The sequence below is a fragment of the Eschrichtius robustus genome, chromosome 3 (genome assembly GCF_028021215.1).
Source record: "Eschrichtius robustus isolate mEscRob2 chromosome 3, mEscRob2.pri, whole genome shotgun sequence".
Classification (NCBI taxonomy): domain Eukaryota; kingdom Metazoa; phylum Chordata; class Mammalia; order Artiodactyla; family Eschrichtiidae; genus Eschrichtius; species Eschrichtius robustus.
The window spans coordinates 48,282,978-48,421,417 of NC_090826.1; the positions used below are offsets into that span (position 1 = coordinate 48,282,978).

The 138,440-nt window shown below is 43.4% G+C and overlaps 2 protein-coding genes across 2 annotated transcripts; one reads left to right on the forward strand and one right to left on the reverse strand.

Annotated features, from left to right (window-relative positions):
- Positions 1–7,419: 7,419 nt before the first annotated feature.
- On the forward strand, positions 7,420–72,623 carry C8A (complement C8 alpha chain). Its single transcript, XM_068539974.1, has 11 exons — positions 7,420–7,590; positions 25,776–25,878; positions 30,879–31,023; positions 32,008–32,155; positions 37,439–37,628; positions 40,347–40,547; positions 42,599–42,839; positions 62,512–62,643; positions 63,783–63,940; positions 68,074–68,296; positions 71,996–72,623. Exons 1-11 carry the CDS (start codon positions 7,514–7,516, stop codon positions 72,145–72,147), a joined length of 1,770 nt encoding a protein of 589 aa, XP_068396075.1. The 5' UTR covers positions 7,420–7,513; the 3' UTR covers positions 72,148–72,623.
- Positions 72,624–81,187: 8,564 nt separating this feature from the next.
- C8B (complement C8 beta chain) lies at positions 81,188–121,610 on the reverse strand. The gene is made up of 12 exons (XM_068539976.1): positions 121,383–121,610; positions 114,733–114,889; positions 111,627–111,768; positions 109,497–109,638; positions 107,007–107,139; positions 104,266–104,463; positions 99,881–100,121; positions 97,728–97,856; positions 95,262–95,425; positions 86,526–86,679; positions 84,260–84,328; positions 81,188–82,094 (listed from the first exon to the last, which is right to left on the reverse strand). Exons 1-12 carry the CDS (start codon positions 121,472–121,474, stop codon positions 81,943–81,945), a joined length of 1,773 nt encoding a protein of 590 aa, XP_068396077.1. The 5' UTR covers positions 121,475–121,610; the 3' UTR covers positions 81,188–81,942.
- Between the last annotated feature and the right edge of the window lie 16,830 nt (positions 121,611–138,440).

The window sequence follows — 138,440 nt, forward strand, 5'->3', positions numbered from 1 at the left end:
ACTGTGATGGCAGGGGCTGTGTTCTCTCCACCCACCCCTAAGTACTCAGTGCCCCCCACAGTACCGAGCCCTTGATAGAATGAAGGTAATAAATTGACTGGTTACAACACGCAGCTACTTTGTGGTACAATGCGGAACAAAACACGCTTGGGTAGCCCTCCCAGAGCTTATGGTCTGACTGATCAGTCCACTGGGTCACTGTTGGTTTGAGGCTTAAAGGCGCCGCTATCCTTAAGAAGCCTCACTTAAGCAGTATATACGTATGGCCTGATAACATAGGGATGCCTAACGTACAGAAAAATGACACATGCATAGGTTCTCAGTGACCCTCACGGCATCACTGACTCCTCAGATGTCATGTGGACTGAGAGCAAGCCCCCACCTGAGTGTCACAGGAGCGTGTTTCTGGAGCAGAGGGTCAGGACAGAGAGGGCAAGAAGTGAGAGGATTACAAAGAAAAACAGGATCCATCCTGATTTTGCCTGGAAGTGCCTGTTAATTTAGGTCAATTCAACAAATATTTATGAGGTACTATGTGTGTATATGTGTGCCATATATATATATATATATATATATATATATATATATATATATATATATATATCATCAAACCCATTATACAGGAGGGGAAGTTAAGGCATAGTGGTGAAATAGCTTGTCCAAAGTTGCAACCGTTGGTTCATGATAGTGCTGGGATTTCAATCCAGGTATGTTGGACTTGAAAACTGTACTCTTCCTACTGTGCTGCATAAAACACAGTATAGAGCACCTACTATGTGGCAGCACTGGGGATACAAAGGTGACTGAAACATGGCCCCTGCCCTCAAGAAGCTCCCAGTGTCCTGGGGGATAGAAAGGAACCAGCTCTCTCAGTGTGATGCTGGCTGGGAAACGGAGCACGGAAGGCTGCGGGGAAGGAGATTTCACCACGGACATGGTTTAGAATTGCCTGCACATGGTGATCGTACAAAAGCTGACTGACTTCTAGTGGGCTTTAGTATTGTTTTTAATATCTGTGCACACACCGTGGTCCCTTATTGCCCGCTTGTGGGGCACAGTCAGTCTGGCTGTGGAAGGCTAGTTCCATTCCCAGACTCTCACACATCTGGTGCACGGAGACTCTGGGCCAGCACCGCCCTGTCTTCCAAGAGTCACAGGATCACAAGTTGGCGGTCTTTCGGAGAGAGGGGGATGCGGCCAGGGTTCAGGGGGAGCAGAGGAGAGCGGTGCCGTGCATCATGCTGTGAGTGAAGGCATCACAAAGGAGACGATCGATCAACTGATGACGCCTGGATAACTTGCTCAGGTGTAAAATGGACTCTGGTTTTTATTGCAGCCAAAGTCCAAGAGGACTTCCCCAAAGGACCACCTCGATTTGGCCAGAGCTGCTGACAACACTCCACGCCTTCTCTGGGGAAAGATCTTTAATTTCTACGCCAATGAGCCAGACACTGACTCCCTCCCATCCTACCCCCTGAAATACAAGTGCAGAGCTTCGCCAGGAAGTGGGAGCGGTAGACACGCATTAGCCCACCCATTGTAAAGCCTCTGATGGAGACCAGTTACTCAAACCAGCTCCACTTCATTTCCAGCTGAAAACCCACCACCGATACATGTTGGCCACAGCCCCGGGCTGATGAAGCAATCAGGAGGAGAAGCAGGTGTCAGAGACACGCAATCTTGCAAAGGGTTTCGGAAGGAGGGTAGGGAAGGCAAGGCAGTGCACGTGACAGGGGCTGCTCACTTACTGCCTGCAGACTTTGTGCCAGGTCTTGTGTTGAATACTTTGCAGGTTTCTGCAGGGAGAAGAAAGTCAAACCCAACCCTAACACACACACACACACACACACACACACACACACACACACACACACACACACACACACACACACCCTGGAGAGATACAGCAAACAAACTAAAAAAACTGCTCTGGCATCTGTGTGGCCTGCCAACCAGTAAGCTTCTTGGAGAAGCTTTGTTAGCTTCCGGCCACCGTGGGGTTGGCCATATCCCACCTGAAGTTGCTACTTTGAATTCCGTCCCAAGTTTTCAACCCTTGAGGTGCTGGAATGGTCCTGGAACCTGGGCAGAGATGGGTAAGCAGGTCTTCTGCCGCTTTGTCACCTGGGCCCCACAGCTACAATCATTCTATCAACTTCTGCTGGTAGCAGCTTCCCTCTAGAAGGCCTCAAAATCAGCCTCAGACAGGAGGGAAGGGCACAACCCTTAAAGAATGACACAGCCAGTTGACAAAAACTGATTAGAACCAACTAGGCCCAAGATGGCGGAAGATTCGACTTCCAGTGGACCTTGAGCCTCATTATGTGCTCATTGTAATACATTAGCATATGCTAAATGACACACCCACAGGTGCCATGACAGTTCCAAGGCTGACTGTAAAAGGTCAAAAAGTGGGTGGTGGCCCGATTCCTGGAAGTCCCTGCTCCTTCCCCAAAATAGTTTAAATAATCCTCCCACACATTAGCGTATCAAATTACCCAGCCCATAAAAACTAACCTCCCCATATTTCAGGCCACTCTCACTTTCTGAGATGACCCCATGCCCTGGGGCTGCTCTCATCTTCGGAGTCAGACCTCATTCTGCCTATGGAATGTGTATCTCTCTCAGTAAACCTGCTTTCACTTTACTATGGCTCACTTTGTTTTTGTTTTTTTTTTAAAATTTTATTTATTTATTTATTTATTTATGGCTGTGTTGGGTCTTCGTTTCTGTGTGAGGGCTTTCTCTAGTTGCGGCAAGTGGGGGCCACTCTTCATCGCGGTGCGCGGGCCTCTCACTATCGTGGCCTCTCCCGTTGCGGAGCACAGGCTCCAGACGCGCAGGCTCAGTAGTTGTGGCTCACGGGCCCAGTTGCTCCGCGGCATGTGGGATCTTCCCAGACCAGGGCTCGAACCCGTGTCCCCTGCATTGGCAGGCAGATTCTCAACCACTGCGCCACCAGGGAAGCCCATGGCTCACTTTTGAATTCTTTCCTGAGAGAAGCCAAGAACCCTCACTTGGCAGCCTGTCCCAGGGACTCACCAGAGACCTGGGACGTGACCACCCTCTTGCGCCCCATTTTCCTGCAACAAGCCCAGGGCACCTGGATGTGTACCTCCCACATTTCATGCTCCTTCATCGTCTCTTTGCTGGGCCCCCCCTTTCTTCCACTTTTCTCCTTCATTGGTACTTAAATGAAAGCTTCCATGCTATGAAAGAGACAAACAGGTACTGGGAAGAAGCAGCAGAAAGAAGGGGAAGGATCGTTTAAATAAACAAGCAACTGCTGTTCAGAATTTCCAGTTGAGGACAGATTTCCTTATTTCCTCTACAGTTCTTCAATCCTATCCTGATAGGTATTATTTTACCCATTTTACAGACAAAGAAACTGAGGCTAGGAAACAATGACTGGTTAGTGGTATTTTCTGACCTACAGCTGCGCTCTTTCCATTCTAGCAAATTGCCTCTATTTGCATTCAATTTGCAGAATCTGCATTGAGCAACCTGCAGGCCCAGTACAGAGGAATGTGGCCTAGAGCTTCTGAAGCTTTTCAGAGAGCACAGGTCTGGCTGTCACCCTGTGGTGGCAGTCTGGGCCGACACAGGACATGTTCCACTCTGAGGTCATAACTCACAAGCTGATTTAGATAGTGGAAAGTGTTTCTCTGAGATAAGCTATGCATTTTCAAAATGAATTGCCATCTCGCTGTCTACTCTGCATGGTATTTTATAACTATCTATCTTTGATAACAGAATGCTACAATTAAGGTGAAATCTGCATATGCAAACTTAACCATTTTTTGGCATATCCCATTCATCTTAGAACATTTTGACTGAAAACAGATGAGTGACCTGCTCCCATCCCAACACACACACACACACACACACACACACACACACACACGCTCACATGCGCTCACACATTTAGTCACAGAGGCAGGGAACCATCCCATTTGACTTAGCTTCTCTCTTGATTCTATCTTGTGATTCTCCTTCCATTCACTTGATTTTGCCTTCTTTGTCCCTGGAAATGATATTCATTCTCTAAGCTAAGGCATAATAAACAGAGAACTGGACTCCGAGCCAGAAGACCCAGGCCTTAGTCCTGATATAACGCTTAGTCATTGTGTGACCAGACCAAAAACGATCTCAGGTTTTAAAGTTGGACAGATTATAAATCCTTGACTCTGAGACTCACCAGCTGTGCAACTGCAGGCAAATTACTTAAGTACTCTGAAACTCAGTATTCTCATCTTCAAAACAGCACTATTATTACTGTCTTGCAAGATCACTATGAAAATTAAAAACATTAAAAAATGTTTTTAAAAAACACAAAAAGTGGGAGGTACAAGGCCTAGTACCCTATGTCTCTAACTTCTGTTTTCCACCTTAATCACTGTCTCTCTGACTCAGAATTCTCTTCAGAATAATTGTATTTATCTCACAAGATTATTATGAGGATTAAATGAGAAAATATACCTGAAAATATTATGAAATTGTAAAGTATTTTTAGTCCTTTGTTCATTCACTCAATCAACCAATATTTCTTAGTAAAGATTCAGTGGTAAGTGATATGGGTGATAATAAAGAAGAATCAGACATAGAATTTACCCTCAAGAAACCTTCATTCTTGAGATATACCCTACTCCACTGGAAGAACCTAATATGAGGCAAAAATGAAAAGTGCTGGTGATGTATTTGTAAGGTTCAAGGATAACAAGGAGACACCCTCCAAATGAGGCCATCAGCCGAGGCTCCTTGACGGACCTGCTGTTTGAGAAAACACTTGGCACAAGGGTAGTGGATAACGGATAAAGGTTGTTCGGGTCCAGCATGAACAAGATCACAGCAGTGAGAAAGTGTGAGGAAGGTAAGGGAACCTAGCCTACAGTATGGGGGATTATTGGAGGGTTGTGGCTGATAAGGTTGCAAAGGTGGGTTGGGACCCATTTCTGGAGGAATTTGGACTTCTAATCTTATAGAAGATGGAAGATCCGCGGAACGCCTTTGAGCAGGAGAGTGAGTTTTCAGAGCCAGCTTTCCTGGCGATGAATCCAGCTGCAATGTACAGGGAGGTCTGGAGTGAGGACAAACAGAGCCTCCCTAGGAGTCTGTTAGGAGAGTTTCAGAGAGAGCCGAGGCCTTGAAATGGATCGAAGGTTGCGAATGAAGGTGGGAAGCTTGGAGGGAAAATATTACAGAGGAAAAATGATAGAATTTAAGGGATCGAGTTGTGGGTGTGGAGGGTAAGAGAGGTGAGCCGAGGCTAAGGAGGGGTCCTGAGTGCCACTGAAGTCTTGGGTGAGGAGAAAAGGCATCAGAGAAATCTCAAGAAGGAACTGGTCTAAGGAGGAAGACAATATTGCCTATATGTAAGAAGAAAAATAATTCACCAGAATTCCAGGGGTCAGGGAAAGGCAGACCAGCCTTTTGGTGGTCTTTCCCAACCTTGGCACTACTGACATTTGGAGCCAGAGAATTCCTTGTTTGGGGAGATGTCCTGTGCATTGTAGGACATTTAGCACCCACTAGGTGCCAGCAACACAACCCCCAAAGTGGTGACAACTTTGTGATAAATGTCCCAGGAAATTTTCAAATGTCCCCTGAGAGGCAAAATCATCCCCACTTGAGATCTCTGTTGTAGGGAGAAGTCTGCTTCCCATGAGAAACACTGTCGAAGTGCTGAAGGAAAACCTGAGTTACACTCCCCAGGGGCCGGTAGACCTGTGTCAGGAACTTGGACTTCGGGTGGAACGAGGAGGGAGAAGGGAGGCAGCTAGGGAGCTGGTGGAAAGAAGTGAGTTCCAGATCTGCCACCCTGAGCTGCCCCAAGGGTGTCCAGACATAACACCCCCCATCATACCCACATTTCAGTAAAAGCACTGTGAGTTACTGGATTACTTGTGGAAAAAGGAAAAAGAACAGAGTTTTCCAAATGGATCAGAAGGATTGTAAAACTGCAGCCAATGGGCTTCCCTGGTGGCGCAGTGGTTGAGAATCTGCCTGCCAATGCAGGGAACACGGGTTTGAACCCTGGTCTGGGAAGATCCCACATGCCGCGGAGCAACTAGGCCCGTGAGCCACAACTACTGAGCCTGCGCGTCTGGAGCCTGTGCTCCGCAACGGGAGAGGCCACGATAGTGAGAGGCCCGCGCACCGCGATGAAGAGTGGCCCCCACTTGCCGCAACTAGAGAAAGCCCTCACACAGAAACGAAGACCCAACACAGCCATAAATAAATAAATAAATACATTTAAAAAACAACAACAAAAAAAACTGCAGCCAAGAGGACCCAGAAGTCAAAACAAAGAGAGGGAGGGAGGAAGAGACACACAGAAATCAGGGGCTGGAAGGGCTTTCTAGGACCTGGAATGGGTGTTCACTTTTGTCAAATTTTACCTAAATCTCTGAAGAAATGGAGACAATAACAAATGGGTGCCTTATTTAAATCTCCATAATTAAACCAGGTACACATTCCTTACACATGCAAGTTATTCAGTACATTTTTTTCATAACTTTGAGACTAATAATGATAGTACTGGCCAATCCTGCTAATGAGAGAATTTAAGTTTTGCCAAGGACATCAAGATAGCTGTCTATTCCTGAGCAACTTAGTTAACTTTTCTGGACCTTCATTTCTTCAACTGCAAAATGAACTGAATCATTTTCATCTCACAGACTTGTGGTCAGGATTAAGTAAAAGAAGACAAATGAAATGCCTGCCACATGTTCAATTATTATCTTTCTATCTATCCACCTGTCTTTAATTAATTTATGACTATGTCATAATTTATGACTATTAATTATGACTAAGAGAATGTATGTAGATACGGTATCACCAGTCCAGGGTGTGGTTGTTATGGCAATTCTAGAGGATGCTTCTGGAGATGTCCATTTAAGGCATGTGGTTCCCTGAAGACACAAATATGCTAGATGGTAATGATACCCAATGTCTGGACGAGAAGTGGAAAGTTCATTCAATTACCCACATTTCTCGGGCTCCAGATGTTTGACAATACATTGGAGAACTTCCCCATGTAACTATTAGCATTTCCTATATTTTGCTGGCTGTTTGTGGCAGAGCTGAAACACCAGTATGAGCCTTGTTTCAGTCTTGCAAAACAAATTGATCTAACCTCAGAAGTTCCAAGAGCTACTCAAAAAGACCACGAATCCTGGAGCTACATCTTGGTTTGGCTTTTGCCTCATTCTGAAAATAAGATCCCTTTGCTTAGCCGAAATTGGTTAAATATCCTCCTTTCCTCAACCATATGGGTATAGCTTTTCCAAAGGTCTGAAGGACAGTGGCCTTTGGTGTCTGGGATTTTAGGGTGTTTGGCTAATCAATACCCCGGTAAGTAATTAACCACATCTGAATGAGAATCAAGTGAGTTCTGTTCATTTCAAACATTAGGTACATCTTATAGATCCCAGCCTGTAGATTTCTTTTACTCCAACTCCCTGAATAGTTTTATTCCTCTCTAGGTCATATAGGGTGGTGGCTTCTGGATGAGATGTTTGCTGTTGCTTTTTTCCTCTTGTCTTTGATGACTTGTCAGCCTGGGGTAGCCATACAGGAGAAGGTGAACTGGTGAGTTGGCCAAAAGTTTCTGCAAAATTTGCAGTTAGGGGTTACTTGGTGGGGAACTGAGACACTCTCATGTTTGCAACAGGCTGTTTTAGGATGGAATGTGACCTCTTTCCACATTATTACTAATTCAGTGAAGGAGTCCAGGCCAGTGACAAGAGCATTCACTTGGTGTCAGATGGACCTGTGTGCAAATCACAGCTCCAAGACTTAGGAGCTGGGTGATCTGGAGTAAATCAGATAATTGCTTTGTGCTTGCTTCCCGATCTGTAAAATGAGAATAATAATGCCTCTTCTATAAGAGTTAATGAACATGAAATAAAATATTGGATATAAAGTATACTCAACTTAATAAATAATAGTTCTCTTGAGTTATATTGGACAATTAACCTCTGCTTATCCATTTGTGTGTAAGACTACCCATCTCATAGTGTTTTGGGAAGGATAAAATTAGATAATGTATATAAAATTATCTTGGGAAAGGCAAGAGACTGTAAAGATGCTGAGTCATTTCATTCTAGAAAAGACTTAACCTTTTGCTATGGAGTAACGAATAGAAGTGATATTTTCATACGTACATTGCATTTTACCCATTCCACTTCCTTGAGTATCCCAAACTGGCTTCACGGTTGTTGCTTTTTTAAATCCTAACATCAAGTATTTTGTGGTGCTTAAACAGCCTCTTATTTTGCCTTTGTGATAGCTTTAAAGAAGTCCCTCTCTCCCAAACATTGAAGATTTTAAGTAGAGTTATTTTATTCAAATTCTTGTTGGATGATTCAATTTTGAATCATTATTGCTTTTAAATGCTAGACTAGAGATTTCCTTTAAGTAACAGTTAAGAAGGGGGAAAGGCATTTTTATAAGCAGTTAATTTGCAACTTGTATTTAAAGCAAATACAATTTTGAAAAATCAGAAAATTCATCCCTAATAATTAGAAGATAAAGGCAAGAGAACTGTGGTAAAGGAAATCTCTGCTGAGATACTCTTAATTATAAAAGCTTATCACTGTAATCCTTTTTGAAAATGAACAAAGAGTCTTATGTTGGAACTTATCAAATAAGAAAGACCAGTGAAGAGGCAAATTTGAAGTCAAGGCAAAAGAGAACCAATTAAATACGTTACAAAGTGCTGAAGTAGGAAGTCACAAGGTCTTTTTGTCTAATGCCAGTGTGCCTGACCCTGGCTTTGCAAATGCAAAACTACATGGTGAAATAACTTTACTGGGTTCAGATTCTGGCACTGGCATTTACTATTTGTGTAATCTTAGGCAAGTTATTTAAGTTTTCTGGGTTGTAAAGTGGGAGGCAAGTAAGAGGAAAAATTAAATGCATAAAAAGTATTTAGAACAATGCCTGGTACTTAGTAAGTTTTCAATGAAAGCTGTTGCCAGTAGTGGTGTGTGATTGTCATGGTCATTTTTTGGGTATTTTTCATCTCTCTGATGGTTGATAAAAACTAGAATAAATTTGTAATGTGCCTATACATTATTGATACAATGTATAAAATAGACAACTGATGGGAACATATTGTGTATGTATAGCACAGGGAACTCTGCCTAATGCACTGTGGTAACCTAAATGGGAGGGAAATCCAAAAGGGTGGGGATATCTGTATGTGTATGGCTGATTCATTTTGTTGTGCAGTGGAAGCTAAAACAACATTGTAAAGCAACCATACTCCAATAAAAATTATTTAAAAAAATAAAATAAAATTTAACAATGAAAAAAATTGCAATGTGCCAATTAGTATGGATCTTTTGGATTAGTCTCACTTCAAACTTTAAAAAAATTTAACAATGGCAAAATAACTAACAATTTATTTTTCTTAAATAAAATATAAACACTAACATTGAAAACAGATGATATACATTTACATTTTTAATGGTATACATTTATTTTTATAAGCTCATATTTACCATTATTATAAAGTATATTGCCTGTGTGTTATTATACCATTACTATAAATTCTTAGAAAAGTGTGGTTGTTTGAGAAAAATATTTTAAGACAATGTTGATGAAAAGACGTTATATTCAGCCTCAAAAAGCGATGAATCTTATGTGTTTTATACAAATAATACATTTTAGCATGTGTGTTGCTTTAAAAAGTTAAAAAAATTTTCAATCCTTTTAATTTATTGAGATTTGTTTTATGACAAAGAATATGATATATCTTAGTGAATATGTCACAGGCACTTCAAAGTGTGTATTCATCTGTTGTGTGTAGTTCTAAGTCATTAAGTTGGTTATTAATGCTGCTCAAGTTTTCACCTCCTTGTCTATCAATTACTGAGGGAGGAATGTTGCATCCCCAAGTATATTTGTGGATTTGTCTATTTCTCCTTTCAGTTCTATCAGTTTTTGTTTCATGTATTTTGAAGCTCTGTTATTATCTGTTTATCTACTTGTCTATCTATCTATGTCTATCTATCTATCTATCTATCTTTCTACATACAGGTTTGTAGGTGATCTGCCCCTTTATCATTACGAAAGGCTTTCATTATACCTGGGTTTGCATGGTGAATTTTTTTTCCCAATATTTTATTTTAACTTATCTGACTCTTTATATTTTAAAGTATGCCTCATATAGATAGCATATAGATGGGTCTTACTTTATTATCTAGTCTAATAATCTCTGTCTTTTAATCATAGTATTTATACAACTTATATAAGATGTAATTACTGATATGCATGGGTTTGGGTTTACCATCCTTCTATTTGTCCCATCTGTTCTTTGTTTCTATTTTTCTCCTTTTTTGGTCATCTTTTGCATTTCATATTTTTTCTAATTCCAAATAATTTGTTAGCAATTCTACTTTGTTTATTTATTTTGGTTGTTACTCTAAGCTTTGCAACATTCATCATTAACTTATCACAGCCTACCTTCAAATAATATCATACCACTTCTGATACCATTTTTATTCTTCCTGAGTAACTTCTTTTGACCTTTCTTATAGTGCAGAATGAATTTTGGTGAGAGAGTTATCCATTTTCATTAGTCTAAAGAACTCTTTATTTTGCCTTTATTTTGAAGGGTATCTTTGATGAATATAAAATTCTAAGTGAAAAGCATCCTTTTTTCCTCCCACATCACTTTGAAGACATTAATATCATTCCATTATCTTCAGCTTGTATAATCTTTGAGGAGAGATCCACTTTGTTATGGACTCCTTTAATATTTTATCATTGATTTCCAGCAGTCTGATTATGATGTGCCTAGGTGTGCTTCTGTGGATTTATAGCTCTCATCAAATTTGGGGAAAAAAATTTTGCCACTATTAATTCAAACATGTTTTCTGCCACATACTTTCTCCTCTGCTTCTGATCGCAGGTATGCTCAACTCCCTGATATTATTCCACAGGTCACTGAGGCCCTGTTCTTTTTTTTATTGTTTTTGGCAGTATTTTTTCTCTGTTTCATTTTGGATAGTTTCTATATCTGTAAGTTTACTGACCTTTTCTTTTGCAGTATTTAATCTGTTTTTTAGCCCATCCAATGGATCTTTCATTTTGGTTTTTATAATTTTTCAGCTTCAATACTTTCATTTGGTACTTTTTTATATCTTTTACTTCTCATCATGTCCATGATTCCCCTTACTTTAATATACTTAAAATAACTCAAAATCCTTGTTTGCTACTTCCATCACTTTTATTTCATAGGTCTTTAGAATTAGGAAGGACTTTGACATCTAATTTAATCCACTCATGTTACAGATAAGGAAATTGAGTCCCAGAAAGAGAAGGGGAATATTAAATAACAACCAGACCACTCCTCTAGGCATTTTATGAATATTGACCAATTTAAACCTCATTATGTCCCTCTAAGACTGTTGTAATCATTATCCCCTCCAGTTGAGAGCCAGAGAGGAAACAAAGCAATTTGATATGTCAGTCACCCAGTTTCCTAGTTGTACAGTCAGGCCTTCTAATCCCCAGATCAGTGTTATTACACCATTACTGCTACCCTCACCCACCAGAAAAAAAAAAATCTTTTCAAAACTGAGCACCCATTTTGATAAGCACTATTTACAACAGCCAGGACATGGAAGAAACCAAAATGTCCATCAATGGCTAGAGGAAAGGCTAAAGGAATGGCTAAAGAAGATATGGTACATATATACAGTGGAATATTACCCAGCCATAAAAAAGAATGAAATAATGCCATTTGCAGCAACATGGATGCAACTAGAGATTATCATACTGAGTGAAGTAAGTCAAAGGCAAATACCATATGATATCGCTTATATGTGGAATCTAAAAAAATGGTACAAATGAACTTATTTACAAAACAGAAATAGAGTCACAGATGTAGAAAACAAACTTATGGTTACCGGGGGGTAAGGGGGAGGAGGGTAAATTGGGAGATTGGGATTGACATATACACACTACTATATATATTATATAATAGATAATAAGGATCTACTGTATAGCACAGGGAACTCTACGCAATACTCTGTGATGACCTATATGGGAAAAGAATCTAAAAAAGAGTGGATATATGTATATGCATAACTGATTCACTTTACTGTATACCTGAAACTAACACAACATTGTAAATCAACTATACTCCAATAAGATTTTTTTTTACAAAAAAGCAAAACAAATATTTAATTTGGAATTAGGATACCCAAAGGTTTTTATAACATTTCCAACGCAACATTTCCACTGATGAAGAATGAACAAAATACCTTAGGGGGATTAAAGAAACATGAGTGAAGACCTCAAACGTCGAAGATAACCACAAGGATCTGTTTGTTTCTTTAAATAGGTCATATAGGCAGTGGATCCTAATGAAATTTAAATCACTATCTTCTTTTTTATTTTATTGTTTCATGGGCATCAGAGTGTTCACCAAAGTAACCCAGGCCAGGGCCGTGCGAATACCTTCTATAGCTGTCCAGATGACTGGAAATCAACAAGAATTCAGGCTGCATGAAATTTTAGCTAATATAAACAATTGGAGTAGTGGATGTGACTCAAAGTGAGTCTCACGACTATGGACACTTTTTTTCGGGGTAGCTAATCTTTAGCTATACTTCAAGCAGCATTGGGTGTGGGCTTTGATGTGAGATCAACCTGGGTTTAAATCCTGGCTTCACCATTTAGTGGCTATGGAACTTGGGTAAGTTACTTAAACTCTCTAAGGCTTAACTTTCTCATCTATAAAATAGAGACAATACATATTTCATAGAGTGCTTGTCAGGAGTTAAGAGAGTTAATATAAAGCACTGAGCATAGAAACTGGCACATGGTAAGCTTTTAGAAAATTACTTTTATTACTCTATTTCCCTTTTGTCAGAAATCCTTCATAGTATTTCTTGGAATGTGTTTTTAAAATGCATAGATTTGGGAGTCAAAACAGCCTTGGTTTGAATTCTTGCTTTACCTCTTACTATCTATAAAACCTTAACCACATTATTTCATCTTCCTCTGAATCTGTTTTACTTATCTATAAAATAGGTATAATAATTCCTACTCCACAGGGGTCTAGTAAAATTTAAATTATATAACATAAGATCAAATGAGATAATATATTCATACAAAAGTTTTTATTGAGTTCCCACTGTATGCCAGGTACTGTGCTCAGCACTAGGGGACCGTGGTGATCAGTAGAGTCATGACCCCTGCCTTGCAGAACTTGGAGTCTAAGGGTGGGAATAAAGTGTGGGAGGCTCTACATATGTGGGATTGTGTTAGCATAGGGCAAGGCAAACCATCTGGAGGACATGAGACTTAACTGAACTGGGAAGGTCTGACCAGATGGATGAGGTGTGATTATTCAGTGTGGAGGAAAGAGCATTATGCATATATTGCAGGAGAGCCTGGAACATGCTTAGCACCAGAAGTTCTGTGTGGAATTCTATGTGTACCTGGAACACAGTAGACACTTTTTTTTCATTTGTTCATTCATTCATTCATTCCTTTTGTTCATTCATTCAATACATATTCCAGGTATGCTACATGATGAGCAAAATAGATAATGTCCTTACTCTCCTGGAATTTACAGTGTAGTGATGGAATCAGTCAATAAACATGTAAACCAAACATTTCAGTAAAAATTGTGATAAATAGTATGAAGGAAGCAAACAGGGTCCTTTGATAGAGGCTATCGAGCAATCTAAAAATAGGCAGGTTGGGGCGTTCTCTACGGAGGTGGATTTAAGCTGAGATACGAAGGATGGTGAGGAGAAACCAAGTGAAGAGGTCAGCACATGCTAAGATCCCCCTGCAGGAAATGGCTCATCACATTTGAGGACCTGCAGGATGGGAGCAGCACGAGACCAGGGGATTGAGTCCTGAGAGGATGTCAGAAAGGTGGGCAGGAGCCAGATCACAGAGGACCTTGGGCACCATGATGAGGAATTTGGATTTTAGTCTATGTAGTAAAAAACAAACAAACAAACAAACAAAACTCACTGGAGGGTCTTATACAGGAGGGATATTGTCTCATTTCTAATTTTTAAAAATCATCCTGAGGTCTGTGCAGAGAAGGGATTGGAGGAAATTGAAGTGGAATGTCTTGGACCATAGGAGGTCATAGCAATTATCTGGGTGAGAGATAATGGTGCCTTAAATTAGGACGGGGGCAGTTGAGACAGGCAGAAGGGAAGATATTTGAGATATATCTTGAAAGCAAAATTGACAGAAATTTCCAAAGGACTGGATATGGGGATGAGGGCAAGGAAGGAATTAAAGACCACTGTTAGGTATCTGGCTTAAGCAACTGTGTGTTAGGGTGGTTCCACTTACTGATGTGGATAAAACTGAGAGAGGAACAGTTAAAAGGAGAAAATTAAGAGTTTTGGTTCAGAGCCATTAAGTTTGCCATGACTGACAGGCACCTAGTGGAGATATAAAATGGGGCAGTTGGATAAACAAAACAGGATTTCTGAGCAGTGGTCCAGGTTGAAGATCTAAATCTAGGAGGCATTAGCATAGGTGGTATGTGAAACCCAGGAAATGGATAGCACCTTCTTAAGAGTGAGAAAAGCAAAAAAAGAAAGGCAAGACTGCACCCTGAGGAATTCTAGTTTTCAGACACATCAAAGAGAACTGGCCACAGAGGTAGGAAGGGGGTAAGGAAGTGTGGTACTGAAGAAGTCCAAGAGAGGAAGGATTTCAAGAAGGAACAATGGTTAACAGAGGGCAATTAAGACCAAGCTGGAAAACTTTCCACTGGATTTAGCAACATGGAGGTCACTGGAGACTCAGCACTTTCAAAGTCAAATTTTAAATATGTTTCATGATGTAATTCCCATGTAACTGAATGGTAGTAGCTCCAGGTTATATAATTAGTGACAATCAGTCTTGAATATAAGCTGAGCCTATTTATTAGGATGACCCACTGGAAATAATCAGGGTTGGGCCTTCTGACCTAGCCTGGGATGGGTAGCTAATTAATTACTTTGTGATCTAAATTGCTGAGGTGGCCACATTCTGGGGTCAAGCATTTGACTCACAGATTACCTGTTCAAGTCTAGGTTTTAGGCCATTTTAGGCCTTTTGCCCAAAATGCCACCCTATCTAAAAATGCAGATGGAAAGTATCTCACTAGTCTCCAGCCCTCCACAGCATAGGCATTCAATATGTTTTTGATGAAGATGGAGAGGTTTGATGAGCATGTCTGGGGTTGAGAAGGTTAGAGAGAAGAAACTAACATGTATGTCAGGCTGATGCTTGGGGCTTTCCATGCTTTGCATATGTAATCTCATTCCATATTCAAAACAGTCTCACAAGTTATTATTAACTCTGTTTTTTAGCTATAAATAGCAGAAACTGGATTTAAGTGCATGTTTGGTAGACTCGAAAGCCCTTTCTGTTACATCAGTGCTTCTTCAACTGTGTTACATAGTCTTATATATATTACATGAAAGAAAAAAATGACCTATAGTCAAAAATTGGGTAAATGCTCTGTTAAGTAAATTAAAATGCAGAACTTTTCAGAGCCTTAATGTGTTGTTGGGCATTTTAAATCTCCAAGAGCAGTATGTTGTATACAATTTATACAAATGTATTTGACCAGGTAACTTTACTTCTTTTCCTCCTCACCTCTGGTGCATATCTCAGGAACTAGTACTCCACATAGCATACTTTGGGAACACTGCACATAGCACTATATTCCCTTGTGGTGATTCTACAGATGAACAACTTAATAGCCAGACAGTTAAAGAAACTTGCTCATAGTGGCACAGCAAGGTAGACGCCAACTAAAGACTAGAATCAAAGACTCCTGAATCTTACTGCTCTACATTAAATCTCTTCCTGCTTGAGTAAATTTTCAGTAGCTGGGAAATGCTTTCAAACTATTTGCCAAGATTTACTAGGCCACAGATTTATTAAATGTTCCTGAAGTAATTGAAAAATTGATACGGTTCTTTTGGAAAGCCATTTGGCCGTATGTGTCATAAGCTTTGAAACCATTTGTATCCTTCAACCCAGCCATCCTATTCTACAGGAAGTATCTTCAGTAAGTAACTCAGAATACAGAAAAACTGGGTGCTCAGTACTCTAATTGTTTAATGTTAGTGGAATGGAACAATGTGCAGTCATCATAAAAAGTTTACATTTCTCTGATAATATTAAATGGAAAAATAAAGATATAAAAATGTAATAGTATGACCTCAACTATTTTATAAAAATTAAGAATGAAAGGAAATATAACAAAATATTAATGGTGGTGGAATTTGGGGCAATTTTTTCTTTTATAATCTTTTCTATGTTCTCTTTAGGAGAACGTATGACTTTTATAATCAACAAAAAATAAACTACCTTAAAAAATTCATTGGAATGATAAGAGAAGATGCCCGTCATATTGATATTGGCTAAAAGGTTGGAGCCCTGTAATGACTTAATGAATGGTCCTTGTGTACCTTCTGTAGCCTTGCTTCAGTGATAGCATGACTGTGTGTTCCTCTGTCTAGACATCATGTCACAAAGCTTTTAAAACTACAGCAACACAGCGCTGCTCTAAGCTTCTGCTTCCATCTATTAACACTGTTTCCTTCCATTTTGACATCATAATGCAGTCTCTGTGGGCTTACAATGACATTATCTTGACAATTCTACAGTGAGACGCAGAACTAATACTGGAGTCATTTTCTGCTCCCAAACCTCCTCCCTGTAACTTCTCTCCCACGTTTTAGTGATCAGAACTCTTGTTTTTTCTCTGTGTTTCTATGCTTCACACTTTTATTATTAGGACAATCTATCAGAAAAATGACATATGGACCAAACCTTGAGCCATTTGAATGTCTAGACACCAGGATCATTTAATTAGATTCTAACTGGAAATTAGGTTCAAATAAATTTCTAAACAATGTCATTCTATTTCCCATACATTGGCTTCATTCTTTCTATCCCCTTTTTATCCTTCCTTCCTTCCTTTGTTCCTTCCTTCCTCCCTTCCTTCCTTCCCCCCTCTCCCTCCCTCACTTTCTCCCTTCTTATTTTCTTTCCTCTCCTTCCTTGGGTCTGGCAAATGATAAGTGCCAGGAGTTCAGTAGCAAACATATGAACAGTACAGGTACCTGCCTTCATAGAGCTTATGATCTGGTGGAGAAGGCAGAAATTATACAAACATTGTAAGTATGATAATTAAGTGTTGAGAAGAAGATGTGCAGAGATTGACAAATCATATGAAGGGAGATATCTATCAGTCTGGGTGTTGGGAAATGTTTTCCTAAGGAACCAATGTCTATGATGAGACTGAAAGATACCTAGGAGTCACCCAGGAGAAAGATAGTTGGATTCTTTCACGACTGGGTTTTACAGGTCGGTGTGATCAAGGGAACAGTGGGTCCAGGAATTCAGGACATAATTAAAATTTTAAATGATGGATCACGAAATCAAAACTGATTATAAAGGAAAATGAAGATAGGAGAGGTCTTATTGCTAGAGAGAAAGCTCAGGTGTCAATGGAGGCCACAATGAGGTCCAAGAAAAGTGCACGGGAATCCTTGAGCATATAGATACAGAAGGAGACGAGGCTGTGGAGCCCCAAATAACTATTTACAGGTGACTCATGAATTAGTGATTTGGAGGAGAAGCTGTTTCAGAGAGTAAGAAAGTCCAGGATGAAAACATAGAAGATAATAGAATGAAGAAAAGGGTCATTGGAGAGGAAGAAAAGGAGCAACTGAGAGTGCAGAGCATTGGATGGTTCATTTATAGGGATGCTGAGGTCTCCCAGGATGATGAGAGGAACTGGAGTAGAGAGGAAGATGGTGAGCTGAGCACTGAAGTTTTTTTGAAGGGGTAATAGGGCTGGTGCTCTATACTAGCATCATTTTATAGATCAGAGTTTCTCAAAGTGTGGTCTACAGACTCCAGGGAGTCCCCAAGATCTTTTCAGGGTGATGCCTGGGTGTTCAAAACAATTTTACAATAATACTAAGACATTATTCACTCTTTTCACTGTGTTTATGTTTGCACTGACAGTGCAAAAGTAATGATGGACCAGTCCCTCCCATCAGGAAACTTGCACAAGACTCTTAGATAGCCTCATCCACCAGAGGGCAGACAGCAGAAGCAAGAAGAACTACAATCCTGCAGCCTGTGGAACAAAAACCACATTCACAGAAAGATAGACAAGATGAAAAGGCAGAGGGCTATGTACCAGATGAAGGAACAAGACAAAACCCCAGAAAAACAAATAAATGAAGTGGAGACAGGAAACCTTCCAGAAAAAGAATTCAGAATAATGATAGTGAAGATGATCCAGGACCTCAGAAAAAGAATGGAGGCAAAGATCGAGAAGATGCAAGAAATGTTTAACAAAGATCTAGAAGAATTAAAGAACAAACAAACAGAGATAAACAATACAATAACTGAAATGAAAACTACACTAGAAGGAATCAATAGCAGAATAACTGAGGCAGAAGAACAGATGAGTGACCTGGAAGACAGAATGGTGGAATTCACTGCTGCAGAACAGAATAAAAAAAAAAGAATGAAAAGAAATGAAGACAGCCTAAGAGACCTCTGGGACAACATTAAACACAACAACATTCGCATTATAGGGGTCCCAGAAGGAGAAGAGAGAGAGAAAGGACCAGAGAAAATATTTGAAGAGATTATAGTCGAAAACTTCCCTAACATGGGAAAGGAAATAGCCACTCAAGTCCAGGAAGCACAGTGAGTCCCACACAGGATAAACCCAAGGAGAAACACGCCGAGACACATAGCAATCAAACTGGCAAAACTTAAAGACAAAGAAAAATTATTGAAAGCAGCAAGGGAAAAGTGACAAATAACATACAAGGGAGCTCCCATAAGGTTAAGAGCTGATTTCTCAGCAGAAACTCTACAAGCCAGAAGGGAGTGGCATAATATACTTAAAGTAATGATAGGGAAGAACCTACAACCAAGATTACTCTACCCGGCAAGGATCTCATTCAGATTCGATGAAGAAATCAAAAGCTTTACAGACAAGCAAAAGCTAAGAGAATTCAGCACCACCAAACCAGCTCTACAGCAAATGCTAAAGAAACTTCTCTAAGTAGGAAACACAAGAGAAGAAAAGGACCTACAAAAAAAACCCCAAAACAATTAAGAAAATGGTCATAGGAACATACATATCGATAATTACCTTCAACATGAATGGATTAAATGCTCCAACCAAAAGACACAGGCTTGCTGAATGGATACAAAAACAAGACCCATATATATGCTGTCTACAAGAGACCCACTTCAGACCTAGGGACACATACAGACTGAAAGTGAGGGGATGGAAAAAGATATTCCATGCAAATGGAAATCAAAAGAAAGCTGGAGTAGCAATACTCATATCAGATAAATTAGACTTTAAAATAAAGAATGTTATAAGAGACAAGGAAAGACACTACATAATGATCAAGGGATCGATCCAAGAAGAAGATATAACAATTATAAATATATGTGCATCCAACATAGGAGCACCTCAATACATAAGGCAACTGCTAACAGCTATAAAAGAGGAAATTGACAGTAACACAATAATAGTCGGGGACTTTAACACCTCACTTACACCAATGGACAGATCATCTAAAATGAAAATAAATAAGGAAACAGAAGCTTTAAATGACACAATAGACCAGATAGATTTAATTGATATTTATAGGACATTCCATCCAAAAACAGCAGATTACACTTTCTTCTCAAGTGCGCATGGAACATTCTCCAGGAGAGATCACATCTTGGGTCACAAATCAAGCCTCAGTAATTTTAGAAAATTGAAATCATATCAAGCATCTTTTCTGACCACAACGCTATGAGATTAGAAACGAATTACAGGGGAAAAAATGTAAAAAACACAAACACATGGAGGCTAAACAATACATTACTAAATAACCAAGAGATCACTGAAGAAACCAAAGAGGAAATCAAAAAATACCTAGAGACAAATGACAATGAAAACACGACACTCCAAAACCTATGGGATGCAGCAAAAGCAGTTCTAAGAGGGAAGTTTATAGCTATACAAGCCTACCTAAAGAAACAAGAAAAATCTCAAATAAACAATTTAACCTTACACCTAAAGGAAATAGAGAAAGAAGAACAAACAAAACCCAAAGTTAGCAGAAGGAAAGAAATCATAAAGATCAGAGCAGAAATAAATGAAATAGAAACAAAGAAAACAATAGCAAAGATCAATAAAACTAAAAGCTGGTTCTTTGAGAAGATAAACAAAATTGATAAACCATTAGCCAGACTCATCAAGAAAAAGAGGGAGAGGACTCAAATCAATAAAATTAGAAATGAAAAAGGAGAAGTTACAATGGACATGGCAGAAATACAAAGCATCCTAAGAGACTACTACAAGCAACTCTATGCCAATAAAATGGACAACCTGGAAGAAATGGACAGATTCTTAGAAAGGCACAACCTTCCGAGACTGAACCAGGAAGAAATAGAAAATATGAACAGACCAATCACAAGTAATGAAATTGAAACTGTGATTAAAAATCTTCCAACAAACAAAAGTCCAGGACCAGATGGCTTCACAGGTGAATTCTATCAAACATTTAGAGAAGAGCTACCACAAATCCTTCTCAAACTCTTCCCAAAAATTGCAGAGGAAGGAACACTCCCAAACTCATTCTATGAGGCCACCATCACCCTGATACCAAAACCAGACAAAGATACTACAAAAAAAGAAAATTACAGACCAATATCACTGATGAATATAGATGCAAAAATCCTCAACAAAATATTAGCAAACAGAATCCAACAACACATTACAAGGATCATACACCACGATCAAGTGGGATTTATCCCAGGGATGCAAAGATTCTTCAGTATACGCAAATCAATCCATGTGATACACCATATTAACAAATTGAAGAATAAAAACCATATGATCATCTCAATAGATGCAGAAAAAGCTTTTGACAAAATTCAACACCTATTTATGATAAAAACTCTCCAGAAAGTGGGCATAGAGGGAACCTACCTCAACATAATAAAGGCCATATACGACAAACCCACAGCAAACATCATTCTCAATGATGAAAAACTGAAAGCATTTCCTCTAAGATCAGGAAAAAGACAAGGATGTCCACTCTCACCACTAATACTAAACATAGTTTTGGAAGTCCTAGCCATGGCAATCAGAGAAGAAAAACAAATAAAAGGAATACAAATTGGAAAAGAAGAAGTAAAACTGACACCGTTTGCAGATGACATGATACTATACATAGAGAATCCTAAAGATGCCACCAGAAAACTACTAGAGCTAATCAATGAATCTAGTAAATTTGCAGGATACAAAATTAAGGCACAGAAATCTCTTGCATTCCTATATACTAATGATGAAAAATCTGAAAGAGAAATTAAGGAAACACTCCCATTTACCACTGCAACAAAAAGAATAAAATACCTAGGAATAAACCTACCTAGGGAGACAAAAGACCTGTATGCAGAAAATTATAAGACACTGATGAAAGAAATTAAAGATGATACCAACAGATGGAGAGATATACTGCGTTCTTGGATTGGAAGAATCAATATTGTGAAAATGACTATACTACCCAAAGCAATCTACAGATTCAATGCAATCCCTATCAAATTACCAATGGCATTTTTTACAGAACTAGAACAAAAAATCTTAAAATTTGTATGGAGACACAAAAGACCCCGAATAGCTAAAGCAGTCTTGAGGGAAAAAAACGGAGCTGGAGGAATCAGACTCCCTGACTGCAGACGATACTACAAACGTACAGTAATCAAGACAATATGGTACTGGCACAAAAACAGAAACATAGATCAATGGAACAAGATAGAAAGCCCAGAGGTAAACCCACGCACCTATGGTCAACTAATCTATGACAAAGGAGGCAAGGATATACAATGAAGAAAAGACAGCCTCTTCAATAAGTGGTGCTGGGAAAACTAGACAGCTACATGTAAAAAAATGAAATTAGAACACTCCCTAACACCACACACAAAAATAAACTCAAAAATGGATTCGAGACCTAAATGTAAGACCGGACACTATAAAACTCTTATAGGAAAACATAGGAAGAACACTCTTTGACATAAATCACAGCAAGATCTTTTTTGATCCACCTCCTAATGGAAATAAAAACAAAAATAAACAAATGGGACCTAATGAAACTTCAAAGCTTTTGCACAGCAAAGGAAACCATAAACAAGACGAAAAGACAACCCTCAGAATGGGAGAAAATATTTGCAAACGAATCAACAGACAAAGGGTTAATCTCCAAAATATATAAACAGCTCACACAGCTCAATATTAAAAAAACAAACAACCCAATCCAAAAATGGGCAGAGACCTAAATAGACATTTCTCCAAAGAAGACATACAGATGGCCAAGAAGCACATGAAAAGCTGCTCAACATCACTAATTATTAGAGAAATGCAAATCAAAACTACAATGAGGTATCACCTCACACCAGTGAAAATGGGCATCATCAGAAAATCTACAAACAACAAATGCTGGAGAGGGTGTGGAGAAAAGGGAACCCTCTTGCACTGTTGGTGGGAATGTAAATTGATACAGCCACTATGGAGAACAGTATGGAGGTTCCTTAAAAAATTAAAATTGAATTACCATATGACCCAGCAATCCCACTACTGGGCATATACCCAGAAAAAACCATAATTCAAAAAGAAACATGCACCCCAATGTTCATTGCAGCACTATTTACAATAGCCACGTCATGGAAGCAACCTAAATGCCCATCGACAGACGAATGGATAAAGAAGATGTGGTACATGTATACAGTGGAATATTACTCAGCCATAAAAAGGAACGAAATTGGGTCATTTGTTGAGACGTGGATGGATCTAGAGACTGTCATACAGAGTGAAGTAAGTCAGAAAGAGAAAAACAAATATCATATATTAATGCATATATGTGGAACCTAGAAAATGGCACAGATGAACTGGTTTGCAGGGCAGAAATAGAGACACAGATGTAGAGAACAATCGTATGGACACCAAGGGGGGAAAGCGGCAGGGGGTGGGGGGTGGACGTGTGATGAATTGGGAGATTGGGATTGACATGTATACACTGATGGGTATAAAATGGATGACTAATAAGAATCTGCTGTATAAAAAAATAAATTAAATAAAATTCAAAAATTAAAAAGAAAAAAAAAAGTAATGGTGGCTAAAACTACTGTGGCCTTGATGCAAATCAAGGCATTGACATCAAACTCACAGGAAAGAAATTGTTTCACTTAGAAAAGTCCTAAAAAATAGTTAAAATTGTTAATTTTATTAAAACCCAATCTTTGAATACATGTTACTTAAATATTATTTGTGGGAAAATGGAAAAGATGCATAAAGAACTTGTACTGTACCTAAGTATGAGGGTACAGTACATGTTTTTTCTTGAGAAAAAACAATTGTTTGAGTTGTGAGTCAGTGTTGATGCCTTTTTCCTGGAACACTGTTTTTACTTGACAGAATAACTGCCAAACAAACAAACTATGGTTATTCAGGCTAAGATACTTGGCAGACATTGTCTCAAAAATGAGCAGAGGACCTATTACTTCCAGGAAAACAAACGGCACTATTTGTTACCAATGACAAAATTTGGGCTTTCAAACGAAAATTAAAATTTTGGAAAACATATTCACTACCATGAGCTTGAGATCACTGTTAATATTAATAAATTTGACTTATTAATATGTTACAGTGAAATGTGTGACTATTTTTAAGATATGTACACTCAGAGTACCATTGTTTTCTAAATTTCCAATGTCTGATGTTATAAAAATCATGTATGGGTACCAGATACAGTTAAAGGATACATAGATCAATGGGTTTTAATGTAACAGAGTACAAAAAATTCATTGATAGGTTTTCAGGTTCCAAGTGCAACTAACATTTAAGAAATGACTGCTTTTCAAGATTTGGTGTAGCATCAAAGAACATCCACAATTATCTGAGAAGACTATTAAAACACTCCTCAACTACATAATTTTTTTCAACTACATAACTGTATGAGGCTGGAGTTTCTTCATAGATTTCAACCAAAGCAACATAAAGCAACATATTGAATGAAGAAGCAGAAATGAGAATCTAGCTGCTTTCTACTAAACCAGACAACAAAAGAGATTTGCAAAAACATAAAACAGTAACACTCTTTTCAATAATTATGTTTCTTGGAAATGGATTTTTAAATAAACATATATGGTAACATGTAACGGTTTTATTGTAATTTTAAATGGATAAATAAATATTTCAAAATTTATCAGTTTTGATGTTTGGATTCTGTGACTATCGATCGACCCAGTCCCATTAAACAAAAGCTCTTCAGAGTCCTCCATAGTATGTTAGAGTATAAAATGTTCCTGGGACCAAAGTCTGAGAACCAGTGGTAAAGGTGAACATCACTTTCCTGATGATCCTAGAGCTTCCTGTTTGGGGTTTCAGCATAGGGGGCATCATTCATCACGTGGAGCAGTTCACAGCATAATTAGCATGAGTTCTGAAGTACTACAGCACCATCCCTGCATACAGTAGAGGCACAATAAATTTTTATTCTTCATTTCTTAAAACTGGAAATGATCGGAGGGAAAACGTGCACAACTCTTTTGTTGTTGTTGCTTAAATTTTACATCTCAAAATTGATGCAGGGAAAGGAAAAGAGTTCTGGAGATGGAAACTGGTGATGGTTGCACAACAATATGAATGTACTTAATGCCACTGAACTGTAAGCTTCAAAATGGTTATGGTAAAATGTAAATTTTATGTTACATGTATTTTACCACAATAAAATATTGGGGAAGAAAAGAGCATTAGGCCACATAACTTTTGTTTTAAAAACAGCACATGCAATTCTTAAGAAGGAAGATAGAATCATTCTAGTATTAGAAGTACCCTTACAGCCCAGTGTTCCAAGTAAGAATAACTGCATTTATGGACATTCTTCTCCTTTCCCTGCTCCATCCCCACTCCCACTCCCAGATAACTTTAAGGCTAAGGGAATATACATTGTGATATTGCTTCATGTTCTACAGCTACAGGTACCCAGATGCCCAAATCAAGGGGTAACCTTTATAAATTAAAAAATTAAGCATCTGTTCAGCCATAAAAAAAGAAGAAAATCCTTCCATCTGTGACAACATTAATGAACCTGGAGGACATTATGCTAAGTGAAATAAGCCAGACAGAAAAAGACAATACTGCATGTTCTCACTTATATGTGGAATCTAAAAAAAGTCTAACTCATAAAGCCAGAGAGTAGAATAGTGGTTACAAGGGGCTTGCAGGGTCGGGAACATGGGTAAAGGTTGGTCATAGGATATAAATTTTCTGTCATAAGCTGAAAAAGTTCTGGGGTTCTAATGCACAGCATAGTGACTATAGTTAGTAATAGTGTACTGTACACTTGGAATTTGCTAGGAGAGTAGATCTGAAGTGTTTTTACCACACCAAAAAAAAAAAAGAAATTAAAAAAAAAAGGCAACTATGGGAGGTGATGGATGTGTTTCCCTTGGTTGTGATAATCATGTCACAATGTATATGTATGTCAAACCATCACGTTGGTCATCCTAAATATACCATACGATTGTTGTCAATTATGCCTCAATAAAGCTGGAGAAAAATTCAGCACCTGTTTTCATATTATTAAGATACTGTCATGTTAAAAGACCTTTTTGAATTTATAATTACAAAAATTAAAATGATCATGATAAAAAATTTAAAAATTGAAGCAAGGGGTCTCTTCTCTCTTCAGGAGAGTCAGTCGGGCTGTTCAGAGTTCTACTCCCACAGCTGTTTCCTGCCAGCTGGGCAACTGGGGAGAGTGGACAGATTGCTTTCCATGCCAGGAGAAAAAGGTGAGACATTTATGACCAATTTTGGAGCATTAAACATTTAAATTGTGTACTAGGCATTCAAATGGAGATAAGCAGTCACGTCTATAAATCTAGAGGTCTGGGGAGAAAAGGGTATTCAGAAGCCATACGCACGTGGCTGGTGGAACTTATTTCTGCCTCTTCTGATTTTGTTTGTAAGGCGTTTGGATGAGGCTGCAAAAGATGTGTTATGTTATGGCTTAGATGCCACTTAGAAAAGTGGCCCTCCGGACATGGGCACACTGATCCCCACTGGCCTCTCTGGGTCCTGGCCTATGTATTACCTTCTAATGAGGGTCATCTGGAGGGACCAATGGCTTAGGAACAAAACGCCAAGCTGTCCATGACCTATGAGGAACTGAGATAAACCAAAGCATGTCACACAGGGTGTTCCTGAGGATTTCACTTTCATGCACTGAAAAGGCTGACTTGCCCAATGAACAGATGTGTATCTATCTTGCCCATCTAAGTGGTTTTAACTGGTCCAAGATGATCGCTAAACTCAGTGGCATAAGGGGGACGTTGAGAGCACTTGGCTCTGTCAGGGAGGAGTATTACAATTCTGTCTTTGTTCAGAATCACTGGCTCATGGGGGTAATAGAAAGAAGACTAACTTCTATTCTGTTTTCCTAGTATTTTAAAATCTCTGCAGACGACATATGCCTTCACTGGATGCACCCAGGGTGGGTGCAGCCCAGACATGGTACACCACTGCCCGAACCTTGTCTGTTAGCCTATTGCTGTCAAGCCTGTTTTTTAGCTTTGACTCTGCAGCTTAGATTCTGGCTTGCACCTTATTTGCTGTGTTACTTTGGACATAATTTTTACCTTCTCTGTGCCTCTGATTCCTAATCTATAAATGGAAGTAGAGACAGTACTTACACCATAGAGTTACTGAGAGCGTTAAATGAGTAATGCATGCAAAGTGCTTTTCATGGCATCTGGCACAAAGTAAGTGTTCAATAAATGTGAGCTGTTCCTATACTTCCTATCTGTGCCCTCCTCTCCAGCCCCACTCCCACTGCCTTGAATCAAGCCCTGCTCTTCTCTCACCTGAGTGATACTCTTGCAGAGCTTACTGACAGTCCTCCTGCCTCCAGAACCCCTCCTCAGTTAGATGCAAAAGTGCCCTGTGAAGTTTTGATGACACTGGCAGAAACACCATTTGGAGCTAGTTTATTCAACTTTGAAGGCTAAAATGTATGATTTTGCCTCTCCCATCTCTAGGATATGCCAAAGAATCTTAGATGTCCCAGTTTAAAAATATCTGGCCCCCAACTCTCATTCTGCTTTGACATCCTGGATTAGTTTTCTGAGCCTGCTGTAACAAATGCCAAAAACTGGTTGGCTCAGAACAACAGAAATGTATTCTCTCAGAGTTCTGGAGACCAGAAGTCTGCAATCAAGGCGTCAGCAGGGCCAGGCTCTCTCTGGAAGCTCTAGGGGAGAAGCCGTTCTTTGCTCCTTCCAGCTTTTGGTGGCTGCCTTGCTCCAATCTCTGCTCCTGTCTGCATCACCCCTTCCCTTCTGTGTGTCTCCTTTATGTGTCTATGTGAAATCTCCCTCTGCTTTCCTCTTGGAAGGACACTGTGATGGCATTTAGGGTCCTTCTGGATAATCCAGAGTAATTTCTCCAAATTAATGGTGTCTGCAAAGATCCTTTTTCCAAATAAGATAACATTTACAACTTTCAAGGATTAGGACTTAACTTCTTTGCATGGCCTTTAGTCAACCTATTATACATTTAAACAACATCCTAAAGCTATATTTTTCTCTTGTGCTGCAGTTTAGATGGCAGATAGCACAGGTGAATGACTTACAGTTTAAATCAACATTTATTACTTTCTTAGGGACTCAAAAAGACATGCGTCTTTAAAGTAATCCTTAAAATAATTAAATGCTGTTAATTTTTTAACTGAAAGACCATCTGAGTTTCTTTCTATTAATATTTTTCTTCCTCTCAAAATCACCCAATCAAGGACGTGCATTTCTGGAAAGAAACATTTTCTACTAGCTAGAAAAGAAAATTATGTCTTAATGATACCAACCACGGGCAATGGCACGGAGAAGGCCCTAGGGAAGTATCCTTACCAACCTTTCTGCAACACAATGTCTTCATTATTTGATAACAACCTAGAAAATAAGGAGCGGGTGGGAATGAACCTCATGTCTGCACCATCATTCCAAGTACAGAAACCACAGGAAGGACGATAATGACAATATATAGTCGCCATTATTAAATAATTTCTGTATACCAAGGACTGTGTGCTAATGCTTTAAATAAATCATCTTCTTATTTGATTTTCACAGCCAACAGTAGGTGACAGACACCACTCAATCCCTTTGCTTAGTTTGCCCAGTAAGAAGGCGGCAGAGCCTCGATTTAAAACTTGGTCAGTCTGATTCCAAAATGCCCGTGAACCTGAGCTATATGCCTCTCCTGCCTCTCCCGGAGCTATATGGAGAGTAGTAAGTGATATTAGAGGTCACCTAATCCAATTCCCACTCAGTCATAATCCTTCCAGAGTAGCCCAACAGCTGGCTACGAGGATGAAGCCGATGTTGATAAACTATTATTACTAAGCGCATACCAGAACCGGGCAGAATGCTGATGTCTTTACCTGTGTTATCACTAATCTTCAGAACACCCTAATCTCTCTCATCTTACAGATGAGAAAACTGAGGGTCAGAGACGTTAAGTAATTTACCCAGTGACACATATACCGTAAGTGGCAGAACTGAAATTCTAACCCAGCTTAAAATGAGATCATTAATAGTACTTAACCCCTTAGACTTGTGAGGATTAACTGACATAAAGAATGTAAAGGGTTTGGGCAATAGTAAGCACTCAATAACTGGTAGCTACCATCACCATCATCACCATGATGGTAACTTCACGTCTTATAACTGATGAATGTTTTCAAGGTTGAGAAAGAGAATTGGCTATACATTTGTATGATGAGCTCTCTTTTATTTACTGCATTGTGGGGCAACAGCGTGGGTAGAAAATGAAAATATCCTCCTATTCCCATATTGACCGCTAATTATAATCTCTTCTCACCTAGTTTACAAATCTTTTATTGTTGTTATTAACTGAAAATCAGGGAAGGCAAATGGGCAGGTCGGATCCTCACTTCTTTTTGCTACCTCTGCCTCTTTGCTAAGGAGCAGTTAAGTAGGCAGAAGTGGGCAAGAGGAAAGGGAGGGGAAGCCTCACTGCTTCACACTCACCCCTGGAAGCATCTGGAAAAGGCTGCATTGATAATGATAATGATGTGGAAACCACTTCCATTTATTGAGCACCAATGATATGCCAGGCACAGGGCTAGGTGTGTCCTCAGACCTTCTCTCGCTTAGTTCTCACAAAACCCTTTCGAGGTAAGGTGCCATCACACCCATTTTACATACTAGACAATGGTCGCTCAGAAAAGATAAGTGACTTGCTCATGGGCAGTTGGCAAGTGAATCCAGGATTTGGACCTAAGTTGGTCTAATCTCATCCCTGTGCTCGTTCAACTATAGGACACAGGTGAAGGAATCATTAGTAATTGTGATTAGTGAGGTTAACTAAGTCAGCCACCTCATTTTATAGATTTGGAAACTGAGGCAGAAAGTGCCAGGCACTGATAACTTTACACAGCAAGTAATAAATAGATTCGGGTCAGGAACTCAATTCTCTTACTTCTCAAATCATTGCCTTCCTATTTACTTATTCACAGTTTTGAAGCTAGGGCCTGTGGGCTAAGAGACGGCAGAAAGTATGGTGCTGATTGACACTCTGTGTGAAGCTCTTCATACAGCATGTTTTGTTATATTTTTTATCTCCTCAACCATCTCTAAGCTTCTTAAAGACAGGGATGGAACTTCAATTTCTTGGAATATCTTACTGTTCAGCTTCTTCCTGATACGACTAGTATCTAACACTGTACACCCTAGAGAAGACAGTGTCATAAAAACATTGAGCCCAAGACTGGTATCTATTTTTATTTTCTCTCCTTCCTTCAATAAGTATTTATTCATCTGCAGTCAGAGCTGGACACAGGGCCTCAGATGATGTCTTCAGAGCTCTTTTTGTCTCTCTACTTGTTGGATGGGCTCTTTCTATAGTAGGCAAGATGGCCACTTGATACCCACAATTCCCAGCAACTTCAGCTAAAAAGAAACTATCTTTTCCAATAGTTCTGAAAGAAACTTCCCAGAGAGGACTTTGATTGCCATAAGGTTGAGTCATGAACCAATCATTGCAACTTGGCAGATGATTGGTACTCTGGTTGCCCTGCCTCGTTCACATCCACACGTCCTGTGACTGAGGGGGTGACGTCACCCCCACCTGAACCATATGAGACATGCCACAAGGAAAGAGGAAATGCCAGGACCAGAAGAAATTCTTCAAAGGAAAAGTGATAAACCTCTTTTTAAAGGTGACTACCACGTAACTGACCATAGATCAAGTGCCAAGTATATGAAGCCAAATAAGACGTGGCTCTCCCTTTGCTGACCCTAACCCTATGTGCAAATTGTTCCTAAACTAGTGAGAAAGGTAAAGAAAGAAGTGGACAATCAATCACAACCTTATATGACAAGTGCTAGGAGAGAGGGTACATAGGGAACTGAGAATATATTACTTAGTTTGGGAAGTTTGTTCCCGAGGAGGTAAACCGTGAGTCTTGAAAGATGAATAGGTACAAACTGGCTTCAGAAGGGGGAGACAGAGGTCCTTCCTAGCAAGTAGGAAGACCCTAGAAATAACTAGTCCAAACCTCTCATTTGATGCTTGGAGGCCCTACTCAATATTCCAGCTGGTGACAGTGCCACCTCTGGTTGAACACCGCCATTTATGATCACTCATCCCCACAAAAGACAGCTTTGCAGGCAGCTCTCAATCATTAGACAGTCATTCCTTATGTTAAGCTGAGACCTGCCTGCACCAATTTCAGTTGATTGATAGACAATGAATGCGTCTGGTTCCAAATCTGATTTAGTACAGATACCGGAGCCTCCTGCAGCCAAACAAGTTCGGGGGAACCATCTGCAGTGGGACTGTCTGGGACCAAGCCAGCTGTCACAGTCCCACAGTTTGTGTGAAGCAAGCACAGTGTGGACAGGATTTCCAGTGTAAGGAGACAGGTGAGTAGCATCTCAGAAGGATAACAGCTGTGCCTGTCAAACTTAATACACAAAACAGTTCTCCGGGAGCTTGTCAGAATGCAGGCTCCTGAGCCCTTCCCCTAGAAGTTGCTGTTCTGGGGTTTGGGATGGGACCCAGGAAGCTGAATTTTAAGCCAAGTCAGCAGCCCGAGTAAATTTGAGGCAACTTTATTGGAACACCCGTTGATTTGGAAAAGGTACAATTCACTCATCCATCCATTCATTGAGTAAATGCTGATTGGGTGCATATGAAGGCCAGACAGTGTGCTACCTGCTGGTGATGCAGAGGTGAAAAGTTCTTGTGCCTGATCTCAGAGTACCCCTAGTGTCTTTGGGAGACAGACCTATAAGGAATCAATGACAACGTCCTGTGATAGCCAGTGTAATGGGTGTATGTACAGGGTCCAATGTACGGACTCTGGCAGGGGGTGCCTAAATCTGCTTTGGGCAGTCAGGGCAGGATTCAAAATGGTACTTGAGCTGAGACTTAGCAAATGAAAAAGAGTTTGCTAGGAGACAGAATGTGCAAAAACACAGAGATTTAGGGACTCACAATCAGCCCAGAGTAAGTGCTTTGGGAAGAGAGGCAGGGGATGGGCCAGGTAGGTTACCGGGGGCCAGACAGTGACATTTGGAAGCAGAGGAATGGGGAAGTCCTCAAGGATGCAGAGCAAGGGATGACATGGCCAGACTGGAATTTTAGAAAGATCCCTGGGGCTGCAATGTGGAGACTGAATTAGAAAGAGCAAGCCTGGGGCAGGGTCTGAGATGGGGGGCTACAGGTGAGAGACATGGAGGCTGGAGGGAGGGCAGAGGCAGTGAGGATGGAAGGAGGATGGAACAGGACTGGGAAGATCGAAGGGCTATTTCAGAGGTGGAACGGACTTGGTGACTATGGATGCAGGTCGTGAGGGAGGGGGAGGAGTCCCGGACACTCTAGAAGCATCCACGGCCTCTCCTCAGGTCGCTGCCTGAAACGCCACCTGGTGTGTAATGGAGACAAGGACTGCCTGGATGGCTCTGATGAGGACAACTGTGAAGACGTCAGGGTCTTGGAAGATGACTGCAGCCAGTATGACCCGATTCCAGGATCAGAGAGGGTGACCTCAGGGTGAGTCGCTGCTGGCTGGCTGTGGGGGGCAGGGCATGATTTCTCTCCAATCACGAGTATTAGTTTCAGGGAAAGAAGAGGGTCTTTGCGGGGAATCTCCCTGGAGTGTATCCTGCGAGGCCGTCCTCACCAACCCTCTAAGTGTCTTAGTCCATCTGGGCTGCTGTAACAAAATACCACACACTGGGGGGTTTATCAACAACACAAATGTATTTCTGACAGATCTGAGGCTGGTAGTCTGAGATCAGGGTGTTAGCCTGGTCAGGTGAGGGTGTTCTTTCAGGCCGCAGACTTCTCGTTGTGCCCTCACATGGTGGAAGGGGCTAGGGAGCTCTGTGGGGTCTCCTTGATAAGAGCACTGATGCCATTCATGAGGGCTCCCCTCTCATGACCTAAGCGCCTCCCAAAGGTCTCCCTCCAAATACCACCACATGAGGGGTTAGAGTTTCAACATATGAATTTTACAGGACATAGCTCATATTTTCCCCTTTATGTCTCTGCCCAAGTGTCCTCCTTTCACCCTTTCCCACTCTACTGCTCATTCCTCTTGCCCCAATTCCATTTCCAAGGCCCTTTTAAGAAGTTACACCTTCCATGAAGGCTTCCAATATCCCCAAAAGACAGCACTTCTCTGGCCCAAGTGCACTTTCCAGTAGCACTGTTCTTACTCTGCTTTGCACTGTGGTTGCTGATATAACCAAGGCTTTAGGGTGAGATGGGGTGGGGCTTGAATCTTCACTTTGCCATTGCTTGCTTATACCTCTCAGGCCGGTTTCTTTATCTGTTGAGATCCAATCAGCCTCGATTCTAACTTTACTTCATTTTGCACCTTATGTTCATGTTTAGTCCCTTGCACACATCATACTCTTTTCTTCTGACTTCATACAGTTAGTTCCTTCTTTCTGGAATGTCCTTCCCTGTATTCCTAACTGGTTAACTTTTTACCTAGTGTTGTGCCCTGAATTGTCTCCCCCTAAAACTTGTATGTTGAAGCCCTAACCCCCAATATGATTGTATTTAGAGATAGGGCCTTTACAAAGGTAATTAAGGTCAAATGAGCTCATAAGGGTGGGGCCCTAATCCAATAGGACTGGTGTCCTTATAAGAAGAGGAAGAGACACCAGAGAGCTCTCTCTCATCTCTCACCATGTGCACGGAGAAGGGGCCATGTGAGGCTATGGCGAGAAGGTGGCCATCTGCAACCCAGGAAGAGAGGCCTCACCAGAAACCAACCCTGATGGCACCTTTCTCTTAGACTTCTAGCCTCCAGAACTGAGAGAATATAAATGTCTATTCTTTGAGTCATCCAGACTTGGATATTATATTGGGTATGGTACTTTGCTATGACAGCCCAGCTAAGACACCTAGGCATCACCTCCTCTAGCTGGTCTTTTTGACACCCCCTCCCCTCCTCTCAACACTGTCTAGGCTGGCTTAGTCCCCTCCTACTGTTCCCAGCATCCCTGTGTGCCCTACTCTCCCAGGACTTATCCAACAGGGCAGAGACATCTGTTCCCCAGGCTAAGGGGTCCTCGTCATCTTCTGCTTCTCCAGCATCCAGCACAGGGCCACACTCATAGTGACACATGGTATTGTTAGTTCCCTGACACTTTGCTTTGGGCCTTGTTCCCTAACTTGAGTATAAACTCTTTGAGGGCTGAGGCTGCTCTGATTCATCTTTTTCATCTCCTCAGCCCATATGTCAGAGCTTTCCCCAGAACAGCCTCTCACTGAGTATTGATTGCAGTGAAACAAATCAATATGACCAGCTGGCCCTTTACAGATGAGGAAACAGAGAGAGACAGTACTCATCACACAGTGACCCAGCCACATGGCAGCCCACTCTGGGTCAGGTGTGGGTGCTGTGAAATGCAGCTCTCATTCACTGTGGTTTAATTACCTTCAGATCACAGCCCACCTACAAGATAGGACAGAAATGCATGTAAATGCATGTAGACACACACGTATGAAGAGATGATCAAATTCCTGTTTCTTTTAGACCAATAATATTAGTTTTCTTGGACTGCCATAACAAAGTACCACAAACTAGGTGGCTTAAGCAATAGAAATTTATTTTCTCAGGAGGCTAGAAGTCTCAGATGCGGGTCTCAGCAGGATTGCTTTTTCTGAGGTCTCTCTCCTTGGCTTGTGAATGGCTGTCTTCTCCCTTTGTGGTCACATGCTCTTCCCACTGTACATGGCTGTGTCCTAACTTCCTCTTCTTAGAAGGATACCAGTCCTACTGGATTAGGGCCCTCCCTAATAACTTCATTTTAACTTAGTTACCTCTTTAAGCATCCTATCACCAAAACACAGTCAAATTCTGAGGTTTTGGGAGTCAGGACTTCAACATACAAATATTGGAAGAACATATTTCAGCCTCTAACACCAATAAAAGGGGATTCTTGTTGATTTTGAAAGTGACTGTGGGATAAACAGAGTACAAGCATGAAATATTGAGGTTTTGACTTGAAAAACAATTCCCTCGTTATTGACAAAAATATCACAGACCATGACCCTGCTCTCATATGATTCAATCAGGAGAGTTCAAATGTACTTGCTGATTCGTGTGCTTTGCCACACCTAACACTGAAACCAGTAGAATGGGCCCACCTCCATCCCCAGCAGCTGACATTATGGGGGTTTTTTCATTCATCTCAAGATCTCAGAGGCCTTTCCTGGTATCTTATTTTTTCTAATTTAGGCATTTCCCAGTTTTTAATTTTTATTTATTGTTACAGAAGTAATGCCTATTTGAGGTAAAAACTGAAATTCTTCCTTCACTATCCCTCACCTGGTCCCACCCACTCACCCTCTCTCTCTTCCCTCCCTAGAGCTGACCCCTGTTACCTGATTTCACAATCATGTAAAAATGCATTGACAACATACACTGTATGGAAGGTATGCCTATCAGGTGTATTGTGCATTATAGACATAAGTGTATTTTACATAAATGTGGTCAGACTGTACATATTGTCCATAACTTGTTTTTTTCACTTAATAATATATTTTGAAGATTTTCCTCCCATATCTTCTATTGTCTTTTTCTAGGCAGTATAGTGTTCCTCAACAGGGGTCAGCAGACTATGGCCTGAACACCAAATTCAGCCTGCCGTCTATTTTTAAATAAAGTTTTATTGAAACACAGCTTCTGCCCTACAGTGGAAGAGTTCAGTAGTTGCAACAGAAACCTACGTAGCCTACAAGGCCTAAAGTATTTACTATCTGGCCCTTTGTGAAACATAAAATAAAATTTCCCAATTCTCCTATAGTATAACTATATAATTTATTTAACTACCTCCTATTGAAAGATAATTAGATTGTTTTCCATTTTTCTCTTATAGACAGTGCTGCAATGAACATTCTTACATACATAATTTTGTACCCGTGTGTGAATATTTCTAAATTCCGAAAAGTAGAATGTCTCTCTTTATTTTCACTGGGGCTTCTGCAATCACATTTTTAAAATATACATAGGCTTTACTTACAGTTAGAGGTTACATTACAATCTTAGGGCTTATTGTTCTTTAGAGTTTTTCTTTGGCCCATTAGAGGGCCTGTATTTATCAGCTACAGGCAGAAACATGTTCCACAGGGGGAAAGATAGAAACTGCAGGGTAAAGACTAAGAACCCAGATTGTAGTGTCAAAAAAAATCTAGGAAAAAATCCAGCTATGACTATAGGCAAGTTACTTAATTTTTCTGAGCTTCAGTTTTTGCGTTTGCAAAATTGTCATGAGGTTGAAAGTTAATGTATGCTAAATGTCTGGTATAGTGTGTATTCAATTCATCATAGCTATTATTACATCACTTCCACTAATGTGAAGAAAGAGATGGAGAAAGGAAGAGAAGAAGGAAGTGAACTTACATTGAATTTCTACTCTATGCCAGGTGCTCTACAATTCTCCATTTATTCCTTTGAAGTAGGTTTTATTCACAGTTTTTCCCCTGCTCATCTGCCTTTGTGCCCTTTCACAGAGGACATAAATGAACATGACAAATGCTATACCAGAGGCGATCACTGAATGCCATGGGAACAGAGGAAGGACAATTGTCTGTGCAGGATAATCAAAGAAGGCAATACAGAGGACGCAACATTTGAGTCGGGTCTTAAAGGCTGAGTAGGAGTTTGAGAGGCAAAGACAAGCAATCACTTTATTATCCACAACATATGAGGCTTAGATTGTTAGGTCTTATAACTCTTAGCCAACTTTCAATGATTTTGTTCAGTTAACTTTCTCTTTGTATGAAATTAAAGCAGACTTCCACCTGTTTCACATGATTTTTACCTAAATATGGTTAAACCATCCATGACCTAAAACAGAGAACTTGGGCAGATAGATTTGAAATACCCCAGAGAGGGAAGTATGGGAAATATTTCTGGAAAGGTATTGGGCTAGGGGAAAAGAAGTATTACTATCAACTGTACTTCTGTTTTACTCTGATACTCTCATTTAGACTTCACAAAAACCAGGAGAGGTAGTTTTACTATGTCTGTTCTTCAAATGAGGAAAATGAGCTTCAGGAAGTTTCTAGAATGTGTCCAAAGTCACACAGCTAGTAAATGACAGAGCTGGAAATTAAGCAGGCATCTCCCTGACCTCCACACTGTGCCTCCTCCACGCTATGGCCTTTCTGAGGATTAGATCCTCAGCTTAGCACTGTGAACTACACCCAATATTTCAAACCTATTTTTTAGCAGCAAAACCTTTTCTGAAATCATACTAACAAAAACAACAGTGACATTTATTTAACACTTCATATATGCTAAGTACTCTTATGATTCCATTACTTGTTTTAACTCATTGTTTAACTCTGTGAGGGCAGTAGTATTAGCTGCTTTTTACAAATGATTAAACTGAGGCACAGAGAGGTTAAATGATCTGCCCAAGGTCACACAGCTAGATGTGGCAGAGATAGGAAACGGGTCCAGACTGTCTGGTTCCTGTGCTTGGACTCTTGATAATCATGCATATTCTTCTTCAATTTACTCAACAAATATTTAGAGGTGCCTCCCATGTGGGAGCACTGTTATAGATGCTGAATGGAGTTGTCTGGCTGATCTGGTCTAAGGGAACCTGGGGGCCCAAGCCCAGTCCACTCAGTCTCCCATTGTTGCCCAAAGTGGCCCTTAAGGTACTTCAAGGAAATCTAGGATTCCACAGAACACAGTTTGAGCAATGCTGCTCAGCCCACCAGCTACATCATGGTCCAGAGGATATTTTGTGCTATCTCTGCTCTTCCAATGCTCTCTCCCAGAAGCTGCTTGCCTTTTCAATTTAGGTATAATTTCCTGACCCAGAAAGAAGCTCAGAGCGTATACGATGTCAGGTATTATGGGGGCCAGTGTGAGACCGTATACAACGGGGAATGGAGAGAGCTTCGGTACGACTCCACCTGTGAGCGTCTCTACTATGGAGATGATGAGAAGTACTTCCGGAAACCCTACAATTTCCTGAAGTACCACTTTGAAGTAAGTCTGAACAGGGGTGCTCACAGGCCACTGGGTGGGTGCAGGGAGGGGAAGCTGTCGGTGGAGATAGATGCCTTGCTTTGGAAGATCTTATTTCCTGTAGGGTTTGCTGGTGGCTGAAGGTCCCACTGCACCTGCCCTCACGCATGCTTAGTGCTGAAGAGGCAACGGCAGGGCCAGTGAGCCGCATACTGTAAATGGGACCACCCCCTACTAGATCTCGGCTCCAGTCCTAAGTCAATAAAGTAGATTCGGGGCCTGATTTTCTAGGCTGCTTGTCAGAAGACCTATTTCCAGGTTTTGACTCTATTAGAATAGACATGTATCAGACCTTGAGCAGCTCACTGCCCCTCCGTGGGCCCAGGTTACTAAGATGTAAAGTGGGGGCAGGACAGGAGGTGGCTGGGGGTTCTGAGACCTGTGCTCCTGCTTCACCAAGAGCAGGTCCTCACTGATGACCTTCATCTCTTGACTTTCTGTCCGTGATTTTGTTGGAAGAAAGGGTTCTGCTATTGAAAAGTGCTTGCAAACTGCTGATGATCCCTAAGATTCTCCCCATCTTTAAAACTCTGCGGTCTCCTGGTCACCCTGTAGCTCACAACCAGCTCCAGAACCTGCTCCTGACCATTCATTTCTTCACCCCTCACCCTCTGGGTAAGCCGTCTACACAGCAAACCTCACTGGAGGCTTACCACGTGTCAGCTCTTCTACTTTTCACACAAATTCTCCCACCAAATCCTCATCATAAGACGATGCGTCAGATATTATTATTGGCCCATTTTAGATATTAAAAACCCCAGAGACTTAGAGGGATAAAGCGCCAGGCCCAGTAGGTAAGCACAGACAAGATTTAAATCCAGATCTATCTGAACTAAGCCTGGCTATACATCTTTTAGAAGGGAGGCTAGATTATGCAAATTCTATCTATATATCATCCACATTCTATCTATAGAGAGAGATGATAGGATGCCAGTACTCTGAACAATTATCTAGTCACATCCTCCCTCTCCCAAGTTTCTCGGGAGAAAAATATTGACAGAAGATAAGGCCAGGCTTATTGAGTCTGTTTTTAAGAAATTGGCTCTCACTATTCACAATAGCCAAGACATGGAAGCAACCTAAATGTCCATCATAAAGAAGATGTGTTGTATATATACAAAGGAATGTTGCTTAGCCATAAAAAAGAATGAAATGTTGTCATTTGTAGCAACATGGATGGACCTGGAGATTATCACACTAAGTGAAGTAAGCCACACAGAGAAAGACAAATACTATATGATATCACTTATATGTGGAATCTAAAAAAATAATACCGATCAGCTTATTTACAAAACAGAAACAGACTCACAGACATAGAAAACAAACTTAGGGCTACCAAAGGGGAAAGGGGAGTGGGAGGGATAAATCAGGAGTATGGGATTAACAGATACTCACTACTATATATAAAATAAATAAACAAGAATTTACTGGGCTTCCCTGGTGGCGCAGTGGTTGAGAGTCTGCCTGCCAATGCAGGGGACATGGGTTCGAGCCCTGGTCTGGGAGGATCCCACATGCCGCGGAGCAACTGGGCCCGTGAGCCACAGCTACTGAGCCTGTGTGTCTGGAGCCTGTGCTCCGCAACGGGAGAGGCCGCGACAGTGAGAGGCCCGCGCACCGTGATGAAGAGTGGCCCCCGCTCGCCACAACTGGAGAAAGCCCTCACACAGCAACAAAGACCCAACACAGCCAAAAATAAATAAATAAATACATAAATTAAAAAAAAAAAAAAAAGAATTTACTGTATAGCACAGGGAACTATATTCAATACTTTGTAATAACCTATAATAGAAAAGAATCTGAAGCTGTATACCTGAAACTAACACAATATTGTAAGTCAACTATAGTTTAAAAAAAAGAAATTGGCTCTCCCCACCCCACTTCCACCTCTGCCATCAGGCTCTGTCTACGAGCTGGAAGACATAGACAATGCCATTTTTCTAAACTGGAGGACAGTCTAGGGCCTACGTGTCAGGCAAGATAGACTAGGTTATGCTGTGGCAAAAAGGATTCTGAAATCTCAGTGCTTTAAAGCAGCAATGCCCTACTTATTCTACTCATCCTTCCTAAGGTGGAAAAGAAACTCTCATCATCACAGACACTCAGGACCCAAACTGATGGCGCCTCCATCTCAACACATGCTCTTGTGATTACAGAGCAAACCTCTCATGGGCACCTAACCCTCATTTCCTTGGCTCACGAGACCACGCCTCAGGTCAAGCTAGCAGAGAAATGCAATCCTGGAATGAAATAACCAAACACTTGTGGGTGGTCCCTAAGCATACCTCTGCTTAGAACTATCACCACCTGCATGCCTTTGCCCCTTTCCTCCCAGGTCCACGCCTAGACATGGCTTTCTGTATCTCTCCACTGCAGAGCCAAGCCACCATCTATTCAAGAAGGATAAGCCCACTGGAAAGAAATACACGCTCAGAACAATATAGCATTTTATCAGAATCGTGTGTGTGTGTGTTTAAACAAATATTTTAGCAGTACCACTAAATACTAAGCACTGCTGAATTTTCCGTATTTTAGTATCAATTTGGAATAGCCTTTTAAAAGAATTATTTATAATAATCTGAAACTTTGGATATTTTACAAAGCAAAGATTTAAATATTAAGTATGAATTGGAATATAATGTTAGTGCACAAGGCTAACATCTATGTGATTCTTTTCAGGCCCTGGCAGATACTACAGTCTCCTCCGAGTTGTACGATGATGCAAATGACCTTTTTTCTAAAGTAAAAAATGACAAGTCTGTGTCGGCTGGAGTGACCATTGGTGTGAGCCCTGCAGGCAGCCCATTTACTGCGACTGCAGGTGTATCTGGGTCACGAGACAGTTCGTTCTTGAATAAGTTAAGCAAGTATAATCAGAAGGTATTAAAACATAATGCCCGTGTCACACAGTATTCCATAATCTATGCTGAACACGTATTACCTTAACTGCATTGAAAAGTACAGTAGTAATTGAACCTTCATTTGCTTGTGTAATTGGACATGTCTGATCAGTAGTAATCATGTTTGTTTTTCTTCTTACGCTTTCCCACACAGAATCATCACAAAGGGAATAAAATTGCACGATAAGACTAGCACTCTTATCACTTTCCCCATCCTTTTTCATGGTTACCTGGAGCACAGAGGGAAATATTTAGAATGGTCATGTCTTAAAGAGAAACAGCCAAGCCCTCTAAACCAGACTTGGAAGAATTCTAAAGCAAGCCCGGCTTTTCCAGATAGATTGGAGGGCTGGCCTGCTTAATGAATCTTTCATTTCCTCATCAAACATTTACCATTAACTGCCTATTATCCTGAGAGGTCAGACAATGCATCCTTGAGGAAGTTAGGAAGTCTGTCTAAACTGAGATCTAAAGACTAGTACCAGTTGTCTGGATGAAGCAGGGCAGAGGTTAACAGAAGGCTGTTCTAGGTCTGGGAAACAGCATGTGCAAAGGCCTGGAGATGAGAGACTGCCTCACACAAATGTGGGATTGAAAGGACTTCCGCTGGCTGAAGCACAGGTGGGAAGGGAAAGGAGGGAGTGATGAGGATGGAGAGGTAATCAGGAGCTGGAGAAATATTCACTGAATTGATCAGAAATTTACCAAAAGCCTCAAGACATTGATACCAGAACTGGGGATTTAGTTAGGGCTCAAACCATTATTTTGGATAATGAAAATACAGTTATCAAAATTCACTTCCTCAACAACTACAAATTACAGGGCTTCCCTGGTGGTGCAGTGGTTGGGAACCCGCCTGCCAATGCAGGGGTCACGGGTTCGAGCCCTGGTCCGGGAAGATCCCACATGCCGCAGGGCAACTAAGCCCGGGCGCCACAACTATTGAGCCTGCACCCTAGAGCGCGTGAGCCACAACTACTGAGCCTGTGTGCCACAACTACTGAAGCCCGCACGTCTAGAGCCCGTGCTCCACAACAAGAGAACCCACCGCAATGAGAAGCCCCGCACCTCAACGAAGAGTAATCCCCGCTCACTGCAACTAGAGAAAGCCCATGCACAGCAACAAAGACCCAATGCAACCAAAAATAAATAATAAATTAAAAAAAAAATATATATATATATATATATATATATATATATAAATTACATTCTGGAGCTTTGCCACGAATAAGCTACTGATCTGAAGGGAAAGTACTGTTCTGAGATCTGACTGTCACAGATTCATGTGGACTTTTCTAAAAGCAGGTGGCTTCTTCCAGCTTTCACTATCACTTTGGATCAAGGTTTACATTCCCTGCAAGTAAGGCTCATACATGACCCCCTTCCTCTTAAACCAAGCCAACCTCACCCCGGTCCTGTGGATCCTGCTTTTCTTGATTACCGAACAGTACAAGATAACCACTAGAATGTAATCTCCATGAGGGCAGGGGCCTATCTCATTCAAGATCATGTCCTCTGCACCTAGCATAATGCATGTGACTGTAGGCACTGAAAGGTATTTGTTTAGTAAATTAAGTGATATTGGCATTTCCTCATGTCATCGAAATATTCCTAAGCCTAATTTTTAATGGTTACCTAATACTTGTGTAGCAGGTTGCATAATGCAGTGCTTTAATTAGAGCAGGGAGAAATGTAGAGGTGAGAATAGGCTGGGGGCCGGAGAGAGGTGAGGAGCACAATGAAACACATTGTAGTAACCAACCCAGTGAAAGTTGATGAGAACTTGACCTGGACAGGGGCAGTGGGAACGGAGATGCAGACGTGGGAGAAGAAGCCAGGCTGGTGTCTAATATATGTTTGCAAAATGTAATAATACTCTGTTATATGTATTTATGTTCATACAGTTACATGTAAATATATTTATATTTCCCACAGGTACTAAATGCTGCCCTTTTGCATGATCTCATGTGGTAAAACGTATACTCTCTTTGTTCTCTTCCTTCATTCAATGGCGGTTGTTGTTACTGGCAGAAATATGGCTTCATCAGAATTTTCACAAAGGTGCAGACTGCTCATTTTAAGATGAGGAGGGAGAATATCATGTTGGATGAAGTTATGCTGCAGTCATTAATGGAGCTTCCAGAGCAGTACAATTATGGCATGTATGCCAAGTTCATCGATGACTATGGCACCCATTACATAACGTCTGGAACGATGGGTGGCATTTATGAATATATCCTGGTGCTTAACAAAGAAAGAATGGAAACAGCTGGTAAGTAGAACAGATGCTTGATGCACGCAGTGTTCGATGCGTACGCCAGACATGGTTTGCAGTTTTCTAGGCACTATCAGCCACGCATGATCTCATTTAGCCTCCGTGACAACTCTATAAGGTAGCATTAGTATTATTATTTACAGGGACTTGAGGTTCAAAAGGGTGAAATGACTTGCTAGTAAGCACTACAAACAGAATTTGAACTCAGACTTGTCTGGTTCTCCAGAACCATGTGTTTTCTATTGCACCATAGTTACCTCTTCAATAATAAAGGATCTCTGGGTTTTTGCTATTTAAAATGTTAAAACGTTTTAAATATAGATTCTTGGTTAATGGAACTGCCATCCAATCAGTCAGTGATGACAGAAACCTGGAGTCATCCCAGATCCCTTCTTCCCCTTCACCCCTGTAGATCTCTAAGACCCTTCAGTTCTCTCTCCTGAGCAGCTCTTGTCAACATCCCTTCTACTGCATCCCCTCCTACAATGGTAGGCTGGGTTCCCATCTTTCACTTATTACCGCATCATCTCCTAAATGGTCTCTAGGGGAAGACTCACCCCTTCCAATCCATTCTCAACAACCGCCACCAGAAGGATCTTCTGCTTCACAGATCTTATGACATCACCTCCTTGCTTAATACCCTGAGTGGCTAAACTAAAATCTAAACTCCTTAACATTGACATCAACAATCTTCATGGTCTCACTCCAAACTGCTAGAACAGTGGTTCTCAACTAAACTAAAATCTAAACTCCTTAACATTGACATCAACAATCTTCATGGTCTCACTCCAAACTGCTAGAACAGTGGTTCTCAACTAAACTAAAATCTAAACTCCTTAACATTGACATCAACAATCTTCATGGTCTCACTCCAAACTGCTAGAACAGTGGTTCTCAATGCGTGGACTCCAACAAACAGTATTAGTGTCACCTGGGAACGTGTTAGAAATGCAAATTCTCAGGCTCCCATCCCAAATCTGCTAAATCAGAAACTCTGGCAGTGGGCCCAGCAGTGTGTTTTGACAAGCCCTCCAGGTGATTCTGATGCTTAATACAGTTTGAGAACCACAGATCCAGTCAACGATGGAGTAGAAGGGTGAGAGGTATATCCATATTTCAAAGCCAAGTTCAACTTCCAAGTTTCAAGACGTTTCCCTGACTCCACCAGCCCAGGCTGGCCACTTCCTTCCTTCAACACATTCATATCAATTCCACACTGCTTAGTCTTTAAAAACAATTTTCCAAATGTTAATATTTCTCTCCTCATCTAGATAGCAAGATCCTTGAAAGCAAGCATCATGTCTGACAATTTTCTACCTCTTTAGCACTCAATGCAGGGTGAGCGGACAAAACAAGACATGGAGTTTGAAAGCGGGCATTCACTTAGATTCCTGGCTAGGGCCATTCATTAACTCATCCATCTATTCATGTATCCATTCTTTTATAATTCAAATATCTATTGAGTATCTATTATGTGTTTGTGCTAGGGATACAAAGGTGAGCAAATCTAAATACAGTCCTTAACATCTTGTAGCACAATACAAACTGCAGATTGAAACCCAACAGTAGGTCTTTTTTTTTTTTTTTGAGTGGGAGAACTTTACGGGTTTTTTTTCTTGAATTTTATTTTATTTATTTTTTATACAGCAGGTTCTTATTAGTTATCTATTTTATACATATTGTGTATATATGTCAGTCCCAATCTCCCAATTCATCCCAGCACCACATCCACCCCCCCTGCTTTCCCCCCTTGGTGTCCATACATTTGTTCTCTACATCTGTGTCTCTCCAATAGTAGGTCTTGATATCAATGTATGGAACACAAACATTTTGAACAACACAGAACAGAATAAAAAATATCATAGTGGGTTGTAGGTAGTGAAGATAAATTATCGCTTCAAGAAAATTTTGCCAGTTAAAGACATGTACACATGGACAGAGTCATGATACAAAATAAATAGTTCAGGAGAGATCAGTGTAAAAAGAGTTTGAAAAACTTAATTCAAGTGGATCTTTTTAGAGTCATTCAAAAACACGAGGAAGAAAAAAGAGCTAACATTTGTTGAGTACTTACTAAGTTCCAGGACTGTTACGTACATTCTCATTTAATTTTCTCAACAACATTTGGAGGTTAGTGTAATTCTAGTTTTAGCCCCAGAAATGCTGAGCCTCCTTAGGGAAGTTAATTACTTGGCCCAGGGCTGCAGGAAGCTGGCGTCAGAGCCCTGGACCTGGGGTCTTTCCACCACGTGGCTGTGGTAGACCCTTTCATTTGGGCTCTGTCTTTGGTGGTGGACTACTAATTAATTGCCTGGGGTATCTCGAGCCCCTCCTCTTTAAAATCTGTGAGGCAGAAATGGGCTTCCAATGTGGTTAATATTCAAAAGGAGCCCACTAACGAATTGTCCCAGGGATAATTACCTCAGCTCTGTTTATAGAAAACCATATGTCGATAATAGCACAATTTGCTATTTGGGAAGAGCTGATTTTCTATAAATCCGGAAGGTTAGTGTTGCTTTTCTATAAATATGGAAATGTGCTAATCATCACCTCATCTGCTGGAGACTGCTAATAAATCAGAATGTCATTTACATATTAACCTACAAAGAACAAAAACATCTACCTTCTTTCCCTTTGACAAATAGAATCATGCACACCCTGTCTCCATGTTTGATGTTTGTCTAATTTTCTCTTTGTCGCTTTTTCATCCTCTCTCTCACTCCCTTTCCCCTCTCTCTCTCCTCTTTTTCAATGTCTTTTTTCTCTCTGTGTATCTTTGATCTAATGACTTTAACAATATTTATATTCTATCAAGTGCTTGTTTCTAAGAAATACCCCGTGTGGTATACATTCATGTCCTCAAAGAGCTGAGCTTGGAATTGAATGATTTAAGTGAACACATGGGCTGGTTTGCTCTGGGGGAATCTTTTGTCCTTGGGTTTGCCTCAGATCCTCTATGTGTTCATCCCAGAGGATGCACAAGGCTGTTTTCTTCTAATGTGTTCTTTAGATAAAATGCTTCTCCCCCAAAGAGAGCATGAAACCATCCATCAAAAATCAGGGGATGTCTTGGATGTTGGGGAGGTGATGTTAGACTTCAGTGGGACCCTAGACTTTCCTCAAGGGCTGCTGCTGACACCTTTCTACCTTCTACAGGAATCAGTATGGATTTGGGCTTGAATATCTGGATTTAGATTTTTTTTCTCCTTCATCCCTTCTTTGGAGCTCCTATTATTTGTCTTTGTATAAAGATCTGACAAAGAGAATAGTGCATTCACCATCTGGCTGCTTTGGAGTCTGGCCCTATTACAGAGCTGATAATTTACCTAGGACAGGGCAAGTACTTCAGTGACACTGTTCTATTCATGTATGTTTCCTGCCTTCTTTTGCACATGCTGTGCTGTCAGCCTCCAGAGCACTTTCCTGTCTTGCCAACCTGACAGATTTCAACTCATTCTTTTGAACTTGTATGGGCAGCCCCACCTCCGTGAAACCTGCCCTGATATTCCTCTGCACATTCTTCCATAGTTTTGTTCGTTCAGACATGCCTTCATCAACCATGTTAATTGAGTTTGTATCATGTGCCAGGTGAACAAAATCGATATGGTTCCTGTTCTTGCAAAGCTCACAATCTAGTGAAGGAAACTAAATAAACAGCCAAAAATCCAGATGCCATCCTTGGTTCCTCCTTTACTTCTTGCCCCTCATCAGTGAGACCTGTCGTCTTTACTTCTAAAGCATATGTGGCATCTGTCCACGTCTCTATTACCATCTAACTGGTCCAAACAACTATGATCTCTCATCTGGCCACTGCTAGAATATGATGGCTTTTTTTTCTTTTCTTTCTCTTTTTTCCCTTTCCTTTCCTTTCCTTTTCCTTCCTTCCTTCCTTCCTTCCTTCCTTCCTTCCTTCCTTCCTTCCTTCCTTTTCTTTTCTTGTTGTTGTCATCATTGTTATCCTGCTAACACTCTAACATAGCAAGCTTATTTTAGCCTACAGCCTTGGTACTAGCTACTCTCTCTGTCTGGGCTATCCTTCTCTCTGATGTTTGCATAGCTGTATTCTAATCATTCAGATCTCAACTTAAATGCCCCCTTTTCAGAAAGGCCTTTTCTGACCATGTGGCAAGTCCCTCTTTGTTATAGCACCCTATTTTAATTCTCAGAACATCACTATATATTCTGTGATTACCACGCTCACATGCTTATTTGTTTATTGTCAACCTCCTCCTTCTAGTATGCATGTTCCATGAAAGCAGGGGCCTCATATGTTTTGTTCACTGTTATATATTCATTTCCTAGAACAGTGCCTGGCCTTAATAACTTCTGTTGAGTGAGCTAATAAATAGATACATATACAATTGCAAATTGTGATAAGAGCTGGCTAGAAAATGAACAGGTCATAGAAATAGAGAATAACTGTGGGAGGAGAGGGAGAAGACAATCACTTAGTTTAGGATTATCTGGGAAAGTCTCTGGGATTAACTGGGATAAGGTCCAAAAGATATTCAGAAGGAGACTCCAAAGACAAGAAAGAGGGAGGATGTCCTGGGCAGAGTGGACAGGCTGTCATGTTTGAGAACTGAAATAAGCAACGTGTGGCTAAAGGTTGCAGGTAAGGGGAGGATGGAGGGAGCTGAGGTTGGAAGCAGCTGCAGAGCGTCTTGCTGGTCATGGTAAGAAGTATAGACCGTGTCTGCAGTGAAATGGGAAACCACTGCAGGGTTATCAGCAGGGCAGTGCCATGGTCTAATCTCTGTGTCAGCAGGTCGTTCCACTACTGTACAGAGCACAGATTAGATGGGGTGAGAGTGGACTCAGGGAGCACAGTTAGAAGACTCTTGTTGACATCCAGGTAGGGAATTAAGAATGAAGACGAAAGAATATGATCGATTAGGTACATATTTTGAAAGCAGAGTTTAGATAATTTGCAGATGGCCTGGGTGTGAATTGTGAGGTGTACTCCTTCTACATTACATTACATTATATTTACATTACATTATATTACATTACATTACATTACATTATTTTCCTTCTACATTACATTTCTAACACACACACACACACACACACACGTTAGGGCAAGAAGAACATGATGAGTTTGCCTGGGAGGGCCAGCTTCCTGGGAGAGATGCCTCCAGGCATTTGGAAATACGGCAGGGATTCTGGAGGCAAGAGAAGAATCCAGAATATATATATATATATATTTTTTTTTATATATATATTTTATATATATATATAATATTAATTCATACACTATACTAATGGTAATTGTCTGTATTTTTCTCTTCTACTAGACAATGAACTAGACCCCCTTTTTTGGCTCATGTAGATAGGTCCTGACATATTTGGCTCAGCTTCTGTGCCCTTTGTTTCTCAAAATGCAACATGAAATAGAGTTTCTTATCAGTTAAAGAATCTAAGTAAATCTGATAAGATACCTCCATCGGGGATGCTGTAATGGAAACCATGCATGGAATAGAAAGTAAACTAATAGCCCTCAAGGCTCCAAAAGTTCATGATTCTATAGTTTGGGGCCATATTGAAAGGGCTCTGCAAAGACCTTACAAAACATGACTTCTATTGATGCTCTGCTGGTGAGAAGCCAGTAGCATTTCATGGCCCTATAAAAGCCATTAGGCAATGTGGTAGTAAAAAGAGTTCTTTTTACAAAGATGTCTTTGCTTTTCATGTAGGTCCTGCCATTTAAAAGCTAAAACTTTGCATCTCTGAGTCTCAGTTTTCCCATAACTAATGTATGGATAATAAACTACTGCAAAAGGCTCTTATGAGAATTAACTCTAAAAAGCGCGTGATAAATAAAACACGGTCTAAACGGTAGTTACTATTATGGTTTACAGTTTTAGGTGGGATTGTAAGTAGCAAATATCATTTGATCAAGGTCTGTGGAATGAAAAAATATGCCGGCAGATGGTAGCAAGGAATCCAGATTTTGGAGTCAGACACATCTGGGTGGGGATCTTGGTTCTACAATTTAGCAGTTGCATGACCTTGATCAGGGTACTTAATTTCTCTGAACCTTAGTTTTTTCAAGACCCAAATAGGAATGATAACAAGGGTTTGAGAATAATTCCAAGTACATCTTGCATGATAAGTGTTTAAGTAGATAGTTTGCCCTTTAATGCAGGATATTAGGATAGCTTAGTGTTTGAAAATATGCGTTCTGTCACTTATTAGCTGTGTGATTACCAGCAGATTATTTAATCATTTTAAGTCTCAATTTTCTCACCTGTTAAGCTGGAGGTATTAATGGCATTTAACTTATAGAGTAATTGTGAGGAATAAGTGAACTTATCCACAGAAAATATTTAGTGTAATGCTCAGGCTCTAATGAGCACTTGATAAGCATCAATTGCTGAAAAAGTTTCTAATTTAGATTCCTTGGGTTCAAATCGCATCTCCATCACTTACCAACCATGTGACCCTCAGGCAAATTAACCTCTTCATGCCTCAGTTTCCTGTTTCCCTAAATGAGACAATGACAGTAATACTTCATAGGATTGTTATGAATATGAAATGAAACAATCTCTGTGATCAGGTGGCCCAGTGCCTGGCATATAGTAAGAGTTTAAAAATGGTACCTATTATTGCTGCACTATGTTGATGTTACTATTACCATATTTATTATTCCCTGCTTTCCAGTTATTAACTCTATAATGTTAACTGTCCTCTCATCTGTAAAGTGGGGACAATAAGACAACATATCTCATAGGGCTCTGCAATTGGTCAGCTCTGAAACATTGTTCAAATGGAAGGGAAATCATTATCATTATGTCCAGCCTGCAGTGGGCAATATTTCTGCTGTAGACTTGGAGACTCATCAATCATGCCTCCTCCCCCACCTGCCCATTTTTAAAATCAAGGTCATTCATTTCTTTCTCTAGAGCTTCATCCAGTTTTGGAGGGACTGCTCCTCCCATTGATCAAGGTCAATTTGAATTCTCATCACTATCTTTCAAGGTGGTAACAACTCTGCCTAAATCAGTGCCTGCATTCCATTATGCCTCCCCTTGATGGGTGCCAGATAACAGTGACCCTGGAAAAGATCCTTCTACTGAGAGTGCAGTACATTCAGCCAGTTATTGATCATTGCCCTCTAGCTGGGGTCCTTGGCCAACTGGTCTACCACCTAACACACTGGGTAGAAAAAGTCACAGGGACATGACTAAAATCTCACTAAAGCTGATGTCAATTATACTTCTACATTCTCTTCCTCCATCTTCCTTTTCTCTATTTATTCATTCCTTCAGTTTTTCATTCAACATTTATTAAGCACACATAACATGGTAAGCACTGTCTAGATACCAACATGGGTCCTCTTATCTCATATAGAAGGTAATGGGGTTTCTCTGTTATAATCATCTGATTATAGTCAGGGATGACTTATTAAAGACAACCAAATTGATTACTACCTAAAATGAATTAACAAATTATCTTTTTACTCACTGTACTTAGAATTAACTGGTTCTAATAAAATATATTTACATATAAAAACTCCTAAGTTTGGTAAAATATAATCATTCACATCTGGTATTCAAGATGATCTTCATAATAGCTTATGAGGAATTGTATTATTATTTTTCCCAATTTTATAGAGAGAAAGCTGAGGTCCAAAGACCCAAAGTAAATGGCTCAACATGATTCAGTTAGTTTTGAACTAAGGTCTTCTGATGTAGAGTCTGTGTATTGTCCCGCACCATTTCCCCACACTTCTGTCATTCATTCTGATACTATATTCCAGGGGCTTAGACTCTAGCAGCACTGGTAAGATGGTCAACAGTTAATGAACATTTCATTATGTGGCAGACACTGAGTTAGGCACTGTAAATGCACTATCTCATTTAATCCTCAGGAAAGACCGAGGAAGAGAATACTATAATCCCCAATTTACAAATGAAGAACTGAAACTCAGCAATGTTAAATAACTTGTGCAAGGTCAAGGTCATCTTGTTATTATGGGTGGAGCCAGAAGTCAACGTGAGAACCTGTGACGTTAACCAACATGTTGTAATGCCTCAGAGATGTTTTACCTAGGATTTTTCAAACTTCACGCCACAGTCCATTAGCAGATTGTAAGAGAAATTTAGTGGGTCATGACCAGCATTTAACAAAATGAAATAGAATACAATAAGAGGGAAATCATCAGAAAGCATCACACAAAGTATGGTTAAGTATTGCAACTTATTTTAGCTGGATGTAAGTGGGCTGGATCATGATCTAAAATGTATTGCTTACTTTTGGAGGTAGTCAAAAAAGCATTAGACACACTTTCTTAACCCAGTGTGCTCCACTGACAGTGGACATGTATCTAATCACTTTAAATAAAGGGAACATCATCAATAGCCATAATGAAGGCATTAGGAAGTATATTAGTTGGGGTTCTCCATATACTTTACATATATATGTAAAGAGATTTCTTATAAAAAATTGGCTCACATAACTATGGAGCCTGACAAGTCCCAAGATCTGCATTTGGCAAGCTGTGGATCCAGGGGAGTTAATGGTTTAGTTCCAGTCTGATTTCAAAGGCCTGAGAATCAGGGGAGCTGAGGGTGTAGTCCCAGTCTGAAGGTTGGCAGGCTTGAGACCCAGAAAGAGCTGATGTTTTAGTTTGAGTCTGAAGGCAAGAAAAAAACCAATTTTCCAGCTCAAGGCAGTCAGGCAGGAAGAATCCTCTCTTACTCGGGGGAGGGTAAGATTTTTGTCTATTCAGAACTTCTACTGGTTGAATGAAATCCACCCACTTTAGGGAGGGCAATCTGCTTTGCTCAGGTTACCGATTTAAATGTTAATCTCATCCAAAAACACCCTCACAGGAACACCCAGAATAATGTTGACCAAGTATCTGGACACCCTGGCCCAGTCAAATTGACACATAAAATTAACCATCACAGGAAGGTGGTCAAGGGGGAAAGGTAGAGGCAGATGTGAGTAATAACTGCCAAGATGGGTGTGTGAAGTCTCATGTAATGGAACAGCTTATCTAAATGAAGATGAAAAAAACAAGCATTCACTGAGTTCTAACTCTGTGGCAGGCAGCATACTGAGTTCTTACATGCATCTCATTCCATTTAAGCTTCCTGGCAATGCTTTGAGCTGTGTTTTATGGCTGTACGCATTTTACAAATGATGAAAACCAGGCACTGAAAGATAAATGACACATCCAAGGTGACACCACTGGTTAGAAGTAGAGTAAGGTTTGAAATGAAGATTTCTAATTCCCAGTTCAGTGCTTCTTGTGGTACCTCTGGATATTTATTTCACTTATTTTCTTTTTTAAAAAAACTATTAAACTGCTTGTGATAGCTTTGAAAGTGGTTAAATCAGGTTTTAAAAATACCTAACAGAGTATTATGCTCAATATTCACTCCTAAGGGCAATATTGGGTCAGCTTGACCCTTGACTGGGAATTGTCACAGAGAACTGTTAAAGGTTAAACTGACCAGCTTGTGATGGTCTGTTCTGAAGCTTAGGTACATTCACAGAGCCAAGAACAAGCATGGTGTGCTGGCACCCATGGCACTCAATAAAGCGAAACTTAAAGACCTATAGGCCAGAAAATGTATCTAAGCCACCAATGGCAGGTGGTTTTAATAGCAAATGCTACCGGGACCACTGAGCTGAGGATTGTGACACCAGATGTGGGCTCAGGCAGAAAGTACTGTGATCAATTAGCGATGTCTATCCGAGGCAAAGGCTGACCCATGGTAGAGCCTCAGTATCTTTCTGGCTGGGGTAATTCAGAATCCAAGTGCATCAATCCTGGGCATCCTCTGGAGCTTTCCTTACACTCTGGAGAGTCAGGGATGGATTCCTAAAGGGTCTGAGCAGGGATTAAGGGCCCCTGAGCTATGTGTTTTCTATTCCTTTAGTAGAATGAGACAAAGGCAGCCCAGATGATTAAGCTGTGTATGGAGAGTAATTGGGATGAGATGGGTGTATAAATTAAGTCCCTCAAATTTTTCATACATTCCATCACATTTATATATTATTGATGTTGTTTGCTTATAATTCCCTTTCAGGAAGGTTCTAAGCAGAGCATTTTCCCTTCTTACCCAAAGTAGCAGGCAGGAAACAATCTCCGAGGAAAACCCTTCTCATAATCTAATCTCCACCCAGCCATCCATCCATCCATCCATCCACTCATCTAGTAAATACTCAGAGAGAACCCATGATTTCCAGGGACACAGGAGTGAAACACACAGATCCCCACCCTGGAGCAATGTGCAGTCAGTTGGGGGCTAAGAATAATACAATGCGATAAATGCTTGACTAGAAATAAATACAGTAGAAGCACAAAGGAGGGAGCAACCCACCCTTTCTTCCCCTCCCATTTTCTAGACTCCAGAGACATTCACACCTGATCTTCTGAAGTTAGTAGGAGTAGGAGCTTGCCTGGTGGAGAACGCAGCTGGAGCTTTCTAAGAGGAGAGAGTTGCATGGGAGTGGCTGAAGCAGCAAGTGGTGAGGGTGAGTAGTAGGAGATGAGTGATTCACCCAAAGGCCAGACTCTTTGTAGAGGGCTTGCCCCTTAGGCCGGTGCATACATGAGAACAATCCAGTGGTTGGGTTATGGCAGGACGAGTGCTGATATCAGTAACCTGGAAATGGAGTCAGTGTTGGCCTCCAGGGAGCCACAGAGAGGACGACAAGCTGCAGAAGGGCAAGCTGCTGGAGCCATGCAAAGGTCAACATTGAGACAGGAGGGTCCCTGCCACCGGACAAATGCGCAGCATTCAAGGGAGCATGCGCTGGTCCTGCTCTACCCTCCAGCCCACTGCTCACTGCAGGGCTAGGCTGTACAGAGCTAAATGCTGATCCCGTGACTTAATCATACTCACTTTCTTCTTGCTGCTGTTCCTTCTACCTAGAACTCTGTAACCCTCTCCTCCCCCTCTCTTCTTCACCTGGCTAATGCTTATTCATCTTTGGTCTCTGCTTAGATAGGATTTTCCAGACAGTCTTTTTGTCTCCCCAGTTCCAGGTTGGGAACCTGCCTTAGGTATTGGGTCATCCAAAAACTCCGTTCAGGTTTTTCCATAACATCTTATGGAAAAACTCGAACGTACTTTTTGGCCGACCCAATACTTCAGTGTACCCAGGACATAGCTCTATGTATATCACAGTTACAACTGCCTGTTTCCATAGTGCATCTTGTGAATGATGTGTTTCTGGAGTTTTGTCCACAGGCTGAGGCTGATTCACAGTAGAGGTTCGGTGTCTTTTTAGCAGGGCTGGTTTAGAATCTAAACCCATAGGTGCTGGGCATCCTCTGGAGCTTCTCTTACACTCTGAAGAATTAGGGGTGGATTTCTAAAGAGTCTCAGCTGGACTGAACAGTGAGGATGGTGAGGTGGGCAGGAACCTGATTGTGAAGGGTCTTATATTCATGGCTAAGTAGTCTGGGCTGGCCCAAAAGGTCTTTTGCTGTGTCTGCTAACCAACCAATCATCCTGAACAGACAGGCACTAGATTCTAACAAGCTCCAGGCTTTATCCCCAGTTACCATGACAACCAGGCTTCACGGTGATGGATGATATTGACTGACTGACAGATTCCTGGTGTCTTGGCTCTGTCCCCACCCCCCTTAAGTAACTTGCATACACATGGAACTGAGATTCTCAGCACCATCCTCCTGAATTTGTTCTGATTTTGACTTTCCACCTCTATCACTGAAAACAGCCTCAGCCTGAAAGGAGAAAAATGTGTGATAATGTCAAAATTACTCCCAGGGCCACCCTGAGCTCCCTCTCCCTAAGTGATATAATGTGGCAAGGAGAAAATGGGCTTTGGACACAGACCTTGGTTCAATCCCATTCTACTATTTACTTATTGTATCATTTTGGGCAAGTGACTGAAACTATCTAAGCCTTGATTTGCTCATCTCTAAAATGGGAATAAGTGTACTTGCTGTGGAATGATGTGTGAATATTAAATAACGCCTGGAAAATCTTTGCCCAGCACATAATGTGGATGTTCCCTCCATCTTCTTCATTCACTCCCTCTCAGTTAACAGTACAGTTTATCCTGCAGAGAAGTTGATTAAGAAAATTGGTGTTCACAAACTCCTCAGCCTCCCGTATTCTCCGATTTTTCCAGTTCAGAATCAGGAACCAACAGCCCAGTCTAGGTATGCTAGGTGGCATTTCTGGCAGCATTAATAATAATACTTGACCATTATTGCTAGTTTCAAGCCAGGGACTATCCTAAACACTGTACATGGCAATGGATTAACTCATTTAACCCTCAGAGCAACCCTAGGAGGTAGACAGTGTTAAAATCCCCATGTTATAGATGAGATAACTGTGATACAGGGAGGTTCAGACAGTGAGCATGGAAATTTCCACCTCAGGCAGTTTCCATTTCAGAGCCTGGCCCTCAGCTATACTACTGCCTCCCATCATGACCAAAATCATCTAGCGGGTCAGAGTCCCTGAAGGTAGCCCTTTATCAAGTAGAGGGAGACCTGAGATCACAGCCCCAGCATTGCCCATTGGGAGCATGGATTCCTTTTTCTGAGCTGCTTTGTGGAATGAGGGGTTTGGGGAGACCACTGCTACTCATGGCCCATGATGAACGGTTTCCTGCAGAGTAAGACTGGCTTGATGAGATGGATGGAGCGGGCCCCGAGTTTGGATACGGCACACCTTGCATCAAACCCCGATTCTTGGGTTTGTTAGTCATGGAACTTTGGGCAAGTTACTTAACAATCATGGCAACAACTAATAAGATTTGTTGAACACTTAATTGTACCAGACACCAGTTTTAGAGACTCATGTATAGAAACCATTTTCATCTCCATTTTCAAATGGGGAACATGAGGCACAAAGAGGTTCAGTCACTCATCCAAAGCCACACTCCCAGTGAAGGGTAGAACTCTGGCTCCAGAGTTCACACACTTAACCACCACAGTTCCTGCCTTCTCCAACCTCAGATTGCCTGCAAAAGGAGTAAATCCTCCCAGCCCCATGGTGAGCCTCCAATGAGATAATGCAGATGAAAGAGCTTTATAAAATATCAACTCTTAATCAAGCATGAGATATTACAAAGATATGATTTATATCGTCAACCAAAAGAAGACCTGTGACTCTCAAAGCATTTTAGAGGTATTGTCTAGATGGGTTGGAATCAGCCCATCCCTGAGCACTTCTGGGGGCTTGTTACATGCTGAGCCTTGCAAACCCAAGAGATGACTTTATAAGTTTGCAGGATAATTGGAAGAACAGACCAAGAAATTGACAATTACTATACTGTGCTAAATACTATGCTATAGGGAAGCATGCTGATACCACGAAGGACACACAGGGATACTGCGGGGACATAGATATAGGGCCCTTGTGAATGAGGGAATGTTTTCTAGAGCTGAGTGGGAGAAACTCAGTGAAGGAGGTAAGGGAACTTTCTAGTCAGAGGGAACAGCACATGCAAAGGCACAGAGGTACTTGTACTATTATTCTCAGGTGGTTGGGAAAAAACATGCATTTTTTTTAACATTTTTATTGGAGTATAATTGCTTTACAGTGCTGTGTTAGTTTCTGCTGTATAACAAAGTGAATCAGCTATATGTATACATATATCCCCATATCCCCTCCCTCTTGAGTCTCCCTCCCACCCTCCCTATCCCACCCCTCTAGCTGGAGAAGCATGCGTTTTAATGGATACACAGAAGCACCTAGGGGGCAGGGAAGTTAGCCAACCCTTCCCAGCTCATCCAGTCACAGATTAAACAATCATCTTTTCCAATGTTATGGCATGAAATAGGCTATATGATTCTTCCTTTCCCTTCTGAGGTTGTCTTTGAGGGCAACCAACATAGCAAAGCAACATAGCACACAGATCACAGCAACGTGAATGGCATCTGTTTGTTGCACAGAGATAAATAATGCATTACATCTGCTGTTTTCCACCTGATGCTTGTCATCTGAGGAATGACAGAGACTTGCTGATTCTGGCACCTCAGAAATAAGGCTGCCTGGCTCTGCCTCAGAGCCACGTGGATGCAGTATCTCCACGGAGGTGTGAAGACAGCTCTCACACCTGCACCACAGCCCAGACCGGGTGTGAAACAAGCGTAGACATGGTGGCCAGAGACGTGTCCCCCGGGCTCCTGGCCTGCCAGGTGGGCACAGCAGCTCCTCTGGGGACCAGACTAGAGTGGGAAGGACCCCAAGGGTCTCCCAGTACTTCCTTGGCTGATTTGCATCTCCTTCCTTTCCACTCTGGAGTTCAGACCATGTTGGCCTTTCTGAGCAGACTCTTGCTGCTGGGGACACAAGGCCTTCACGTGGCCTCCCTTTGCTCTCAATGTTCTCCACTTTGTCTGGCTAATCCCTACTCATCCTTTCACACTTGCCTCTGGTATCCTTCCTCTGACCCCCTAAGGAAGACTGCCCCGAGCTTGCTGCCTTCTTTCAAAGTCCTCATGACACAGTACAAGAACTATCAGCTTACCTGTCCATGTCTCCACACTGGCCTGTAGGCTCACTGACAGCAAACGCTCCCTTTAGCCCTCTTTACTTCCCAGATACCTGGAACACGATAAGAAATCATTAAGGACGTACCCAAGTTATCCCAAATGCTCCTCAGGTGTTCTGGTGTGTTTCTTAAAGTCTCAGAATCTTGGCTTTAGAGGAGCTCTTAAAAGACATCTGGTCAATTCTGCAAACGCTTCTACTCACAGGCAAACAGCTAGCTTCTGCTTGGGACCCTCCAGATATGGGGAGCTCACTGCCTCATGAAATAACTCCTATCTCTTTGGCCTCTGAGTGTTGCGGTGATTTACCTTAGGTTGAGCCTAAATCTATCTCCCTGTAGCATCTGCCCTTTTGGTCCTAGTTCTTGCCCTTGTGACCACACAAACAAGCCTAATTCCTCTTCCTCAAGACAACCCTCTGGAGAGCTGAATCTAATTCTACTGACCTCTCTTAAAGAGAAACCTCTCCTTTCTTGTTCAGGTAAACATCTTGCATCCCCTCAAACATTCCCAAAAGGATTTGGCTTTAAATTTCTTCACCCTCATGCTCATTCTCATTCAATCATTCCCCATTTTCATCTTTTATTAAATCTTATTGTGGTAAAAACACTTAACATGAGATCTAATCTTGTAACACATGTTTAAGGGTACAATACCGAATCCTTCACTATAGGGACAATATTCTGGCAGATCTCCAGAACTTACTCATCTTGCGTAGTTGAGATTTGATGCCCGTTGATTAGCAATTCCTCATCCTCTCCCAACCCCCGGCAACCACAATTCTATGCTCTGCTTCCATGAGTTTGACTACTTTACATACCTCATATTAAGTGGGATCATGCAGTATTTGTCCTTCTGTGACTGGCTGCTTTCACTTAGCATAATGTCCGCCAGGTTCATCCACGTTGTTGCACATGGCAGGATTTCCTTCCTTTCAAAGGTTGGATGATGTCCAACGAATGTTCTGTTTTCTTATTTCCTTTTAAAAGTGTGGCTCCCAGAACTTGGCACCAGGTTCCGGGTTTCTCTAACCTGCGCAGAGGGAATGAGATTATCCCCGCCTTTACTTTATTGAGTATAATTTTCACCTGGCTTCATTGCCCTACTGAGCTGAAAGTGATCTAAAACTCTTGGGCCTTTTCTCTTGTTCTCCTGCTAAGCTGGCTCTCTTCCTTACTGTGCTCATGCACTTGGTATTTTATCCCCACGACAGGATGTCACAACTTTTCCAACTGAGTCTCATCTTGCTATGCTTGGTCTGTCTGTCCATCAGCCCTTTGAGGGCTTTTTGGACCCTGATTCTTTTTCTTCCTCTGGGTAGATACGGTGAGCATGGCTGCTAAGTCCATATCCAAGGCATTGACAAAGGCATTGACTAGGATAGTATGGAGGCCGGCTTTGTGACAGGCCACCAGAGGTTCTCTGTAGGACCGTGGTACTCAGTATCTCATCCCAGATGCACTGCATAGGCTTCATCTGGGGTACTTATTTAAAATACAGGTTGCTGATTACTCAGAAATACAGAATCAGAATTGATAGAGGTGGGGCTCAGGAACCTGTGTTTTTAATAAGCCCTCCAGATGATCTCAATATGTAGCCAGGTTCGGCAAACATCAACTCCTGTTTACTGAGCACGAAAGTCTAAAACAAACGCCAGTTTGATCTGGTCCAAAGCTGACATCTAAGGAGCTGATGGGATGGGGTGGAGCCCTGGCAGAGCACTACCTGGTCCTGTAGTCCAGGGATCCCCAACTCCCGGGCCATGGCCTGGTACTGGTCCATGGCCTGTTAGGAACCAGGCCGCACAGCAGGAGGTGAGTGGTGGGCGAGGGAGTGAAGCTTCATCTGTATTTACAGCTGCTCCCCATCGCTAGCATTACTGCCTGAGCTCCGCCTCCTGTCAGCATTATGGTGAGTTGTGTTAATTATTTCATTATATAGTACAATGTAATAATGATAGAACTAAAGTGCACAATAAAGGTAATGCACTTGAATCATCCTAAAACCATCCCCCCACCCCATCCGTGGAAAAATTGTCTTCCACGAAATAAGCAACTCTTGGGATCCAAATCCGTCTCCATTTACTATATCGCCCCACACCTGCTAGCTTCTCAAGGCCAGAACCTTGTAATTTAGATTTGCATCATATTCATACTAGTTTTATTCTCACAGTGTCTACCTTGTCCAACACACAGTATGCCTGAGATGGTACATAGCAGATGCTTACTAAATTTTTCAGCAGAATTTAGTCTGATGCAATAAATAGAATTAGCTAATTCTTCTAAGCAAGAAAGACGAGTTTGAATCTCAGCTCCAGTGTTCTTTTTAGCTATGTGGTTTTGGGCAAGATAATTAATCTTTATGAACCAAGGGCATCACAACTAAACATGAGAAGTATAGGGTAGGTGACTAAGGATAATTTAGCCCTCATGTTGTATGATTCTTAAGTCACAGACCTCCCCTTGCTGGCTGGTACCCTCCTTCAGGGTCCACGGGAGGCGATTCTTTGCAGTCAAGCCGTGCTGCTGAAATCAAGCTGGAATTCTCTTCTCCAAGTAGCGCGTGGCAGGCTGTCTTTAGACCCTTCATGAGCATAATCACTCCACAGGCAGCCCCCAGCCCCCACTAATCGGCCCGCCCCGTCACTTTAATTGGGCAGCACTACACCACTCACCTACGTAATCACTCTGGCTTCTGCCCGTGAATTCCTTTCATCCACTTTTGTTTATCACTGTTGAAGCATTTTTTAATCAAAACAATTAAATATGCTAAATCTTCCTCAATTAGTAGTACATTAAAAATTAAAAGTACTTGAACGGAAATGGCAGAAGAAACTCTGTGCTTGGCGCTGAGTGCTGGTGCTTAAAGCATCACTTCTCCCAGGCACTCTCAGCTCGGAGTTATTCAGAAACTGCTGTGCACAGAGGCACAGAGGGCTGCAGCCGAAAGGGGTCTCAGGATGAGCAAGTCCAACCCTTTCTCTCCATAAACGGGAAACGGAGGCCCAGTGAGATCATGGGCCTTTTCTAAGCTCATACAGGATGTCAGGGCCTGAGACGCGTTTTGTTTTACTTTTTAAGTAAAATAAAATGTGTGTATATTTAAGGTATATAGCATGATGATTTGATACATATAAAGTGAAATGACTATTACAGTCAAGCTAATTAACATATCTTCTCCTCACATAGTTACGTGTGTATGACGAGACTACCTGCAATCTACTCCATTTGCAAATTTCCAGTATTCAATACAATATTATTGATATCAACTGTAGACATCAGGCTGTACATTAGATCTCTAGGCTTATTCCTCCTACATAACTACAAGTTCATGCAGCATCTCCCCTTTTCCCCCACCTCCTCACCCCGGGCAACCACCGTTCTCCTCTCTGCTTCTATATATTTGACTTTTGTAGAGTTCACGTATAAGTAAGATCAGGCAGTTTTGTTTCCTTTTTGTGTATGGCTTATTTCACTTAGCATAATGTCTTCAAGTTTCACCCATGTTGTCACAAATGGCAGGATCTCTTTATGTTTTAAGGCTGAATAATTATTTTATATATAAATGGGATATATATATGTGATATATATATATATAGGGTATATATGTGGAATATATATAGGGTATATATGTGGAATATATATATAGGGTATATATGTGGGATATATAGAGAGTATATACATATATACACACAATTTTATATATAATAATTATATATTTATTATATATAATTATTATCTATTTTATTTATATATTATATATAATAATATATATTAAAATTACATATAAAAATTATATATATGTATATATAATTATATCTATAATAATTTCTTTATCCATTCATCTGAGTGGCTGGGATTTAAATTCAGGATTCCTGACTTGTAAGATTCTTTCCATTAGAAGCCCTTACCAAAGGACTCTTGGCATTCATTTATTCACTCATTTTTTTCATTCATCAATCATTTATTCTGAGAATACTCACTGAGCTCCGCCCCCATGGCAGACATCGTGCTGCTAGGCCAACAAGAGAGTGGTGAATAAGATGCCAGTCCTTGACCCCATAGAGTCTGCAGTTTCATGCGAAGGCCGGCAGGTAAACTTGCTGCCTGATACTCCCTTAAAAATATTGAATCTAATCCTTAGCTTAACTGAATTACAACCTAAATTATTTTTCCTTTGTGGTTGCCAGAATAAGACACTGACTGGTCATAATTATTGTATAGTTGCAGTGAAAAGTAATGACATGTTGCCAAGGCAAACTCCAGTTCACAACCTTCAGAAGACTTTAGCTACAGAGGGAGCTGAACTCTGCAGCAATGGTCAATATCTTGCTCCAGTCTGCTTTGCTACCCTTATCTTGCCAGCTGACCAAGGGTTGGAAACCTAGCTCTGTTCACCTACAGGCTGTGGGATCGGGGAAAAATGCTGTTATTCCTTTGAGAATTATGTTCCTCATCTGCAAAATGCAGATTCCTCAGCAACTCCTCAGATGGAGACAGAGAAAATTAATGCGGGCCTCACAGTTCTCATGGGGCCAGAAGTCAAGGAGCCTCCCCAGGGAGATCTATCCATCTTCTGACAGCACTCTGGCCTCTCTGGGGTGCAAACAGGACCTGGGCAAAAAGAATTGGGACACATATGATCAGTCAGACCTAAACAAAGCACATGCGTAGCTCTGAAGAAAGAGGGAAGTGTTCTGATCCAAAAATGCTTCATGGAAGAAATGATATTTGAATTGGAGCTTGAGTAGACTTTAGAAAGATGGTGAAAAAGGAGAGAGGAAGGGGCAACAAATGCAAAATTGGTGCCAATCTTGGGCCAGGCACTGTGCTAGGCACAGGGGTATATGGAGATGGATGAGATAGAATCACTGTCTCAAGGAGGCTCCGTGGAGAATGTGCAAAGGAAAGGGAACAAGCACTTTTGACCAACTAGTGTGTGCAATACATATTCCTTCTCGTTTCAAGAATATTTGCACTGGAACCATAGAGAAGAGAACACTGAAACTGGGTTAAAGAACTGGGATTTCAACCCAGATCTCTTAGACTGCGAAATAGAAGCTAGCTTTTACTACTGTGAGCTAGTGAGCTGTGAGCTACTACCATGAGCTGGTTGTACCGTATTTACGGTCTTTCAGCGTCTCAGCATTCTATGTTTCTCTACCCCCTGTTGCAGGTGTTACCAGCAATGATATCAAGACATGCTTTGGAAGCTCTTTTGGCATCGACTATGACTATACAGATACAACACAAATTGGAGGACGTTTATCAGGAGAAGCTTGTAAAAAATTTGGAGGTGGCAAAATGGGCAAGTATTTAGTAATGGGCTTCCCAAAAAGAGAAGCCAGATTTTCCCTTGGACACAAAATCGGGGCATGTACACTATTCCCCCCCCCCCACCAACTGATTCCATTTCAGTCAATGGTCATACTGCATATCTGCTGAACACCCCAAACCAATGACCTGTAGTGGCCTTAGTTTGAATTCTGCATGGGCTGAGATCACCTTAGAAACACTTGACTTCGTATGGTGCACCCTTCTAGATTTCAAGCGCTAGACAAAGATCTAAGTAAGAGCTGGGATGAAAGGAATGTGCAGATGGAACCTGGAAAGCCGACTGTTGAGATAAAGTCCCATGAGGTACAGTCCAGAGGGAGGAAACAAGTTTGCTGAGAGAGAAAAATGTGGTTACCAAGTCCAAGCTCAAAGAATAATTATTAGAGAAGGACTGTACAAGAATATTTTCTAACATCTCCCGCACAGGTCACTACGGGTGTTCATGTATTCATTCATTCATTCAACCTGTATTGAGTAATTTTTTCCAGGTGGGAGACACAGAGGATGCAGGGATGACGAAATAGTTTATAGTACAGTGGATCAGTACATGAGGTTCAAGTTACTCCCATTGCATTGGGCTACTCATGTCTCAGGGCCTTAGGTCAAATCCTTCTCTCTGATGCCCTTCCCTCCTCCTTCCACTTACCTGCCAAGATTTATCCATTCTTCTAGATAACTCACCTTTTTTCCTGACCACCTCCCCACTGCTACTATAGATCTGACCACATCTTTCTCTGCACCCCTACTGAGAGAGAAATCTGTCATAGCACATACAATATTTGATTGAACTTATTTGGCATATAGCAGGCACCAAGTAAACATTTGACATAAATATTTGAATAAATGAATGAATGAATCATCATCCATTTTCCCATCTTCTCCCTCCTCCATGTTGGGTTGGGCTGTCTTCCCAGTGTCTGCTCTAATCCAAAGGATGGGTCTATTTCCAAGTCTTGGTGCTTCTTTTCTGCCTTGCTCTGCTAGTTAACCGAGCAAGGTAGAAGAATGGGAGACAGCTCCAAGGAGAGCACTTAAACTCTGTTCCAAATCTCATTAGCAGAGCTTGGCATTTTAGGAAATGAGCTAATGTGGTTATTCTCTTGATGGCAGTCGGTGACGAGAAGACAGTGGGTGTGGAAGACATCATTTCTCTGGTGCAAGGTGGCAGCTCTGGCTGGGGTGGTGGCTTGACACAAGACAGGAGCATTGTTACGTACCGTTCCTGGGGGAGGTCATTAAAGTATAATCCTGCTGTTATTGATTTTGAGGTAAGTCTTTTCGCAGTTGAAGAAACTCTACGTTCACGAGGAATGAAAGTGAAGCAGACCAGATCATTTCATATTTCTTATTATAAGCCCATCAGAGAACAAGATTAAATGTAACGGCACGCTGAACTGGTGGCCTTCCCCGTCTGACTACAGGGATACGTGACTCTAGACTCAGGCCACAGGAGAGCTGGGATCACAAGCTTACTATCCGGTCAGGGCCTAGTTTTACACTCGTAGCCCCAGAATTTCTTCAGGATTAAGCCACCTTATAAAAATAACAACTCACATACATAAAACACTTCAAAAATCACATCTGTTAAGTTGGAGGTTGGCAAACGTTTTCTGTAAAGGACCAGAGAGTAAATATTTTAGGCTCTGTGGGCCACGTACAGTCCCTTTCATACAAGTTCTTCTTCTACTTTTTTTTTTTTTTTTTTTGCAATCTTGTAAAAATCATTCTTAGCTCAAAGGCCATACAGAAACAAGCCGTGGGCTGAGTATGATTTCTAGCTATAGTTTGCTGCCCCTGCTCTACGTGATCTCATCACAATGACCTCTGGCACAGATGGGATTCTCCCCATTGAAAAATTAGGAAACTGAGGCTCCAAGTCATCAAGTGAATCGTTTCAGGTCACAGAGCTCATATGTGGCAGTACCTGGATCCGAGACCTTTGGACTTAATGTCCAGTTCTCTCTTCCCTCTATCCTAGAACCTGCCTTAAAGCCATGGTTCTCAGCCACCGGGGTCAATTTTGCTCCCCTAGGAGACATTTGGCAATGTCTGAAGACATTTTTGATCGTCACAACTGAGTGACAATCTAGTGACAATCTACTCTAGTGGGTAGAGGCCAGGGATGCTCCTAAACACCCCCTAATCCACAGGACAGCCGCCCACAGCAAAGAAATATCTGGCCCCTAGTGTCCATAGCGCCAAAATTGAGAAAGCTTGCCTTAAATCTCTAACCCCACAAAGGAAGTAAAATTGTATTCAAACTGCAAAGGAAGTGGATTGTTCTACCAGTATTGTCACACTATTCAATTCATATGCAAGGGTAGTTCATTAGAAAAAAAGAGTTATATTTTGGGCTTTTAAATAAAATAGTATTGTTTTCTTGTCCATTTTCCCTGACCTTGCTCATTTTCTATAGATAGTTAAAAATCCCAGGTGTGGATACATTCCTTCTCTTAAAATATATACCAACAGTTAAACCTAAAAATCTATTATAACACCCTCTTCTCTATGAAGAAAGAGGTCAGATGGATTAACGCTGATTGCATTTCTTCTCCAATAAATAAGGGACCATTTTCACGCACCTGTAATTCACATAGGGTCTAAAAATTGCTATCATCAGGCTATTAGTGATTTGGGCAAAACTGTAAAATTGCTATCAGGAATAACATATAAACTTTCATGGTCAAGAGGTGAGCTCTTTGTTTGCCTTGAGCAAAACTTCCAAGGGGAAGACTGACATTCGTGACTTGGAGGAGACCCAATTCTGTCTTTTGGGAAAGAGAGCCTGGGTATGGGGTGAAAAAGATATAGTTTGGCTCATGGGTCAGCCACCTTTTTGATGTGTGACCTTGGATGAGTCACTTCATTTTCTGAGCTCCCGTTTTCTGCTCTGTAATATGGGGATAATAAAATGTTACATCCCAAGGTTAGGGAGAGAGAAGTGAGTACTTAGTAAATGTCAGCTGAGGAAGCAGGTTTGTGGAGGTTGAGTTAGCTGGCCAAATCTCAGAGCTGGGAAATGGCACAGCCCAACTGGAGCCAAGACTGACTGACGCTAACGTTCATGATCCCTTCGCAGCCCATGATGCCCCCTGGAAGGTTGGATTCGAAACATGAGGCTGTTGGCAGGTCATAGAGCAGGGGAGTGACACAGATAGAGCTGTGCTTTGAAAGGAAAATGCTCACAGAGGTATGAAGGATGAAGGAGAGAGAGACAGACAGACAGACAGACTATGGCCAGGGAGAGGAAGCCAGTTAGGGAGTTATTTGGAACCTGGAGCTCAGAGTGGAGTCTTATTCATTTGCCTATTCCAGAGCTTAGCAGTGCCTATTTATGGCAGGTGCTTAGATTGAGTGAACATAGGATCTTGCTATGTGATGATGCTGTTATGGTATATATTATTATATGTTATACGTTATGTTATAGTGTGTTGATATCATACTACTTGCCTTCTCTGAATCTTTCCTCTCATTTGTAAAATGGGAACAAGACCGTTGCCAGTATCTTTTCAAGCTCTAACATTTTAAGAATCATTTCTCCATCCCTCTTCCCTCTTTAAGTTTCACGGCCCTTTCCAATCCTCTTCATGAGGATTTGGGGAAGAGAAAGGAGAGATGGGGGTCTGAGTGCTGACCTCCACTGGAAGGTCAAAGGGAAGTTGCCCGATGGAACTTCTTCTCTGGAACTTCTCTGGAACTAAGAGTCATCTTTAACCGGGGCAGCCCTTTCTGTACTGATTTCCTAACAATGGGGCCAAATCCCCTGAACTTCCAGTAATGGTCTTCTCCCCTTGGCTGGGGGCCCAGCCAGTCCTGACATGACCAGCCTGGTGACCTCAGGCACAGCCCCTGGCCACAGGTCAAGGTTTGTTTGCCACGGGTCTTTCTGTACACATTTCCAGGAACCCATTCAAAGCATGGCGAGTGCCCTACTGACCTCTGATTCTTGAGAAGTGAGTTTGCTCCAGTGGGGCTCAGTCCCATCTCTGAATGGCTCTGTGACCTTGGCAAATCCCTCCCCTCTCAGAGCCTCAGGTTACTCTCCTGTAAAATGAGAGATCTGGAAAAGAGACTTCATTTTATGGTTATGTGTTAAAATATATAGCTTTATAAGCATGCTGAAGATAACCATATATACATGCAATTTGAAAAATGTAGGCTTTTTTTTTTTTTTTACTATCATCACTCTAATAAAAATGGTGCTTTATTTTATACTGTTCTTCCTCTTTGCAGTGGTATCTCACATTCATTACTTCTTTAGATCCTCATGTGAATTCTAAGAAGTAGGTTATTATTCCCATTTTATAGATAACAGGACTCAGGCTTGGGGGGGGGGGCAATTACGAGTTCTGGGCCACACAGCTGGGAAGTGAGCAGCATTTATTTAGCTTTGACTATGTGACAGGCCTTCCCCATCTCTCAACTTTAATCCTCACAATAAACCTGGAGTGTAGGACTATTGTTCTCACTTTACAGATGAGGAAGGAAGTCTTCACCTGTAATGGGACAGAGATCACACAGCTAGAAGTTACAGAGCTGGGATCTGAAGCCAGATTTTCTAGCTCCAGCGTCAATGCTTTTTGCTACATCTACTACTTCCCAACCAGGGATTGACTCCCCCATCCCCCCGCCCCAGGCGACATCTGGCAATGTCAGGAGACAGTTTTGGTTTTCATGACTAGAAGGTGCTACTGGCATCTAGTGCGCAGAGGCCAGCAAGGCTGCTAAACACCCTACAATGCGCAGGCCAGCCTGCCCCTGTCAACAAAGAATTGTCCAGCAGGAAATGCAATAGTGCCAAGGTTAAGAAACCCTAGACTACGGTCCTGCCTAGAATGGGCATATGTGAATGACTCCGCCACCATCATCCCCCCAACACCCTCAAATACACACAGGCAAACACCACATTCACACCATTAGGGGCGGTGCTCAGCAGTGGCAACACAACTGCGTTAAGGACTTTATTAATTCCTGCAATGAAGGTTGACAATAAAAGACACACACACGCACACAAACATATAAATACTTTATACGCTTCCTGATTCCTAAAAGTGCTGGAGCGGGGCGGATGAGTTGGCACAGATAGCTTCTGGGCTCTTGTCTTCCTCTGGGACCACAGGTTTCAAAGTTAAGTAGGTTGGTGTTCAGCATGGTCCACTGTGTGCTCCTGAGCTGGTCACTCAAACACTTTTGAGCCTCTGCTTCTTCATCCATGGGTTGGGGGATTTCGTACTCGCTCCACAGAGTGGCTGCCAGGATACAATACAACTGGATAAAGTTGAGTGTCTGGCTCTGTGTCTGGCATGTAGCAGGCCTTCCAGAAGCTTGAAGGCCAGTTCTTGGGCTCTGGGAAGCTGGACAGAGCCCAGGGAGGGGCTCTCTGTTCTTTTTGTGCCCACAGTTGCAGCCCATCCATGAGATACTGCGGCACACGAACCTGGGGCCTCTGGAGACCAAGCGCCAGAACCTGCGGCGAGCCTTGGACCAGTACCTGATGGAATTCAATGCCTGCCGCTGTGGGCCCTGCTTCAACAATGGGAAGCCCATCCTCGATGGTACCAGCTGCACATGTCAGTGCCCCCTGGGTCGCCATGGCCTTGCCTGTGAGCAAATGGAGGCAGAGGGTAAGACCCGTGCATCCTCACTCAGGTTCTAGCCTATCTCGGCTTAGAGGGGCCAGCACAGAAAGGACCTTTGGGGTTCCCAGCCTCTCTGTTCTATGCCCTCTTGCCCACTGCTCTAGGAACACACATTCTGAGCTTTATGGCTGACCCCCTACATTTACTGGTTTTTATGCTTTCTCCTTGCCATTAGGACCCTCTCAGATGAGGACTGTTTTTTACCAGGGTGTATATGGACAACAGGATTCATTTCTGGAGGGATGTATTCGTTTCCTAGGGCTGCCATAACAAATTACCAAAAGCTGGGTGGCTTAAAGCAATGTAAATTTATTGTCTCACACTTTTGGACATTAGAAATCCCAAATCCAGGTGTACTGGCTAGGTTGCTTTCTTCTGGAGGCTCTGTGGGAGAATCTGTTCTCTCTCCTAGCCTCTGGTATGAGTCAGCAATGCCCGGCATTCCTTGGCTTGTAGCTGCACCATTCCAATCTCTGCCTCTGTCTTCACATGGTGTTCTCCACTCTACGCCTCTGTTTTCTCTCTTATAAAAATACTAGTCATTGGATTAGGACCTATCCTAATCCAGCATGACATCATCTTGACTTGAGTTTATCTGCAAAGATCCTATATCCAAATAAGGTAACATTCACAGGTAATGGAGTTTGAACTTCAACCTATCTTTTGGGGGACACAATTCAACCCACTACAAGGGATAAGTAAGTTGTCATTATAGCACAAGGAGTCATGACTAAAAACAAGGTTGGGGGCAAGTAACATAAAGTTTAATGTTTCAACGTTTAAACATATTAAGCTGCAGCACAAACCAACTGGTATCAGAAAAGAAGGTTCTCAAACAAGGGTTAGAAATCCATGTCCCTTAAAGAGGAAGAAGCCTAGAGACCTGGGTGTGAATCTCAGCTATTTCACTAACTTACTGAGATACCAGTGAATTGTTTCTTCTTTCTGGGGCCTGTCTTTCTCATCTATGTTTCCCTTTGAGCTCCAAGAATCTCTATGCATGTTCTAATCTCTAAGCTTCCAATTTTCCATGCATACTTGGTACATAGAATGATGGCAGAAATATGGGCTACCAAATCAATGTATAAATCAATCTCATTTGGCAACTGCAATGAAGAAAATGTAAAGGAAAAAAAAAAAGTCTGGAACACAAACTGCTGAAGCACAGTGGAGATGATGGGATAGGAGCCTGGTTTTAAAATGAGATGACGGTGGGTTACAATTTTCTCATTGGGAGAGTCGTTCTAAATGGGAGGCAGGATAGCATAGCTCTGGTGTCAAATAGGCCTTCACATCCCAGTGCTGCCAATTGGCATGTTGGGTGGGCATCCCCTGTAAAATGGGGATGATATCAGTACCTACATCACAGGTTGTGTTGAGGATTAAACTAGCTAACTCGTGTGGCAAGCTCAATTCTAATAAGTAAGAAGACAGAGCCCTGTTGGTAGAAGATCTGTCCTGGGTTGGTGCCACATCTAAATCCCTCCTTTGTGAGCTGAAGGGAGTACAAATTGGGTCCCAAAAAGCTGCCTGGTATCCTGCAGGAGGAATTCTGAAAGGGGTGAGCCAGGATGGTGAGTGAATTCCAGAGTCCTTATGAAGGAGGATGCAGAGAACAAAAACCAAGCAGAACAATGACCAGGGCCAAGCCTGGTACAGTTTCCTCATGTGAATTGAAAAAAGGAACTGCCTGTTAGGTGGGTAAATTGGGAGGAACAAAGAAAACCACTCGGGGTTGGTACTGCCCAGCTCCAGACCCAGGGATTTCTTGACTTTTCAAGCAGAGTTTGGACTGGGTTTCAGCCCCCATTTGCCTCATTGGCCAGGCAACTTTCCAGAGGGACCAAAGGTCAATGAACAGAAAGAACAACAAATTCTGTACCAGGCACTATTGCAACACTTTATGTGCACGAACTCCTTTATTCCCCCAATAATGTGATGAGATAAATATCAATACTACTATCTCCCCAATTCACAGATGAGGACATGGGGGCAGGAGGAAGGCGAGATAACTCGCTGAGTCATCTAGCTGGGGAGTGTCAAAGCCAGGATTTGGACCCAGGTGGTCTGATGTTAGGACCCAAGCTCTTAACTGTTACATTCTACTAATTTACATCCTAAGAGTCTGGAAATTTGGGGGATGGGGGTAGAGGGTCTGAGATGATTGCACTGACTATCATTTTGGGGAGTGGAGAGGGAGGGTACGGCCCAGGTCACGGTTATCGGGCTGACCTGGCTTAAAGGGACAGACATGAGCTCTGCCTGGGTAATTAGAATTAGAGCATGTCAAGGGCCCTCAGAGCCAGTGACTTGCTTGGATCCCTGTTCACAGAGCATAGAGCAAAGTGAACAGGGAGTGTGGACTACCTAGAGATGCCTCTCCAATGATCCAGTGCTGGGCTTGGTGGTGGCCATGCTGAGTCATATGTACACATGATGGGCACTGGAGAAGGGGGACACAATGACAATGGTCAAGGGGGGGTGGCAGGCGCAGAGGGCTGGGTCCTCCACACAGTCCCATTTCTCCTGCATGATTACATTCAGTCAGCTGCAGGCAGCTCCCGGGTGTTCCATTAACCTTGTTCCATGCCCGAGGGGTATGGACCTCGGGTGGCCTTGGGGCTATCAGACTAAACTTTCAGCCAGACAGAGATCGATCTGGCAAGGAAGTCTAAGGCGGGGGAGTCAGCCACCATGGAGACCCATTGTCGTAGGTCCCGAGGGATTTTCCCCGCAAATCTTTGCCTGTAGGGACCGAGCCACAGAGGTGGGAGAAATAGAGAACCGTTCTGTGGCTGCCCCACCAGGGAGTGTAATGACAGAGCTGGAAGGGACTTGAAGATAATCTAATCCAATGATATTCACACTGAGATCTGAGGAAGCTTGGGGTCTCCTAGGGGCTGCCCCAGAGGAGCAGAGCAAACCTGATAGACACCCAGCTTCAAATAGAACAGCTTCACTTTCATCTGACTTCCATGCTGGGGCCCATATAAGTTTCATTTAAGAAAAAAAAAAAAAACAGTAATGAAAAAAATAATGATGAAAAATCCTACTGGATCAGTCCACCCTTTTCCTTTACAGAGGTGAAAGCTCAGGCTGAGAGAGGAGCTGGGATGGTCCAAAGGCACAGAGTCAGTAGGAGGCAGCAGCCCCAGGCTAGAGGGATTGTATAAACTGGATTTCTAGAGACAGCCCATGGTCAGTGCATGTGTTCTGATACTCTGTGCAGAGAATCTGTCACCCACCATGGCCCCATCGTTGGAGTCTGAGTGGGGTTGATTTGCAAACCTTCATTTAAAAGCCCAGCTAGCCTTTCCATAGGGGTGTCTGGCTGGCCTTTGTGAAGCTCCAGCTGGGGCGAGTTCCCTGTCTGCACATCCCCCACTGGCTCAGCGTCATTCTTCCAGAGACGCGCGCCTCCCTGCCTCTCTCCGCTATCCATCTTCCGTGGAACCGCAGGTTCCAATTTCATGAGATGGGCTCCCAGTGGCCTCTTCTCACTCCATCCAGAGTTTCAAATTAAGTGCAAGGCAGTGAGCACAGAGGTCTGGGTTGGCTACACGGAGGCATTTCCCCAAGGAGAGATTGCAGACCACTCTAGGGCAGCGGGATGGGCCTCACTCAACTATCCAAGCTGCCGCTTGTACGCTAACCTCCTTGTCCCCTGGGAAATTATCCATGCAGGAGCCAAGGCGGATGGTCACTGGGGCTGCTGGAGCTCATGGTCTGCTTGCAAATCGGGCAGCCGGGAAAGGAGGAGAGAGTGTAACAATCCTGCACCCCAGAACGGAGGCACCTCGTGTCCGGGTCACAGAGTGCAAACCCAGGCATGCTGAGGGCTCTGGGCCCAGGCTGCAGCTGAGGCAGCGGATGTCACTGCCTGCCCTGACCGCTGGATACCGACCGACTTCACTCAGCTGACAGAAGATGCCAATCAACATGGACTTTTTCTTTGTCCTGGACCAGGCCGTGCCATCAACAACCAACTGTTCTATTACCTGAAAAACTCAGTCAGTCACAACTGGGTGTTGAGCATTAATGGCTCATAGTACTTTGGATCAACTGAAAAATAAATAAATAAAAGAAAGAAAGAAAAAAAAGAAGAAATCTCGATTCATGTCTTAGAGGAACTTATAGGATGGTAGAGGCATAAGGCAGGCAGACGCTCTTGAAACTATCAGTAGCCAACAAAACAAAGTACCATGAGAACGATCTCAGTTATTTGATAACAATATTTGCTCATTTGTAGAAAACGATTATTAGTTTGTAAGATAAGCAGACATACTGAAGCAAGGAGAAAAATTAAAGATTGACTTGAGTTCCTTCAATTTTCCTTCACTGGGACTCAACATATTCTCGTATTCCTTCAATTAATCTCTCTTGTTTGCTTGAGTTCTTATCACGAATATCACCTTTCTCCCAATTAAATAATTGGCACACTAATAACGGGCTCACAGCACACTATTCTTTTCCTTCATTGCCTTTTTCATGATTAGTAATTATATATTGGGTCCCACGCCTCCTGTGACTATTTATGACCTGTCTCCCCATGGACGGTAATCTGGAGGGCAGGGATCGGCTTTGTCTGGCTCAGCACTGCGTCCCCAGAGGTGAGGGCTGTGCCTTGAATCGGAGGGAATTAACAAGCATCTGTGCAAGAAGTGAGGGAATGAACTCAAGAGTCAGTTCAAAAATGTGGTCCCTCTTCGTCAGCCTCCCAGAGTAGAATGTGGATCTGGGGGGGCCGACCAGTTCACGTGCCCGGGCCCACCTGTGGGAGAGCCAGTCACATCAGCCTGTCTCAGTGTCCCCACAGCACTCCAATCAGGCCTCAGAGAGAGAATGTGTGTGTTGCACTGACTTTTCTGTTGACCCATAGGTTTCCCCTATAGATCGTGAGCTCCTTGAAGGTGGAATCTGCGGTCCCAGTTGGTATAAGAAACATATGTTGACTGATATGTGTGTATCAGTCAACACTCCCTATCCTTCCAGAATCCTCAATCTTTTTTGGGCGATAATGAGACATACACACACACACACACACGCATGCACGCACGCACACGTGAAACAATTAGCAGCAGTTTTAGGGACACAGGAAGTGAATTGCTGAGTTAATGCCAAAATACGTGGCACACAAAATAAGTGCCAAAGGAGGCCAGGTGGAAGAGAGATTTACCTTTCTTTGTCTGTATTAAATATACAGAATGGGGGTTGACCTAGACCTTGAGGGATTTTTGAACTAGGCAGAGAGGGAAGAGAACTTTAGATAGAAAAACAGCATGTCACAAAGTTTGAACCTCAGAAAGAATATTAGGGGTGTATGTAGGTGTATATGTGTTGGAATAGGGTGTGGGAATAAAATAAGTTATATAAAATACTTAGCACAATACCTGTCACATGCAAAATTATTAGCATCACTCTTATCGTTACTATTATTATTTAAAGCTTATAGTTTAGAAGTTTGTTTCTGAACTCTTTAGATCTATCTGAAAGAAGGAAAAGACTCCCATATTCCTTCTCATCCTGTCATTAATTTACTTTTTAATTTCCATGAATAATTAATTTCCATTCGTTATTTACTGTGGAGCAGTAGTTACATCCTAGGAAGCGACGAGAGGCGGATTGGCCAGGCCAAGTGGACAGTTTACAGAGGACTTTCAAGCTTGATCTAAAAGCGGTAGTTCTCAGCCTAGGTTGCGCATGATAATCACCTGGGCAGTTTTAAAAACCCTGATGTCCAGAGGCTGCACCCCATACCAATTCAATCCGAATTTCTGCAGATGAGAGCCAGAGATCAGTAGTTTACTTCATTCAGTACCTTGTAATAACCTGTCATGGAAAAGAATCTGAAAAAGAATATATGTGTGTGTGCGTGTGTGTGTATAATAAAACTGAATCACTTTGCTGCATACTTGAAACTAACACAACATTGTAAATCAACTATACTTCAATGAATCAATCAATCAATCAATCAATCAATCAATCAATCAATCAATAAATAAATAAATAAATAAATAAATAAATAAATAAATAAAAGCTTCCCAGGCGATTCCAATGCAGCCAAGGCTGAGAATTCCTGAGGGCGGAGGAGTCATTATACGTTCACGGGGTGTGTAACAAAAGGGCACCACGGTAAGGTTTATCTGCGTACTGTATCTAATCTTAACAAGGACCTCTAAGATTTGTTTTCTGAGTCCCATTTTACAGATGAGGAAACAGAGTCTCTGCGAGGCTGAGCCTTGCGGGTCACAGAGCTGGCAGGCTGGCCAGGGTGTGAATGCAGTCCATCAAGCACGTGCTCCTCCACCTTTGCTCTGGGCTGTCAGCCAGTGGAGGGATTTTGTGTGTGGGGCGCAGAGGAGAGGGAAGAAACCAGAGGCCAGGAAGCTCATCAGGAAGTAAGTGTAGTCCTTTAGATGCGAGATGAGAACGTTGGGATTAAACAATTGCCTGGATCACCTGTGAGCCAAAACAACCAGCCGAGCGATGCCATCTTCCCATCGTCTGAGCCACAGCACCAAGGCCAGTGTCTGCCCCACTCCTCTGAGGACGCTGCATCTCCAGCAGCTTTAGAAATGACAGTACAGCGGCGGCAGTAGCAGTTTCGGCAGCAGCTACCCTTCACCAGATCAGCGCCTCTCCCTCTTCAAGGATGCCTGGCTCTCACCACGCAAAAGGCATAAAACCCATCAAATGTATTCTCCCTCAGGACTTTTCAGGAGATCTATAATCTACGGTTTTATAGGTAGCGGATGTAAAAACACGGTTTAAAGATATAATCTTCAGCTTGACAAGGTGTCTTTTGAAAAGTAAATTAATGACAGAATGAAAAGCAATAAGAAGAGGCTTTTTTCTTTTTTTCTGCTTTGAGATAGAGGAAGATCTAAAGAGTTCAGCACTCAGTGAATCTCTTCTGAGCTAGATGGCTTTAGCGTGAAGAAAATGGACAGAGAGAAAGGGTAGCCTTCAAAACCACAGTGCAGAAATGAGAGACGGCAGAGGGAAGCCACCGGGTACTGTTTGAGGAAAGGTATGTGACATAGATTAGCAGAAGCACGCTTCTCCGTGAAGAAAGTTGGGGCTTCTACCCCCTCGCTTGGGAAATGGGTGAGCACCCTGGGGAACCCTGTGCTGGGCCCCGGGCTGGGTGCTGGGGGGCCGGGAATGAATCAGACACAGTCCCAGCGCTGGAAGATTGCCTGGCCTGATGGAGGAGGCCTGTGAACCACGCCCCAGGTCCCATAGCAGCAGGAAGCCAGACAGCCTGGATAGGAGAGGAGACGAGGCCAGCAGAGTCTAGGAAATGAGTGGGAGTTTAAAAAGCAGAGAAAGGTGAAGAAGGGGCTGGACATCGCAGAGGAAATAGTATGTGCAGAGTCGAGAGGTGGGAAACCACGAGGGGGGGGGGGGGGGGTGGAAAGTAATTACTGCTCAGCTCCTGGGGGTGGTCGCTGGTACCCCTCAGGCTGGGGAGAGCTGGGTTTGGAGCATTGGTTTGGTCACTGGGCCTTTCCTGAGGGCAGCAGTATGTGGTCCTGGGGAGATTTCCACAGATGGCCACTTTCCACCCACATTCCTGCTCTCCTTGGGAGCTCCTGGTGCTTCATCACTCCACAGCCATCATTTTAAAGCACAAGAATCTTAACCTGGATTCACAAGATTTGCTCTGGTCTGATGCCAATGTACCACTCCATCTTTATTTCCCTCTGCAGACTTTATGAGCCAATAGACTGAAAATCTGTCCTCCCTAACAGGACAACAAAGCCCTGAACGCCTAGCTCTCACCTCTCTCTGACGTCACTCCCTTCCATTTACTCTTCCTGCAGTCATGCTGCTCCAGCCGCGGAAGCCTTTTTGCTATTCCTCACACATGCCAAACTCTCATGCCTCAGGACCTTTGCACCTGCTTTCTCCTCCACCTGAAATATTCATCCTCTAAAGGAGTTCATCCAAGAATCACTCCCTTGTTTCATTCACATCTCTGCTCAAATAATACCCCTCCAAAGACGTTACCCTCATTTATTTTTTCTGGTATGGCACTTATCACTACCTGAGATTATAGATTTTTTTTTCTTGGTATGCCTCCCCCCGCCATGAATATGCAAGCTTTTTCATGGCTTGATCCCCAGTATCTAGAACAGTATTTGGCCTTAGGAGGGGGTTCAATAAATATTTGTTGTATGAATGAACTGTTTCCAATTTAATCCCTCAAATAGGTTTTTTGTCCCCTCCAGGCCTTTGTACGTACTACCTGAGAAGCATCCCCACCTGCCAGCCCCCATCTTCTCCCAGCTCTTCACCAGCACCCTGCAGGGTATGGATTAGGTGTCCATTCACCCAGAAAGCCAACCCTGACCCCTTCCGCTCCCCCATACTTCATCAGGTGCTACTCCCTGATACAGAGCATTTTCCATACCCTATCACGGTAGGCAACTTATTCTGTCACTATAGTCTCCCCCACCCAGTGACACCTTGCAGGGCAGATGGGGACTCAGATTTACTTTCGGAGCCTCGGTACCTAGCATAGCACTTTAAACACCTAGGAGTTTCCCAGTAAAAGGATGCTGTTCTCTCTCTGGCCCCTCCGTGCTAGAGGCAAAGGCCCTGAAACAGTCTTTGCACAGAGCACGTAGGAAACTCGTGAGCGACAACCCCATGGAAGACGTTTTTACAGGACTCCCAGGTCCTACAATCTTCCTGGTACATCAGAGGGCAGCCCACGCTACTCTTAGAGACTGTATACATTTAAGAGAGAGCCCACCTTTTCCACCTTAGTGAACGAAAGCCCATCAAATTGGGTTAAAAATTCTGCATTCGTAGCCCAGGGGTTTTCCCCGCCCCTCTGGGAGAGAGAAAGGAAAATATGTTTCCCTTCTATATTAACAGCTTAAAATGTGAGAGAAATCCTCCCATCCTAACCTCTTTTTCACAAATGGACTTTGCTGTCCAGTGGCATGATACATGTCTGACGGATCTATTTATCCATCCTATTTCTTTAGAGATAGCAGCTAAGAAGTTTCATCTATTATTTGTCTCTCTCTCCCATTCCCATTTTCCTAACCAAGCATGTGGAGCAGTCAGTTGATGGATGGATGGTGTTTGGGATAAAAGGGGCCAGAATCAGATAGTTTTCAGGATCTGAACAAACTGGCTTATTAACAAGGAGGCCCCTTCGGCGGGAGGTGGTGGGGGAAGGAGGAGTGGACGCCAGACAATGGCCAGTGATGGATGAAGGAGCACCTGGGGTTGCAAGGTGTAGACGTAAGATAACTGGTGGCCGCAGCCTCCGATAATGGGAGCGCCTGGGCTCCAGAGCAGCCTCTTGCACAGAGGTGAATGTCAGACCAGCCTCTTGACTTCCTTTGATAATCCTCCAAGATTCACTGCTGCAAAGGCAAGTCCTATTCCCTCTCCTCTTCCTTTCCGTAAAATACAATCTCCATGCTCAACAAGGGAGAGCTGCTAGGCAGGGTACCAAGGGCCAGATGTCAGGCAGGGTTGGTTCAGCATCCAAGCATGGGAAGGCAGTTGAGCATTGCCATGTGCCAGGCACTCTGGGGTGAGAGCGGTCCCTCTGCGTATGTCGTGTCACTCAAGCTTCATGTTTGTGCCATCGATTATTGGCCCTACATTCTGACGAGGACACTGAGGCGTGGAGAGGGTAAGGGACATCATCGAGGCTTCTCAGCTAGGAAGTGGTGGTGTGGGGATTGATCCCTCTGTTCTTCTGCCGCAAAGCCTTCTAAACGGCTCTGCTTCTCCGCTGCAGGGATATGCCAGACTAGAGGCCTTTCTATCTCTCCTGTGCAAGCGGGCAGGTGGGCATGCACCCACCCTACAATGAAACTGGACCCGCTCCTGTGGCAGCAGGAAGTTGGGGAGCCCTGTGGCAGCCGCCCTTGGACTGAGGCAGTCCTGCCACTTTCGAGCTGGGTGGTCTTGGGCAAATTGCTCAGTCTCTCCGAGGCTCTGTCTCATCACCTGTCAAAGGCAGATAATAAATCCTTCCTCTTTCAGGCACTGAGAGGATTAAGCTGGATTAGGTATGTGAAAGTTCTTTATAACTGGTAATGCCCTCTGCAAATATTAGTTATTATGCTGTTACATTTTCCCTTAATAACCCAGAGCTGGGGATATAAAAGCCTTCCATGTCCTTTATCAAGCAAACGGCAGAGCTCCCAGCATTTCAGAGATTCATGCTCTCAGACACAAAACCCTCCCACACCCAGGTATCCTGAGCTGTGTTCAAGCTTCCAGGACCACTGCCAAACGACACTGCCTGGCCCGTGCCCCACGGATGCCGCAGCTCCTTCACGGGGACACCGGTGCAAGCTACAGTTGCCAAGGTTTCCCAAAAGCACAGTTTGCATTTATTTTGTTTAATTCTTACATTGTGTTTCAGCCTCCTCCTAAATGCGTTTGTTTTCAAAAAGAGCCACGAGGGGAAGTTCAGCCCACAAATAAGAATATAATTATTACACAGTTTAGCCATGCCTGGACGTCACCCCGATATTCACCGGTGCTCGGCAATTCAATTGTCTCTCCTTCAAGACCATAGTTAATAGGATAAACAATTTCTGCTAAATGCAATAAACGTGAACCTGCATTGTCATCTCCATAATCAACTCAAATTTCCCATTAGAAGCGGTGGCCGTGATTGAGATTCAGAATTTAATTTGGCGGCGCTGGCTTCGACATGCTCGTGTCGGCTTCACGGGAGCCTCCCATCAACCCAAGACAGAACCTCTCTTCCCCATCTCTGGGGAATCTTAAAAGAAGACAGATTATAACGTAAGAAAATTATACGGCCTTGGTATAATAATGAAAGAGATAAAACATTATTGGATTAGCCTGTTGAAATAACAGCAGACGGCAAAGCAATAATATTAATCCAAACAAGGGCCCGGACCCGTCCGCTCAATTGCAGGGGACACGGGGATGCAGGAAGGCAGACAGAATCGCCACGCTGGCTGCAGCAACCCCTAAGCAGTAAAGAATCAGCTCCTTCCATGGTTGTTCTCTTGACTCAATTCCAGAGAGCTGGGCGGCCAGATTGGTGGGTGTTGGTGACCTGCGCTTTGGTGTCATGGATGTGTTATGGTCTTGGGTCCCAGCACCCAGCCCAGCGGCAAACTTACAGCAGATGATGTGGCCGAAAACAAATCGGGTGAAAATGCACAGGATGAATCAATTCACCTTCAACCAACTGTTTTTTTTTCCCCACCAATCTGATTTCAACAAATTCACATGAAGTTATGCAATCCAACAGGAAGTGCCCAAGAGCAAAGAAAATATTCAGGGATTTTTTTTTTTTTTTTTAATTACACTATACTAGGTGTGCTTTATTTATTTATTTATGGCTGTGTTGGGTCTTCGTTTCTGTGTGAGGGCTTTCTCTAGTTGCGGCAAGTGGGGGCCACTCTTCATCGCGGTGCGCGGGCCTCTCACCGTCGCGGCCTCTCTCGTTGGGGAGCACAGGCTCCAGACGCGTAGGCTCAGCAATTGTGGCTCACGGGCCTAGTCGCTCCGCGGCATGTGGGATCTTCCCAGACCAGGGCTCGAACCCGTGTCCCCTGCATTGGCAGGCAGATTCTCAACCACTGCGCCACCAGGGAAGCCCTCAGGGATGTTTTAATGAGAAGGAATGAATGAGAGCAACAAAGCTTAAATGATCACTTGACTCAATCTAAAAAATAAAAATGTTTTGGGGGGCTTCCCTGGTGGCGCGTGGTTGAGAATCTGCCTGCCAATGCAGGGGACACGGGTTCGAGCCCTGGTCTGGGAAGATCCCACATGCCACGGAGCGACTAGGCCCGTGAGCCACAATTGCTGAGCCTACGCGTCTGGAGCCTGTGCTCCCCAACGAGAGAGGCCGCGATGGTGAGAGGCCCGCGCACCGCGATGAAGAGTGGCCCCCACTTGCCGCAACTAGAGAAAGCCCTACCACAGAAACGAAGACCCAACACAGCCATAAATAAATAAGTAAATAAATACATAAAAAATTTTAAAAACCCTATGAGTTTCACAGTTAACAAGATTAGGCAGTCTTTAATTTAAAAAAAAAAAAAATGTTTGGATTTTAGTAACGTAAAGATCAACTGCCCTCTTGTTCTCATCTTTCAGTACCTCCCTCCCCAAATGGGATTTGCACAAAAGCATGAGTGAGCGGAGCACAACGTACAGAGGTAGGGAAGGTTTGCTTTGCCCACTGACCCACAGCCATCAGCTTGATCATCTCCTGATATGTTTCCTCTTCCAGCCACCACAACCCCTCCTCTTTTTCTTTCTTTCTTTTTAAACTGTTTCTCATTCAGTGATCAATTTCCGTGGCTCTAGTCTCCAGCTCAGCATCTCCTCTGGGCACCCACTCATGTCACAGCAATTCAGCTCTGCACCAGAACAACCGCTTGCTTCCTGTGCTCAGCATCCAAAGAAGCTGAGGAACCCAGATCCACTCTCTTTGTGATGCAGTGGGTGGGGATTTGTCAATCACACACACACACACACACACACACACACACACACACACACCACCTTCTACACTTTATTTCATAAAAAGTTCTTTGTTGATCCAAAGTCCAATTTTGAGAGGAAGGGAGCATCACAGTTAAGAGTTTAAAACCCTGGGGACTTCCCTGGTGGCTCAGTGGTTGAGAATCTGCCTGCCAATGCAGGGGACACAGGGTTTGATCCCTGGTCCGGGAAGATCCCACATACCATGGAGCAACTAAGCCAGTGCGCCACAGCTACTGAGCCTGCGCTCTAGAGCCCGCGAGCCACAACTACTGATACCGCGCGCCTAGAGCCCGTGCTCCGCAACAAGAGAAGCCACCGCAATAAGAAGCCCGCGCAACGCGACAAAGAGTAGCCCCCGTTCGCAGCAACTAGAGAAAGCCTGTGCATAGCAATGAAGACCCAACGCAGCCATAAATAAACAAACAAACAAACAAATAAAAATTTAAAAGAAAAGGGTTTAAAACCCTGGAGCTTGAGTGCCCAGGTTTGCAGCCCTGACCCCCCCACTCCTTAGCTGCATAACTTTGGACAAGTCACTTAACTCTTCTAAGCCAATTCTCCTGCTGTTTAATAGGCTGATAAGGCATCCACCTTATAAGGCTGTCGTGAGGATGGAATGAATGAATGAATGCACTGAGAGCACTGTGGCTGGCACACACTAATCATTCAATAAATATGAACCAACAATTGCCAACTGACATTGAATGAGACAGTGTGCTCCTCAAGACAGGAACAGTTTAATATCTATTCATGGATTCATTATTGGGCACCTACGATGCGCAGGGCAGTGGTGGATTGTGGGACTTTCACACGGACAGCTCCCAACACAGTTCCTGGCTGGTAGTAAATGTGAGTGAAATAAAATTGTAGAGATGAGCAAAGTGAAGATTACCAGGATGCCTAAGCCCTTCAGGAGACTATAATTATTGTTTAACTTACTATCTGTTCAAATCAGTGTGCATTTTACAAATAGTATCTTTATTTTAAACGCTCTGAATGGCACAGCCCTCCACCTTGGGCCAGCTCCAGATGGGAGCAGGCATGGGGGGTGAGCTGGCCTGATTCCTTGCCGTGTGCAGCCCACAGTAGCGTCACCTGCTAGATGCTTTCCCCTCTTAACAGTTAAGTGTTTCTGAAGGAGGGCCCAAGCAGGGGCTGCCTCTATTTTGAGGAGGTGGATTGTTGCACTGCCTTTGTCTTGTTTTATGTCCTCCAGAACACGGAGACCAGTTTGACCAGCAATTCCACTTCCCATCAATGGGGACATCTATAAGAAAGAAGGTCAATGAACATTAATTAGCCCTTATGACACTCTGGTGCCCTATAGGAGAGGTAAGGTGTATAAACCCTAGGGTTTTGGGAGTCTGAATCTCTGATCTCCCCACTCCAGTCCACTGTCCTTCTTTCAGGCCATTGGCTCACCATGCTCCCTTCTACCACAGGGCCTTTGCACACACGGTTCTCCTTGCCCCAAATACTCTTCCCTCCTCTATTCATCTGGTCAATCCTATTCACCCTTCAGATCTCAGCTTAAGTGTTATTTCTGTGAGGAAAGCTTCCCTGATCCCTAACTCCCCATCACTACTTCATATTTTAAGCTCTCAGAGCATTTTGTAGCAGTTACAGTTGAAACTTTAAATGTATTTCTGGGACGAGTCAAATGATGTTGGTCTGTCTTTCTGAAGAGCAATCTCCATGATGACAGGAACTGTAATCTGATTTTCTCACCACTGAACCCCAGCACCTAAACTGGCACATAGGAGTCCCTGAGTCCATATTAGTGGAATAAATGAATAGTTTCCAGCTTAGACACTTCCCAGCTATAGGATGCTGGATAGTTTACTTCTTCTCAGTGTATCAAGCGGGAGCTCTGTTATCTATGTGGCCGTTGTGTGTTTTAAATGAAGTAATAACACTGGGCTCTACCCTCCCTGACATTTGCCTTTCCCTTGAGGATTTCTGGTTGTTGATGAGACTGGCAAATAATCAATTACATCCACCATGATAGATCACACGTCTAGCTGAGCCTCTAACTTGCAGTGTAGTTCTGGGTACATTACTTAATATCTCTGGGCCTCCCCATTGATAACATGAGATAGCTGGAGTGGGAGGTTTCCAAGGTCTCCTCCAACCAGTGGAAACCCTGTGGCTGTGCCATTACACTCTTACTGGGCGGGTCACTGTGGGGGGCCTGGTTTAGCTGTAGTAGGAGAGGGAGTGGAGACACCCTTGAGCACTTTGCTGGGGAGGGGAGCAGAGCAGGCACCAAAAGCAAAGGCTACAGAGTCAGACTCACTGGACCTGAACCTGGGTCCCTACACCTACTAACTGTGTGACCACTGGGCAAGTTAGCTAGCCACCCACTGAACCTCAGTTTCCTCTATAAAATGGGGGTATTGACAGTATCTACTTCATGAGGTTGTTGTGAGGATGAAAGGATTTAATATATGTGAAATATAAAGTAACACTATTTATTTTGCTCTAAAACGAACTAACCGATATTTATTTTGCTCTTACGATGGGTTAGGCATCCTTCCAAGTGTTTTATATGCCTCATGAGAGACTTAAGACAACTCTGTGAGGTAGTTAATATCATCATCTCCATTTTACAGATGAGGAAATTGAGGCACGAAGAGGTCAAGTAATTTGCTATTAAATGATGGAGATGGAATTTGAACCCACACTGAGTCCAAGTCCTCAGCAAGGTGCCTAGTACATAGTGGACTGCTTAATAAATGTTTGGTGTTTTTATTGGATGTGCCATTTCCTTTTTTAACAGTATCACCAAAAAAGTCACAGAAAGGAAAAGAAAGGGGAGGAGCCGGGGGCGGGGGGAGGCAGTGCTAAGAAGTCTTAGAAAATAAACCGGCTAAAGAATCTGAGAACTGGAAGAGACCTTCATCCTAGTCCAGTCGTTCAGTTATTAATTCAACTGCAGCAACTGTGTGGGAACCTGAGGACCCATAGGTAAATGGGACATGATCCCTACTCACAGATACAGGGGAGGCAGACACACACAACCCAAAACAGAATGTGCTAAGAGCTGTAAGAGATACATGTTCGAAGTCCTATGGGATCCCACAGGAGAAATGAACTAATGCTACTTGGATTAGAATAATTTTTACAGAAGAAGGGGCATTTGTGTAGGATTTTGAGGGTTGTATAGGAGTTCACTAAATAAAAAAAAAAAGATAAACATTCCAGAATGATTCAAAGAGATGACTCGAAGAGGCCATGCATTAGCAGTCCTGCAACATGGAGCACTCTCAGTTGTGAAAGTAATAAAATATAAAATCAGGAGTCAAGATGGATCTCAAGTTTCATAGTGTCCAGTTCCCTAGCCCACTCCCCGACTTTGCTCTTGCTCTTTTGAATTATTCTCTGGACTTCCCCAGACTTCCCTTTCCCAACCAACTCTCACAGACTCCTTACTTTTCCGATTGGTGATCTCACAGGCAGGGCCTTGGAATCCAGCAGGACAGATGCAGTCACAGCGTGATCCTGAGAAGATGCAGAGACAGTATGAATCATACCACGTGAAGTAAGAGCTCCTAGACTTCACCCCTTCCTCCACATCACGGCTTTTCCATTAGGTTAAAATAGGGCAAACGTTTAATGGAATGGTTTGAAATAAGAAGGTTCAGTGCCAAGAATACCCACTTCTTTCTCGAGGGTCCTTTGCTCATGAAAGGGTGTTTATTCCACCACAGGGAATGATGTCGAGTTGTTGAGGAAAATTACCCATTAGCCGACCTTTGACCTAGACATTGGTTTTGGGGGTCAGAAGCTATATTATTGAAGTCCCTGGGGCCAATGGTCATTGATGCTCAATTTCACCGCAAGTAATTGTCTAGTCTCTGCTTGAACATCTCTAGTGATGGGGAACTCACTACCCTTAGATGTCTCATGCTACCTTAGGCCAGTTCTGACATTTTGGAGGTTATTCCTTACGTTAATCTGTCACATGTCACCCGGGAGCTTCTCTCACCTGAATCACATGAACTCTCTTTACAGGACTGTCCTTTATAGGCTGGGCCCTGTCGGCATTCCAGCCTCTGGCTTCCTTTTCTCCTTGACCTCCAAAGTAAAGCCTCCAGTGGGTCCCAGTCTCTAGGTCCAAGTTACACACAAAGCAAGGGGGATTTCAGCACCCCTAGATCAAAACCTGGTGCCGGTGAATGGATCCCACTTCCTGCTGAACTGACCCTCACTTACAGGTTCTGGTCCTCAGGCAGAATTTCCCATTCTTAGGCCGTCCCTTACGTCTGCTTTGCTCATTTCCATCCCATCTGAGAAGCTAGACACACATCTCTCCATCTCAGCTGGGCAGGTGGAATCTTTCTCCCTGAGAACAGATCTTCTCTCGTGTCCCCTCTGTTGAGTTTGCTCCAGCCATGTGAGTTCTGCCTCGAGTCCTGCTGGCTCCCTGGGCTGGGATATACTGTACCCAGCTGCTCTTGATGCCCTGTTTTGGCATCATGCTGGACCAGACTCTTCCTTAGCCCAACACAACAGGAGCAGAAGATCCCAGGTCCCAGCCTCTCTCACGTTTGCCCTGCTCCCTGCAGTGACCCCGGATGTGACCCTCAAGTTAGCAATCAAGTTCTAGTGGGCCATCCGTGCCACCACCCCCCATCCCCCAATCGTCTCACCATATATTGGTCAGGATATGCACAAGGTGTTTCCCCTGCTCAGCCCAGGGAGGGCCTCTTCTTTGACCAGGACAGAGTCCCAGAGTCCATCCCCACTCCTTGTGACAGACCACACAGTCTCAGCCTGCTCCTGCCTTCAGTTTAATGCTGCTGTCACCCATGTGTCCCTTGTGGCTAGAACCTAGGTATCCTGACAGCCAGAGCAGCCTGTTCTAGATGCCTGCATTCTGACTTCCTGGGAGATAGTCAGACTAACACTGGTGCATTTCAGTGCAACCCTTGGGTCAAGGCTAGCTCTCCTGCTAGTCTAAAAACTTGGCAAAATCATGGATCCTGTCTGTCAGTGAATTCAGCTGTAGAACAGCTTCCCAGCCCTCACTCTACAACGAAGTCTCTGGTAGGCTTTTTGTTCAGAGGCCAATCCCAGTGATTCGCTTTAACTATTTGGGGCTGAGGCCCAGGGCTTCGTGTTTGTGAAAAGCTCCCTGGGTGATTCTCAGGTGCAGACTGAGAGGACATCAGGCGCCTTGCCATAAGTAGTACCTGAGTGCAGGCACCTCCTTGGTCCAACCCTACTTCATTGTGCTCCAGGGAGGTGGTGCTCCAAGGTGAGTCACACCCCGGCCACAGATTAGAACTACCCGGAGAGGAGGGGGTTTAGCCATCCTGATGAGGGTCTCTTCTCTAGAGAGTCTCACGTAATGATCACATTTGGGGCCTGAGCATCAGTAGTTCTAAAGACCTCCGGTGGTTCTAATGCCCAATCAAGGTGGAGAAGCTCATCTTTAAGAGGCTCCAAATGGTCGGGGGCAGGGGGTGGGGGACGTTCATATTTTTTCCTCTGAGAAAAAGAAGGGAGCTTTATGACAGTCGCTGGGACCTGAGGCAGAGGACTGGGGAACGACCTGGAAATTCCCCTGGATATACACACGAAACCCTGACCTAGAAGCACACCTCTGGAGGGTGTGTGGATGTGATCATGTGTTCCGGCCCCAGAACCAGCCCATCCAGATGATGTCTGCCACAAGCGACACTGGAAATGGTACCTTTCAGGACAGGGACTCCGTTCCCCTGGCAGGGAGCGCATTGGCAGGAGCTGACTTCCTTCTGAAACTCCTCCAGGGCCCGCTTCATGTTCTGCCTCACTGTGCTGGAATAGGCGAAGTCCGTGGCTGTCACCAGTTCGTACAGAGGCTCTGCCTGGGAAGGGAGCAAAGGCGCTTATTTCAACAGAAAACATTCATCACATAGAAACATGAAGCAAGGCTCTACGGGAATGCGCAGGTTTGCTGCATGCAGACCACAGTGGATTCATATGGAACTGGATAGAAGGATGCCCTACCCTTTCTCATTCCCACCCCACCCACAAATAAGCTCATTCGAGTTCAGGTCAACAAACACTTGCTGAATATCTTCTAAGTGTCAGGTCAGGCATGAAGCATAAGTAATGAGTAAGATAAAATCCCCACTCCCAAGAAACTCAGAATCTAGAGACAGAGACAAAAGTACTAACAGATACACAGTGGTTACAGGTAACAGTGGTAACTTGTAATGGGTAGAGAGGAGCGGCTAGTGAATCTGTTTTTGGTCGGGGAGGGGAGGTGGTTTGCAAGCAACTCTTTGAAAGTATCATGGGAGCATTGTTCCAACGTCACTCCCCATCCCCGCCCCCAACCAAACCTGTGAAAATCCGTCATGGCATGCAAGAGCCACCATTAGGGAGCCATTCCCGAGCTCCAAAGAGCACCTTCCCACCATGAAACGCTCAGAATACTGTCTATACTACCTCATCTGAGGCAAATTCTACCTCTTCGCTCCTTTGTGGTCAGCGTCTCGCGTTGAAGTCCTTTTTTCCTTCTTCTCTAATTAGATCGTAAGCTCCTGGAGATCAGACCTGTATACTGCTCAGCTGTGTCTCCGGGGTCCCGCCCAGAGCTTAGTGAGAGCCGCTAATAAAAGTGGGTGGAAGAATGAAAGGGGGATGGGAGGTCTCATTAGGGCCATAGCAGCTGGCATGGGGGCGAGGGTGCCGCGAGCAGGGTGAGTGGTGTTCTCAGCGGGCACAGCGGTGTTGGAGAGCTGGAAGCCACAGATAGATGTGGTAGTGTCTGTGGGCTTGGAAAAACAGAGGCAATGTCCGAAGAGGTAGTTAAAACATGTTCAGAGCCTCTTGGCTCGAGTTTCAGCTCCAGGGCCAGGTTCCTCTCCAGATTTTGTTTGTGATCCTGCCCTAATCTGGCCCTGCAGCGTTTAGGGTCTGTCTAAATGCAGGCAATCACGCCTAATAGAAGCCTCCAGTGGGAAAAAAATTGCTTCCATTTCTTAATGCATCCGATGCTGACCTTCACTCCAGCGGGCAAAGCAAGGCCCCTTGGTGGTCCCGTTGTCTGACCGTTTTGTGGTCAGTGAATTGATCCAGAGGCTGTCTGCAGAAGGGTCCAGCCTGCTGGCCACCCATGGGAGGGCGGGGCTACATGGGGGATAGTTGTACACCCACATGAGCTCCTCCAACAGCCTGCTCTCCCTGCCAGAACACCTTGAAAGGCTGCCTTTAACCTGCCGTTAACCCCCAGGCATTTTTCTACCAGTACCGAGATCTGCTCCAGGAAATAGAGTAGGTCAGTGGCAGAACCGGAATAAACGGTCCATGTATACTGTGTGCTGGTGACTTACACATATGATCCCACTTCATCCTCACACAGGAGCAATTACTAGCCCCATTTCAGGTGAGCGTTAAGTAACTTGAACAAAGTCAAAGAACTCAAAAGCACGTTGCCAGGATTCTAACTCCAAACCTGTGGGTTTTTTCCTACTAACTAACCCAAATCTGTGTTTTTTTCATCACATGATGATTGGTGATAGAAATGGCGATTATTCCCATTTCCAACCTCTATCCCAGGGTTCTCTATGATGACTTGCCTTGGAACTTAGCAGCAATTCTGCAGGGTTCCCTCCACAGCTCCATTTTTAACTTAATATGGCTCATTTGTCCTTTTTTTGGTTTGCTGGTTCTTTTTTCCTGTTTTTTCTTTCTCTCTTTTGTCTTCTTCTTCCCTCCCTCTCCCTCTCCTTTCCTTCCTCCTCTTTTCTTCCCCATCTTTCCCAAAAACACAAAATCTCAACTACTCACACTGATCATTGGGTCCTTAGCACACCTGACCTTGTGGAAATTTTATTGATCATATTGCTGCACAGACATGGTGGGTGCTGTCTATGAAACTCCATGCAGTTCTCTATAATGGACCCTGGTGACTGCTGTTCTTAACGATAACAAATAATTATTGCCATAGCTAGCATTTATTAGGTGCTGGACTAAATACATATGTTATCTAACTTAATCTTCACAACAATCTTATGAGTCAGGTAGACTTCTGTATCCCCACTTTACAGATGGCAAAGCTGAGGCACAGAAAAGTTAATGAGATTGGCCAGAGTCACAGTGAGTAAGCGGAGGGCGGAAGATCTGAATTGTTACCATCGTGGTTTGTGTCCTTTCAGTATATATTTTTGGATAGGTAGATGGACAGATATTTACTCCAAATTGGTGGCATAAGAAAAGTGAAGTTTTACATTCCACTTTTTTCACTTAACATCATATATTATTGAATGGCATTTTCCCATGCCATTCAATAATCCTTGATAGAATGATTTTTTATGGCTACTGAGTATCCTGTTGTATTGGTGAACTACAGTGTATTCAACTCTACCCCTGTTACTGAATCTTTAGGTTGTTTCCATTTTTCTTTTTCCTTTTGCTACTACAAATATGGTTGTCCTCCTTTATCAGCTGGGATACTTTCCAAAACCCCCAGTGGATGCCCAAAACCATGAATAGTACCAAACTCAACATATACAATGTTTTTTCCTATACACATATACTATGATAAAGTTTAATTTATAAATTAGGCACAGTAAGAGATTAACAACGATAACTAAAAATAAAATAGAACAATTATAACAATACACTGTAATAAAAGTTATGTGAATGTGCTCTCTCTCTGTCTCTGTCTCTCTGTTTCTCTCTCTCTCTCAAAATATCTGATTGTACTGTACTTACCCTTCTACTTGGAATGACGTGAGATCATAAAGTGCTTAGGTGATGAGATGAAGTGAGGTGAATGACGTAGGATTTGTGACATAGTGTTAGGCTACTGTTGATGTTTCATCAAAAGGATCGTCTGCTTTGGGTGGTGCTAGATCACTGAACCAGGATCATGTCGATGGTTGGATGTCAGGAGCAGATGATGTTGACGGTGGGGATCCCAGGTGGGGATGGAGCAGGGCAGTGTGAGATTTCATCACACTACTCAGAATGGCATGCAATTAAAAGCATAAGTTGTTTCTTTCTGGAGTTTTCCATTTAATTTTCAGACCGCAGTTGACCATGAGTAACTGAAACTTCGGATAAGGATTACAGTAACATAAAATGAGGCATGTCTTTATAGATACATCTTTACCAACTTTTTAAATGATTTCTTTAGTCGATTCTTCCTTTTAGGATATTGGATCAAAAGCAATAAACATTTTTAATGTGTTGGATATACACAGTTAAATTCTTTTCCTAAAGGGTTGTACTAATTTATATTCCTGTTTCATCATATAAAAGTTCCCATCTCATCGCTCCCAAGGACATTGAGTATTACAGATTTTAATCATCATTAATTTGACAGGTAAAAAAGAATACTGGGGACTTCCCTGGTGGCGCAGTGGTTAAGAATCTGCCTGCCGAGAGTGGAGAGTGGCATGGACATATATACACTACCAAATGTAAAATAGATAGCTAGTGGGAAGCAGCCGCATAGCACAGGGAGATCAGCTCAGTGCTTTGTGACCACCTAGAGGGGTGGGATAGGGAGGGTGGGAGGGAGACGCAAGAGGGAGGAGATATGGGGATATATGTATATGTATAGCTGATTCACTTTATTATAAAGCAGAAACTAACACACCATTGTAAAGCAATTATACCCCAATAAAGATGTTAAAAAAAAATAAAAGAATCCGCCTGCCAATGCAGGGGACACGGGATCGAGCCCTGGTCCAGGAAGATCCCACGTGCTGCAGAGCAACTAAGCCTGTGCACCACAACTATTGAGCCTGTGCTCTAGAGCTCACGAGCCACAACTACTGAGCCTGTGTACCACAATTACTGAAGCCCGTGTGCCTAGAGCCCGTGCTCCGCAACAAGAGAAGCCACCGCAATGAGAAGCCCGCACACTGCAACCAAGAGTAGCCCCTGCTCGCCACAACTAGAGAAAGCCCGCGCGCAGCAACGAAGACCCAACGCAGCCAAATAAATAAATAAATTTTTAAAAATTTTAAAAAAAAGAATACTGCATTTTTACTTTAATTTTCATTTTTATTCCTAGAGAAGTTAAAAGTTTGCATATTTATCATCTGAGTTCTTCTGAGAGTTGTCTATTTCCTTTAAGATATGTTTCTTATAAATTGTATCATTCCTTACACATGAAAGATTTCATGTGTGGCAAAATTATTTTGTTGTTGTGTTATTTCCATTTAATTACATTTATGGGTTTCCTTATTTAGAATTCAGAATTTATTTTTTCCAGTGAGATCTGGCAGTCTAAGTCTGACATTATCTTACCAGGTCATGCTACCAAAGCGTCTGCATTATAACTGAATCACTCTGCTGTACACCTGAAACTAACACAACATTGTTAATCAAATATACTCCAATATAAAATAAAAAGTTAAAGAAAAACACAAAACCTTCTCTTAATCAGAGTAATTTGCTTTTAGAGAATCTTTAAGTTGCTTTAGTAAGGTGTGATGGTCATTATCACTGTTTACCAAATATATCAGCTTCTTTTCCTTCTGGGCACTTGGCAGGGCTGTTTTTCCCTGAACCATCCTTAAGGGCAGGTTTGCAATGTGACTTTTTCTGAGCAGAGGGAGGGCCCCTTCCAGGTTGAAGCTTTGGGAGCAGAGTGTGGTGACTTTTCCCATTCCCTTACCACTGCTCTGGTGATCTTGGGAGCACAGGACAAGAAAAAGCCTCCATCACCTGGATCCCTGAGAGACATTCATAAAAGGTCCCTCACCAATATACTTTGGACATGATGTGTGATTGAGCAACAAACTTTTGTTGAACTAAGTCGTTGAGATTTGGGGGTGTTTCACTGCTGCATAACCTAGGCTCTCCTGACCTCTAGATGAATCACTCACTACTGTATTTTCCCTTCTATGCTTAGCCATGCCAAGCTCCTTACCATGGCTTCTCCATCAGCCTGAATCCCAGACCACAACCTAGCACCTCGACCACTATAGAAATGTACACGGATGGTAGGCTTTGCAACTAGGGTTGCCAGTCAAATACTGAATGCCCAGTTAAAATGGAATTTCAGATAAACAGCAAATAATATTTTGGTATATATCCCATGAAATATTTGAAAGATGCTCATCCTAAAAAAATATTCCTTATTTGTCTGAAGTTCAGAATTAACTGGACATCCTGCATTTTCGAGTGCTAAATCTGGCAATCCTCTATGTGACTCCTTTAATATCTCAGAATGTCTTGGGGATTTTTTCACACCTTAATGACCATTTCACTGGGCCACAAGCTTTTTCCTTCAAGATCTTGTGGTTGTCACTCCATAATCTTTAGGCATTTAGCACTGCGAAGAATTCTAAGACCAGTACGACTTTTATTTTTGTAGGATCTATTTGTTCCTCAAAGTCAAAAATTTCACCACAGTGTGTCTCAGTATTGTTTTATCTTCAGTACTTTTACCTCCTTTTCAATGAGCTGTTCATTTTGCATTATCAGCTCAGGGAAGTTTCCCTTATTATGTGCTTGATTAATGCATCTTCACATTTAATCCTGGATCTTTCTCAGGAAGAAGTCTTTGGTTTTTAGATTTCCACTTCTGTACTCTCTGTCCATCATATTTCTTTTATATCATATTTTCTTTTATATTGTTTATATTGTTTTAATCTCTTTGTCTTTTGCTTCTGCATTACAGAAACATTTTTATAGCACCTTCCACATCACTGGCTCAATTTTCTGCAGCGTCAATTCTGTTCTTTATAGTTTCCAATGTAGTTTTTTGATTCTACTACTGTGCTTTTGGCTTCCTACATTCAGCCATTTCCCCTTTCATCTGATCAGTGTCTACACATCTCAGCTTCTATTTTTTATTCCATGAATTCCTTATTTTCCTTAATTTTATTATAACCACAAAGCAAATATATTCTAAAATTTACTTCTATTTTTAGATGTATGCTTGTCTTTATCTTTTTAAAATTTAAAAAAGTTTTTATTTTATTTTATTTATTTATTTTTGGTTGTGTTGGGTCTTCGTTGCTGCGCGCAGGCTTTCTCTAGTTGCATTGAGCAGGGGCTACTCTTTGTTGCGCTGCGTGGGCTTCTCATTGTGGTGGCTTCTCTTGTTGTGGAGCACGGGCTTTAGGCACGCAGGCTTCAGTAGTTGTGGCACATGAGCTCAGTAGTTGTGGCACACGGGCTTAGTTGCTCCGCGGCATGTGGGATCTTCCCGGACCAGGGATCGAACCCATGTCCCCTGCATTGGCAGGTGGATTCTTAACCACTGCGCCACCAGGAAAGTCCCTCGTCTTCTTTATCTTGAATGTAATTTCAATCTTTTGTGTTCAAAGTTCTCTTTATATCTGTCCATTGCTTTCTCCACCTCTTCTTTGAACAAAGAGCCATCTCTCTGTAACCAAAGTTCACCACTAAACACTGTGAATGGGCTCTTCTGCGGTCTCCCTTTCTGCCTACCCGGCTCCTATAGGAACTGTGTTTTCAGATCTTGATCTTCAAGACTCGTTTATGTACACAAGCCTTGGCCAACACTCTGTGTCTAGGAATTCCTTCTCGAGTGGTCTCTGCCCTCCTGGAAAGCAACTGCTGCTCCAACTACCTGGTAAGCTCACTCTGTCGAGAATTATTTTGAGATAATGTGAAGTCATATGCAGTTTTCTCTTGCCAGAAAGAGTCCATGCCCACAATAGATGTTTCCAACTCAGGTTAGCGATGTACAGAAGAAGTGCATAAAACCTTCAACAAATTCACCTCCTCCACCGCTGGAAACATCTCTCATTCTCTAATCTCTTTCCCCTTTCAGCCTCCACAGCACTTCACAACACTACACTGATAGTGGATATGATACTTTCCAGGGCATCACATACATGCTGGGAAGCCTCTCTGTGCCTTCAGTAAAGTGCTATATCTCTGAGAATGGTGGCAGGTCTGTTTGAGATGCTTAGCACGCTAACATGTGTGTGCTCTCTCTCTTTCCCTCTCTCTCCCTCCCTCCCTCCCTCCTTCTCTCTCTCTCACACACACACACATACACACACACACGTACACACAAAACACACATCCCATATCATATCACATGCTGCTGGACACTTGACATTCCCAATGCCCAGGCTGGCACTTCCAACCTATTTAGATAGGTAACCAGGGCAATCCATTAATTGTAAGTTTAAAAAAAGACTCAGGTAAGATATAAGTAAAAAGCAAAGACCAGGGATCTATTTTCTCATGAACTCTGTTCTCTCCCATGCCCGTCTGTGATACCAACCAATGTCACCGTGCCGTCAGCCAATCCCAGATTTCTCTGGAGCTGCCCGCAAGCTATGGCTGACTTTATCCTTCTCAATGCTTGTCAGCAACTGTACCCTAAGTGTCACTACTGAATAAGTGGCAGAGGAAAGGAATGAATGGCAGCCTTCTTCCTCTGCAGAAACTGAGCATTTGACATATAAATAAAGACACTGGAAAACTGCCAGGGTTGGTAACTGCAGAGCCCCTCATCAGAGCTCCAGCCTCTTAACTCCTCTCCTTGGCTGCAAGAGTAAATCTCCGGGAGGGTGGATGTTGGACCATCAATGACTGTACAGACAATGGCAAGAAGAGGACAGTGTAAGATGTGACATGGACACCGTGCTGAAGTCCCCACAGGCAACGACCTACCACTGCTGATTTGTATGACAGTCTTGTTCTAGCAAACGTCTTTTTAGTTTAAGGCTGCAAAACTGCTGTTGTTTGGGTGACAGGTGGTTGGGATCATTATCTTCTATTTACCAAACCCACAGGAGGGGAGGGAAGAGATCAAATTCTCAGGTCTGGACCTAATAGAGACTCTTGAGCAGTCACAGGTGGATGCAACCTGTGACCTTGATTTTTATCAGCCACAAAATTAAGCATACTTAATTTGCAGACTCATGAGAATTAGATGAAATAACATTCCTAAAGTCCTTGGCAGAGTATCATGAACATAGTAGGTGCCCAAAACATGTTAGTAATTACCATGATGTATTGTGCTGTCCTGTAAGATAATAATGCATGCAAGCATCTTACTGTTCAGCACAGACTGTATTTTTCATCCTTCTACCCGCCTCTGTTTTCCTCCAGTGCCTCAGTTCCTATCACATCGCAGGAACTTAGCTACAATTTGTTGGTTCCATGAATGAATGTTTAAATGAACAAATAACTGAATGAGTGATTCCCAGATGAAATGGAAACAATATCGATTTAAGAATGCTGGAATTAGAAGCTGATGGTTAATTTCCTTTAGCAACTTTGGGGCCCAAGTGAGAGGGAGGCAGGGTTCTCTAGCTGGTGTTGAGCATTGTATTACAATTGGTTCACTCCAGATATATTTTCCAGTATAATGTATGTGCCTCAAGATTAGGGCTTGGGTCTTATTGAGCTCTGTATTCCATACCCTGGCTCAGAGCAATCCTTCAGAAGCTGTTTTCTGAACAGAGAGAAGGATGGGTAGGGCGGTTGCATGTACCTTAATTCTGATGATGTCCGGGTTGTACTGCACCGCCTCTCCCCATTCCTGCATCAGTTCTGCTGTCGGTAGCTCCTTGTATGCCAGGGCAGTGATGTACTCACTTGCCCCTCCTCGCACAAGGACAACCAAGTCATCCACCATGGTGTTTCTCTTGTTTCTGTCTGGAATGGACATGGAGACCTGGCATGTCAGGGGATCCATTTTCACACCTTGGGATTTACTGCAACCTAACTGACAACCTGGTTACCATAATATTTATGGAGCTTGTCTAGGAGATGTAGGTGGACAATATGCATCCCTGCCAGCAAGGGAGTCACAGTGCAAGGGGCAAAAGGGCAGTTCAATCATATATGACACAAGGTGGGGACAGGACAAGAAAGGGACATTTATTTTTAGCATCTGTAAGTGCTAGTTGCTAAATGAGTCTATGGAAGACAGATAGCTGATAGATAGATAGATACATACATACATACATAGGGATAGATTAATAGATCATAGGTAAATAGATTGGTAGGTAGAGAGATAGATTATTAATCATTTACGTGTCATTCACTAATCTAACGTTGTACATGTATTAACTCAACTAATCTTCACTATGAAATAGGAACTATATAATCCTTACTTTGCAGATAAGAAATCTTAGGCACTAGGGTGACGGAATTTACCCACGTAACCCTGCGCAAGCTCTAAGTGAAATCATTTCTTTGTCTCAGATGACAAAGGGGGGAAAATTTGTAAAGGGTGAGCACGGGATGTAATAGATACTCACTAAGCAGTGTCTACCATTATTATTTTGACTTCTCATGGAGTTTGCCAGAAAGCCCCCAATCCTATCAATGAGTCATTCCTATTCTAATTTCTCCACGTGTCCAATGCCAAAGGAACTGGTGGCAAGTGACTATTCCATCCCACTCTGAGCTTGCAACACCTGAGCATCATAAAAAAGAGGTCTTGTATACTACTGGTTGGACTGTAAATTGATATAGCCATTTCAGAAGAACTCGGCATTACCTAGTCTAGAAGAAGTACATACTCTACAACCGAACAATTTCACTCCTGGGTATATTCCCTGGAGAATCCCCAGCACATGTGCACCAGATGACTGTGTGAGAATGTTCACAGCAGCATTGATTATAATTGCTTGGCACAGGAAATAACCCCAATTTAACAATAGGATGAACAAAGCGTTATATTCATACAATAAAATACTATGCAGCAGTGGAAATGAAATAACTATAGTTATACACAAAAACATGGTGTTGAATGAAAAAAAAAAAAAAAAAGAACTGAAAAGATTACATTCCATCCACATAAAGTTCAAAAACAAGCAGCTCTAAGCCATATTGGTTAGCAATACATGTAAGTGGTAAAACTAACATGAAAGGAAGGAGGTGTTTAATATGGAAGTCAGGATGGTGCTATCGCCAAAGGGAGGGAGGAGTTGTAATTGACAAGGGTCTTGGGGTGCTGGGCAGTGCTCTATCTAGTAATTCGATGGGGGGGTTACTTTACAAGTTTTCTTTAAAGAGCACCTATGTTTTCTGCGTGCCTCCCTATGTAAGATGCGTGCTCCAACCCAGCCCCACCAAAATAAACAACAGTATCCACCATGTATCAGTCACAAGAAACTGTTCTAGACCTGCAGTTCATTCCGTTGTTGTTTCATTTTGTTTTGCCTTGGCCGTGGAACTCTTTCTTCACATATGATCACATATACAGGGACAAGCTTAGTAAGTAGAGCAGGTGAAGGAGAGCTGCTCGGGGTACAGAAGGGGTCAGGATTGGAGCTCTGCTGATCAGCCTCTCTTTCCTACTCCACTCGCTGTGTCGATTCCCAACTCCCTTGTGTGGCCTCCAAATTCTCTGCTCCCAGACACCTGGTTCTACACACTGGCTTCAGCACTCGCCTCCTGGTCTAACCCACCATGTGGACTCTGCTACATGATTTGTGGCTTAGCCTGTCCTTCTAGTTTCCATCTCCCCCATTGTTTCAGGTAAGGACTAGCTGCCTCACCTGTCTCCCCCACTGCCTCCACCTGGCTCCTACCCCTCCAGCCTAGAGCATCTTTTCTCTAGCCAGGCCAACTCCTGGCCCCCAGAGAAAATTTTCATTGTTGGATTTTTTTCCTGCCTGAAAACAACCTCAAGTTGCAATTCAAGTGATCCCTGCCCTAGGTAGCCTGTCCTGATGTTCCAGACCGGGTTTGGTGCTTATCACTGCCTTGTCCTTGCTTCTTTGTTTGCCTACTTCATGTGAGTACCATGAGGATAGGAAGACCATCTCATTCATTTCCGTATACCCAACACGTAGTAGGTGCTAGGTAGATTTTTATTGAATGAATTATTATTTTAATTGAAATGCCTTGGAACACCCAGTCTTTAGCTTAAAGAGCGACTGGGTCTGGGGTTCTAGACAGGGAAGGATGATAAGCAGAGAAGTCACAACATGCCCTTGCTACTCACCTTTTATCTCATTGAGAATGCCCTTGCACTTGCCAACCGACACACCCAGCTTGACGTAGACCTCTTCTATGGCAACTCCAACTTTAAAATCATTTTTGGCACAGGCCTGGACATCCTTAAGAGAATAATCTGAAGGAAGCAAGAAAAGAGGCTCATGACCTAGAAGGTAATTTGTCCTGTGCCTTTTCCTGTGATTGATTCCAGAGGCCTAACCCTTCCTGGAGGCCCACAGGGACTCAGGTGAAAATTAATGGGTGGCCAGCCTGATGACAAGAAATGCAAGGCAGCTCCTGGCACCAGGGTAGAGACCTCATTAGAGATCAGCATCGACTTCCCCTTTCAGCCTCTTCAAAGACTCTGAGGGTTTTTGCTGCTCTCCAAAGACAGGACATGCTCAGAGTCACTTTCTAAAAATGTGGCTCCTTATCAAATCTCTAGGGATTGATCCAGTGAGTAGAGGCTGCTGCATGCTGACCCCCTTCCCCTGACCCTTCCCACTCTACTCTTTGGTATAGTAGAAAGAATTTGTTAATTGATTAGTTGAGTTAATGCTTACGAAGTGTCGGGTATAGTGCCTGGCAAAGAAAAGGAGCTGATTTCCCTTATTTCTTCTCCATCTTTGGACCATTGCCCATCTGTTCCTTTCTAATTCTCCCCAAGGCATCTTCCTATCCTGGGTTTGCTGAAGTCTTCGGTATGACTTGTAAACACCTTTCTGCAGCACTGTGAGGTCAGGGAAAGGAGAGGAGAACAGCTTTGGCACCTGGGATTGTCTAGAAATGTTGGTGTGGATCAGTTTTCCCCAAAGCATGTTCCTTGAAACATGAATTCCATGATGATATCTCTTATAATTCTTGTAACAGTAAGAATAACAAGAAACCGGGCTTTTGCAGTCAAGCCAGTGTGACAAATGTTGTGTCAAAAGAGGTGGAGTGGTCACTTGATTTCAGCACACCTGTGAAACTCTAAAAGTGAGATCTATTATATGTTTATCCAAGTTGATCATAGAACCTTTCTGCAGTAAGCAATCTGAGGGACTATGAAAAGTGCTTTTGAAACCTCTGGTATGGAGGACAGTACCCTTGATCTTGGCAAGACTGAGGCCACACTGATCTAAATTTACCCTGTACACCGTGTGTCCTCTTGCAAGTACACTGGACCTGTAACCAAGCCCTGGCTCTGCCACTCTGTTAACCTGACAAATGCCATGTTGGAGGAAAGAACACTGGATTGGGAGGAAGAAATCATACCTTAGACTTGAAGTTGATTGCAAGTGGGAAGACCTATAATATCTGTACGGAGAATGGACTGAAGAAAGGGAATGGGAGTTGAGTATTAGTTTGGAGGCTCTGATAATAATCTGGAACATTGCTGCTCAAAGTGTGGTCTAGGGACCAACAGCACTGATATCACCTCAAAGCTGGTTAGAAATGCAGAATCTTGGATCTCAACTCAAACTTACTGAATGAGAATCTACCTCCTACAAGATTTGCAGATAATTCACATTCCTATTAAATTTTGAGAAACACTCGTCCTGGCGTGAGCATAAGGTGGTAACAGTCAAGATAGAGAGAAAAGATAATTTTGGGGGTAGAGCTGATGGGACTTACTAATAGATTGGAAAGAAAGAAAAATAATCAAGGTTGATGCCTAGGTTTTTGCCTTGAGCCACTGACTGAATGGTGGAACCATTCTGAGATGTGGATGACTGCAAAGAAACATATGCAAAAGTTCTCTTTGGGGGCATGTTAAGTTTCTGATGGTCATTAGACATTCAAATGAAGATATCTCAGAGACATTTCCACATGAGCTCTTGGGTGCACAGAAGAGATTCAGGATAGACATATACATTGGGAATAATCTGCATGTTCAAGGCATTTAAAGCCAGGAGATTAGAGGCTGTTGTCTAGAGGGAGTTATGTAGAAAAGAGGACTGCCCAGAGAGAGGGCTGGCAAAGGAGGACCAACGTCAACCAATTCAAAAAACGACGAGGAATCTGTAAATGAAACTGTGAAAGTACAGCCAGGGAGGGATGAGGAAAACTAGGAACATAATTCATAACCCCTCCCCCAACAAGGAATAGAGGCCTCTCCCTGTTAACTCACACTTCCATGTGCCCCATCAGGAAAGCCATGGTCCTTGGGCAGCGTACCTGCTCTCTCCATGGCCTCTTTGTTCATGATAAGTGTGTATTCATAAATGCCCCCGAGCACGGCCTCTGTGATGTAGTGGGTCCCGAAATCACGAAAGAGATCTCTGTACTCCCCGTAGCTGTACTCCAGGGGCAGCCGCTTGACTCTCTGAAGGAATTCGTAATGCAGCATGAGGTTTCTGGGTTTCAGCTTGTAACGTGCTACTTCAAGGTCAGAGCGTGCATGCAGAAATGCACTTTTCTAAATGAAAGACCAACAAGGGAAAAGCAGACCTTTAAAGTCAGGAATCTGGAACAAGAAGATGAACTTTCCAAATACCATCCGATGCTCTTGGCCAGGGGTCATCACTCATGATTCCTTTAGGAGACTTGAGGGAAGATTGCCTCTTTGACAAGCCTTCATTTCTCAGAAATATTCTGATGTACTTTTCAGCTTGGAAGAGCTTGTTCTTCGCTCACTTCCTTATAGTAGCAAATAAGGACCAAGGAGAAAGGGAAGCAGAAGCAGACAAGGCAGGGTGCCCGTGGGCAGGTGCCCGTGGACCACTGAGGGGAGACGGGGTTTGTGGACCTGCAAAGGCAACTTCTTGGTTGATGCTTTTTTTTTTTTTTTAAAGAGAAAGAAGGTTTATTCAGGGAGATACACACTCCACAGCCAGAGTGTGGGCCATCTTGGAAGGCGAGAGAGGCCAGCTGATGCTTTTTAAACTCTGAAGAAAAGGCACTCAAGAAAGAGTAAAAGTGGTACTTTAGGAAGGCTGGACACCGTAGCACATGGCAACAGTCAGCAAAGCTCAGCCTGCACTCAGGATCCGGTGCTTGGTTTTGTAAATCCAGTTTTTTGCAGTGCAGCCATGCCTACTTGTTTATGCATTGTCTATCACTGCTGTCACCCTATCACGGCAGAGCTCAGCGGTTGCCACAGAGACCCTACGGCCTCGCAAAGCCTGAAATATTTACTCTCTGGCCCTTTACAGAAAAAGTTTGGTGACCCCTGGTGTGTGGGAAAGACTGAAACATGGTAATGTTAGATGAAGGTCAAGCATCCAGGAATGTCACTGTAACCCAAAGCGAGAGGTTCCTACACTGCAGTGAAGGCTGAGGAAAAGGTGAATGCATGGGAAATACACATTCTTCCCTCATCTTAAAACTCTCTGCCAGCTTGACGCGTCAGCTCTATAAGCCATGCCGCCTCTGCTCCCTGCCCTGCTCTCCCCCATCCTAGTCCTGCCCCAGTGACTCATGACTCCCTTCTTCCCATCCTTCCAACCTAAGCAGTCACTAGGTGCTCTGTTCATGACTTTTCTAAATATTTTAGCCTTCTTCCTCTGCCTGGGTTATGATAAAAGCTTCCCCATTGATTCCCTTTCTCCCTCTGGCTGCCCTCAATGCTCCAGTCAGAGCTGACGTCCTAAAACTCTGTTATTACAATGCCCTTCTGGGCTTAAAACAAAACCCTGCATTGGCTCTCTACTGCCTACAGAATAAAATCAACTCCCTTACTCTGAATGTAAGGACTTCACAATCTGTCCCCCAGTAGCCTCCTGGCTTCATCTTCCACAACCTTGAAGTTTTCCCCACCCTACCCCGCATACCTGACTATTCTGCACTGCCCGCACCGTACCTCAGCATCCGTCTAACGTTTCACTCTTCCCCACATCTCTTTCATAATATAATTTTGCACATGTTTCTTCTGCCAGAAATGCTCTTCCCTCCCTTTTCTGCCTGACACACACCTACTTATATTTTAAACTCCTGCTTACCTGTTGCTGCCTATGTGATGCCATCCCTGAATTTCCCTGACACACACTCCATCTCCTGGGATTGCACTGCATGTGGCTCATATTTCCTTTGTAGTATAGACCCTGCTATATTACAACTGATATCAAAAACAGGACTAAGTTATCTGCAAACGTGTTTACCTCTCCTACTAGACTGTGAGCTTGAAGGCAAGAATCATGTTATATTTGTCTCTAGGTCCCAAGTGTCTAGTTTAGTGCCTAGCACGATGTAACCATTCTATAACTGGCTGTTTGAATCAGGGAGGTGGGAGGGAGGGAGGGAGAGAGAGAAGGAGCAAAGGATGGTACCCCTCTCCTTCTCTCCGAACAAGGCAAGTTCCTTTTAATCATCCTGTCCTTCATCACTATATTTTAGTCTTGAGCACCTACCAAGTGCCATCCTGGATCTAAAGATGAAAGAAATAGCCTCTGTCCCCAAGTTGTTCACAGCCGAGAAGATGAAGGAAAATAAGCAGAGACAGTTACAGTCTAGTTCATGCTTACGACTCATTTTCTGCTGGTTGATATTTTGGCAGCAGAGAACTTTCTGAGCCCCTCACCACTCCCTTTTTCTCACATAAATCGCTGTAGACTTTTAATTTCCTCCATGGTCCTCTCAGATTAGTTTGCTACCACATCATGCTCATGTTGCAAACTCTCATCGACCAGAGAATAAATGCACCTCGTTCACTCTGGAATCCAAGATTCTTCAAGTCCACCTGCCCGTCACCTTACTTCACACTCTAATTGTTCCTCTTCCACTAAGTTATGGGCTTTGATCTTCACCTTATGGGCAATAGGGAGCAGCTGATACGACTAGATTAGTATCATAAAAACATTTTTCTGGAAGCACATAAACTTGAAGGGGCAAGTTGGAAGACAGGAGACCCATTAGGAGGGCCGAAGCCAGAGATGAAATGGCCTGGGCTAGTGAAGATGTAATCAGAGTTTGATTAAGAAATACTGGATGGCCAAGACATGGAAACAACCTAAATGTCCATCAACAGACGAATGGATAGAGAAGATGTGGTATATATATACAATGGAATATTACTCAGCCATGAAAAGAATGAAATAACGCCATTTGCAGCAACACGGAGGCAACTAGAGATTATCATACTAAGTGAAGTAAGTCAGACAGAGAAAGACAAATACCATATGACATCACTTATATGTAGAACTTAAAATATGACACAAATGAACTTATCTATGAAACAGAAACAGACTCACAGACACAGAGAACAGACTTGTGGTTGCCAAGGACAGGACAGGGGGAGGGATGGAGTAGGAGTTTGGGGTTAGCAGATGCAAACTATTATGCATAGAATGGATAAACAACAAGGTCCTACCATACAGCATAGGGAACTATATTCAATATCCTGTGATAAACCATAATGGAAAATAACACAAAAAAGAATGTATATATATATGTATACCTGAACCACTTTTCTGTATAGCAGAAGTTAACGCAACATTGTAAATCAACTATACTTCAATTAAAAAAAAAAAACGAAGAAATACTGGAGAGTGAACCTAAGGGATTTGGTGGCCAACAAATGTGGGAATGAAGAGAAAAGAGAGCCAAATATGATTCTGACATTCCTAACCTGGAAAGGCAGAAGGAAAAGAATGTTATTTAACATAAACAGCTTGGGAGGAAGAGCTTGCTTTGGCGTGTCCACAAGGCATCTAAGTAGTGATAACCAGAGAAGTGGGTGGTGTAGGTCTGAGCTTCACAGAAAGGGGAGGAGCGGCGGTGAAGGCTCATGCTTGTCCTGGTAGAGGAGGGGGGCAAACAGAAGAGTCACCTGCGGCAGCTGTAGAGTAAGAAGGGAAGAGGACCACAAATTAAATAGAGAACAGGTGGGGCTATTAGAAACCAGGAAGGAAACTGATAAGGAGGAGAAAGCAAGCAGGAGAAACAGGCATGTGACCCCAACAACACCCCCAAGAAGTTGGAGGTGACCCCAGAAGAGGTCTTGGGTGACAATCTGGAGAGGAATTTCATCTGAATATTTGGAACAGAAGTCAAATTGCTGGGAGTCCAAAAGTCTCCAGAGATGATATAGTCTTGCAAAGCTATGTTCTTCAGCTTAATGAAAACCAAGGGAAAAGCTCATTAGAAAATGAGAGTACACAGAGAACTATATTCAATAACCTATGATAAACCATAACGGAAAAAGAATATAAAAAAAAAGAATGTCTTCATATGTATAAATGAATCACTTTGCCGTACAGCAGAAATTAACACACTGTGAATCAATTATACTTCAATAAAAAAATTAAAACTGAAAAAATAACATTGTAAATCAACTATACTCCAATAAAATTAAAATAGTAAAAAAGAAACAAAAACAAAAACAATGCCATACTAAAAAAAAAAAAAAAAAAAATGAAAGTAAATAATTATAGAAGGCCACCCCTGTCTGGCCTTTCTGAAAAGTAAGTTAATGTAAGGCCAAGGTATTTTTTGCGAAAAGCTTTTTAAGATAGCAAATATAATTGGTTGCCATTACTAGTAGCAATACGGAATACAGACACATCTGTGGGCATGAAAATTCAAATGAATACATAGAAATGGAAGAGCAGCCAAAGGGTACTTACCGTATGAGAGAATCGTTTGGTCCTGCTAATAAAATGTTTGCCGTTACTGCTTGTACTGCTAATGCCAAGTTCAAATATCCCAGGTATTTTAAAACCAAAGCTGAAACTAGACTTGCTAATTGCTGTCCTTGTGACACTATGTTCGAAATCTGAGTATGATTCATATTCTGTCAGTGCAAATTCATATTTGCCTTGGGTCTGAAGGAAGAAAAAAGAAAATGTTCCTTATGTCATTTGACTTACATCAGTTCAATTCAAGTCAACAGATACCCACTGTACTCTTACTATGTTCCAGGTACTAGACTAAGTGCTCCGGACACAAAATACTCAGAGGCGCCCACGTCTCCACCCCCAGGGCTCTTGATCCAGCAGGAGAAACAGATGTGTCCAACACTATGGGCTGATACTCAGAGGTGGGCGCTTGATTTGGATGTCAACTGACAGAAACGCAGGAGAACATTCTGGGCTGTAGGCAGAGACGTGGAGGTGGGCAAGGGCAGGGTGTGGTCCAGAAACTGTAGGGATGCTAGTGCAGCTGTATCAGAAGATACAAGAGTGAGGGGAAGACAAAGGTGCTATGAGAGAGTGTGCTGGCATCCAGATGACGAGGCTCCGGATGACTTGCCAAAATGTGAGCTTAATCCAAGAATGAGCCAACCGAGGAAGCAGCTGAGCATCAGGAAGTTCGGGATGGAATAGTGGTTGGGTTGGGAGGGATGAATTTGGGGTCAGAGAGACAAGCCAATGTGGAGGCCATAAGAGGAGCTCAGTGACAGCTGACGAGGGGCTGGTGAAAGGCAGTGCAGGGGCGATGCGGGGACATGGCAGCTAAGTGCCTCTGAGAACTTAAAGGAGCTGTCAGCTCGAAAATCAGCGCTCGTGGTGCTGCGCACAGGGAACTGCCGAGGGCGCTGCCTCGGTGGCCTCCGAGCGACCAGCCCCAAATCGTCTCCGCCCACACCCCACCGGCTTCTGGATGCTTGCAGTCCTCGTAACGCCTCAGCTTCCGAGGAAGAAAAGCAGGTGTGATTCCGAGCGTGGCGGGGAGTAAGACAACCCAAGGTGGGAGGCACCATTTTCTCGCTGGGTAACCCTGGACACTGGCCTTAACCTCTCTATGCCCCGGTTTCTTCATGTGTAAAATGGATATGATAACGGGTCCTTCATTGGGCTTGTTCTGAGGGTTGAGTTTATGTGAGTAAAACACTGTACAGTGCCTGGCACGGGGCCCAAAACACAGCTATGGAGAGAGGAAGCTCTATATCCTGCCTGGGCCAGGAGCTGTTTTTACCAGGAGGATAAACGGCTACTCTGAGATCCTCCCTTGAAAGTGGAGGCCACAGGGATGGAGCTGGACACCACGGGGGAGGGTGTGTTTGTCCCAAGGCTCATTTTGTCTTTTTTCAGCCAATAACTATGTGTGGGAGGAGGGGCGCAGGAAGGGAGAGGGAGGAGGGGTAGCGGTCTAACCTTCAGGACCGCACAATTTTAGACATGAAAACTACCATCCACGTCATGCAGTCCAGCCCCTCATTTTACAGATGAGGAAACCGAGGCACAGAGCAGAGCAGGGACTTAGCCTAAAGTACAACTGGGACCTGTGACAGAGCCAGGCCTGGCACCCAGGTCTCTCCCTCAGTTCTCAGGTGTGTGTGTCACACTGTAACACAGTCTATTCTAAACCCTACTTCCTGTGAGATTGCTTTTAAGTCTGTTTGTTAATAACACAGGCTTATCTTGGTAGAGCATTTTATAACTTTAAAAAATGCTTAGAACAATGCCTGGTCGTAATAGGCAAGGACTTGATAATAACAAGAGTTAACACTTCCTGTCATCTGGCTGTCTCTGGATGCTAGGATTCTTGCATGTCTGTCATGATGATTCTAGTATCACCTGGCATCTGAGACATCTATCTCTTTGCCACTCAACTGACTATGTTTATTCAAACCATTGACTCGTGATTCCAGTCACGAGGTTAAGTCGCTTGTGTCACTTCCTACCCCACTGACCATTTGCTTTTCCATCACTGATATAATTCTTTGTTTGTAATGTCTATATAAACTCTGGAAGTCTAGGTAGGGTGTCCCAGTTGTCATACCAATGTTTATATATGAAAGTCTGTGAAATTTTCCAAAGGCAAAATAAAGAATGGCCCTACAGTGTCTGTATTTGCTTTTGGTACAAATATGAAACTGAAGCTACCAGTTTTCTCTATCTATGGCTATAAATAAAAAACAAAAATAGCCTTTTTTTCATCCAAAAACAAGAGAAGAGTTAGCACTTCCTGAGACTCACCAATTAAACCAGGTATTGTGTGTGCTAAGCATTTACGCTCACTAATCACCTCACTAATCCTCTGCGTGCAGGTAGAACCTTTATAACTCCCATTTTAAAGACAGGAAAACGAAGGCGCAGAGCCTTTAAGACGACATAGATGGTAGGTTGCAAAGGCATCTGTGAGACTCCAAATCCTAAGTTATGCTTGTCTCTTCACGGGAGCTTTTGTTATTACTGTTAGTATGATTATGGCTACTACATCTCTGTACTGCCTTTACTATACATGGCATGTCAGCCTCACCGCTGTGTCCAGAGGAAGGGACCACCCATTTTACGTATGAAGAATTGAAGCTCAGAGAGAAAAAGCGATGCATCAGCGCTCGCCCAGGTCTGGATCCATGCTACTGGCTGCTCTGCCAGTGTCCCTGCCATGGCCCTGCGGTGGTTTCCTGGCTGGCACATACCTGTGGGGTGAAGCTTTCCACATTGTATGGCTTCCGAAACCTCGTGTTGAGTATGTAATGGGGAGAGCACGCACCGGCGTAGTACCTGTGATCGAGAACTGGGCCCTCCAAGTTGTTTGTGAACAAATTTATCCTGCAGGGAAGGGGCGGAGAAGGGTAAGAGGTGAGGGTGTAATCCCAACTGGTAGACCTACTAAAGGACAGCCAAATTCCTTGGTACAGCACTCAAGGCCCTCCATGTCTGGATGAAACCAGCTTTCCGGCATCATCTCTGGACACTCCCAGCCACAGTCGCAAAGCCAGTCCCTCACTACTTGGGGGTGTTCTTCCTCCAGTCTGCTTTGCTCCTCTTCTGTGTAAGAGCTGTTCCCTATGCCTAAATGCCCTTCCAGCCATTCACTGTTTTATCTCTTACTTCTCTTTCAAGAATGGGTTCCGTCGTTGTCTGTTGTGGGCAGACTTCACTGACCCTTGTACCAAGCTGCGTGCATTAGAGGTCCTCATTAGACCCCGTGCTTGACCCATTTGTGTATTTATTGTTCTGCACCTAGTGCAGTTGCCTTCTAAGAATGGTCTAGCATGGTAGGCAAGAACATGGACTCTGCAGCCAGATGCCTGGGGTCAAATTCCTGCTCTGCCACGTACGAGTTATGTGACCTTGGGTACACCAGTTAACCTCTCTGTACCTCAGTCTCCTCCTTCGTAAAATGGGAACAAAGAAAATCTTATCTCTTGGAGTGGTTGTGAGGATTCCACGTGTCCATATTTGTTAAGTGCTTAGAACACTACTTGGTCTGTGATAAAGGCTTGTTATTATTTATGTGTCTGTTGTCTCCCCTAGATTCTGTGCTCCTTGGGGATGGTGGTTTTCTTCTTAATTTCTGTATGACCCCCAGCACAAGACACTAAATTAATTCCCATTTACTGAGGGTCTAACTGGAAACAGACACAGTCACAGATGGCTCAGGGCATCACCTTACTCAATGTCCCTGAAGCCCTGGATGCCTACCACGCTAGACCATTCTTGGAAGTCTGCTTTGACTACTACTGACAGCCATTTTTTTGTTCAAAGGAGCTCTGTCTCCTTTTAGCTTCTGCCTGTTGGCCTGTTCTGCTCTACCGGAATTGTCTCAGGCTCTCTTTCCTGTGACAGAGTTTCATGTAGCATAATAATGTATATTCATTTATTTTTTTTTAATACTGTAATAATTACACATATTGGCTTATTGAATCCATGGGTATTATTATTATACCCATTTAACAGATGGGGAAAGTGAGGCACAGAGAGGGCAACCGAACTGCCCGGCAGCTGGCAGGGCCAGGACTCAAAGTCTGAGTGTCTTAAGTCAAGAGCAGAGTCTGCTTTCTTCCCGCCACACCCATACCAGCTGCCTCTCGTGTATTAGTTTATTACCATGGCATTAGCTTATGCATCCCTCACAGATTGGAAAGAAGGGTATTACTAACTTCTATCTACAAATGACAAAACTAAGGCACCGCACAGACAAGTGCCTCAGCCAGGGTCCCGTGGCCTGTGAGCCGTATTTCTGCCCCTCCTGCAGGGTCCAGTCAGCCTCTGCTACTGGCTCTGAATGTCCGCTCTGTCACCCTCTTTGCCGTGTGACTTCTGAGAACTCTCTTAACTTTCCAGGCCTCAGTTTCCTTATCGAGGAGATGGGGCTCATAATCACTAGTTTCTAAGGTGGTCCTGGGAGGAGGTTTTCCCCACATGAGGCGTCTGTATCTCTAATGACAACCTTTCAGGACGGAGGTCTGACGTTCATTTAGGAAGAGGGAGAACCCCATCCAGGGCCGCTCTGCTCCCCACACTGCGTCACACACGCTGATCTGTGAGGCGTCTGAAGGGAGGCCCTCCTCTTCCCCTGGAGGCGGAGAGGCTGCAGAGCGCAGCAGGAAAGGAGGGTGAGCGCCAGGCCAGTCTGGTCCCTTCCGACCCCTCACCTCCCCAGAGGATTTAACCAACTCAGAGGCCTCCAGACTGGCTGCACACAGAGCGGCTGCAGAGCCATGCTGGAAAGGCACTCCCTCCTTCACTGGCTAATTACTTAGCAGCTTCTCCTCTGGGCCAGCCCCTCTGCTGGGGCTTCAGGATAGGGAAACAGATAAACCTCCCTCGCAGCTGTCAAGGGGATTCAAAGGTAATGCTTAGAAAGTACCTAACACAGTCACAGAGCACGTGTCAAATAACCCTTCCCCCAGCCCTCGCGTGGAGCCTCCGTGGCCCCAACACACAGCTCTGCCCTCGGCGCTCCCTCCCCGCAGCCGCGTAGGTCCATCTCTCCGTGGGAGGTGCTCCCGGAGGCCCTGGGTCTGTCCTCAGGGAGCAGCCGCAAGCATCCGCTTACACCCCTGCCTTTTTCAGAAAGGGAAAAAGGAGCCACTCTGTGTACAGGTCCCTCACTGTCTCTTCTCCAGAATCACACTTAACTGTGTGCCCTTCCAGCTCCACGACAGAAGGCGGTAACTTACCCACTGGCCAGGCTGCCAATGGCCCAGTACTGGTCCATTTCCTGCTGACATTTTTTATAAATCCTTCTGCAGTTCCCCTCATCTGACTGGTCTCCACAGTCATTATCCCCGTTGCAAAGAAGTCTGCGGTTCACACACCTCCCTGGGATGGAGAAAAGGGGGTTACCCACGGTCCGAGGCCGGTAAGAGGGGGACTCACAAGGTTTGAGACCCACTGTGGGCCGGACACTTTGCTGCGCCTTTACTGCTCTGTTTGCATTAGTCCTCATGTATCGGGGTGGGTGGGTAATGGAATTCACAGTTTATCCCCCACAAAGAAGCCAGTGTTACATTTCTGAAAGTACTTCAGGGCAGATCTGCTAGGCAGGGGTCGAGTGGCCAGACAGGAAGGAAGGCTGGACTCCTCTGCTTGGCACTGGTGAGAGGTGGTGGGTTCTGTGGGTCCTGTAATAATACTAATCGTGGGACCTTCCAAATGTTACCTGACCACCCCCCCCCACCTCAATTTACTCATCTGTAAAATAGAGACGCCATCATACCTACCCCCTAGGGTTGCTGGGGATTTAAATGAATGAAACAGTACTGGCTCATGGTAAGTGCTGGATATTTGTTGTTATTACTATTATTAGTGTTTTGATGGTCCAAATGCACATTGCTGGTAAGTACTGACAGGAGGATTGGAACCTATAGCTTTCTTATCACAAACTCTCCCCACTAAACCACACTGCCTTCAACACCAGAGCCATTCGGACTACTTTTAGATGATAAAATTATTTGGACTGTATGTTTAAAATTATTTGCCTCCTTGAAACTCTTTTCCCCATTGACTTGACTTCCTTTCTTATTTGTATATTCTTGGGGGATAAAGCCCATAAGACAGGTAACCTTTTTTCCTCAGATGTGTCTGGTCATTTTTAACCAATGTTTTGGGGTATTAAAGGCAGAAGAGTAACAATCTGGTTTTCATATGTTCCTTACAAGGCATTTAAACTAAAGCCCGCCCAAATAACCATTATGGCTTTGGTCAGAATCATGGAACACTGGTCATAATGAGTCCATGGACACCCTGTAAAAAGTCTTTCAGATTTATTGGATGGAGTTTCGCATTTGCAATAAGCCCTAGAAATTGCTCTAAGAATCACTAATTCTTCCTGAAAAGATCCCTAAGCACAGTCTACATGGTTACAGAGAATGTAGAGAGTTGCAACTCCCATCTAGATAATTTGGGTCAAAATACTCTTATTTTTGCTGGAGCCTTGGAGAAACAGGCATATGTTTGCCTGAATGAGCTAGAGGAATGAACTGAAAAGACAAGTGTTTACTTAGCTCTGCCGCTGATGATTATTCATTTGTGTGCTCCTTCCTTCCTTCCTTCCCTCTGTCTGCCCCTTCATCTGTCTTTTTTTTTTCCCCCTTGCTTCCTTTAATCAAAAATGTTTTACTGACTATCTCATGGGTTAAGGGTTATGTCGTACTTGGTGATACAGAAATGCAGGGACTATCTCACCAAAGAGCTTTCAGAGATAAATGATGCTACCCACCCTATTTAACTGCTGCAGGTGGCTTTGCTACATCGTATTTAGCCTCAAACCTCTGAGAAAGCCAGCAGAACTCACGGTCTGCAAAGAGCTTTCACATCCATTGTGTCACTTGACGCTTATAGCAAACTTGTAAGGTATTAACATCACTTCTTATTTTCTGTTTGGAGAACCAACATGTGATAAGGTTAAGTGGCTTCTCTAAATTACAAAGTCAAAGTAATATTTAACTCGGGATTTCTGATTCTAGCACACATAATTTTGGTGTCCTTGATGTCAGTGAATGTAATTTGAATTCCCCAATTCCTAATTGTACCTCCTCCACTTACCTGCTATATGCTCTTGGGTGAGTAACTTCTCCAAGTCTCAATTTCTCAATTTGTAAAATGGGGGTAATATTAACACCTACCTACATGGTAGGGTTGTTTTTATGAAATAATACGTGGAAAAAGAGGTCAAGGAGGACAAGGAGGCCTCCTGACCTGACACATGACCCTGACCTTGAGCACTAGGCAATGGCCAGCCCTCCCATCATCATGTGCCATTGGCTCACTTGATAGCTTTCCCCTCCCACTCCTGTGTCCCTTTATACCTGTCTGCGCACACACAAAGCCTTCACATCGCACTTGACTTCTGCACGGTCTGTTGGAAACACAGTCTTCAACTTCCTTGTCAGAGAAGCTGCACGGCTCCCCATGGAACTGAGAGGGCTGGAGCAAGTAGGCATGTCTGTACTGTAGCAGAGAGGAGCAAGGTGAACCAAGGGCAGAGCCTTGGAGACCTGGGGAGCTAAGGGGTACACTTAAGGATCTATATTGCCATTGGCTGGTTGTCTATTTCAAATAGACTTGGAGCCCTCTGAGGGCAGGGACCTTATCTTCAATTTCTGCATCCACAGTGATCAGTAAAGATTTGCTAAATGTGAGGAAAGCGTGGGCTTTGGAGTCAAAGGTAGTAAGTGCATTGATGCAGCCAGTTCAGTCTTTCAGCTTGATTAATCCAATGGGTTGATTCAAGTATTCTCATTTACTAAGTAGCTTATAACGCAAAAGCATGCACTTTGGAGCCACTGACTCTGATACTTTCTAGTTATGTGATATCAGGTAAGTTACTGAAGCATTGTGATCTCAATTTACTAATCTATAAAATGGGGATAATGAATTACCTACATGTACAGTTATGGAGTTTCAATTATGAGATATATATGAAACCTCATGTTGTCTGGTACACAGTAGGCACTCAATTGCTTATGCTTATTTTTCTTTTTAATTATTAATAATTTTTAGCAGTCAATATTTCTCTATCTCTAGATTGTTTATTCCAGAAATACTGATTGGATTTCCAAAATTTTGATTGAGCCACCCAATGTTGAAAAAGGTAGGTGCTATTTATGCTTGTCTGTTTTTGATCATAATCATGCCCTCTGGGCTGCCCTCGAGGAGGCTGCAGATGGTGGTGGTGGTGATGATGGTCAACACCAGGCAGTGACAACACAGTGCGACGGGTGCCATGACAGGGGCAGTACAGAGTGCTCTGTAAACGCGGAGGGGAATCCGCAGTGCAGCCTTAGGAGACGGGGAAGCGACATCTAAGCTGAGCCCCAGAGGATGAGTAGACATGTCAGGCAAACATGGAGAGCTGGCTGAGGAGGGGAGAGAAGGGCAATCTGGGTGGAGGGAACTGCTGTGCCAAAGCTGAGAGACTAGAGAGTATGCAGCTTGTTCCAGGAAAACAAGAAGAAATCCATCACAGCTGGAGTGAAGAGTGAAGGAGGGAGAGTGGTACGAGATGGAGGGAGACATAGCCAGGAGCAGGTGAGGCAGGGCCTCCCGGGCCTCAGGAAGGCTGGATTTAGTACTTCATTACGGGGAAATGAGAAACCACTGCAGAGGAAGGAAATGATCAGATTTGAGTGGCGTCCAAATGCTAGCTGCAGTCAAGATTTTGGTACCACCAAAGGGGGCAAACCAGGATAGCAGCCCCTTTACAGACTGACATGTTAACCAGCCACAGTTATTACGTGCATGGTATCCAGAAATCTAGAAAAGAAACATAGACAACCATCCACCCATGCTCCTTTGCTTTCCCAGAGTCTTTCTTCCTGGAAGGCAGAGGCTGGCAGGACAGCGATAAGGTCTGCAAAGAAGATGCTAGAAGACTAGCCCCAGGCACCAGAGACAAAATGGGTTTGAGGAGTGTGGAGATGACAGAGGAAAGACATCTCCCAATTCCAGTCGAAAGGTTTTGATGAACTCCCAGCCACTGACCCGGCAGACAGCAGTGATGTCCACTGAGGGACCATGTGTAGCAAAGTCTGAGCGCAGAGCTCTGTCTGGCTGAGTGAGTGGATGGATGGACGGCTCATGCTGGGTCTTCCTGGTTTATGATGCAGATGAAGCAATTATCCAGATAACTGGATCAATGTTGATCACATCAGCAGTAATGCCTACTTTGGGAACTGAATGAGCCTGCCTGGCTCTCCACATTGATCCAATTAAGCGTGCAACTGTCCTGGGCCTACTTCCACAGCCTCTTTAGAGTCCTAGCCCACGGCTGGTTCAGTTTCCCAAGGAGCCGGGGAAATGAGAACCGTTCTCTTTTCTCTGACACATATCCTGCTCTTAGAGCTGGCTCCTGGGTCAGCCCTCCTGTGACAAGGAAGATCGAAGAACAAATACTGCAGAGGCTGTGTGTTTTGACTTGTAGAATGCTAGACAAGGAGGCCAGTGGCCTGAGTTCAAGGTCTGTTTTTGCTACTGGGTGAACCCAAGAAATCACTTACCTGCTCTGGGTCTCTATTTATCTATCTGCCTAACAGAAAGTGTAACAATTATCCTCCCTTCCTTATAGAGATGTCAAGAAATATGATGAGATCAAACAACACATGTTTACGGAGCACCACTTACATGCCAGACATTGGCCTATACACTGAAGATACAGTATTGAATAAGTTTTTAAGCGCTCACCATTTAATGGAAAGACCAATAATAAAAGAAAAGTAAGTGATAAGTGTTAGGATAGAGGAGGAATAAGGAGCTATTGTACTTCATAAAAGGGTATCTATCTAAGGGCAAGGGGGGCTGAGAAGTCAGGGAAAGCTTCTCAAAAGAGGCGGCCGCTAAGCAGTTTCAAATCATGAGTAGGTGTTAGCTGGTGAAGGAGGTGGAAAGGTCACTCCAGCCTAAGAAAGCAGCATGAATAAAGGAACAGACAGTGTGAAATGGTCAGAAAAATACACGTGTTCTGTGTGCTGGCATGGGGGATGTTCTACAGAGACGTAGGCCCGGTCTAAGGCATGGGGGGGCCTTGAATACCATGAGTCTGGACTTGATCCTAAGGGCCATGCATAGACTTTGGATGTCCAAGCTGGGGAAAGGCTGGCCAGACTTTCATTTTCAATAGCTCCCCTGGTTGCACCATGAAAGATGGATTGAAAGAGCAAGGTTGGAGGTAGGAAGTCTAATTAAGAAGCTGCTAATGGGAGCAAGGACAGATATGCTTGGCAAAAATCTGAAAGATCAAAGAAAGGATCTGATTGCTCCTTAGAAACTCAGAGGAATAAAATCCATTAATTAAATCAGCCAACATTTACCCAGGTCCTACTATGATGCAGGCACTGTCAGTAATGCCTCAGCCGATCTTGCTGAGGATTAGGGCTCCTGGAAGCCTAGAGGTCTCCCAAAGGCCTGGGTACCTACCCTTTTCTTCTGACAGGGATCACATATGGTCCAGGAGGACCAGCTGGACAGTTCGCAATCAATAGGCACTGAGGTGGCATCCACACTCCGCGTCTGTCTCGTCTTGGCAAGGCTCTCGTTGACTGCATTTGACTCAAGAGAGGGTGGCCTTTCACCCCTAAAAGGTCATCATAGAGAAGAGAGTCAAGTATCAGAAGGGAATTAAATATACATCCAACCACCTGTCTGTCCATGCAATAAATATATATTTGCTCATTTGTGCAAGGCTATTCCATTATCAGTCATGTATAGGTTAATTCATTCAACAAGTATTTATTGAACCCCCAGTTACTGCCTGACCTTATGGCCAGCTAGGGTCAAAAGAGTGCGGAACTCTGGTCAGCTGGATCATCTTGGTCTGGTTTTTCAACCTCTGTGAGCTTGCCTTTTCTCACCTATATAATGAGAGAATCATACCTAGCTCATTAGGCTATTTGTAGGATTAAATAAGAAAGTATACGTGAAAGCACTTTATAAACTCTAAAGTGCTTTAGATATGCAGGGATTACAACCACAGCCTGATGTATGACCTCCAGCAATACCCTCCCCGTCTTGGGGGGCCTCTGTTTTATCCCCTGGAAAATGAGAAGTTTGGACCAGGTGGTCTTTAAGTTGCCCTCTCACATTGTGAGTCTATGAAACTTTTTCTGAGAACAAACCATGTGCAGGATACTATGCTAAAGAGGACACAGAGAATTGTAAGACACGGGTTTTGCCTTCTGGAACTCACAGTTTCGCTTAGGATAGGAAAAGAGAAACATGCCTCACGCCTTAGCTCTTCCGGACTTTATCCGGTAGGCAAGCTTTTTAGGCATGCAGGCGCCACGGTCAGAGCTGAGCTTTAGGACATCACTGTGGCTGCAGTACGGAGGCTGGATGGAGGTGGGAAGGGCCCTGAGGCAGGAAAAGCAGGTAGGAGGCTCGAGCAGTGGTACCAACGAGTGATGTGAGCTTGCACCATTGCAGCATCCAGGGGAGAGAGAATGGGGAAGACAGACTCACTAGATGATTCTCAGGTGGAATGGATAGAGTGATGGGTAATAGGATGGGGGTGGTGTGGGTCAGAGAGAGGCACAGGTTTAGGTTGATGCTGGTTTCTAGTTTGAGTGGCTGGGTGCGTGGGGAACTCAGGAGCAAAGGAATTTGTCGAGGATGATGGAGTTGGGACAAGCGGAGTTCCAGGTGTCTGTGGAACACCTACGTAGTAGAGTCATTTGATAAATAGTTCCTACATAGTTTTGGAACTCAGGAGAGGGATTTGTACTCGGGATACAGATCTGATCATGAAAAGCTTTGGGAGAGGATAAGACTGTTCTTGAGAGACGCCGGCCAAGGACAAGGCCGTTGGCAACATAAGCACAACCAGCTGACAAGGAGAGACTGGTGTCTGCCAGGCCAGGGCGAGGACAGTACGTAGAGGTGGGTAGGGGAGGGGGTGAGGCCAGTAGGGGGGGATGGGAGAGGCGGACGGTGTCACGTCTGCAGAGCAGTCAAGCAATATGAGATCTGAAATCTGTCTAGAAGGTAAGGCAACACTTTTTGTTGAGTTCCTGGCACCCTTGGGACATCGAGTAAAAGAGGGAATGAATGGGCACGTTATTTAATCTGCCTAGGCCTCTGGTTTCCCCATGTGTAATACGATGGGTATATTATGGTTTCTATTTTTCTTGCATCTGAAAGAATGTATAACACTGCAAGATTCTTTGTAATTTGTGTTTCTTTTCAAGGTAAAAAGGGACAAGAGAAGAGAAAGAGGATTAAGATTTGTTGAGCGCCCAGGACGTGTCAGATCCTGCCTGAGATGTTTCACCCATGCCATCTCATCTAATCCTGACAGCAATGCTAGCAGGCAGCAGCCCTCCAGAGAGATGAGGGAAATGGCCGAGAGCCATGCAGCTGGTATGTGGTCATGCTGGGGTCTGAGCCGAGGTCTGCTCAACTCTAAGTCTCTGTTAGGTCCATTTCTCTACGCTGCCCGTAGGGGAGCCAGGCCAGCATCCACTCTGCCAGTCCCCTCCACCTCCATGCAAGGCCTCTTGCATCCCTGTGTCCAAGATTCAGTCATTGGGCAGAGCATCACATAGTTTCCACCGTCTCAAAATTTTAACGTATCACTCCAGACAAGGTCACTAACAATACATTCTCACTTGGCAAGAGTCCTGAAAAGAGGATAATATTAACTACAGTGAAATCTATCTCCATGACCACCCCAGAGACCAGCAAAAATCAATTGCCTAGTAAAGCTGGATCTTTAATGAAAGGTCAAAGACTAGTGGGAACCACAGATGGAGTCTTTAAAATGGTTACTTGAGGTAGAATGCTGCCCAGCATTGGCGGGGGGTGGGGGGGTGGGGGGGGGCTTCAGAATGTGCTCTCATCTACTAATCTGCCCAGCTTTGACAAAACAATATTGTCTGTGATTTGTCTTCTCCTGAGTAGGTATTTGACAGCTCTGCAGGGTATCCTCTTTCTGTTGCCACTAAGAAATAGTTACATTGTCTTTTTAGCAACTTTCCACCCAATTCAGGCCACAGTGGAGACTGAGTAGATAAGTAATGTGCACACACGCTATTAAGAATCACAATTATTTTCCCCTCTGAGACGTGAAAGCCTGTTAATGGGCAAGATGATCACTTACAGAAGGAACTTGGTAAAAAGCGGTTACAACCACCAGATCTCTTTTCATTATGGAGGTGGCAGTACAATGAAGTAATCAGCTGAATAAACAGCATGTTTGTAAATTACATTGGATAAATGTGTGTGGTTTATTAGTACTATCAAATGCAAATCTGAAAGCAAGGCTAGCATTAAATTGCATCTTTAATTCCTGGGACTAGCATGGACCCAAGAGAGGACAGGGGCAGTCAGGACCTCTATGTATGGTTATTATAACACGTGCCTTCACACTGTGAATTTACAGAGATGAACCAGATGGACGTTCCAACCAACTGCCTTGACTTCTGTCATTCAAGATCCTCTGTGTATTTTTAATGTTGAAAAATTAAACATGCCCAGAGAAGTACAGAAAACAAAATAATAAATACTCAGGTATTCACAACACAGGATTGGCAATTGTTAACACTTTGGTACACTTCCTTCAAGTCTTTTTTTTTTTAAATAAAAAATAACCTTATAAATTTGACATCTGTGGTTTACACCAGCCCCAGTTCACTTTCCTCTCTTCTTCAGAGGATACTACTGTCATGAATTTGGAGTATATCCTTCCAGCTTTTAAAATGTTTACATACATACATATAGACACAATACACAGCGTTGCTTTTGTGAGCTGCACTCATACTGGACATAGTATTCTAAAACTTGCTTTTGTCAATCAACATTGTATTTCTGGCCTATCCATGTTGATTCACAAAGAGGTCTTGTTCCTTTCTTTTATCTACATGTTCCATCTTAAGACATACACTGCATTCAACTTATTCTTTTCCTTTTTGAAGGATGTTTATTTTTTTCATGTTTTGCAATTGCAAACAATGCTACAGCAAACACCCTTCTACAAGTCCTTGGAACGTATCCTCTACGTAAGGACTGGCAAGGAGGTACCTGCCATTCCTCGAGGTGCATGGGATGCAGCTGCCCGCAGAAGGACATATTTCACTTGGTCCCTGTCTCCTACTCTCTTTCTAACAGGAGTCTCTGATCAAAATAAAGATGGATCCATCGCGTACGGCAGGATTAGGTCAGCAGTAAATTGCGAGCCATAAGCTTACCTAGACGGGGTGCATCAATATATTTTGGCTTTCTGTAGAAATGCCCTGACACAACAACTTTCTTGTCACACACAATTTGTTAGGCAGCTGCATCCTTTGCAAATAGCATCCTTCCTCTTTGCTGGAAGGGGCAGCTTCTGGGTGGTGGATTTTCAATTTCTCTTCTCTGTGTCATTTGCTATTGTAGACATGAAATTTAAAGCAAACTCTCAAGGCAGCAAATGTGTGGTCCAGAGACAGAGAAATGGCCTGGGAGTCCAGCAAGTCAGATCCACAGTGCAGGTGGAGAAGAGATAATGCCTTAGCAAGAGGCAGAAAGATACAGGGACATACAGGGGCTCTGGAACCAGAAAAAAACAGATATGAATCCATATTCTGTTATATTGATATACTAAGTGAGGAGCCTAGAGATAGTTATCTCTCCAAATCTCAGTTTCCCTCTCTGTAAACTATAAACAATAGCACTTATCTCAAATAGCTTTGAGAATTAGACTTAATATACCTAAGTGCCTGGCACAGAGTGGCAATAAGCAAACATAAGTTTTAAGATGACATAATGAGTATTTCATTTGACTTGATTACAAGAGTAACTAAAAACAGAAACCTTTCTTAGCTGGTACAAAGGAGTTCTCAGCATTTCCTGTTGCAGAACTGAAGGCTATTCCTCCACTTCGTGTATGGAATTCAAACACATGCCACGTTCAAGACTGCTCCATGGAATCGTGGGTAGAGGCCAGAGCACTAAACCTGGATTCAGGTAAGGGTTTGAGACTCATGCGATGTGAATGAATCTCTTCTCTTCTCTGAGGACCCGTTTGCTCTTCTACACAGTGAGTAAGGATAACACCCCATCTCATGACATTGCTGGATGATTAAGCAAGGTTTCCCAGCCTGTTGTCTATACTCACCCACTCACTTCTCCACTTCCTACCTCTGGGTGAACTTCCTAATATATAAATCTGACTGTGTCGATTGATCCTTTCTTAAAACCCTTCCATGGCTCCCCATTGCCTAGAGGATAAGGTTCAAGCTCCTTAGCTTGTATGGGCACCACCCCCCCTCCCCAGCTCCACCCAAGATCTGACTCCTGCTGACTCTTCCTTGGTCCCATCTCTGGCAGCTCCCCACTTTGACCTGTGCTCGAGGCTTACTGAAGCAGATGTGTGGCTTCAGGAACAAGCCAGGCTCTCTCATCTCCATGCCCTTGTCTATGCCGCTTCCTCTGCCTGGAGCACCCTTCACCTCCTTGGCCATTTGGCAAATACCTATTCCTATGTAAAGATTCAGCTCAAGCATCCTCTCTTCCAGAAGCCTTGCCAGACTCCATCTCCGGTAAGGCCAATCACTCGCTCCCCTGTTTCCCACCTGCCCCTGTGCTATTTATTGCAACAGCACACATAATATGTGCTCACATGTTGGTTTTCTCCATGAGAACATGAGCCCTTTGTGTGCTATTCACTTCTGTAGCCTCAGAGCCTGACAAGGGGCCTCACATAGGGGTCCATATGTAGGGTGGCTATGATCCCTTTAAACCCTCCATTCCAGACACATTTCCTTGGATCCTGATGGACACATAGGACACACAAGGAAGGCCTTGGCTTCTTTGTTCTTCTCAGGGCCAAGTTGAGAGTCTTGATAATCATAATACCTATTATTCATTGAGTGCCCAATGGGTAGCAAACACTCATCACCCTAGTCTCGGGGTGGTGCCCAGTGGGGGCTGAGTCCTCAGCAGAGCTGACACCAGGGTGGGTGTACCATGGGTACCAGGTTCTCCTCCCATGGGAGACTGTGCGCACATAGCTCTTATGGGATGAGTAAGAGGGATGGCATTAACAGTCCTTCCTCCCACGGGATGGCTCACAAGGAGCCTAGGACAGCTGACAGCTTTACCCTCTGATGGTAGCGGCTTCTCCTGTACCAGAAGGAGCCCCCAATTGCCATGTCACTGGTGCTTCTTTCAGTGGAGCCCAAGTTTGAACTTTCACTCAGATTAAGTTTGAGCTTTCCACTCAGATTTTTTTTTTTATATATAAATTTATTTATTTATTTTTGGCTGTGTTGGGTCTTCGTTTCTGTGCGAGGGCTTTCTCCAGTTGCGGCGAGTGGGGGCCACTCTTCATCGCGGTGCGCGGGCCTCTCACTATCGCGGTCTCTCCCGTTGCGGAGCACAGGCTCCAGACGCGCAGGCTCAGCAGTTGTGGCTCACGGGCTTAGTTGCTCCGCGGCATGTGGGATCCTCCCAGACCAGGGCCCGAACCCGTGTCCCCTGCACCGGCAGGCAGACTCTCAACCACTGCGCCACCAGGGAAGCCCCCAGATATTTTTTTTTTTAGCCTGTTTTGCACCCTATTAACAAATACCAAAAAAATTATGAAATAAATTAGCTAGCATTTAACTGCTGCGAACATCTGGAATGTGTGTGTGTATGTGTGAGAAAGAGAGAGGGAGAGCGAGAGTGAGAGCGAGAGAGAGAGAGAGAGAGTGCGAGACCCTGAGAACAAAGCGTTTAGGCTGATGAGCAGGTAGGTAGGTCACTCTCATGTTAAAATCACTGTTATGAATTGGCTTTTTTCCCCCATACGTAACAACCCTTTTGCATAAAGAATCATGCCAAGGCTTTGTTCAGAATACAAAACAAGTATTCTCAGCATGACAAAATACATTTAAACACGTCAGTTTCCTACAAGAACTTTTGTTGAAGTCGGTCGCTGGGCTCCACAACAATCTGAAGAGTTGTTGATATTATTTTATCAGACGCATGCAAATTGCTTCAGGAGATGTTCCTTATTTAATAGGCATGTGACAAGGAGAGGGTCACTATGATGTGGCTTTATATTCCCCGTCATATTATTGATCAGGGAGTCATTCGGAACCGTCACTTACCTGGAACCCGGCAAACTGAGACATGCCAGGGCAGCACAGAGAAGAAACAGCTCTGCCGGTTCCCTGCAAGCCCACACCCTGGATGTCTTCATCTTCTCTATGCGACAGGAGATCTGACTGAGGCTCCTGGATCCATGAAGAGCCTGCACAGGGAGTGCTACTGTCAGCTTCTGTCCCCAGAGAGCAAACAGTTGGGCAAAGTAAACAGAAAGCCACCAGTAACCAGAAATGCCTTAGACTTTGCACGGACAGAAGACTTATCTGTGACTCCAGAAACCAATGAGAATGATGGAAAAATATGCTGCAGCTTGGTTTTTATTCATGTATAACAGACTCTGGGGTAAGCAGCTGAGAGGACAGACGGTTAGTGAGGCAATAAGTACTGGGTTCCAGGTCCGGACTGCCTGGGTTCAAATCCTTTCTCTGCCACAGCTTTGGGACCTTGGGCAAGTCACTTTACTTCTATGCCTCAGTTTCCTCACTTGGAAAGTGGTGAGGATCAAATAAGTGCATACAAATAAAGTGCTTAGAACAGCCCCGTGCTGGGCACTCAGACATGTGAGCTATTGTTACTAAGTAAATACAGGGTGTGGAGTCAGACAGGCCAGGCTTTGAATTCCAGTTTGCCTCTTTCTAGCTACGTGATTTTGAGCAAGTCAGTAAGAGGCTGTAGAGCTTTACAGCCCATCTACCTGAGTTCAAATTCTCTCTGTATCTTTCACCAGCTGTGGACCCAGGGCAAATTATTAACCTCTCTGGGCCCAAATTTCTTCATCTACACAACAGGGATAATAATAGTACCCACCTCACAGGACTGTGGTGAATATTAGATAAATTGAAATATTTAAAGCACTTTGAACAGTGCTGGCACATACTATGTTCTCTCTCTATAAGTGAGATGACATTTTTTTTTTTTGAGCTGACATTTTTATTGACTCTCTTTGATTCTGTTTCCTCATATGTATATAAACTGGGAGGGCTCTGCCTACCTATCACTTAGGGTCAGGAGGGTTCAGATGAGATGCTAAGTGCGAAAATGTTTCACAAATAGGCATTATAAAAATGATAACTGTATGAGGCTAATTAACCAAATACGTGTTGTTCTTATTGTATAACTTTGGTAGGACTTTATTATATTTAGGGAGAAATAGATGGCTGCCCTGACCTTGTTGGGAAGTGAAGTATAGTATACGATTGGTATCAGATTTAACTTTTGTCTCCAGTATTTGCTGATAACCCTGAGAGCCACGGTGACAGTAGCACATGGAAAAAACTCAAACACCTTCACCCTTCACCTATCACCTCTCCCACGGTCAAAGTCAGAGGACTTTCCTTAGGGGTGAGCACAGCAAAGGCAGGTACCACTCATGTAGGGTGGGTCAGACTTGTTTTATTTGAGCCTGGAAAAGTGCTTTCCCTTCATCTTTTCATCCTTCTGAATAGCATGCTGATTGCCCTGTCGTTTCAATGTGGTCTCACCATTAAACTGGATGAAAGAAAAATGTGACTCTAAGGGTCTCTTGAAATGGCATAATTCAAGCAAATGTTCACCTCGATAACTCTAGAAATGATTCCTAGAAATGACTCCCAGGTTGCCTGTGACCAGATGTGGGGTGGGTGTCTTCACATTTTCAGTTCCACTGCCGACATAGTGTCAGCCCCGAATCCCAACCTGGAGATGGTACCAACCCTGCCTCTGGTGAGGAGCACAGAAGTGCAGTGTAAAAGAGGCCTGGTGCAAACTCAAAGGCCATATACAAATGGCCTGGGCTCTCAGATGTACCCCCATCACCGACTCCTTAGAAGCAACAAGTTAAAGTACAAACTGCACTGACCTGGCATTTACGAAACTCATCTGCAGCCCATGAAGAGATGGAGGAACATGGTCGATAACCATCTTGTCTCTGTTGATCTGGCAGGTGTTGGTGAGCGGCCTCGGAGGGGAGAGGCAGCGGGCAACTTGAGGGTGGGCTGGTAGAAAGAACACAGCCTGGATTTGATTTCCTTGAAAAAGCTACCTAATTTCTCTGAGACTGTTTTTTTCATCTGGAAAATGGGGATCATCATAATTCATTATTACCTACTTCATAAGGTTATTTTAAGGCTTGACTATATAAAACATTAAGCCCTTAACTTACTTTCTCATGCAGGTTGGAAGTGCCAGCCTGCTCCCCGTCCTGACCTGTCTGCTGAAGTAGCTGGGCTGCGGTTGGGAGTGCATATAAGGAAGAGTAGCAAGGGGATGGACGGAAAGCCACAGAAGGCGGAAGACGCTTCACATTAACTGTGCCCAGAACACAGAACACAAGTTCTGCTCTCAGGCCATCCTGTGTGCATTCCAGTTATTATTATCCCAAGCACAAGGCATTTTCTCATCGCTGTCCCAAAGGATGCAGTGACCTGAACTTTGACACAATTGATTGTGGTGGCTAATCATTTGTAAACAAGCAGAAAATTGCATTTCAAGAAAGATCCACGTCCTTTCTCATGTCTGCCTGCGTTTAAGAGAAGCCACATCCTTACAAGATAAGGTTCTTTTTTCACCTCCTAAACCTAAGGGACTTATGGAGGAAGCCACAAATTTTAGAGAGGTCAGTTACACGAATGAATCGTGTGCTCACTCATCTCCAGGCTGTTCTCTCTGCCCAGAATATGTACCACGTGGCTAAATATGACTCATTCTTTACGTTTCATATTAATGTCACTTTCTCAAGAAAGCCTTCCCAATTGACTTTCCTGGGTTTGACTCCAGGCTCCAATGGGTTTCCTGGAATTCCAACCTCATAGCGCCCCCTGGTGGCGTTAGGTCCTGCTCACCTGAGGTCATGTCAGGAGGATGGCAGCCTCAGGCTGTGCTGATAATACACATATTTTTCATGGACAGTTCTTAGCAATTTAACAGTTTTCCCCATATATCATCTTGTTTGATCTTGACAATAAAAACGAAGTATCGTTTTCCATGCCTCTGAGATGAGGTTCCACAATTGGTTCTATAGTTGCTAAGTAGTAAATCTATGACTAGAGTCAAGTTTTTTCTGACTCCTAACCTCTTCTTTTTGTAATTTCAAGGCTTTACCCTCCTCATAGGAATTTCCAGGACTGATGAAGGTCTAGCACAATTATCACACCTCACCATTCTCTGGCCATAGCTCTCTTCTCTGACCAGGAAAGAGTTTTTTAAAACAATCATGTGCCTTCAGGCTTTTAAATTACATGTAGGAATTCATAGCTCTAGGTCTATGGATCCACTGACAGTGTTGTTCTTCCAGACATTGAGAACTAATTTTCTAGCCTCCAGTTCCATAATCAATGTTACACGTTTTAGGTTTTTCTTATAGCAGCACTCTGGTACCTATTTTTGTAGTAGTTAGCTTTTGCTGCGTAACAAATAATCCCCAAATTTAGTAGCTTAAAATAATAGTCATTTATTAGCTCAAAATTCTTTGGGTCATCAAGTAAGTCTGGGCTAAGCTGGGCGGTTCTGCTGGTCTTGCCTGGGTTCACTCATGCAACCTCAGCCAGCTAAGATGTTCAGCAGGGGGCTGGCTGATACAGAATGGCCTTACTCACCTGCTTGAGGATTTATTCTGTTGGTCTGTAGGTGCTGGCTATTGGCCGACGTGATGGGGTAACTAAGCTGCCTGTCTCCAAAAAGACTAAGGTTTTTTCATGGTGATCTCATGGTTCCAAAGAGCAGCAAGAAAGCATAGACCCCAATGCACAAGTGCTTTTAAAGCCTCTGACTGCAGTAGGTTTCTTAATGTCCCATTGGCCAGAGAAATGGCCAAGCCCACATTCAAGAGACGGAGACATAGATAGTACCTGTTGATAGGAGGAAAAGCAGAGTCACTTTGTAAAGGGGTGTGCATACAACGTGGGAAGGAATTTGTGGACATTTTGCAATTTATCCCAGACATGTGCCACTTTCATGCTGAAGCAGTTAAAAGCCTGTGTACCTTCTCCATTTCTCTCTTCTTCTGTCCTGGTGATTTGAAAGCATGTGTTGAGATAACAGTGTCTTGTGATGGAGGGAGCCTACAACCCTGACACACTGGATGAGGAGAGTCTCTGCTGACCCATAAAGAACTTTCTATGAGTGAGAATTAAACTTTTTTTTTTTAATATCATGGATTTTCTTTAAATTTTAATTAATTTATTTATTTTTGCTGCGTTGGGTCTTCGTTTCTGTGCGAGGGCTTTCTCTAGTTGTGGCAAGTGGGGGCCACTCTTCTTCGCAGTGCGCGGGCCTCTCACTATCGCGGCCTCTCTTGTTGCAGAGCACAGGCTCCAGACGTGCAGGCTCAGTAGTTGTGGCTCACGGACCTAGTTGCTCCGCGGCATGTGGGATCTTCCCAGACCAGGGCTCAAACCTGTGTCCCCTGCATTAGCAGGCAGATTCTCAACCACTGCGCCACCAGGGAAGCCCCGAGAATTAAACTTTAATTGTGCTATTTCATTGAGATTTTGTGGTCTATATGTTACTGCAGTAACAGCTACCCTATCCTGGCTAATACACTCTTCTTTCACATACAAAATTTGGTGTGTATGTGCATTTTTCTGGAGAAAAAGTCCATAGCCTTCCTCAGATTCTCAAAAGGATCTGAGATTCAAAAGAAGTAAAAAACAAAATGAAATAAGAAGGAAGAATTCCTTTAAGAGATAGAACTTTTTCAGCTCACAAAATTATCTGTGGTCTCTTTGAAGGCAGTGTGGAGTAGCCTGAAGTGTTTGGGACATCAGACAGACCTAGATTGGCATTTCATTTCTCTCATTTATTAGTTTATATCCTGGACAAATCCCTTAAGCCCTCCGAGCACTGGTTTCCCTAGTTTCAAATGTAGGCTTGTGAACTAATACTTCAATAATCATTTATTGAGAGCTACTAGATGCCAGGTACAATGCTAGGTGCCTGGATATAAAGATGAATATGTAATAGACCTTCCTGTAAGAGCTGACACCCTGGTGAGAGGGACAGACACAGTAATACATCAGGGCAGTACCGTGTGATGAGTGCAGTGCTGGAGACATGCATTAGTATGGTTTGGATGTAGCCAAATGTGCATGTGTGTGCGTGTGCATGTGGTCACTGAGAAACATTTCTCAAAAGTGATGCTTGAGCTGGCCCCTAAGGGGTGAGGAGGAGGTAGCAAACCAAGCACCAAAGGGAGGGCGCGTGGCAGTACAGGGAGAGGCCAGAAAAATCAAGATGCAAAGGTAAGAAATCGCACAGGGTTTGTGTGGAACCAAAGCCACTCAATGTTGCTGGAGTCTGGAGTTCAGCTTGAGCAGTGGAAAGAAATGAAACCAGAGAGGCAGGCAGGAGGGGCCTGATGGGCAGGGCTAATGATATGGATTTTATCCTAAGTGCAATGGGGAGCTCTTGATGGGTTTCAGGAGGGAAGGAAGGGGACAGCTTTCTTTGTGAGAGAGATTACTCGGCTGCAGTGTAGAGAATGGATTAGAGGGAGGCAAATTGGAGCAGAGAGACGGTTAGGAGGCTGTTATAATAGTCTGCCGAGAGATGATGAGGGCCTGAATTAGGGCAGCGGTGGCACAGATGGAGAAGAAGGCATAAACGTAATATCTGTCTCCTGTCGTTGATAGAAGCCCTTTGTGAAGGGCTTTGTAAACAATGCAGCTGTGCACAAAGGTGGGGTTATTATGACGGAGACTATGGTTCTCTGTTAAGGAAGGTATATTAAGTCCCCAGGGCTGAGCTTGGCAGCTGTTCCGAGCAGCCCCCCTCCATACATACAGCTCACGATTCCTTCTTGGTTACCTGGTCCTGTGGATTGATGTGCCCAGGCTTGTCTCTCTTAAGTCGAGTTCCTGGTCTTCCAGGCTCACCTTCCCTGGATCCCGGAGGGAACGCGTTATGCCCGTCTTATTGTTTGAGTCCTAATCAGTGTCTGTGAGCCCCTCGTCTCCAAGGTTTCTGCTGTTGATTTGTCCTTGAGTCCTGGAGAACCTGATTTAAAAGAGCCCTTAGCAGACCGCTGTGATAACTGCATCACCAGAGGTGGTGATGCACATTGGAACTCCTTATCCACGGCGGGGGTGCTATCACCAGGGTGGTGCAAAATGGGGCCAGAAAGAAGTGTGCATGGACCGAGTGGGCAGCGAGATCTTTGGAGGACTAGTGGGCAAAACAATAACCCACAGGAGAAAAGGAAATGGATCTATTGTGAACTAGAAAAATGAGAAGGGGAAAAAAAAAGATAGCCAGGAAAATGAATGAAGAGTCCCATCTTTTCATGGAAAAGAGAATAGCTGTTCATAGATCCCCATCCTCTTCCTCTGAGGCAGTCAGTTACACTACATTTCCCAGCACACCCACAATCCTACTTGGCCCTATGACTAAAGTCACGTGGAATACAGGGAGAAGTGATGCGTGCCATTTTACCCTCCCTTGTGCCACTCCACACTCCTTTCCCTCATCAGCCTGCCAAATGTGGATACCCAGGGTGACCTTGGAAGCCAGTGCTGGAGAGGGTGGAACCTCTGGCAGCCTCGATTCCTGCACGACTGCGTGAAGCAGAATCCTCCCCACTCCCTGTTGACTAGTCTATGCCTGGGTAAGAAATAAACTTTTATTGTGTTGAGCTATTGAGATTATATACAATGGAATGCTACTCAGCCATGAAAAAAGAAATGATATTTTGCCATTCACAGCAACAAGGATAGACTTGGAGGGCATTATGCTCAGTGAAAGAAATCAGACAGAGAAAGATAAATACTGTATGTTATCACTATATGTGGAATCTAAAATGTACAACAAACTAGTGAATATAACAAAAAAGAAGCAGACTCTCACAGATATAGAGAACAAACTAGTGGTTACCAGTGGGGAGAGGGAAGGGCGAAGGGGCAATACAGGGGTCAGGGAGTAGGAGGTGTAAGATAGGCTCAAGGATGTATTGTACAACATGGGGAATATAGCCTATATTTTGTTATAACTGTAAATGGAAAGTAACCTTTAAAAATTGTATACAAATTTTTTTTAATTAAAAACAATTTTAGTTAAAAGATAAAAATTAAAAATAAAGAAATGCAAATTTAAAAAAAAAGAAATAAATTTCTATTGTGTTGAGCTGCTGAGATTTCAGGGTTTTTCTGTTGTGGCTACCATTACCTAAACTAATACACCCTCCTTCCTACAATTCCCATTCCCCACTTCATGGAATTGGCAAGCATCCCTTGGAAAGGAGTCATGGGTTCACAGCAGTGATCTCAGTAGCCAATGTCTATGACGCAGCTCTGGTGGTGGCAGAAAAGCAGCATCTGTTTAGCAGAGGAGGCTCCCTATCTATGCCAGGGTTTGGTTTGTCTTTTGTGTTGAATTCTGCGTCCTCAACTATGTATATCTCTGTATATAAGTATGGATGTGTGTTTCTCTATGGAATACATAGGTGCCCTGTTTCTTCTATTGTAGATGGTCTGTAAAGGGTAGATACCTATTCCTCTCTGGTTGCAAGTAGAGAGGAATAGCTATAGGACACTGGGCATAAGCCAGACAGTTCAGGAAAACAGAGTAATAAGTGCGCCAAGAATAGGGGATCAACCCTGATGGGGGTGGTCAACACTATAAAGACCAGGTAGATGGGAGAGGCCAGCAGTGGGCTCCAAGGTGAGGGCTGGCCAGAGTGCTGAGGGAAGAGGCAGCTGTGCAGGCTCTGTCCCCATCATCTGGGATGTACTTGCCACATGCAATTGGGAAGATTGGGAAAGCTCTCTAGGTACAAATGGATTTGATGCTAGTGATTAGGGGCTGGAGAGGGCACACTGCTTGGCTCCTGGTCATTGGCAAGGGTGCTGATCAGAGAGGACTCTACAGTATATGTGAGAAGAAGAGGTAAAGAAGAAACACTAGAAGACAGGTGGGCCATGACAGTGGTGAAAATCATGCTTTTAATGCAGTCCCTAAATTGGAGAAAACTTTTAGACATAGATCGTGAAGCAGCAGTGTGTCCGGGATTCACACGTGGGCAAGGTGGATGATTCATAGGTCACCCAGTGGTTCTCAGAGTCGACACATAATTGTATGTCTAATACTGGAGCATAGTACATCATATTTTCTATTAAACACATTTTTGGCTCCCAAACTCTGAGGATATTTCACTGACCCCATAAAGCCCATTGACATTACTGGCACTGGCAATGAAACATCTCGAGTTCAACCCAGAGCAACAAGTTTTTGTAAATGTTTTCAGATTAAAGTACAGGCAATTGCTTAAAAATAAAATATTGAGTACTCATTTTCTATTTCAGATATTTCCAGGAATGCTAGAAATGTGTAAGGAGGGGAAACGGGATTCCACCTGGCAATGTGCCAGGCAACTAATTACCTGGGGGACTTGAAATGACTCAGTGGATTATGTAGTTACATCGATTCTGTGGATTAACTGTGGCAAATGGTGAAATTTAAGCTACCTTGTTCATCTGTTCATTCACTCACTAGTGGATCAAGTTCAAACTTTACTTAGCCTGGCAAATGAATCATTTCTCAATCTTTGCCTTAGCTACTCTGACCTTCATACCAATCTGAACTTTGCACCCATGTATTTATTCGTTCAAATATTTAGATATTTTTGATGTCTACTGTGCAGGGAGCCCTGTGCTAAACTGGGGGATGCAGCAGTAAATATCACCCTTGCTCCGTGCCCACATGGATCTCCCAGGTTCCTAGAGGAAATAAACTCGAGTAATTGCACACATCTATAATGATGACCTGAGTAACTGTTAAGGAGTAGAATCATACACTTTCCTGATGTCATCAGGGTGGTGGCTTGGGGCAGGGAAGGAACTCTGGGAAACTTCACCTGTGCTTGGAAACCCCAAACCAAAGAGTGAAGTGGTTGAATGGTCAGATTTTTGAATTACTGATGCAATTACTGATGTTACATTGTATGACCCAGAGCTTCTGTTATCTGGTGTTTCCACAAAGAATCATCCCAACGAACCCTCCTACGCTGTTGGTGGAAATGTAAGTTGGTGCAGCCACTATGGAAAACAGTATGGATATGGAGGTTCCTCAAAAAAACTAAAAATAGAGTTGCCACATGATACTGCAATCCCACTCCTGGACATATATCCAGAGAAAACCATAATTCGAAAAGATACATGCACCCCAGTGTTCATCGCAGCACTATTCACAATAGCCAAGACGTGAAGAAGACCTAAATGTCCATCAACAGATGAATGGATAAAGAAGATGTGGTACATATATATAATGGAATACTACTCAGCCATAAAAAGAATGAAATAATGCCATTTGCAGCAACATGGATGGACCTAGAAATTACCATACTAAGTGAAGTAAGTCAGAAAAAGGAAGACAAAAACCGTATAACATCACTTATATGTGGAATATAAAATATGACACAAATGAACTTACCTATAGAAATAGACTCACAGACACAGAGAACAGACTTGTGGTTGCCAAGGGAGTGGGGGTAGGGGAGGGATGGAGTAGGAGTTTGGGATTAGCAGATGCAAACTATTACATATAGAGTGGATTACAACAAAGTCCTACTGTAGAGCACAGGGAACTATATACAATATCCTGTGATAAGCCATAATGGAAAAGAATATATATATATATATATATATATATATGTATAACTGAATCACTTTGCTGTGCAGCAGCAATTAACACGATATTGTAAATCAACTATACTTCAATAAAATAAATTTTTTAAAAAATCCCAAAACTTAGTGGCTTAAAACCTCAATTATTTTATTATAACTCACAATTCTGAAGGTCAAGAATTTGAACAGTGCCCAGCAGGAGTGGCCATCTCTGTTCCATATGACATCTGCTGGGACTGGAACTTTCCAAATGGCTTCTCCACTCAGATGTTTGTTGACTTGGCTGGGAAGTTAGACATCTCAGGATTGGCAGGGATGGCTTGACTGGGGCCTCTGACCTCCTCGGGGCCTCTGTCCTCCTTGGGGACTCTTTCTCAGGTGGCCACTCCACAGGGGCTTCTGACATGGCAGCTCAGGGCTCCAAGAAGCTGCCAGACCAAGGCTTTAGCCTGGAACTGGTGCTACCTTGCTTCTATCTCATTCTATTGGTTAAAGTGAGTCACAGGGCCAGCCCTTGTGGGAGGGAGTAACACAAGGGTGTGAATACAGGGAGGCGTGATTCATTGGGAACCATCTTTGGAGACCAGCTACCACATTCAGGAAGTAGCATTGTTTAATGAAGTTGTTGTTGTTTTTAAATGTAAGTCGTAATCAGGAAGAGCCTCTTTCTCCCCCAAAAGGTCTACAAATACCTTTCTTTAACCACTGCTTCTAGAAAATATGGCTCACAGAGGCGGGTAGAGGTTTTTGATTAGAGAGACAGGTATGCCACTGTCCCCCCACCAGGGGGAAACATCATCTCCAGACTCACAGGCGAAACTCCGACTTTGAGAATTGGCAGGTGTAAAGACCAAGGTCTTCCTCCAAAGGATTGGAAGACTCCTGATACATGGAAGTGACACAATCCAGAGACAGAGAAGTGCAGGGACACTCAGAAGAGGATCAACAGAACTTACAAGCAAAACAAAGCAGGAGGCATGGTCCAACCGGGACAGAGGCTATACCCTTAGCTGAGGAAGATGTCAACATCAGGACCCCATAGTGTATTCTACACATTTCTGCTTAACTGGGTCATAAATCAGACATATGACACTAGGCTTACCTTGCATACATGTTAAGAGAACAGGCTCTGAGGTCAGAATATCTGGTTGTAAAGCCTGCCTCTTTCACTCACTGGATGAGTGGCCCTGGGTCAAGTTACTTGAGTTTTTTGTTCAGGCTGGTGAAGGCACTTAGCACAGTACCAGGTATACCAAGAGTTCAAGAAACTTTAACAATATCATTATTGATATTGTCTTGATGGTTAATTTCATAATTTCCAATGTATATGTCCCTCCAGCTGGATACCTGACTTGGATGGGCTCCTGTATCTGTCTACTGATGTGAGAATTGTAGCTCCCACAGTGGGCAAAACCAGAGTGATAGCCCTCTTGGCACAGGGAACATTCATGTCTGTCTAAGTGCAGCCAGTACCCAACTTTGCAGCAGCATGTGCTGGGGAGGAAAGCCATGGCCTTGCAAGCCTGATTCCTGCACAGGGTTGATAAACAGCAGAGTCAATGTCAAGGCCGAATCACCTGGGCATCTAAGTCACACTGACTCATCAGCCCAAGAAAGATTTTTTTTAAAAATTGCTTGATGTACAAACAAAGTTATTTTAGGAGTCTTATGTGGATTTAAATACGGTTTTGATTTTTATGCAAAATATTAGTTCGCTAGTTTCTATTTATCCTGAATATACTATTCTATTGATTCTGGACCCACGTCTGAATAACTGCATTTGTCAAAGTGTGCCATCGCTCTTCCTCAGAGGCGCTCTTCACCTTGGAAATTGACACCACAGTCTCTGTACATGAGCCAGACATGGAGAAATTCCCTGTCTCCTGAGAGGGTAACACAGGACCGTGGGTATGCACAGACTCTGTAGCCCTGCTGCAGGGTGCAAAAGTGGGTGTCTTTGTCCATTTGGGCTGCTATCACAAAATACCAGACTGGGTGGCTAATAAACAACCAGACATTTATTTCTCACAGTTCTGGAGGTTGGAAGTCCAAGATCACGGTGCCAACAGATTCAGTGTCTGGCGAGAGCCCCCTTCTTGGCTCATAGGCAGCCGTTTTCCAACTTCATGTGTCCTTACCTAGTAGAAGGGGTGAGGGAGCTCTCTGGGGTCTCTATTATAAGGGCACTAATCCCATTTATGATGACTCTGCCCTCATGACCTAATCACCTCCCAAAGGCTCCCTCTCCAAATACCATCACATTGGGGATTAGGTTTCAACATACGAATTTTGGGGGGACACAAACATTCAGTCTATAGCAGGGGACTTCTGCACTTACTAGCTATGCTTCTTACCTTCCGTTTTCCTGTCTGGAAAATGGGGTTAATTGTACCCACCTCACAGGGCTCTTGTGAAGGTTAACAAGTTAACATTACATAAAATATTTAGAACAGTTCATGACACGTGATGAATACACTTCATAAGCATTAGCCATTATTATTCAGCTTCTATATCAAGCGTGGAGGTTTATTCCTGTCCTCAGGCTTCCCCTGTCTGGACCTGACCCTCAACTCCAAGGACTTCCTTGAACAAGCATGAAAAGGGGCAGAGAGATGGCCTTTTCCAGAGGTAGAGTTCTGCCTGACACCTGGCACCTGGCCTGGGCTTTGAGATTCTTCTAAGAGGCAGAACAGAATGGGAGGGAAAGTTCTGGGTTCATACCACCAGAGAACAGGGTGTGAGACACATTCATGCCACCTGCATACCACCTGCGTGTGTCCTTGGGAAAGTCACATCTCACACAGTAAGACACTCCCTGTGGACAGGGTAGCGGGGCATTTCAGATCCAGGCAGACTCACTAAGAACGGGCAAGCCTGTGTGTCCCGTGTTCCAGCCAGAATCACTTGAATTTCTTTAGGGACCAGAAAGCGGATGACGGCTGGAGCCAGGCTCCTGGAAATGGGCACAAGGACCCAAAGAGGCTGGCTGCTGGCTGGCTTGTGTTCAGATGCTTGCAGAGTGAGTGGCTCTTTTCCACCCCCAAATCTGACAACCTATGTCCTCAGAGGCCGAAAGAAAGCCAGCCTGTGAGTGCGTTCTGTGGGCTACTAAATGGCCCCCTGAGTCTGCTCTGTCCTCCCCAGGCAGGCCTTGCTGGCAAGGCTTCTCTCCAAACCTTCTAGAATCAGCCCAGGCCTCTCCAGTCTGCTGTGACCCTCCGCTCCTTTTTGGTACCTTTTCCTGTTACTTCCACCACCCTGGGGTTCATCTATTTGGTTTTCTCTTTGGTGAGAGGGCAGTTCTGCCCTTCATCAACAGCGCAGACACAGTGCTTACTTCTGTTTTGAGGATTTACACTTTTGAGAGGGAGTTGCCAAGGAGCGGGCAGTGTGGACACTGGAGGAACAATGGGCTGAGTTTGAATCTCAATTCTGATCCTTACTAGCTCTGTGACTTTGGGCAAGTTCCTTTGCTTCTCTGATCCTCTACACTATAAAGTAGAGAGGATAGTACTTGGTATGAAGTATAAAGAATGTCTAGGACTGTGGCAGGAGGGTCACACAGATGTGGACCCATGTGCCACGAAGGTGAATCAAAAGGTCATTCTATCTTAGGGCACCCTAGGGCCAGACTTTAATCCTACATTTAGCCACATCTCGGGCTTTTGACCAAAAGCCCAACCACAACACTCACCAGAACTCTGTCTTGCTCTGACATCTCCAGGCATCCCTTTCCAGCTGGGCAGGAAGAATAAAGCCTCCAAGGAGGACTCGCTGCTTTGAGTTTTCGGCTTTGGCCTCAATCACACAGGTGTCCAGGAAAGAGTTGGCACCCTCTAAATACTGAATGAGAGCCACAGTGATAATGACCATCATAGCATAGGGATAATCACAGAAGGTTTTTTAAAAATGGGCTTTATACTGGCCACGGATAAGTGTAATCACATGCTCCCCGTGGAGCTACTTAGGCTATCATTTTTTCCAGGCAGCTCTGACCCAACTGCAGAAACATACATTCTGCAGAACTTTGGAAGAAGGAAAAGTGCCCCTCTCTTCAGCCCCCTCACCGCTCCACGTCTTAAGAGTGTGAGTCTCTGTTTGCCAGGAGGACACTGCTGGAGTGAGGCAGGCGGCAGCCAAGCCTTGGCCAAGGCTGCCTTGCCAGATTCCTTGTCAATACCTGTTGACATTTCCAGGCGCCTCTGGTATATTTCTTCATAACATCGGATGGATTACAGGGGCTGTATTGATTTTGTGGTTTCATGTGTGAAAGACCTAATCTTAATCCTCCATTGTTCATTTTCCTTAACCTTTTAATAACATGATAGGGAGGCAACCCATCAGAATGGAAATTGTTTCTGAGTCATGTTGTCATAAATATATGCCACAGACCGTTTTATTTTATGGGAGCAGCCATATTTTTTTGAAATAATAATAATGATAAAATTTGTATGGTGTATTGCAGTTTACAAAGCACTTTCCCCTGTCAACTCATTTCATCCTGATGGCAATCCTGATAGGTAGGAGTTATTTTATTTATTTTGATTTGTTTATTCTGTGAGTCTTTCCACAACATGAATTTTTATTATTATTTGCTGTGTCACAGATGAGGAACCTGCATTGCTCAAGGTCACACAGCTCTTAAAAATAAGATTTGGAGTCAGGGTGATCTGCACTCAAATCCTGAGACTGCCAGAAGTTGTCACTGTGTAACCTTGGATGAGGGGTTTAAGCTCTCCACGGTTTATTTCTTTACCAAAAAAACTGGGATGATGAAACCTTCCTGGGATTTTGTAAGGATTAAAGCTGATGTAGGTACACCACCTGTACAGTACCTGGAACCAAGGAGAGGACCAATAAATGTTCTCTATTATAATTAAAATAATAATTAATATTATTATTTAATAAAGGTAGGATTTGAACCAAGGACTCTCATGTCAAATCTCAGTTCTCCTTTGCTGGAGAGAAATTAGAATCTGGCTTCTCTCTCTCCTTCCCTCCTTCTCATTTCTTTCCGTAGCTTTTAAAACCCCAGTGAACGAGAGTGGGTCACCGATGCTGGCTAATGTTCCTTCAGGAACAACTACTCTGTCCTCACGAGCATTGAGCTGCCTCACGCCCTTGACTCCGAACCCTTCACTCTGTCCTCCGCCCTTGACAGCTGTCTCTACCCACGTTCTGCCCCCTGCTCACCTCTGTTTGGAGTTCGTCTGACTCCTCCTGCTGGCATTTTATCCTCAGGCTCTCTTTCGTGATCTTGAGGCTCTTTTCAATCTGGCTCTTGCTTTCTTGATAAAGACTCCCTGCTCTAGTTCCCAGCCCCACAAAAACCGACTGCAACCCTCCCCAATATTCCTCAGGTTAGTCCCAGCATCCGCAGTGAAATTAACTTGAATCCGGCACAATTACAGAGATACTACCATTGGCCAACTTTTCTTGTGTCTCTGGCATGGCCAGTTTCCTTTTAGCGGAAAACAAATCTGCTAAAGCACATCTTCCTTGAAATGATGGTTTCCAGTGCAGCCCTTGGTTTGCAAATTACAGCACCACTTGCAAAAATCCAATTCTTGCTCTACTTAAAACGCCATCAGCACAAAGCATGGATGGCTTTGCAGAATATTATTTTTTGAGTAAGCTCATGTGAAGTTTGATAAATCCTTTTCCTCATGATCCATAAACCAGATGTTTCCACTGAGATAACATGGCATCATTCGTGGCAAATCTCATGCATTGATGTAACAGATATTAACTAAGCTCTTTCCATCTTCTGTCCAGGTAAACATAGAAAGAGTCGGAGAAAGGTATCACAGCCAACCATGGTCCAGCAGCTTCCTGAAAGTGGGGTGTATCCCAAGCCGAAGTGAAAAGCCAGTCACCTCACTCTCATTGTCCCCAGGAAGCACGGAGTAGTGAAAGAGCGAGGGGTTGGGAGTCTGTCTGTCAGGGTTCAAGTTCTGGTCACACCATTTATCTGGAGAGGATGTCTCCTGACCTGAAGTTCAGTTCCTTCTTTTATAAAATGCAAGTTAGAACACTCATTTCGTAGGGCTGTTGTGCCAAAAAAAATGTAGATATGCTTCATCTCAGATACCATCCTCTATAAGAAAGGTTGTAAGGAGGAGGTGGGGGAAGAAGGGCCTGGTGAAAAGGGGGAAGCTTGAATGTGGGCATAAGTAATGAGCTGCTAAGGGACAGAGTCCTGGACTAGCTGTTTGGGGGTGAAAAGGTAGAAGGGGCTGGGGGGGTCACAGGTCAAAGAGCCTCGTCTATAGGGAGTGGACAACTGGGCCTGCGCCAGCTCAGCAACGAGACAGAGGGAGATTCTGGGAGACTGAGGATAGACTTGAAGCAGCACTCCAGCCTGATAAGACAGGAAGTGATCCAGGGAGAATAAGGGGCTTGGCTCAAGAAAGTGTGTCAGACCCTGTGGGCAAAGTCAGCTCCAAAGCCCACTTGCTGGTGGCGCTCAGCAACTCCCTCCGTGATCAGAGCTGACTCAGTGCTGAGCAGGGTGGGGCTGCCATTGAAGCTTCTGGGACATCTAAGGAGGAGAGTCAACAACTGCTCAGGATGTAACTTTACGATGGAATTCCAGAAACGTGGCCACTCATGTCATTTTAATTCCTCCTTGTCTCTTGGAAAGCCTGGGTGGAAATATTAGACTCACCCAGACTGAAGTCTACAGGTAAAAAGGAGCCACGTAAGTTCTTAGAAGAAGAGAGCAAACAGGCAGAGCCATGCTTAGGAATATTTAGCAGACACTGTTTAAGAGGAAAGACAAGGTTACCACTTAGGAGGCTTGTACTGCAGTGGTAGTGGGATGGAGAAGGGGGGGATAGATGGACATGCGTGATCAAGGTGGAACTGTCAGAATTCTTCTGTAAAGGCTGGAGAAGGACGTGTGGGTGGTGGATCAGGTAACACTTTTCCCCTGGCCCCTTGAGGGTACCCTGTCTCTATAGGAGAAAGGCTGGATACCTTACCTACCACACTCTCCCTTGCAATGGAGAAGCTCAGGAAGTAAGAAAGGGTGAGGCTGGGAGTCCAACCAGGTGGGGTGGCCCAGGCAAAGCCTTGGAAGGGAGAACATGAGGATCACAGCAGCTCACTCCATAGCCTAATGTCAAGTCACTTCTCTGCTGGGCCTCCACTTTCCACTGGAAGTGTGGGGATCAGTGGTCACTCCTGCTTCCAAGAGAGGATCATGATGGAGTGTACGGTGCACCAGCAGCCACGTGGGGCTGCAAGACCAGACCTACCTCCACTCCTCCCCAGCTGTGGACCTCAGATAATCTATTCATATTTAACAGACGCGAACGTAGGGTTTACATGTGCCAGGCACTTTACAAATGCCAGCTCATTTTTTCCTCATTACAATGATATTCTCATCTCTATTTTACAGGTGAGGATATGATAGCTCAGAGAAGTTAACTCACCCAACGTCACAGAGCTACTATGTGACAGAGGTGG

Bases quoted from the DNA above. Each gene is read 5' to 3' on its own strand.
- C8A (XM_068539974.1), top strand. From the start codon at position 7,514: ATGTTTGCTGTTGCTTTTTTCCTCTTGTCTTTGATGACTTGTCAGCCT. The intron at 37,629-40,346 runs GTAAGTCTGAAC...GATTCTTTTCAG, and splicing joins TCCTGAAGTACCACTTTGAA to GCCCTGGCAGATACTACAGT. The intron at 68,297-71,995 runs GTAAGACCCGTG...TTATCCATGCAG, and splicing joins TGAGCAAATGGAGGCAGAGG to GAGCCAAGGCGGATGGTCAC.
- C8B (XM_068539976.1), bottom strand. From the start codon at position 121,474: ATGAAGACATCCAGGGTGTGGGCTTGCAGGGAACCGGCAGAGCTGTTT. The intron at 100,122-104,265 runs GTAAGTACCCTT...TCTTTCATTTAG, and splicing joins CCAAACGATTCTCTCATACG to AAAAGTGCATTTCTGCATGC. The intron at 95,426-97,727 runs GTGAGTAGCAAG...TGTCCATTCCAG, and splicing joins CATTCTCAATGAGATAAAAG to ACAGAAACAAGAGAAACACC.